Source organism: Suillus fuscotomentosus, assembly GCF_016647785.1.
Source record: "Suillus fuscotomentosus strain FC203 chromosome Unknown F5891scaffold_136, whole genome shotgun sequence".
Classification (NCBI taxonomy): Eukaryota; Fungi; Basidiomycota; class Agaricomycetes; order Boletales; family Suillaceae; genus Suillus; species Suillus fuscotomentosus.
The window spans coordinates 1-114,345 of NW_024539648.1; the positions used below are offsets into that span (position 1 = coordinate 1).

The 114,345-nt window shown below is 46.2% G+C and overlaps 29 protein-coding genes across 29 annotated transcripts; 16 read left to right on the forward strand and 13 right to left on the reverse strand.

Moving 5' to 3' along the window:
* Window positions 1-1,630: 1,630 nt before the first annotated feature.
* On the forward strand, window positions 1,631-4,564 carry F5891DRAFT_1131629 (uncharacterized protein; the record flags this gene model as incomplete). The annotated part of the gene is made up of 15 exons (XM_041364691.1): window positions 1,631-1,760; window positions 2,514-2,664; window positions 2,713-2,755; window positions 2,809-2,892; window positions 2,948-2,980; window positions 3,074-3,169; window positions 3,221-3,279; window positions 3,329-3,373; window positions 3,559-3,649; window positions 3,717-3,736; window positions 3,766-3,970; window positions 3,992-4,009; window positions 4,132-4,164; window positions 4,241-4,399; window positions 4,463-4,564. The coding sequence occupies 15 exons, from the start codon at window positions 1,631-1,633 to the stop codon at window positions 4,562-4,564; spliced, it is 1,269 nt and encodes a 422-aa protein (XP_041217855.1).
* A 576-nt stretch (window positions 4,565-5,140) lies between these two features.
* Window positions 5,141-5,758, reverse strand: F5891DRAFT_964639 (uncharacterized protein; the record flags this gene model as incomplete). Its single annotated transcript, XM_041376112.1, has 1 exon — window positions 5,141-5,758. The coding sequence occupies one exon, from the start codon at window positions 5,756-5,758 to the stop codon at window positions 5,141-5,143; it is 618 nt and encodes a 205-aa protein (XP_041217856.1).
* Window positions 5,759-7,028: 1,270 nt separating this feature from the next.
* Window positions 7,029-8,290, forward strand: F5891DRAFT_107882 (uncharacterized protein). The gene is made up of 5 exons (XM_041363412.1): window positions 7,029-7,245; window positions 7,298-7,497; window positions 7,546-7,638; window positions 7,693-7,872; window positions 7,932-8,290. Coding segments are annotated over exons 1-5 (783 nt in total). The 5' UTR covers window positions 7,029-7,244; the 3' UTR covers window positions 8,241-8,290.
* A 1,467-nt stretch (window positions 8,291-9,757) lies between these two features.
* Window positions 9,758-11,404, forward strand: F5891DRAFT_1212748 (uncharacterized protein; the record flags this gene model as incomplete). Its single annotated transcript, XM_041369237.1, has 9 exons — window positions 9,758-9,815; window positions 9,895-9,938; window positions 9,999-10,145; window positions 10,197-10,327; window positions 10,392-10,483; window positions 10,595-10,637; window positions 10,688-10,696; window positions 10,905-11,220; window positions 11,285-11,404. 9 exons carry the CDS (start codon window positions 9,758-9,760, stop codon window positions 11,402-11,404), a joined length of 960 nt encoding a protein of 319 aa, XP_041217858.1.
* Window positions 11,405-12,143: 739 nt separating this feature from the next.
* Window positions 12,144-14,155, forward strand: F5891DRAFT_1197933 (uncharacterized protein; the record flags this gene model as incomplete). Its single annotated transcript, XM_041368568.1, has 5 exons — window positions 12,144-12,401; window positions 12,519-12,764; window positions 12,848-13,196; window positions 13,245-13,405; window positions 13,457-14,155. The coding sequence occupies 5 exons, from the start codon at window positions 12,144-12,146 to the stop codon at window positions 14,153-14,155; spliced, it is 1,713 nt and encodes a 570-aa protein (XP_041217859.1).
* A 421-nt stretch (window positions 14,156-14,576) lies between these two features.
* F5891DRAFT_1212751 (uncharacterized protein) lies at window positions 14,577-17,195 on the forward strand (the record flags this gene model as incomplete). Its single annotated transcript, XM_041369238.1, has 9 exons — window positions 14,577-14,909; window positions 14,957-15,043; window positions 15,089-15,581; window positions 15,628-15,788; window positions 15,840-16,151; window positions 16,230-16,277; window positions 16,323-16,568; window positions 16,705-16,886; window positions 16,937-17,195. 9 exons carry the CDS (start codon window positions 14,577-14,579, stop codon window positions 17,004-17,006), a joined length of 1,932 nt encoding a protein of 643 aa, XP_041217860.1. The 3' UTR covers window positions 17,007-17,195.
* Window positions 17,196-19,589: 2,394 nt separating this feature from the next.
* On the reverse strand, window positions 19,590-20,057 carry F5891DRAFT_964621 (WD40-repeat-containing domain protein; the record flags this gene model as incomplete). The annotated part of the gene is made up of 1 exon (XM_041376110.1): window positions 19,590-20,057. One exon carries the CDS (start codon window positions 20,055-20,057, stop codon window positions 19,590-19,592), a length of 468 nt encoding a protein of 155 aa, XP_041217861.1.
* A 5,409-nt stretch (window positions 20,058-25,466) lies between these two features.
* Window positions 25,467-28,616, reverse strand: F5891DRAFT_1131630 (uncharacterized protein; the record flags this gene model as incomplete). The annotated part of the gene is made up of 11 exons (XM_041364692.1): window positions 25,467-25,652; window positions 25,674-25,810; window positions 25,873-26,750; window positions 26,806-26,956; window positions 26,980-27,313; window positions 27,341-27,380; window positions 27,465-27,613; window positions 27,666-27,983; window positions 28,039-28,117; window positions 28,174-28,249; window positions 28,280-28,616. 11 exons carry the CDS (start codon window positions 28,614-28,616, stop codon window positions 25,467-25,469), a joined length of 2,685 nt encoding a protein of 894 aa, XP_041217862.1.
* Window positions 28,617-28,932: 316 nt separating this feature from the next.
* On the reverse strand, window positions 28,933-29,661 carry F5891DRAFT_986912 (uncharacterized protein; the record flags this gene model as incomplete). Its single annotated transcript, XM_041377839.1, has 5 exons — window positions 28,933-29,027; window positions 29,179-29,256; window positions 29,404-29,474; window positions 29,522-29,587; window positions 29,639-29,661. 5 exons carry the CDS (start codon window positions 29,659-29,661, stop codon window positions 28,933-28,935), a joined length of 333 nt encoding a protein of 110 aa, XP_041217863.1.
* An 889-nt stretch (window positions 29,662-30,550) lies between these two features.
* Window positions 30,551-31,542, forward strand: F5891DRAFT_1070873 (uncharacterized protein; the record flags this gene model as incomplete). The annotated part of the gene is made up of 4 exons (XM_041363283.1): window positions 30,551-30,877; window positions 30,937-31,098; window positions 31,155-31,307; window positions 31,360-31,542. Coding segments are annotated over exons 1-4 (744 nt in total), but the record flags the coding sequence as incomplete, so codon positions are not given.
* Window positions 31,543-33,231: 1,689 nt separating this feature from the next.
* Window positions 33,232-34,611, reverse strand: F5891DRAFT_1282566 (WD40-repeat-containing domain protein; the record flags this gene model as incomplete). Its single annotated transcript, XM_041370542.1, has 5 exons — window positions 34,016-34,611; window positions 33,566-33,645; window positions 33,417-33,516; window positions 33,332-33,358; window positions 33,232-33,279 (listed from the first exon to the last, which is right to left on the reverse strand). Exons 1-5 carry the CDS (start codon window positions 34,520-34,522, stop codon window positions 33,232-33,234), a joined length of 762 nt encoding a protein of 253 aa, XP_041217865.1. The 5' UTR covers window positions 34,523-34,611.
* Window positions 34,612-36,606: 1,995 nt separating this feature from the next.
* F5891DRAFT_1070881 (uncharacterized protein) lies at window positions 36,607-37,442 on the forward strand. Its single transcript, XM_041363284.1, has 4 exons — window positions 36,607-36,809; window positions 36,863-37,110; window positions 37,160-37,234; window positions 37,284-37,442. The coding sequence occupies exons 1-4, from the start codon at window positions 36,690-36,692 to the stop codon at window positions 37,363-37,365; spliced, it is 525 nt and encodes a 174-aa protein (XP_041217866.1). The 5' UTR covers window positions 36,607-36,689; the 3' UTR covers window positions 37,366-37,442.
* Window positions 37,443-37,453: 11 nt separating this feature from the next.
* Window positions 37,454-41,281, forward strand: F5891DRAFT_1070884 (uncharacterized protein). The gene is made up of 10 exons (XM_041363285.1): window positions 37,454-37,885; window positions 37,943-38,037; window positions 38,103-38,574; window positions 38,624-38,678; window positions 38,727-39,469; window positions 39,519-39,647; window positions 39,703-39,968; window positions 40,016-40,211; window positions 40,268-40,816; window positions 40,868-41,281. Exons 1-10 carry the CDS (start codon window positions 37,694-37,696, stop codon window positions 41,120-41,122), a joined length of 2,952 nt encoding a protein of 983 aa, XP_041217867.1. The 5' UTR covers window positions 37,454-37,693; the 3' UTR covers window positions 41,123-41,281.
* A 468-nt stretch (window positions 41,282-41,749) lies between these two features.
* F5891DRAFT_1070887 (uncharacterized protein) lies at window positions 41,750-42,422 on the forward strand. The gene is made up of 3 exons (XM_041363286.1): window positions 41,750-42,011; window positions 42,059-42,266; window positions 42,318-42,422. Exons 1-2 carry the CDS (start codon window positions 41,807-41,809, stop codon window positions 42,094-42,096), a joined length of 243 nt encoding a protein of 80 aa, XP_041217868.1. The 5' UTR covers window positions 41,750-41,806; the 3' UTR covers window positions 42,097-42,266; window positions 42,318-42,422.
* F5891DRAFT_964625 (uncharacterized protein) lies at window positions 42,150-42,452 on the forward strand (the record flags this gene model as incomplete). The annotated part of the gene is made up of 2 exons (XM_041376111.1): window positions 42,150-42,266; window positions 42,318-42,452. Coding segments are annotated over 2 exons (252 nt in total), but the record flags the coding sequence as incomplete, so codon positions are not given.
* Window positions 42,453-42,795: 343 nt separating this feature from the next.
* Window positions 42,796-43,508, reverse strand: F5891DRAFT_1070890 (DUF1748-domain-containing protein). Its single transcript, XM_041363287.1, has 4 exons — window positions 43,333-43,508; window positions 43,073-43,252; window positions 42,972-43,023; window positions 42,796-42,917 (listed from the first exon to the last, which is right to left on the reverse strand). The coding sequence occupies exons 1-2, from the start codon at window positions 43,419-43,421 to the stop codon at window positions 43,114-43,116; spliced, it is 228 nt and encodes a 75-aa protein (XP_041217870.1). The 5' UTR covers window positions 43,422-43,508; the 3' UTR covers window positions 42,796-42,917; window positions 42,972-43,023; window positions 43,073-43,113.
* A 955-nt stretch (window positions 43,509-44,463) lies between these two features.
* F5891DRAFT_1117761 (heterokaryon incompatibility protein-domain-containing protein) lies at window positions 44,464-47,371 on the reverse strand. Its single transcript, XM_041363819.1, has 4 exons — window positions 47,056-47,371; window positions 46,929-46,984; window positions 46,655-46,875; window positions 44,464-46,605 (listed from the first exon to the last, which is right to left on the reverse strand). The coding sequence occupies exons 2-4, from the start codon at window positions 46,939-46,941 to the stop codon at window positions 44,485-44,487; spliced, it is 2,355 nt and encodes a 784-aa protein (XP_041217871.1). The 5' UTR covers window positions 46,942-46,984; window positions 47,056-47,371; the 3' UTR covers window positions 44,464-44,484.
* A 252-nt stretch (window positions 47,372-47,623) lies between these two features.
* On the reverse strand, window positions 47,624-49,332 carry F5891DRAFT_1197945 (citrate synthase-like protein; the record flags this gene model as incomplete). The annotated part of the gene is made up of 7 exons (XM_041368569.1): window positions 47,624-47,688; window positions 47,743-48,287; window positions 48,334-48,507; window positions 48,557-48,908; window positions 48,964-49,084; window positions 49,131-49,244; window positions 49,294-49,332. The coding sequence occupies 7 exons, from the start codon at window positions 49,330-49,332 to the stop codon at window positions 47,624-47,626; spliced, it is 1,410 nt and encodes a 469-aa protein (XP_041217872.1).
* Window positions 49,333-49,487: 155 nt separating this feature from the next.
* F5891DRAFT_1131633 (putative methyltransferase) lies at window positions 49,488-50,365 on the forward strand (the record flags this gene model as incomplete). Its single annotated transcript, XM_041364693.1, has 3 exons — window positions 49,488-49,571; window positions 49,618-49,819; window positions 49,872-50,365. 3 exons carry the CDS (start codon window positions 49,488-49,490, stop codon window positions 50,363-50,365), a joined length of 780 nt encoding a protein of 259 aa, XP_041217873.1.
* A 1,904-nt stretch (window positions 50,366-52,269) lies between these two features.
* On the forward strand, window positions 52,270-54,258 carry F5891DRAFT_986917 (uncharacterized protein; the record flags this gene model as incomplete). The annotated part of the gene is made up of 6 exons (XM_041377840.1): window positions 52,270-52,291; window positions 52,318-52,409; window positions 52,459-52,603; window positions 52,657-53,101; window positions 53,140-53,745; window positions 53,829-54,258. The coding sequence occupies 6 exons, from the start codon at window positions 52,270-52,272 to the stop codon at window positions 54,256-54,258; spliced, it is 1,740 nt and encodes a 579-aa protein (XP_041217874.1).
* A 460-nt stretch (window positions 54,259-54,718) lies between these two features.
* F5891DRAFT_1070909 (exoribonuclease, exosome component 4) lies at window positions 54,719-55,761 on the forward strand. The gene is made up of 3 exons (XM_041363288.1): window positions 54,719-54,792; window positions 54,851-55,134; window positions 55,186-55,761. Exons 1-3 carry the CDS (start codon window positions 54,790-54,792, stop codon window positions 55,673-55,675), a joined length of 777 nt encoding a protein of 258 aa, XP_041217875.1. The 5' UTR covers window positions 54,719-54,789; the 3' UTR covers window positions 55,676-55,761.
* On the forward strand, window positions 55,762-58,009 carry F5891DRAFT_1070915 (Quinolinate phosphoribosyl transferase). Its single transcript, XM_041363289.1, has 12 exons — window positions 55,762-55,850; window positions 55,904-56,030; window positions 56,080-56,195; window positions 56,251-56,422; window positions 56,486-56,652; window positions 56,712-56,761; window positions 56,815-56,830; window positions 56,885-57,007; window positions 57,096-57,297; window positions 57,348-57,496; window positions 57,559-57,644; window positions 57,714-58,009. Exons 1-11 carry the CDS (start codon window positions 55,785-55,787, stop codon window positions 57,619-57,621), a joined length of 1,251 nt encoding a protein of 416 aa, XP_041217876.1. The 5' UTR covers window positions 55,762-55,784; the 3' UTR covers window positions 57,622-57,644; window positions 57,714-58,009.
* A 1,563-nt stretch (window positions 58,010-59,572) lies between these two features.
* Window positions 59,573-62,792, forward strand: F5891DRAFT_1282573 (WD40-repeat-containing domain protein; the record flags this gene model as incomplete). The annotated part of the gene is made up of 3 exons (XM_041370543.1): window positions 59,573-60,550; window positions 60,600-60,744; window positions 60,798-62,792. The coding sequence occupies 3 exons, from the start codon at window positions 59,573-59,575 to the stop codon at window positions 62,399-62,401; spliced, it is 2,727 nt and encodes a 908-aa protein (XP_041217877.1). The 3' UTR covers window positions 62,402-62,792.
* Window positions 62,793-63,111: 319 nt separating this feature from the next.
* Window positions 63,112-65,415, reverse strand: F5891DRAFT_1282574 (glycoside hydrolase family 79 protein; the record flags this gene model as incomplete). The annotated part of the gene is made up of 10 exons (XM_041370544.1): window positions 63,112-63,562; window positions 63,615-63,946; window positions 63,998-64,113; window positions 64,175-64,198; window positions 64,255-64,418; window positions 64,472-64,648; window positions 64,696-64,906; window positions 64,958-65,066; window positions 65,121-65,311; window positions 65,346-65,415. 10 exons carry the CDS (start codon window positions 65,413-65,415, stop codon window positions 63,409-63,411), a joined length of 1,548 nt encoding a protein of 515 aa, XP_041217878.1. The 3' UTR covers window positions 63,112-63,408.
* A 2,951-nt stretch (window positions 65,416-68,366) lies between these two features.
* Window positions 68,367-68,845, reverse strand: F5891DRAFT_1197952 (uncharacterized protein; the record flags this gene model as incomplete). The annotated part of the gene is made up of 2 exons (XM_041368570.1): window positions 68,367-68,378; window positions 68,429-68,845. 2 exons carry the CDS (start codon window positions 68,843-68,845, stop codon window positions 68,367-68,369), a joined length of 429 nt encoding a protein of 142 aa, XP_041217879.1.
* A 534-nt stretch (window positions 68,846-69,379) lies between these two features.
* On the reverse strand, window positions 69,380-70,435 carry F5891DRAFT_1197953 (uncharacterized protein; the record flags this gene model as incomplete). The annotated part of the gene is made up of 3 exons (XM_041368571.1): window positions 69,380-69,913; window positions 69,968-70,087; window positions 70,145-70,435. The coding sequence occupies 3 exons, from the start codon at window positions 70,433-70,435 to the stop codon at window positions 69,380-69,382; spliced, it is 945 nt and encodes a 314-aa protein (XP_041217880.1).
* A 7,357-nt stretch (window positions 70,436-77,792) lies between these two features.
* On the reverse strand, window positions 77,793-78,608 carry F5891DRAFT_964615 (uncharacterized protein; the record flags this gene model as incomplete). Its single annotated transcript, XM_041376108.1, has 3 exons — window positions 77,793-78,140; window positions 78,195-78,404; window positions 78,474-78,608. Coding segments are annotated over 3 exons (693 nt in total), but the record flags the coding sequence as incomplete, so codon positions are not given.
* A 7,237-nt stretch (window positions 78,609-85,845) lies between these two features.
* On the reverse strand, window positions 85,846-87,669 carry F5891DRAFT_964619 (uncharacterized protein; the record flags this gene model as incomplete). The annotated part of the gene is made up of 7 exons (XM_041376109.1): window positions 85,846-85,974; window positions 86,017-86,196; window positions 86,251-86,452; window positions 86,509-86,705; window positions 86,758-86,946; window positions 87,015-87,233; window positions 87,364-87,669. 7 exons carry the CDS (start codon window positions 87,667-87,669, stop codon window positions 85,846-85,848), a joined length of 1,422 nt encoding a protein of 473 aa, XP_041217882.1.
* Window positions 87,670-93,184: 5,515 nt separating this feature from the next.
* F5891DRAFT_1197958 (uncharacterized protein) lies at window positions 93,185-93,963 on the forward strand (the record flags this gene model as incomplete). Its single annotated transcript, XM_041368572.1, has 2 exons — window positions 93,185-93,199; window positions 93,259-93,963. 2 exons carry the CDS (start codon window positions 93,185-93,187, stop codon window positions 93,961-93,963), a joined length of 720 nt encoding a protein of 239 aa, XP_041217883.1.
* Window positions 93,964-114,345: the final 20,382 nt, after the last annotated feature.

The window sequence follows — 114,345 nt, forward strand, 5'->3', positions numbered from 1 at the left end:
TTTCCTGTTAATTTTCTGGCACTTATTTATTTCAAAGATCATCTTCAGCATATTAATGATTTATCCCCTCCAGGAGCCGTGAGTTTGACTGCACAGGAGCCGACTTTTGTGACTTCGCTGCATTGGCTTCATTCCGGTGATGATGCAGGTTGTTTGCTGGCGACCTACTTATACCAGGGAATCATGTGGGTTAATAAATTGTCATTTTTAACATTCGCTAAATAGTTGCCAGCTGTCGTGAACCTGAATCCGGTGAAACACGCTGGGCCATTCCCCTTCGGTCGCTAATGTACGTTCACTATCAAATTATGAGGAAAGAGCTCATTTAAATATCTAGAGGACATGCTGACCTGTCTCCTGATGAAACCCGGATCGTCATCTTCAACCAGCATAATGGTATTGATGTATACAAGATCCCTGGCGCTATATGGTTGACATCATATCACTTCACAATTCGAGACAATGTCATCCTACCTGTTTACTGGATCGATGAAGGTCTTAGACTGATGGCGGGCAGCGACAGTGGAACAGTCTGTGTATGGAATGTGAAAAATGACTCACGGCTTCCATTTCTGTTGCATGGTAAGTTGCACGCAAGCTGTTTCAGTTCTAACCCAAAACTTTTCTTTCGCTAGGCAATTGCATTGTACGCGCCTTAGCAGTGAGCCAGATTTACACACTATTTTGGGCTCAACTGATGCACCCTTTTCAGGCACATTATGATCTTACAACGCACACTTGTAGAATCGCCACAGGTACTGCTGAAACTGGCCCAAGGACATCGATACGCCTTTTTGAGACCAAGGAGCTAAGAGAGGCCGGCACATCATGAAACCTGCAGGTAGCCCACAAATTGGTGAGTGGCATGGCTGCGTCTGACTGTGATGCTCTATCTGATTGGACAAGTCAATACCATGCATGATATGTGCGCTTGTGCTTCTTCTGGCAATAATAACAGTCTTCTTCCAGCATTATCGGATGTCAAGCTTGACGTCTTGGATTATGGAATGGGAAGCACAGTGGTAATTCCTGACGACTGCCTCTTGTAATCCTAGATATCAGTAATCTAGACCGTGACCAAACAGTGAATCAGTCAAAAATCTAAGGCATGCCTGCCCACCGCCCGCCCTGTACATGCACTAAAATCCCGCCACTGGAGCTTTCCTTGAAGATTTCACTTCATGACAACTAAATCATGTCTCTAGCTCGCACGACACAAACATGACACCGTGATCTGGATTTCTTATGCAATTTACCATAACAGACCAAGTATCCTGCATGCTGTTCTCGCAGTTATGCCCATCGTTGTTTCAAAGTCCATGATGCACCCACACGACCATGGGCGAGGATGACGTTGGGAAACTTAGGCCCACCCAGCAGTCCCGTCCGCTGTTCATAAAGTTCAGCACCATCATGTACGTATATATCATTTCATAAGGTGACCCCTTGTTGATGTCGAATATCGGTTGTTCTTCTCTCCTGCGCCGTCTGTGGGCTGCCAGCTCGCAGCATTATTTACTGAAAATGTCACTCGACGCTCGAGTTAGACTGGATGTCTGCCTGACTTATATCAGCGTTACAGTCGCCTATGCCTCTGCCATTGTGTCCACGAAGTTCGAGCGTCCCCATCATGGGTATAGCATCACTTTGCGTAAATCCTCATACGGTACATGAACTTGTTGAATTTGGCTTTGTTACTGGTGGACTGGAGGGCATGAAAATCACAGATTATGTTCCATATGGCTGGTACCGAGTAGGGAGTAAATATTGTTTGCTGTGACCCGTCTCGAGGAGAGTCCATACGCATGGTGGGAACGTCCTCCGGCAAAGTCTGACGGTACCCAATCGCAAATGGATATCACTTTTAAATTCTTCACGTCTTCTTTACTTCTGAGCTGGTTCAACGACGAATCACAGTCCGGTTGATATCTACCAGGGTCCAGCGTCGAGATTTCTGTCTCTGTCTGGCACCGCGGGCTCTCCTGCCGACATTTTGTGAGAGTGAACCGTGCCAATCATGAGATCGGGGTAAGCATTTAGCAAGTTATCTGTTGTAAGCTGTCAGTACTTCTGACAGTCTGTGCCTACTCTCATGCTGATCCAGTTGATCACCATCAACCCCTTCTCATCTTCTAACCACATCATTGTAGCTCGCGCGTACATTGAAGACTTCTCGTCTGCCTCGTGTCCTTGATTCGCCGAGAGCCTCGGAACTTTAATGCTAGTCGCCCTTAGTAACATCTTCAAGTTTCACACTTTCATCACATCTCACCAGATATTCAACTGAACTGGGAGCTTCTTATAGAAAATACTTGGATTCTTCAGGATGTCAACACCGCTCTGCATCACCGAATCTGAACCGTACAATTCGATAGTTGACCTTATCTTCCATCATGAACGGCAGAACCATTTTGATCTCCGCAGCTGCATCCTGATCCCCACTTGATGGTCAGAAGTCCCGAGGTCGCATCAGCAGCGTGGAGAGAGGCTCATTTGTCAGATTCGAAGGCAAGCCACCCAAGTATATAAATCTCGATCTTCAAAGATAAACCAACAATTCGACTTGGACCCAGCGGATATCGCTATCCATGCGCCATCGTTGCATGGTCGTAAGCTCACGGCTGCAGTGGCATTTGTAGCAGGAACTGGATTCACACTCCTCGGGTGCGTTCAGAAGTAACTCGATCGAAATCTTCTCATTTTGGGATCCAGGTATGACCAAGGTGTCATGTCGTCACTAATTACGGGCAATCAGGTCACGACGTATTCTATTGCTTGCATGGGAATATATATATCTCATTCTAAAAGTTTGAGGCTACCTTCCCTGAAGTCGTAGTGGAGGCTAGCCACCCCAATCATGCAACTCTTCACAGCTTCACAACTGCCATTTATGTATGTTTTCACTATCTGTACGCCACCTTTTGTGCTTATACAATGCAGGAAGTAGGGCTGTCTCTTCGGTGCTCTTTCCAATCTTTGGGTTGGAGATTAGCTCGGTCGCCGTAGAACAATTGCTTTACGAGGCAGTATAATGATGATCGGTAGGTGAATTATATCGCGTTAAGAACACCAGCTGAATTCCTCAGGGGCAATTCTGCAAACGACTGCATTTTCTTTTGCACACTTGATTTTTGCTCGTATCTTTACAGGCTGCGGAACTGGTCTGCTTGTCAGTCGTGCTTGTTATTGGCTCCAAAGTCCTGCTGAAACAAGTTTGTAGACATCGACAGTGCCAACATATCATGCGGAGCTCTCCCCTTCCGCAAAGAGGGGTCGAATGTATGCCATTCATATGCAATACGATGAATGACTGACAGAAATTTTCTAGGATTATGATGGAGGGGACTCTGATTGTGGCTGGAGCGGCCATTGCGTGAGCACGTTATTGGATTTATTTATCTTGTTAAATTGATTGCTGTCTTACAGCTATGTACACGAGCCGTTATTTCCATTCGTTCATTTTTCTGACGTGGTTCTTTAGTGGATTGATTTAGCACTGTATGTTTCAGCGTCACACCCAGGTTAGGCTTGACTGACCGATGAAAACGATCAAATCAGATTCTTCGTGAATTGGTCGTCTGCTCAGTGGAGAGTTCCGATATCACTGCAGTTAGTGTTTGAAATCATTGTGGTGACATGCATCGAATTTGTGAGTTCTCTCCCCCTGAAAATATGCATACTTGTACTAACGTATTCGATCTGGCACGCTACGTAAGCTTCCCGGGTCACCGAAATGGCGAGTTCTTGTCATGATCATAATCCTAGGTTGGTAAACCATGGTCGGAACGCAGAAGCGATGGCCGTTATATCTGCAATGGAAGACAAACCTCCCCCTGATCCAGAAGTTCAGCGCACCTACTATGGCATTCGTGAGGCTGTTGCTGTTGAAACATCTACTGGTCAAGGTTCACTACGTGAACTCATTACCGGGGGTCGCAGCCAGAACTTCAGACGAACAGTCATTGCTGTGGTATGTCAGATGATGCAGCAGCTGACCGGCATCAACCTCGTTACCTAGTGGGTATTCCAGCCCTATGATGTGACCCGTCGTGATCTAAAATGCGCTTTCAACAGTTACGCTGTACGCTATACCACCACGTGATCTACTGTGGCAATACTGATATCACGCAGACTATCTTATTCCAGCGTCTCGGTCTCTCTGATGTCAACGCGCGGATTACCGCTGCTGCCAATGGCACAGAATATTTTCTTGCCTCTTTTATTGCTTATTATGCGATAGACTATGCTGATTGGAGCCATCGGTCAATACCTTGTGATGCTGCTCTTGGCCATCTTAGGATATATCAACAATGGACCAGCGCAGATTGTGAGCGTAGTCCTGTTATTCGGCTTTAACGCATTTTTTGCTATTGGGTGGCTCGGAATGGCCTGGTTATACGTGAGTACAGCAACGGCAGTTTTAATCTTTTTTGATCTGATATTTTCTTTGTTTGATTTCCAGTGTGCCGAGCTTGCCGGGCTCAGAACCCGTGCACAAGCAAATGCACTAAGCACGGGTTTGTCACTCTCGTACGCCAAGATAATTTTAACTTACCGCATCTAAGTCATTCTTTCGGGAACTATTGTTCATGTCGCGTCAGGCAGAACCCGATATTCAACACCTGGGGTTAGGACGGCGAGCGGCGACAGGGAGTGTGTAGAACTGATGGCTGCCATCTACGACAAACCTCTCAAGCGTCAGGACTACTCAGGCATTGTCGACAAGGACAAAGCCAAGGAGGCTGCCGACAAAAGGCCGGAATCAAGCCTGTTGAGAATCCGAATGCGGATGACCCCAAGGCTGGCGCAGATGTCGGAAAGATTGTCAATCTTCTGGTATGAGACTCTTCCGCCCGTTGATGGCAAACCGTATGGTGGTGTCTGTCGTTGATGATGATGCAACGTGGTGTTAATCCGTTTGCAGATCTTAGTCGCTCACCACGTAGAGCTCGTGCTCCTGGCACTTATGACGGAAGTTAGAATATCTATGTTTGGGAGCGAGCGTCAAGGTCAAGGGTGTTGCATAAGCATAAGTTGATAACAGTCGATTAGCGGTTTGTTTACATATGCATATTTCCCAAGGATGACACCACTAACTTAGGAGTAAAAATGAACATATTGCGATGATGATTAAGTACAGTTACAATTCGTCACGAATATCTTTTCCGTGAACCCGCACTCTGTATAAGCAAGTCTCTATTGCACCCCAATTCCCCCGTATCTCGACAACAATCAGTCCAAAATCAAAACCCGACCGAAGAATGTCCTGGTAGACAGGAAATGTTTGAACCGGCGACTCGTGATCAAAGGGGCTGTATTCCACATGCACAAGCTTGATGAAAGAGCCACTGGGATTCTGCCTTCGGGATGCTTCAATGACCGCGTGGGGAGGTCCATCGTCCACACCTAGATTAACAGGTCTGTAACGCTGAAGATTTTCAGCGTGTTCAATGAAGCCCCAAATAACAATGTCCCGGGGTGCATCCAGCAGGGAACTGCTAGACTGAGTAAGATGTTCGATTGAAACATGAGTAATGATCACAGGGCTCTTAAACCCAATTCCTAGATGACCCCTCGATTGGGGTAGTCTCCAACAGCTTTCTGGAAGATCCGCAGTCAACGCTAGGTTGGGAGAATTGCTTTTGTGCTGGTCTGCTGTCTGACGCCATACATGCCAGGATGATGGGGTAATGTCAAACTTGGAAGTAAGAAGCGGTACATAGAAGGCTCCAGAGCTGACCAGTGCGAAGTCCTGCATCAAAACCAAATTGGCAGATGACACACCAACAGGAATTTGATTGCGTGCAGCCGTTTGAAGATGTTCCAGTCGAGCAAGAATCACGTCATGGTCTGCATCGCTGCTCCTGGCGCCAAAAAGACTGCCATTCCAGTTGAACGATACAACAAGCAGGCCTAGTGTTACGGCCTTGAGAAGCTGAGAGATAAGAAATTCCGCGATGTATCGCATAGCTGAAGTCATTGGAAAAGATGGGCACCTGTGACACAGGGTGATGATTTATTTAGATTATACATTGGACATCAATGAGACTCAACTTACCCTTGCTCAGTTATCGAGTCACATGCTCCTTTTTCTAATTGTTGCATTTCCTCGGGGCCTGTCAATTGATGTGATCGTCACGGCTCATTCCCTTGCAGGTAATTGGCTTACTTACTGGCGTTGAACCAGGGACTCCCTTCATCCACGAATGATTGTTCTTCAAGACGGCTCTTGGCTTCTAAAGGCTTGAGTTTGCGTCCAAATTTCCGAGGGTGCATAATAGTTGTGGAATAACCTGTTTGATAGGTCCGTAGCATTTATACCTAGGATTTTTTGTTTTCTTTGATAGAGACAAAGAACATTGCCTGCGATTATGGCAACAGTTACAAAGGTAGTCGATACAAACGTAATTCCGACAGTCACCTTGCTTGCAAGGTCATATGCCAACCCACGAATCGTCCAACAACGGCATTTTCCGCATTCATAGTCCTCGCTCATACATTTGCTACGATTAATATTGTGACCAGTCTCTGTCCTTCCAAAATACCTTTTCGAATGTGCTCGTTCCCTTTCGTCTTTCCAATTAAAAACAAAAGCAAGGTCAGTCTTGCCCTGTCATCTGCCACCCGACCTTTACGATTTCGATAAACCCAGAAGGAATATCACGACTGACGACATCATCCTCATGCCAGCGTCTTTGATAGAGCGAGATAGAGCGGCCAGGACGGATTACGGAGATAACCGCCTCGGCCATGCTGGCTTCAACAGGGGCAGGCGGACTGGTTGATGCGGTCGGTAGGAATAAGAAGCCCATAGCAGCTCGAATGGCATCTCGCAAACATATTCAGCACAAGAACGAACACGCTGCAGACTCACTTTTGGATAATTTTTGAAAGGTGGGGACGGCTCGAATTCGATGACGATTCCCTTTTATTTTTCAACATACCTTGCGCTATGATGAGGAGATGAATGGGTATGAAAACAACGACATTACCTGGAGCCAAAAGGTGCGTGGCTTTACTGATATATCTGTACAGTTCGTATTTCAAAGTAATTCCATGATAGGGACGAAAGCACAGCGCCCAAGTCACAATCTGTGACTGCCTGCATGTGCATCACCCGTTCTCTCGGTTTATTTCGCCCGGAAAAAGGTAGGGTTGCTGGAAAGATCCAGTAGGACCAGTACCCACGAGTAACTTTCCATTATAAATCTTTCTACCCTTCTTTGAACTCACCATCGATAGCAAGTGAGTGACACTCTTCCTTTCTCCCCTCCCCTGCTGATCTGGTCTTCGTAAGTGGTCTCCACTGGAATGAAGCCCGCTCCCTTGGGCAGTGCACACAGGATGCAACATCAGGGTAACGAATCAGCTGCCGGTGACGGCCACCGCACCATACCACGACCGACGCCTGCGGAATTTCACAAGTTAGTATCTGGTCCCCAAGAAAACATCATCCGTGCAATGGACGTAAGTCAGCCTGTCTTCGAAGAAATCAAGGTAAATAGTGATTGCGCATTATCGTGCATTGCTTATCTTCGATAACAGAAAATTCTCCGCGATCAAGCAGTCATGATGCTTGATTGCGAGAGGTTCATACACGAGCAAGTCCCAGACATCTGGGCAATATATTTGGACTGGGTAAGCTATTATTTTTTTACCAGTAAGTTATATGGACTATCTAAACCTCCTCAGGCTCGCGAGGAACTGGCATCATTTCTATCCAAGTACACCGATGCACAGTGGCCTGTCGAGCTCTACATCGAACATTACTTATCCAAGAAAACGTATGCCAAGCGTCACGCCTTCAGAGCCAAGATAACGAAGTTAAGGCCTGCCCCACAAACTGCTCGTGTTAAGAGCTCTGTCTCAGAGGTAAAGTACCTGCGCCCATACTGCTAATGAATACCGCCGCTTATCCTTTTGCGCCATAGCGTGGTGCGAGCTTGCCACCCGCTCCCGGCGGTCCACCTCCACCTTACGAAGATCACGACTTTGTACAACCTCATGTGGCGAATGACGATAATGTTACTGTCGAGAACTTTCTCAAGACTGTTAACCCTGACATTAGCCACTTCCTCCCCGCGTTTGAGGAATTAGGGATCAGCAGCGAAGCGGACCTGGTTGTTGTGAGGTCGTGGGCTTCTGGTGTGAGAAAGGATTTTTTCGAGAGAGAATTGATGGGGAAGATGAGCGCTCTCCAGATCCAGGCTTTGAATATCAAACTTGGGGAGATGAATTAGCGACCATCCCAAATTTATGATGATCTTTTAGTCTTAAGCTTCACACTTATTTTTTCGTCCAAATCGAGTTCTATTTGCATTTTGTGGGTGACTCTATGTTGCCAATCGGCAACATTCTCTCCCTTACGACGTTGGGAATCAAAAGATTCTTTGATCTCGGAAAGGCGTGGTGGGTCATGGCGAGAGATCGTAGTGTTACTTCTCTCACACATTACCGACACTGGGGGGTCTCACAACAGGGGATGTTTATACAGATGCTGTTTAAAATGCCGCTGCGATCAATAATTGTCGATATATACAGAGTATTGGTAGAATTATTATCGCGGTCATCGACATTGTATTCGTGACTTGTCGGACATGGCAGAATTGTCCATTTTAGAACAAGACCTTCTCCATACTGTTCTTTTCAGATATAACTGATCTGGGCGCCTTTGGTTTTGGGCTAATCGACAGATGAAATGAAAATCATGGCGTCACGAAGAAATCCCTATAAACTTACCGTCGACTCACACTACAGCAAAAACATCGTTGTGCTGACAGCATGATAACCGCTATCCAAGCCAAAAGCACCGCCGCCAGTACCATCCACAAGCCATTGCCAAAGCTTACAGCGAAGTCGCATCCAGGGAAGAGGGAGTTGACGTTGTTTTTGACACCGACAACCAGAGCAACGTTTGCAGCAAAAACAGCAGTCGAGACAACTGCTGTTATTGTGGCGACTATGAGTCCGATTGTTGTGATTGAGTGTGAGCGAAGTAAAAGAGACAACACCAAGGCGATGGTCGAGAGTGCTGCTTGATAATTGGTAAAGATAACCCGACCAAGAGAAAGAGGAATGCAGCGAGAAATAATATGAAGCAGGCCAGACGGACAGTGTGCTGCTGCAGTAGCCGTAGAAGCTTTTGAGACTTGGCTAGATGGCCGTGTAACTACTGTAGGACACCCTCCATGCTTGATGTTACCAGCGACTGGGTTGAGAAGGATGGATGCAATGCATTGCTATGTAGTATCTTGCGTGGCTTTGGAGCTGTAGGCGAGACAGCCTGGAAATATACATAGCTTTGTTACATGATGATGCTCGCAAGGTCTCGCGTACCCAGGCTGTAGGAGCTCGTGAGAGTCCAATTTCAAACCCACTCGCAGTACTCTGAAAATACAAGAGAGCCATTGTCGGTGATGAATAGAATATTATATCTGATAAAGTGAGTTGCTGAGTCGACAAGCATGGTAGCTAAAACTTGAAGCTTGAAGTACAGCAGCAGTGAAGTTACTGGGCTGAACCAATTCAGCATATAGTCCGCCGGTCATTCCCACATAACAGTCATGCTAGCGGAGAGCTAATTTGTATTATGGTAAATACAAAGGTAATTCCGACAGTGAACAATAGGTACACCAATATTTGTAACAGCCTAATTCTCCGCTAGAATTCATGGCATCCAAAGCAGTAGTACATTCCCCTTCAAACTCCAGTGCTCCACCACTCCTTGTACAGACATAGCGGTGGGCCGGTGGCGTTGATGTCTGTGCTTGCATGTGGTGCAAACCGCGCAGGAGAGGCTGTCGAGCTCTATATCAGTAGGTATTCGTGACTTTATCGTCCGCGACGTGTTTCGTCCTGAAAAATATGAGTGCTGATCTGATCAGCTCCACACAGTTCTCAAAGTCGCTGCAGACTTCGACAATCTGCTGGATATTGTGGTAGGCAGTGAGCTCCACTGAGATGCGATCTTGCGTATCTGGAGCTCAAAATCCACCTAGGTCACGAATCCGAGGACCGTTGGGAGCGCCACTAAGGATGGCAGTGTTACGAATGCGAGAGCTCGGACTATGCATAAGCAAGGAGCGCCTGCTCGTGCGCCTGCCACCGAATTCGACCCACTTGCCAATCACCCAGCAGCATCTAAAGTAGTGAAAACCATTTCCCATCCTCGGGGTTGATCTGTCCCTTCTACGCAGGTGATGGCCCAGCAACAACCGAGCCGGAAGCCAAGCTCGACATTCCAGCCTCGCGAGCGGGAGATCATTGGTACCACGTACACTTGGAGTAGTCCGAACAGTGAATTCAACCAAAGGAAGGCAAGCCTGGTGTGCGTCTTTTCTACTTGTTCTCTTTTACAATGGTCTGATGAACACTTCAGAATGCATTCGAAGGACCCGTTTGCAGATCCAAGCCCGCGTGCTCTGGGCTACCATCTCTGCCCCCTTCAACAGCCTGCTGACCTTGCATCGCCCATTGTTCACGGGTATGTGCTGTATTTTCTGCACTAGCTTTGAAATAATGATCCTGTCAGTGCTCTCGACCCCCGATCACCACGAGATGAAAGCATGATAGCTCCTGCTGATGGTTGAACCAGTGGCGGTACCACTACCCGCTCTGCATGAAGCCATGCTTATCCAGTGAGTTGTGCGTTAATCTTTCTCAACGTATCTTTGTCCTTGCTTATCAGCTCCGTTCGGTAAGTCTCTTTAGGCTACACCTCGAGCGACGGGGCCAGTACTGGGTGCATCCAGAGCAGAGACATACCCATCAACACGAAGTTTGTCCAGATCAGTATTTGCACGAAGTCCTACGTCTAACCTAACCTTACAGCGAGCGTCTCCCCTTGATCATTCGCCCGAGTCGCCCTTCTATATATGCCTCCCATCAGGACCACATTTTTGCAGCCCAACCCAGAAACACAATCTTAACATGCCTTCGGTGCCAGCCACCCCACTCCACAGCGAGCCCAACTTGCTCGCCTCGATGGCATTGGCTCCGCACATACTTATTCATATGTGTCAGTGTCCGGACCGTATGCTGGCTGGTGCCAAATGCTTCGTGAGTTCGCGTATTCAAGCTGCAATGGATATTGACCTTTGCAACTTGGCTAAGCTGGAAGCAGTTATGTCGGTTGTGGAAATGGCCGGTAGCGCCCCTGAAGGATGTGAAATGTGGGTTAGGGAAGGTCCCGCCGTGAAGAGAGGTTGGAGGAGACAGAAGGTGACTGGAGTAGTTAGGATAGTTAGGATCGCCATCCGCATAGTTGAAATCGCCATCCACACAGATGTGGATCGACATCCGCATAGTTGGGATCGCCATCCGCACAGATGTGGATCGACATCCGTTATTAGTCAAATTTGCATCCACACAGTTGGGATTGCCTTCCGCACAACTGTGGATCTGAATTAACTGATTCCCGCTACAGCAGTATACATAACTCGGAAAAGCAGGCTCTGCTGCGAGTGGCCGTGTTATTCATGATTAGTAACATTATTTTAAATCCTTCTCCTGACCACACTTAAAATACTAATAAGATTTAACTGATGTTATGACACAAAATTCTCTCCTGAAAGCATTTTAAATCCAAACAAACTTTTGATTCACAGTAAGATTAATATTTGTAACCGCAAGAAAGTTAATGTATTCCACTGCTTGGTATATAAAATAATAGTGTCATAAAAAGTCTACTTGAATCTTGAACGAAGGTAAACAAAAGTGAGGTACAAAATGATGATCTAAGCTTGATTACTACATTGAATATTGTCTGAAGTATAATAAAAACTTCATCCAAGATATCTAGGCAACAAAAACATTGGCAAAAGGGTAAAAAAAACATCAACTTTTACAGTTCAACAAATGTTGACAAAAGTTATTCAAAACTTCATTTGCTATCACACCACAAAGTCAAAGCTTTGTCTAGATTTGTACTGGAAGAAAATTGTTCAAATTGTTAAACTACGTGTTGAGACAATATTGTGGATGAACAGTGAAGTAAGATTTAACTAAGATCAATCTTTTGCATCATGCAAAAGTAGATAGAAAGTTCAAATTTTGACCAGCATTTTGCAGGCAATAGAATCATGAAATTTATTTAAACCTTTTCTAGGGTTTTGTCAATATTTTTCATACCGAAAAAGTCTTTCATGCTTCCAGTGCTTGCGCTGTTGGACGACATGACAGCTCGGTGGGACACGATCAAGGCTGTTTGCGAGCTGACGTCACAACCATACTCACCTCAAAGCACCATCGGAAAAACCATCGATAGCAAGGCATATCTTCTCTTGAGGTGTCAGCCTTGGAGGCGATTTGTTTTACTGCTATCCCTCACCAACGGGTACCGTGAACTGCAAGTACACATGTATGACCACTCAGGTGGTGTTGTAACGCCTGGTATCAATATCGTCAGTGATCCAAACTTTTACCTTCACATCTTATCCTGTCTTGTCTTCGGCAATCCTGAGTGCCTTTGATACAATCCTTCGATCCTCATCTTTACGAAAACACTTCGGCCTGCCCAGCTCGAAATTCCATCAGCTTTTTCTCGCCCAACGACAAACAAACCACCTACTCTAGATCAAGCACGCAAATCCTTAGTCGAATCTCCAATGGACGAGGTTTTCCAGGGTGGGAGTACTGCTCCCCCTCAGATTGAGAGCGCTGTCCCCACAATGTCTAATGCACCAGCGAGTGCCTCCACAACCAAAGCTACAGTAACTCCCGACCCCCCCCCCCCCCCGAGACAGAAATCCCCACAGATCCTCTTTGTACGCATCCCTCACAGTCGATCAGAAAGATATTAGTCAACAACCACACATACGACATCCTTGAACTCATCTTTTCTAGCCAGGGGCTTGTTGGGCGCGGCACAGTCTGTTATTTGGCCAGGAGGGGCAATGAAGAATACATAATCAAGGACCATTGGGTCCTTGGGGATAAAAATGTCGCCTTGAATGAAGTTACGATGCTTCAGGCCATGCAAGGAGTCCGTGGTGTTCCTCAACTAATTGAACATTGGCTTGTTGAGATTGGGCCTCAAGAGGTTGATGAAACGATGAGTTATCATGGCAAGATTTGGCAGAGTATCAAAGGTACCTCACGCACACATGTTCGTTTGGTCTTGAAGCCCAGTGCACGACCTTTACACATGTTCCGGACGAAAGTAGAGTTGATTAGTGCGATTCGGGACATCGTTAAAAGTAAGTGTAGTCTCTGCTCACTCTTCCTTTTGCTGACTTGTTTTTCAGTTCAACAGATAGCTGTTGAAGAATGTGGAATTCTCCACCGAGACTGCAGTCTCAACAACTCCATGATCGAGGACGATGGTCATGGATCCCATGGAACATTAATCGATTGGGAGTTCGCTGTGCGTATTCTTACAGGCCAAAAATATGCTATCGGGGGGACGGTCAGTACACATTTACCTATGTAGACTCAATATGCTGATGTTGACTGTCAGGGAACGGCATCTTTCATGTCCCGTTCGCTCCTGTTCCAGCTCTCTGAAGCTGTTGGCGGTACTGCGATGTCTCAAAATAGTTGGAAGCATGCCTCACATTCCCGTGTACAAGCACCTCCTCTTATCATGCACGGCTGTCAGGACGATCTCGAGTCAGTATTTTACGTCTTCATTTGGATCTGTATTGGGTACAGGGGTCCACTTGGTGTGAAACGTGTTCTTGGGCCTCGGAAGCCATCAGAAGGGGATTGGCTACTGCATCTGTGGTCCACCGACTCCTTCAAGGAGAATGGTAACGAGAAGACCTCATTCTTTTTCCATCCGCATGCACACAAATTCAGGGAGCAATTCCACTCCTACTTCCATGACCTACTTCCACTTGCGGAGGAGTGGTACAAATTAATTAGGAGTAAAGGACCATCACATTCAGTGACATTTAAAGAAGTCATCGATCTTTTGACTAAGCACCTCAACATCCTTCCAAAGGATGAGCCTTCCCCAGAGCTTCTATTCGCGCGGAAGGTCATTGATGCACTCCCTGGTGGACTCCCTGATGCCCTCCCTGGTGGAAAGAGAAAGGAGGTGTCCGAAGTGGTTGATAATGATTTACTGGTCATGGAACATGACATGGCATTTGGGGGTCGGGTTCTTTGGACGATGGAAACCTTGCCCCAGCCAAAGCGGATGAGAACCGGCTAGTATGTCTACTATATGTACAATCTCAGCTCACATTCGAACTCATTGATGTGACTGGCTGCTACTATTACAATAGATGCATATACTTGAACTTTGTTAGCCGAACAGTTTTCTCAGGCAGTTTGAGTCCCGATTATGTTATGCGTATCATTAAACTCACCCATTCATCTTCAACGACGAAAGATGACTCAGACCGACTTTCGCCTAAGTATCCTTTACTTTTTGCATCCCCATTTACCATTATATAAGAGTCTTGTGCACACCTTATGACACTGTTCACAGGCTCGGATCACCTCGTGCAAGATATTTTTCCGGCAGGTGGAGATTGAGTCGTGTTTGAAGCGGTTGAGTGAGTTTTTAGACTACTTAAAGGTGAGTACCTGGAAACTGTCAGCTTGGTGTCTCATCCCTCCAATTCTCAGCCATGCCCGGTAGCCCTAGTAAGAAAAAGAGAACGAAGTGCAAAGCTCTGGACTCTGATCTCAAGGCACTCGAAGGGCAAGCAGGCTCAGAAAAGCGATCGCAAGCTCATGCTAAGGCATCAACTAATGATGTGGGTGAGTCTCAGCCTCGACATTCGGGTTGTCCAGGTGCAGGGAAAGGAGGTAGGGGCGCCCAGCTGGAAAAAATAGGTGCTATCTTGGATGCTCCTGCGTGGACGAGCCAACCGAAGGGCACCACATCCCTTAATTCAGATTTTCCCGTGAATCCTCTTGCTCCAGAGTTACCTTGCAAGGGTCGTGGGAGTCAGTCCAAAGTATTCGCTCCTAACGATTCGAGAAACAACACTGATCGGACGCGCAGATTAAGCAGCCCCCTCCTCCTTACACCACTTCAGAGACATTGGATTCAAACACCACAGTTCCCAGACCACGCCCCAAGAAAATTAAGGTAAGTTTTTAATCCTCAAGCGCTCATGTATTAATTCTACTTAAGAAAATTGTTGCTCCTTCCCTGAGCCTTGAGACCTCGAACAACCAGCCCACTTTCATTCAACGCGAAGTTGGCCAACGGTACAGATTTTCTCCACCCGTTGTTCCTCCTGGTACAGAGCCGGATCTCCAAGCACTCAACAATCCATTCGTGGCTGCAGCCAAGGCTGCCAAGGAGCAACATGTTGCATCTCACAACTCCCATCTCATTGTTGCTGACGCCTTCGAACGTCATCCTCCTGCTGCTCCTACCAATGACCATTTGTTACAGCAGGTACTTTCACAGCCAGTTATTGCGAACCTGTCGGATGATAATCTTGATCCCACACTTTGGTCAATCAACCAGGGCGACTTCGGACCGCAAGACACAGACACTGAAGGTTCAGACGCTTCCGAGGAGGGGAGTGATAGTGAGGATACGTCTGATGGAGACGATGATAGTACAAACCAACAAATTGGTTGGGGAGAATCTAGAGGACGCCATAATGCACATCCTGGTACGTGATTGACCATTGTTGCTGCGATGGCATTAATCAGTGACAGGTTTTTCGGAGGAAGTCCAACCATCCCAACCTCGGGTTGCCGTCGCTCTTCCTACCGACTTCGAATTCCAGCACTCGTGGGATGAAGATGATCAAGCAGCTGGGACTTTGGCGTTCGATGATGCTTCAGGCAGTGACGATTCGGAAACGGGTGCCTCCCAGGTATGACTTATTGATATATTTGAAGTGAGCTCACATTTTCATAACTTCTAGCCAGCTGATGTACTGGAACTTCACCATAAGAAAAATGGTCGTCCTCGCCTTCCTGATCCTGCCCTTCTGGACCTACTCCGTGGTGCCGAAACGGCCAATACATCAGGTTCAAAGAAGAAGGCAACCAAAGCATCCAAGGACCCTGGCGATGGTCCCAAGTCCACACAACTAGCCTGGTACAGTCCCCGCTGGAAGCGCTTTCTCGAGGAAGCGAAGGGAGAGTGTCGTGTCCTGCACACCCTAGAGAATGCATTCCTGAAACTTGTCCCTGACTTATCAACCACCATCACAGAGTTGCTCTCAGCTTCTCTCGTTCAATGAATCGGAGATGGTAATCAAGTTGAAGCTGGTATGTCGTCACTTCCCTTTTGATATTGTATTGACTCGCAGCATCCACCAGATGTATGGCCTGCTCGCAAACCTGATATGGCAAGACTGGTATGTATCTTTCTTGTCATGAGCTTGTGTCTCATTTTTTTTTAGTTATACGATGATCTATCAACTTGGCGGTCAGACCTCAAGAAGATAGTTGTCGCCATCACTCCTTCTGTATATGCTCTCATCCCGCCGACCGATCTTTCCACTCAGGAGCGCGCGAATTGGGTCAAAGCAGCTGCTGCAGACTTGCTGGATAAGTCTAAATATTTGCGCGACGGGAAGGATGAATTGGGGAAGACTAAAAATTTTGCTCACCCTGGACTTCGCGAAGCCGCCATTCTTTTCCTCTACGTAGGGTCTTATTGCATCGCTCATAGGCGACCAGACATCTTTTGCAAGCAGATACCACTAAATTGTTTAGCTCTCGTCGCTACAGCGATATCGTCTCAATATTAACAATACTGGGAATGTGCTGACACTTTTTTAGTTCAACTGTGTCTTCGATGGTCTCAAAAAAAACGGGAACGGGAAGACTTACCCCAATTTTTCGTCGAAGGATTACCTGTGCATATACAACAGAATGTTGAGACTACTCGAAGACATTATGAACGACCCTTATCATGGCCCAAAATTGGTGCAGCGGCTTCGCGAGTGGGCGGAAGCAGGATGGTATGGATATGAGGCTTTGCATAGTATTCGACACTAACTAGTTTATCTAGGGCCGAGTTTTGCAAACTCAACAGCACCGACACATCCAAGCACATCCACCTGCAGATAGAGCTTGATTAGAAGGAGCTCCTTGTCTACCAGTCACTAATATTAGCTATCATCGGTTTTCTTTTTCATCATTTTATGTCTCTGACTGTCATGTGATTCATTTGGTTCAATATATGATCATTGTGCGCTATTATATAAGCTCCACATTATCTGTGAATGTCTGTACAGCAATATATGGTTATCATTGTGCGCTATTGTACAAAGCTCCACATTTTTAAAGTTGTCTGTGAAAGTCTGTACAGTAACAATTGGAACTTTTTAAGGGTTTCTGGGAATTGCTAGAGGGATCTGTGAGTATGTGTACAGTTATTCACAAAGTAAGGTGTTGCTGTAGTGAGCTGGCAAATAGGGACCAAGCTGTAGAACTGGGACACTGTACAGCTCTGTACAGAGCCTAGTGATTTACTGATGTGGTAGTAAAGTAAGGAAGACTTGAACAAAATTTCGAATTTTTACCTTGCTGCAAATCTACTGTAAACCAATGTCGAAATCTTGGATTTGCAGAGCTGAATAGCCATGGAATAACAGGTATTTGCGAGGTGTAGGTATTGGTCGGGAAATATGATAAGGCGAAGTCAGAAAATGGTCTGATTACATTTGTGACCTTCCCAGGATCTCTCAAAATTTGTGGCACATCGACTTTGGGTGGGGTTTACTGTTGTCGTCAGGTTTGGGTATGATTATACAACTTATCTATCTCGGAATAGGGTAGGACTATTTTCTCGTTTCCGCAGTGACTGTTTCGAGTTTGTTTTGCTGGGTAGAACCGGCAGAACCGGCAAAACTGCCAGTTCTGCCAGATGGCAGAACTTAGGCTGAGTCGACAAATAGTCTATTACACATGTAACACTACTCAAATGACAACCCCAATGATGCTATCATCATTTGCTCGTCCCAACTATCTTCACCACCGCCATCATGGTCTACAACATCGATCTCGTCCGCGGCTGCTCGTGGTATGATCCCTTGGTCAACACGGAGAAACTCCTTGAAAGTAGCTTTGCATTTGCTTGTTTCATTTGCTCTTCTGACAGGGGGTAATCTGCATATCCGAGCAAAGATGACACCACCTTATGGTTCTTCACTGGAATGATGGTGCTACTAGCAGCAATGACATCACCTGCAGTGGCAGACTGGGAACTACCTGTGAGGATGGTGTCTGATGTTGCAGTATTGCCTGTCTTTTTTATGATGAAAGAACATGCTTGTTGCCGAAGAGCAGAATTGACTTTTGTGCACTTGTTTGCGATATGATTGGGAAGGAGGTTGTCACGGCCTTGGATACGTCCACCAGGAGAGTCGTCACTATCACCACAGTCCTTACACTTCCAAAAATAACGATTGGAGTTGTTAGAAACTTTTCCTAAGCGCTCGAAGTTGTGATGATTTATTCAAATCGAACAATGCACAGTTATTGTTAACTTTAAAAAGATCACTCTCCGCGACTGTTGTGCTTCTGCCAGGTTCTGCCAGTACACTATTGAGAACCTTCTGCCATCTGCCTGGCAAAACCGGTATTGCCAAAGCTGTTGGCAGAACTCTGCCGTTCTGCCCACAACACTAGCCCACGTGTTTATGCCCATTGAACGCTCCAACTCCCTCATGATACTGACAGACTCCTTGTGGTTGTGTGAGCGGTCATCGAGATATGGGGTCCAATCTGCTTGGTAGAAGAGAACAATTTTAGGAGCAAGGAACTCTTGAATGGTCCATCCTCGCGTGTTCCAAGTGCTATTTGCGAGCGCACCAGACTCTGATGAAGGAGGAACATCCGATAGGTAGATGATGGTGAGCGCTGAGTGGTGATACCAGACGAACATGGAGTTGACTGATTGCTGGAGCTCAACATTGTTGTTCTGGTCGATGCAGCACGTATCGCTCCACGCCCAATGATGCCCCATATCACGCACAACTTTGCAGAACTTCTGCAACTTCACCACGGTCCTGACCAGATCCAAGTCATATATGCCCCTGCCCTGAATATCTTGCAGCAGCGGCTCGTTCCTTTCCCATCTATGAGATAACATGACCCAACTAAAGTACTTCGTGACTGCTTCTTTGAAGGGTTCCCTTTGGAGCAGGGCATGCATCACCAACGAATGTAGAAGCTCTTTGTACTCTGTGCTCTCCGTGAATGCATTGATCTGCGCGTCTCGATTGCACAAATGTCCAGTAGAGGTGTTGATTAGACGAAGTGGAGCATTTTCCAGTTGGGTGTGGATGGCTCGTCGAATAGCATCTTCTACTTCAGATGGGCTGATGAATTGTTGGCGTAGCTCTGCAGAAACTGTAAGTCATCTTCAAGTTGGCGCTTGAGTTCCATGGAGCTTACGTCGTATCTGTGGGTCGGGTGCATCGTCCAATTTGGAGAGCATGATTTTGAAGGCCTCGAATGCATCATCATAACGCTGTGATCCACGAAGCGCTGTGTGCTTCAATTCGTACCCAAGATAAGATGAAGAGTTAAGCTCAACAACCTACAAACATAATCACAAATGTGAGAACAACAACGGATATCGTCCGCACCTTTTCTGCATCGGAAAGGGCCTCCGCATAAAGCTTTTGGTCCAACTTCACCTTACTTCGATGTGCCAATTACAAGGAATCGGTCCCTAATGCTGCGCAAAGTGTGTTCTCGATAGACCAGAGTTGAAGATTTCCATACTTGTCTCCACTCGCAAGCAGTTCTCCACTGGGAGAAATTGCAACACAGAAAACCAATGCGGTGTGTTCGAGTGCTTGTTCTATTTGTTGGTATGACCTTGTGCTCCACAGGTGCATAGTCTTATCTCCCGAGGCAGTGGCAATGAAAGAGCCATCGGAAGAATTGGCAAGTGACCTAATGTAGGAAGTGCAAGGTTGACCGATTTGTGCCCCATTCGACGAGTCCCAAAACTTGATTGTTTTGTCCGCTGATGCAGAGATAAGTTGCTGGCTGTCAGGCAACCACACAACACTGAGAACGAATTCTTCATGAGCGTCGATTTCGAGAAGGAGCTCGGCGTTATCGGTGCTCCAAACCCGAATGTTGCGCCATGTTCCTGTAAGCCTGCAGCTTACCATTGGATACCATCACTTGTTTGTGCATCGTCATTTGTTTGTTCATTGTTTGCACCGAACAGTATATAGACCTGACTGCCCCTTTGTTCGTATCTTATCTCTTACTGTACCACTCAATCCCATACGCTCATCCATGTATCTGTGTCTGTTGTCTGTTAGTGTCGGCTGTTGACTGCAACAGCCTCACACTTGTTTTTTACGTTCACTGAGCGTAACTACTCTGTTCACCGCACCATTCACACCATTACATAATTCAAACCGCACCGTCGGGTATTGGCCTTGTGGGTCAACCCGTGGTACATAACTCAAACTGCCTCCCTGCCGTACGCGTATTCCTGTTCTTCCATCGTCCATCACAACAAGGAGTCACTCTAGGCTTGGAGCAACACTTAACAACAACTCACCGAGTTGGTTGTCACCTATTATCGATCACGAACTATCGCCCCTCACTTCCATCGTATCTTCTCATGGGGATCTGAGAATGCGCGCCTCAAATGACGCGCATATATCCACAGATTCGGACTCAACCGACTCTAGCTGCAAAACACACGCCAACCCTAAGATGTCCTCCAAGGTGGCACGTGTAGAACAATCTTCCACAAACAAACCCCCCTTCCTCACCATGGGCGAAGTGACGCTGGAGGCCCTGCAATCATGGGAAATGGGCTGTGCCCAATTCTTCATGCATAAGAACATCGCTGAGGACGATATGGTGAAGAAGATTGCCTGGGGGATGCAAGACCCGCGAATTCAAGATTGGTACCTTACGAACTAGGAGCAGATGGACCTTATGACATTCAAGGAGTACATGGCGGAAGTATGTCGGGTTTGGTTGCCGTCTGGGTGGGCAGATATCGTTTGGCGTAAGATGTTAGCATCTACGCAGGGACAACGCCCATTCAGCGAGTGGGCAATCGACGTACAAAGCCAGAACACTCTCCTCCGAGGCACAGCCTCTCACCTAACAGACGTTAATGTTCTATATCACTTAGAATCTCACATGAACGTCAAACTAGCTGCCGGCTATCATGCGGAGAATATTGTGGAGGACGACCTTCGGTTATGGATCAAGAAGGTGCGGATCCTTGACGAAAAATGTTTGCATTACCTAGCAAGGCAGAAGGAAGCCATTGAAACAGCTCTGTGCACCGAGCAGGCACGCTCTAACATCGAGAAGAAGGCTGGGACGACAAGTTCTAGCAACCGCTATGCGGCGAAGAGCTCCACGACCTCAAAGGGTACAGGGACTTTGAAGACGTTCACTCGCCTACCTTCTCTCACTGACGGCGAACACCTCCTGTTGAGGGAGAACGATGGATGCTTTAAGTGCAGAGAGCCATTTGCAGGCCACACATCATCAAACTGTGTCAAAGGGTTTCCTGATGGAGCGTCTTACAAGACTCTGACTGCAGCGGCAGTAGCCGCTAAGAAGAGTAAGAAGAATGTGGTGGCTTTGGTCGAGGTTGAGGAGGAGAGCGACACGGTCGCTGTAGTTATGCCGTCTGCAGTGTTGGGAGATGGCACTGACTCGGACGATGAGTGCGTCGCCCCACTACAAACTCCTCACCTCCGGTGGGATTGTCTGGTAGACAGTCCCAATGTCTCTTCTTCTGTCCAAGTGTCGGCACTGATTGATCACGGTTCATCCTTAGTTCTTATTGGTGAAGATCTCGCCAACAAACTCGGTTTACATTGTTGTCAACTCGCCAAGCCGTTGCTAGTGTCCATTGCATTCTTGAAGGACAAAAAACAATTTCTCCTTTCGCAATACGTCAAGCTTTCATGTACTTCTATGGACCATGTTTACAGATCACGGACTGTACGGGCTATTGTTGCTCTGAATCTTTGTATGCCTTGTTATTGGGAGGACCGTTCCTCCAGCACAATTGAATTGTGGTTGATCACGAGCTGCGTACATGTATTGCTAAAGACGCTAACTACGATCTTCTACAGCCTATTGTGGTTCCTCCTGTTCAGTCACGGACAAAAGGATCGTGGGGACCGGATTTGCTGTGGGCGAAGAGGAATGTAGTGAGCGAACTGAAGGCGGTCCTTCCCGAATGGAAGGACATCATTGATGACGAGTGCGAGGCAGTCAACGGCATAGACGTCGTGGCCACAATACAAGCACGTATCGACAACCTGGTGTACGAGGATGAACTGAAGGACCTCGACACAAAATATAAGTCCAAATTTGAGGACCGGTTCCCAGTGGATATCCCGCATAATGACACTATGCTGAGTGATGTATTGTTCTGCTTGAACCTAAAAGATGCTAACAAGGTAGTCCAACTATGATCCTACAACTGCCCAAAGAAGTATAGGGCTGCCTGGAAGACTCTGCTAGATTCACACGTTGAAAGCGGAAGACTTAGGCATTTGGACAGCGAGTGGTCATCTCCCTTGTTCATCATTCCAAAACCGGATCCCACGGTGCTGCCGCGCTGGGTTAACGATTTCCGGCGACTAAACATCAATACAGTGGCAGACAACCACCCCTTGCCACGTATCGACGAAATTCTGAAGGACTGCACTAAAGGGAAGGTCTTCGGAAAGATTGATATGACTAACACATTTTTTCAGACACGCGTGCATCCCGACGATATGAAGTACCTGGCCATCCATACGCCATGGGGGAAGTACAAATGGACAGTAATGCCTATGGGCGTGTGCAATGCGCCCGCTGTCCATCAATGGCGCATGACGGCAGCCCTGCGACATCTCATCGGGAAAATCTGCCATGTCTACCTTGATGACATTATCATCTGGTCTCAAACGACATCTGAACATGAAGCAAACATTGAAAAAATGCTAGAGGCACTGCGAAAGGCGCACTTGTTCTGCTCGCTAAAAAAGACCTCACTATTTAATGCCGAAATTGACTTCCTAGGGCATCACATCTCGGCTTGAGGTATTGAAGCAGACGGGTCGAAAGTGGCTCGTATTCTGGATTGGCCACGTCCGAGGAAGGCGACAGAAGTTAGGTCATTCCTGGGTATGGTTAGATACCTTGCAGAGCACCTTCCAAATGTCGCGAAACACGCGAGAATACTCAATGCGCTCACGATGAAAGCAGCTGAACTTAAATTTCCACAATGGTCGAAAGCGCACGAGGATGCTTTCGTCGCAATCAAGGAGCTAGTAGTAAGTCCGAAGTGTCTAACAACTATTGACCATGATAATCCAGGGGATAATAAAATATTCCTGACGTGCGATGCTTCGGACTATGCCACCGGTGCTATGCTCTCGTGGGGACATACTCGCAAATCGGTGCATCCAGTTGCGTTCGATTCCACGCAATTGAGGACGGCTGAACTTAACTACCTGGTGCACGAAAAGGAATTGCTGGCTATTATCTGGGCATTGAAGAAGTGGAGGCTGGAACTTCTTGGTGCACACATTGAGGTTTACACTGATCATAGGACCCTACAGAACTTCGCGATGCAACGGGATCTTTCAAGGAGGCAGGCGCATTGGTCCGAATACATGTCGCAATACGACTTAAGTATTCACTATATCAAGGGCGAGGATAATGCTGCGGCAGACGCGTTGTCACGTCGTAGCGAGGGTGGTACGTCTTCGGACACATGCGCAGCCATATTGACAATTCAGAGCAACCCAAACTTGCATGTGAGGATCCTCAAAGGCTATGACGAGGATCCATGGTGTCGACACTTAAGTGGACTGGTGGGCTCCTTGCCAGGACTGAGGAAAGGAGAGGGAGGGCTGTTGTTACGACGTGTGTCGCGTGCGGACTGGGATGATCTAACAGCGACGATCACAACAGTGATATCTCGTGCTGAGAGTCCGAGGTCGGCTCCTACAGAAGAGCAGGAGTTGCGTACATTTGTGGAGGCGAACGATGATAGCGGTTTACAGGCAGAAGGGGTCTCAAGTCCTTCTGAAGGTACGGATCTGATGTCAAGCAGGTAGCTTTAGCAAGACAAAGGTTTCGAGGTAAAACCCAGTAGGATTAAAGTAAGGAACATCTACTTTAATCGTCGACCTTATATAAGGCTACTCTATCGTATCTAAGCTCAGCTTGAAGCTGGGTTCTAATCTGCTTATCTATCGAGTCAGAGATACCATGCATGAGGCAGGCTTCTATCTAGGATAAGGACCGCGAGGCGTCCTTCTACCAGTACATGAGGCAACACGAGGCTTGCCTTCTATCTTGATATCATAAATAGGTCTTCTAGACCTATGTCGTCATCTGTTCGTCATAGCGGTCCAGACCGCTTATCTAAGCCGGCATCTTCCGGGCTTCTCTTCTATCTGTCGTCTGTCATCAAGGCCTAAAGGCCTGGGTATCGTGTCGTTGCCGTGCAAGGTGGCAGAGGGCTGGTCGTGTAGCTGGGGGCTCACGTAGTGACTGTAACAGCTGTTCTATGTCGCGGATCGTTTAGTGGTGCCGAGGGTTGACAACTTGCGTGAGCACCTGTTTCACACCGCTCATGATGCCGCTGGGCACTTTGGCACTGATAAATCTTATGCACTGTTACGTGGGTCATATTATTGGCCCAACATGAGAAAAGAGCTTATAGAATCATACATTCCTTCATGCGCGGAGTGCATGAGGAACAAGTCAAAGACTACCACGACGCCTGGGCCACTGCACCCGCTGCCTATTCCTGAAGGCCATAGTGACTCTGTGGCGATCGATTTTATTGGTCCACTGCCTGAAGACTGCAGGTATAATATGCTCATTTCAATGACTGATCGTTTGAACGCAGACATTAGACTTGTACCGTGCAAGGACAACGTCAGTGCAGAACATTTCGCATCACTCTTCTTCGACAATTGGTACTGTGAGAATGGACTGCTGAAAGAGATTGTGTCTGACCGCGATAAGATCTTTTTGTCGAAATTCTGGTGTGCGTTGCATAAACTAACAGGAATTAAATTAAAGATGTCTTCAGTGTACCATCCAGAGACTGATGGCACTAGCGAGCATACTAACAAGTCGGTCAACCAATGTCTGCGGTACTTTGTGGACAGAAATCACACAGGATGGGTGCGCGCGCTTCCAAGGGTCCACTTTCACATCATGAATTCCGTAAACGCCAGTACCGGTTTCTCCGCCTTTCAGCTACATCTTGGAAGATCACCGCGCATGCTACCTGCAATAGTGGAAGAAGAAGACATACAGATGACGAAGACACTGGAGGAGCAACGGGCCAACGCACTGCTTTCACAGCTCAAACATGATGTTACATCAGGAAAAATACCAAATCCTCATAGTCATAGTGGCAGCTATATAGCGCTACATAGGCAGTGTAGTACTATGTAGACATCCAGGCTACTATATAGTACTACATAACTGGTGTAGCCGAAACCAGGACTATGTAGAGCTTCAGGTGACGGTAGTAGCAATCTGTAGTCATTGTAGCACAGTAGCAGCAGTAGTTAGTTCTAGTCACTACAAGTGGAAATACAAAATGTTTCAAGGTCAATAAAAGTATTAAAATAAAAATCATGTGCCGTCTCATAGACGTTTGCGCTCGTCCACCCAGGGTCAACAGATGGTCCCATTTTTGGAATGAGGTGACACGGACGAACCATTTCATCAAGATGGATCACGGCTGCATTCTGATGCAGCTGATGAGTTGAATGCAACACTTGACGCAGGCCAGAGGAGGGATCTGGCTCCCGAAGTGGTGTGAACCACTCGACATAAGCTAGTGCTCGGGAGTTCATTCCAACTAGAAACTGACGAGGGAGGGTAAAGATGATATGAACTTGTGCAACTCGCACACCTAGTACAGTATCCATTTCAGTCAGTGTGACATTGAAGCATTGAATAGTAACCAATGCTTACTTTCGAGTGTCCGCAAATTCGTCGTCCGAGCACCATCACTTATCAGCGCCATATCGAATCTAGCGGGGGACCAAGGTTTTCGGCTGGCAGGACCAGGCTGCACTTCAGGTGTCACTCTAATGTGCCACTGCTTTGGTGAGTCACTGGTGTGTGGATCAGGCGGGGTAACTATGATGACTTGTCGATAAACATCAAACTGGTCATGTGGACCGGGGATGATGTTATTATGTGGCATGTGCTCGCGCATGAAAGATTTGAGGGCGGGGAGAAACATGGTGGCGCCATGTGCAGTGATGAGGCGATCAACGGACTGCCGAGGGTGTGGAGGATGCTTGGCAAGAATACGGATCACATCAGTGGAGGATGACGCAGTGGGGGATGACAGAATGGTGTTTGTGGGGGCAGCAAACTCTTCAATCTCGGCGTCCAAGTCTGAATCCAAGTCATTTCTGCGGTTGGGATATGTGTGACTGGACACTGTGGCTGACTGGGATCGTTCCAACAACCAATCAAAGTAAGAACTACGTAGGAATACAGCTTCCTGCCATTGAAGCCATAAGGCCATTTGCTCCTCGTAGTCGCGTTTGTTGCTGGCACGATAGGTGTCTTTTGCGAAATCAATGTGTAGTCGTTCTGGAAGCTCAGTGTTGAAACCGTTGGTGGAACCAAATAGAGTGATGGACTTAACAAAGTGTGAGATTTGATGTAATTTAGGAATGTTGAAGTGTTCGCGAACTTCAAGCTCTTGCAGGATGTCTTTGTTGGTGTGAAACACCGCAAGCGCGCTCTCCAGACCATCGAGGGATTCAGCAGTGTGCATTCGAAGCTGTGCATAATATGAAAAGTCTAGAATGGCTTGTGCAACTACTAAGACTCGACTAGCATTAATTGTGTCAGTACAGCCTTTGTTGAGCACGGCTTACTAATGCTTACCTTGGGACAGCACCAGCGAGCAGACCAACAAAGACACACTGCATTTCTTTATGCTCTGTACCCGTCCACTGTCTCACAGTCGAGATACCCTTCTTGAAGTGCCGAAGTCCAGGGTAATCTGGAATTGCTTTGAAGTGTGAGTCCATTTCATCTTCACCGACAATCTCAAGACACCTTTATGGACCTGGTGGAGGAGGTCAGGTGTGAAGGCAAGAAAGATGTCGGCGTGAGGGAGATTTGCCCAGAATGGGTTGAAGACGGCGCATAATCCATTGTCGTTGAATTGAATTGGATGCTGACCATTCTTCCGCTTCTCTAATATATCTTTTGTCACCTCAGGGTCCCGCATCTGCGAAGTCAACGGATCCCCTCGTTCATCGGCAGCGACCAAACACTTCGGACACCGATTTTCTTTACAGCATGCAACAAGACATTGTTCTGGGAAATCGGCTACATAAGCAGCAAGGATGGGGAAGACTCGACAGATTAACGAGTCAGTGCAGACCATCTCAACACCATTTCAACCGGCAGCAACGAGGGGTTTGAGGAGCAAGGACATGCAGTGGTGGAAAAGCCTGTAACCAGCAAGGGAGCGCGCGTCAGAAGTAAAGCAATCAAGTTTTCCAGCAGGTAAGTATCCTATAAGGACCGTTGCTCACGCTGATGTTTGCCGCCTCTTCTCTTTTGCAATGTTTCCAATGGTTAGGTACATGGGCCACGCTGATTTATCGCCTCGAAATTGCGACAGACAAGTTTTGTCGGACACAAGAATTATGGGTGCGATTGTCACACCTTTCGGCAACAGTTTCTAGACGCCATAGGTAAGTACTTATCATTTTCGCTTTTCCGGGTGTACTTACTTGCTTGTCGCACCACCAGTCAGCCGTCCACATGTCATCAATTACTCGGTGAAGTCCTGCTGGGTCTCTGTATGCTCGCGCAGGTGTGTACACCATGTGATCACGGAACAATGGATTTCCAATGAGGTCTTTGACGCACTTGACAGGATCTCGCATCCAGACTTCGACTTCTTCATGCAGCGTCTGGCCCTTCTCATCTGTTTTATTTCCCTGGACCTTAACCTTTTTGCAACTCCAGGCTGTCGCGTGTGGAAGCTCATCGACTTTCTGGAGGAAAGATCTGTTATTGTGAAAAGAAGGTTTCGTTTGGTTTTGTGTCTATCGCCATGGTGAGTACAAATCCTTCAAAATTCAACACTAAACTTGAACTTACTATCGGTAATTTCAGAAACTCGTCTGTTCGAGTCTGGCCAAGGTTTTTAACAAGCCATTCGGCGAGTCCCCATTCCTCCCTTGTGACCTGAAGTTAATTGCCTTGCAGATATGACAGGCAATGATTGGTACGTACCCACCATCGAAGGGAGCCCATTTGTCCTTGCCCATACACTCCTTATACTCCTGAAACCTCTCAAAGCCAGTTTTGCCTTCACGCAGTGTTTGGCCAGCGCCAACACATTGTTCAAAATATTGTGCGTGGTCCTCATCTTCAACCTCCTCAATGGTCACCCTCTGATGTTTTGGCACTGCTGGGTTGTCTGGATGATCGGGATTGAAAGACTCAGAGCGTGAGCGGTGATGGGGGGAATACGAGGAATATGAGTCAGCATGAGCTGAGTCACTGTTGGTGTCGGCTTGGTTTAATGTTCCTAAATGAGCCTGAGGTGCGCTAATGTCTTTTTGAGTTTCAACCAGCAGCTCCCACTGCCTTCTACAGTCAGGTTGATTATTGATATGTCTCCTGACACCTCCCTTTGAGCCCATCTCCTTGGCACAGAAATCACAGTGAGGCATGGTGAGTGGGGTGCTTGCTAACTTCAAAACATTTTTTGATGTTCTTTTTTAAAGGCAGGCCCTGCCGGCACACTACACTACCCTTGGAGACGACTCTTGGAGACGACTTTTGTTTGCGCGCTTCAGGCCTGTCACGGTGGATTCAACTTGTTTGCACGCTTCAGGCCTGTCATGGGGGATCCAATGGATGACATTGAGGTCGTATGACTCGAGAACAGCGAAGATTGCTCTATGGTGAGTGTTTCTGAGGTTGCTTTCTAACTTCGTAATATTTTTAATGAGTTTTTTTTCAAGGCAGGCCCTGTAACTAACCCTTTCATGGAGGCACCGATCTGGTGCGCACTTCAGGCCTGTCACGGTGGATCCAGCGGATGACATCGAGGTCATACGACTCAAGGTATGTCTCTCCCCCTTGAAGATTGCTCAGTCGACAGTGCTGATCCAGAATCACTGTCCGACTCTATCCTCTATCACTGGTTTGGACTACTGATTACTAATAAGTGATTTTAAAATGCAGGCCCTGCCCTGGTTACTGTGCCACACTACACTAGTCTCGATATACCATGGGCGGCAAGCACTAATTCAAACAGTTGCGCCCATTTGGCCTCCTCACAGTGCCTCACTTCTGCCTCCCAGCGCTCTACAATGAGTCTTCACAAGTTTGCTTGCAGTAAGGTGAGAGCTGGACCCGGCACCATTTCCAAGAGCTGCAACTTTTTTGCATGCTCGCAATTCTTCAATTCCGCCTCCCAATGCTCCATAATTAGTTTTTGCAAGTAGGACTGACTAACCATGACAGGGCTGGGCATTTGGTGAAACGGCGGAGGAAGTGGATACATAGGCTCATCAAGCTTTGGCCTGCAAGCCGGTGAGCATTGGGGCTGTGATGAAGACATGCAACTAACCTTTTGACAATAATATTTCCATTTTTACTGGTAGTGGTTTTGTCGCCTATGGCTGGGGACACTGGACTATACAATTTGTCAGAGCACGCCGGTGAGTGTTTGATGCAGACTACATACCGCTTGTAGACTGAGATAACCATGGTAGGGAAATGTTGCACTGCAGTAACGGTACACTCGCTGCTTTTATCATTTTCCATCTGTTGATCACAGCTTTAGCTCTGAATTTTACACGCCCTGAAATCAACAAAAAAATTCAAGGTTTAGATGTCTTTGTTTATGTCTTTCATAGCGCTATAAAATCAGCTTACTGTGAGCTAATGTTCCCTTGCAGACAACCATGGCTACCAGTCGCAAGGTCGCCTCGAAGCACGCAAAATTGAAGGACATGCAACCAGCACAATGAGTACCACCACCTACACGCACCGCAAGTGGTCAACAGTGACGCCCGACTGAAAAAGAAAACTACCGTGGTAAGCCCTGACAATATTGAGCGAGAATGTCTCACTCACTAGCGACTCTACAGTCTCTGAGTCTCAGCACGTCACCTATCGCCAAGAAACCAAGGAAAAGAAGATAGAAAAACAGAAGAAAAAAGCACTGAGGGCTGCTTACGATGCTGATCCCAACAGCTTCAAGGAAGAGCCATCTGAGCTGCGTAGCGACATTGATAGGGCAGAAGAAAATATGGTACGTTCACCCATTTTCTTTGATGCAACTCAGAATAATCACTGATTAAATTTTTTATTTAGTTCTCAGATTGCGACATGGTGTCCAAGCTGTCCCAGTCCAAATCAAAGGTACTGACATTCAGTGCTGGTAAAATACCCCCAGTGTCGCGCAACGCCAGTGCCATGCGCAAGGCTACTACTACAGGTATGTGTCTAGTCTTTTGATTGTATACTAAGACTAATCTGCCTCTACTACTATCGAGCAGCTCCGACTTCAAGTCCATCCGATGACTCCGAGTCAGATGAGTCAACAGACCGTGAGTCTTGCCGACCTGAAGACCACATTGATGACGAGGACAACGACTACATCGCTGAAGAACTGTTGCCGATAGCTCAAGGGTCCAAGCATCCACTTGACGACTCGGAGACTTTGGATGATGGCATGGTACTGCCGAAGATCAAGAAAAATTCAGATGGTTCACGCCATCGCATGAAAGTCAGCGACTTCGATGATGTGTCCAAAGAGATTTTGGGGACGGCAGCCTGTATTTTCCGGTGTCTGATAGTCTCCCAGGCGCCATTTCCCGAGAACATTGCTGTCAAGATGCAGTTGGCAAAAGCAGCCTGGCATGAGGCATGTCAAATCAAAGGCATCAATGTCAAATTGACACCTTCAGGTGTCAAAATGGTGAGTCGTCTGATCTCCGTGTGTTCTTCAACTGATTTACTATATCATACTTTGCGAAGCTATTGACCCGCACATCACAAGTTCATGGGGAACTCAAAATGAAAATGTGTTCACTGACAGCATCTTTTTTCGGTTTCCAGTTGAGCAATTCCAACGATGTGATACGACAGAATAGGGATCTAGCAGAGTCTTTGAAAGACAGTTCTGTATTTGCTTTCAAGGTACATATTTTGATGATCTACATGGTATTTCAAGTACTAACTCTTTGGACTAATAGGATTGGAAGTCAAAGAAGGGAATCTACAAGACAGAGTTACTGCAACTGGGCATCAACATCATGTGGTTCGCGAATCGACACGACGAAGGCGTCATCCACCATAAATATTTTAATCCTATGCCCGTCGAAGTTATCGCTCTTGTGCTTACAACTGTGAGTCTCTTATTCTATATTCAATTTGATGGCGCTGATGAATCACTGGTAGATCGAATGTTGTATCAACGAATGGTTACAAGGTCTGAAGGAAGATATCAAATTCACATCGGCTACTTATGGAACTGTCTACCATGGACATTTCTGCTCCTTGCAGCGCTTCAACGAGCGGACGGCGCCTTACAAACTCCTCGACAAAATTCGTGTCAATCTGCACGACGTGGCTCGGTGCATTGAACAGTGTTCTTTTTCAAAATGATATTCTTACTTTCATGCTTTGAAGTGTCCATGCAGGTGTTGACACCCTCACTATCTTGTCGTCTGCATCCCGGATCAGTGACGCGGCATTCGAAGATGCCATCCGAGAGTACCAACTTGAGGAACAGGATGATGCGGAGGCTAGCAAGTCGTAAAATAGCTTGCTGGTTCATTATTAGGCATTCAAATTCAATTGTTTTCGCGATTCCACGTGCTACTACTACTACTAATATGTGATATGTGTGACTATATAGCTGCTTGAAGCTGGCAGTAGTAGCGCTACATGAACTATGTAGTGCTATGTAGCTGCCTGTAGTAGAACTTAAGGGAACTATGGTAGTACATAGTAGCGCTACCTGGTTCTACATAGCACTATATAGTACTACGTAGTACTACATAGTTGCCTCACATGCTATATAGAGGGGGGATAGCTATTTGGCTATACAGTCTACCCTGGCTATATAGTACTATATAGTCACCTTGTTTTTTCCTGATGTATGGAGGCTCAAGATAACTTGCTTGCGGCGAAGGCCTCACAAGCAACTCAAGTCAACAAGAATTGTGCACCCGCGATGACGTTCAAGTCTGGAGATCGGGTTCTGTTAGCAACCAAACATCGCCGGCGCGAGTACATTCAAAAGGGAGACAAGAGAGTCGCAAAGTTTATGCCTAGGTATGACAGACCGTACCTCGTACTCGACGCGCACCCAGAGACTTCAACATATACCCTGGATCTTCCGAATTCGCCCAACATATTTCCTACGTTCCACATCAGTCAGTTGCGCCCTTATCGTATGAATGACGCCAACCTCTTCCCGTCCCACGAACACCCACGGCCAGGCCCGGTTGTGACAGAGGATGGCCAACACGAGAACTTCATCAATCGTATTGTAGATGAGAGGAGGGTGGGACGCGGGAAGAAGTATCTGGTCAGATGGGTAGGCTTCGGCAAAGAGGACGATGAGTGGTTATCGAGGCGGGAGGTTGAAGACTGCGAAGCTTTGGATATTTGGGAGAAAGAGAGGTCAAAAAGATGATGGGAAAGGGTGTAAGCCTGCGGCTTACCATTGGACACCGTCACTTGTTTGTGCATCGTCATTTGTTTGTTCGTTGTTTGCACCGAACAGTATATAGACCTGACTGCCCCTTTGTTCGTATCTTATCTCTTACTGTACCGCTCAATCCCATACGCTCATCCACGTATCTGTGTCTGTTGTCTGTTAGTGTCGGCTGTTGACTGCAACAGCCTCACAGTTCCACATGCTAATTTGAGCCCATCTGGGCTGAAGGCGACACAATCCACCGAGCTCGGACACTTGAGTGTTGAGACCCAGTGAAAATCGACAAGAATCGGGTAGATATACGTATATAGATATCTAAAAAATAAAGGCCCATGAAATCTATCGATGTATTTCGATGTATTTAGACAAATGAGACTTTTCGAGACGGAAAAAGAATGACATCGAGAAACAATTTAGACGTTTAGATACGATTCTCGATCTGTTTAGACCTACCGATACACATTTACATACGAAATATCACTCGATTTGATCCAAAAACAAATCTAATGAGAGCAAATGACATTATCTATAGGTATCGCTATCATTAGGTGAGTAGGGTATCGCTGCTCGCTGCGCGCCTCGTCCGCCATCCCGCCATATGCCCTCTAGTCATCGTGGTTGTCGTCCACTTGAACCAGTCCCGAGGAAGCCACCTATAGGACACTTGGTCAGTACATGTGATAGAATGCAGGCAACAGAACTCACCTGAACAGATACTTTGCGCTTGTATAACTAGAACAATTGTAGACAGAATTAAATAGATGTTAACATAAGAAAAAAAATGACGCACCTCTTTGTTGGCAGTAGACAACCCATTCCAGTAAGTCACGAAGACACTCGCTGGTTCCTTTTGATTGCCGTTCGATTGCCACTCGAGGGCGCAAAGATTCCTAGAATGATAGAGTTAATCTTGCTATGAAAATGATATATAGAACTCACCGCGCCGTGATCTTGGGGCTCACGCGCATCGGCTTGGTACTCGGCTGTTGCTTCTTGATGGCATCAGGCTTCGAGTCGAGCTAGAAACACAAGGGAGTGATTGTGTTGAGCGGGGGTCGCGGCGGGGATGAATGACATGGTGGGCGGAGGAGAAGATGCATGTGGTTCAACTGCACCGACTCGGTCACTCGGATATGATAAAGTTAACATATGTGCAAATGCAAGAAGTTATGCACCTACAATATGCATGTACATGTGCAATATTGCATGCATATGCAAAGTTTGTCAAAAGTTCGTTACAAAGTGTGCAAACAAAGTTTGACATGCTTGCTTTTTTACCTTTGCAAAGGTTCTTTGCATTTTGCACAAAATTAGAGTTTTACCGTCTCGAATTTCTTAGATTTCTATCTATCTCATTCTGTACTTAGACGTCTATTGCTACCTATCTACCTCATTCTTGTCGATTTTCACTGGGGTTGAGAGGACAGCGCCAGTCTCCGCATCCCATATAATTACTGTGCTATCCCATGACCCGCTTGCAATTCTTTTTCCATCGGGGGAGAAGCACACCGAGGATACCCGGCTCGTATGCTTCACCCGCGGCGTGTTGAATAACATTTTCTTACTCTGGACATCCCAGATGATGATGGCTCCATCTCCTCCACCGCTCGCAATTCTTCTCTCGTCTGGCGATACAGCCACTGACAACACGAAGTCACTGTGTCCCTCGAATGGTCCTCCTACAAATGCTCTTTTCTCCACGTCCCACATCCGCAGGGTTTTATCCGCTGAAGATGTGGCGATCCGTCGACTGTCTTTGAAGAACGCGACTGCCGTCACTGCCATGGTGTGGACTCGCATCGTTTGTGTCAGCGCCGGTTGGGTTATCTGTGCCGGCATCGAGCGCCTTTTCACAGTAAGATATGCTTGTTTTCCTACATTGAGCAATCCTGACATGTGGCTAGACAGAAAGATGGACGGTCAGTAACGTTTGAAGTTGACGAGTGTGCTCTGTGCTGCCGTCATCAATCTGGTGTGTCGTAGTAGAGCTGGATTTTTGTCCATAACCCAATTTATGTAGGCTCTTTATATATCCTTGGCTCATCTCGCGTTGCTACAGCACGGATCTAATTTCGTTCGCTGCATCCAGTGCTTGTACTGGATCAAGTATATTCTGCTCGTCGACGTTTCAGATACTGATGCCATCAGCTGCACTGCCTGTAGCTTGTCTGTCATGTGGTGACACAGCAACTGGAGCCACGATCCCGAATGTCCTTCCTACTAATGGTCCTTTCTCTACCAAATACGCGCATTGTAGTCTGAACAAGTGACAACACATCGACATCGACTACTGGCACCATCCTCGTGCGCCCTGGCATCGTCGGTGTTTTTGTTGTCTGGTCCGGTGTCTTGAATTCCGTCACAGCAATATATGCTGTTCTTGCTCCATTAAGTATACTCATCAACATATCACACTGGCCTACTAGACAGGGTGATGAATGTTCAGTAGGATTTGAAGTTGACGAGGAGAGTACTCTATAGTTATGTCGTCATTCTTATGTGTCCTGAGTTATATTCTTCTGATAATCCAATTGTTACCCGACTGGTGCAGCTTATCTGGGGTTCTTGATAGCTCTCACTTGGCTCTCACCCTTTCTTGTCACACTGCCACAGGCTGGCGTGGCGCTGCTTCTTGGCATCAACCCAACGCCCGTTATACATAAATTCTGTGCACAGAAAACCCGCTCCACGTCTGGTACTCTCACGGTTAATTCTGCAGATGAGTCTATTCTATTGTATTTCATTATCCTGCGTGTATAGCACACATTACGAGATCTACAGGGCCCAGAACGATCTCTAGGAGCCTTTTGTTATTGATGGGACACCACACCCGGTACACACGACAACTAATGGATTTTACTCTATGTTACTGGTTCACGCTCTGGACCTCATGTGCAAGTTTTTTTTCGTTGGTGATTGTGTTCCCCCAGATTGTTGTCAACTTTCCTCTCCCCCCTCGTGAGGACGAGAGCCGTGTTAGTCTCCCAGCAACGCATTCGATGCAAACGCGCCTTCAAGACACTTCAAATAAACCATCATCTCATCAACGCTCTTTATGGTTTTATGCAATACTGTCACGTCTCAGGTGTAATAATTGACATTGGCAAACACAATCTTTATCTTGGGATGGCTGGACTATGACGGACCTTCCTTCTACATGGTCTGACTGCGGGCGACGAGTGTTGAAGTGGATGTAAACACAGAGTCACCTCTCACCCACCTAGGCTTGGCAAATCTACCGGCTACGATTGACGTACATGTTGCACGGGTGAGTTAGATGACCCGTGCTTTCAGCTTGGCATCGGTTAAACTGACGTTGCATTCACTGTAAAGTGCAAAAGGACTTGAGCTTGAATGGTTTTACTCTTGCCAAGGATGGGGAGTTGCCGTATCATCCGCAGGACTTCCACGACCTCCTAGTACTTGAGCACGGACAGCCGAGCACCAGGCATTGGTACTTGAAAGCCTCTGTGAGAAATGCATTAATGAAACCTTGCAGTGTCCGACACTCATTTACATATTAGCACTTGTACTAGTGTTGAAGTGGATGTATGCAAACACTGGTAGACGCACCCATGAGACATTCATTCGGGATCGACAATTGAACATGCTTGCACGAGTGACTCAGTGGATGAGCCGCTGTACCAGTGTACCTCCATCTTGCCGATGTTGCACTGAGGCTTAGTTGATAATGCGTCGAGGACTCGAGGTGCAGAAAGATTTGGAAAGGTACCGCAAGTCGACCCGCACTCAAACAGAAGACGATACCAAACTCGAGTAAATGAATTTGCTTGAGTAGACAACGACGTGTGACATGCGAAAGCAAGATAGCACTGCACCACGAATTCGAAAGTATCCCAACTGAAAACAGGATCAGGTCACACACGTTCGTGATTATTTAGTACTCAGTGTCCAGCGAACGTTAACGGTTTGAGATGTAGATAAAACTATAACGAATCGGATGGACGAGGTATACGCTTTACACAACGTTCGTGCAGTACTTTGTAGGACAATTAGATTCATGATTATTCAACGAACGCAGATTCTCACGCCTCTAGTTGTCATGAACGGCGAGATGGTCATGACTGATCCGCAACCTGCAGCCCCGCCATCGGACTCGATACGAATAACGAGGCAGGGCAAAATCAGATGCTGGGTCAAGCACGGATTGGACTTTTTCCAGGTTGGTTCTGTGGCTCTTTCGTTGACCGTTCATCTGACAGAACATGGGTTCAGGAAAATCCTGACAAGCCATTGACGCTGCACACTTCCCCGGCCGATGTTGCACAATCTACCATCCCTCGGTTGATTTCAGTCGTGGAGATCCTGAAGCGTGAATATTTGAAAACCTTGGATGTGTCGGCAGGACAGCTGACAGGGCTGCATCAGTACAATGCACTACAATGGGAGCAACGTGGCGAGATCGCTGCAGAAGGGGAAGATCGAGCGAGTACCATAGCAAGAGCTTTGGAAGGTAAAAAACAGTGCGTATTTTGCGTATAGATGATGACGCTCGGGCTGATGAAAAGATAGCCCTAAGCTCACGCTTGCGCCCTATATGAAAGTCACGCTGTGCAGGAAGGCTCTTGCAGGAATGCATGACATGACGTGAGTAACGGTCATGCGCAGATTTTTGTCCGACCTGACAAGCTTACAGATACCAGACACCACAAATACGACGACTGTCCAAGACTACAAAGGCGAGGGTAAAGAAAAAAGCAAAGCAGCATATGCCTTAGTCATTATTATTATTTTCCTATAAATCTGTGTCCAAATATTATTATCAGAAGTAAAGTTCCCAGGGGGTTTCCGATTCGTTGATTCGTCCAAGTTGAGAACTCAAGTTTACTATTATTCGTCCAACTTGGACTCCTCAGGCTGCGTTGTTCTGCTAAACGTCGTGCTCATCGTCAGTAACGGCGACGGAAATCACCAACAACTAATTTCAGCCTAAACTTGGTTCTAAGCGTCCTTCCAATAATCGCCGGACAGGTTGTGCACTGGAACATCGCCTGAACTGCCGAAGGATCTCCGACCTTTTTATAAAGCCCTAACTCAGCTGCGCGCATGCCTCGCCGCACTTCTGCTCGTCTTACATCCTCTGTCACTCCACAAGCACCTTCAGTCTCTTTTCAACTTCCTGCCTCCGATGCAGATCCCAATATCCTTCAACTCAGGCGACACTGGAAATGGGCTGCTTTCAGCCAGTTCTTCTTCACATTTAATACTCTCTTTGCCGTGAATGACGTGACCTTGATCGTGAGTACCGATTCTGCCTGCCTCTGGAACACCATCTTATCTTTCAAACTATCACAGGATATTGAAAATGACCTCGCATACTCTACCAACCGCGTTCTGTCTCGCATCATGACAAGATTGCTCGTCACGTTAACGCAGGACAGAAAAATATCGTAAGCTTCCCTCCATCGTGTGCTGTGGTCTAAATCCTTTTATCTGACAAATGTCGATTCATCAGCGCTGATAACTGGCAAACTGCTTTACGAAAGCAATATATGAGACGGGACCCAGATGTAAATCCCATAGGACCAATTCAGCAAATATACACCAATGTCGCGGAGTCCTCGCGCGCATCCACAGTTCCCCCATACCCATCTGAAACTGGAGAACAGTTGGCCCAAAAGCAGGCAATCAAAAGCATGGTGCACGAAGACGGAGCGTCTGCTGACGGCGACGCTGTCCCAGACGATTCAGCAGATGCGGTCGAGGTCAAGTCAGAGGAAACTAAGATCGATGAATCGAAGGATGAAGACGCTGGGTCTTCCTCAGAGGCCTTACAGGACTCCGAGCAGCTACAGCAGCAGATTGATTGGCTCGACCTTCCTACAGTGAAGAAACTGGAGTCCTTACACACTCTTATGGAATGGCAATTCCATAACCCTAATCGTCTACGTACTCAGATGAAAGACGACGACGAGAATGCCGAATGGGTAATACCATGCCTACTCCATTCTCTAACTTACTAACTAGTCTTTATAGCATATAGAGCCAATAGGATATGACGCCAAGAGTAATGCCTACTGGCTCATAGGTGGTGTGTGCCATTTTTTCATCTCGTTGCCTAGCCTTAACCTAGGTTTAGCCGACCGTTTGTGGATTCAACGTGAACCTCCACGTCAGACACTCAAACGCAAGCGGCACACAAACCTCAACGCATCGAAATCCAGTGGCAAAAAGTCTTTCAACAAACGCCAGCGAGTCGACCCAGAACCAGAGCCCACACCTCCACCCACGACACCTGCCAGAGCGTCCCGTCGGCGCAATCAAGCACAGGCCCAAAACTCGAGCCCGTCCGGTTCGCGCGGTGCTCGCGCCGCTAAATCACGTGCGAATCAGAAGCTTGATGCTCAGGCGAAGGATCTCGCTGAATTCCAGCGCCAGATGGCTCGGAGCAAGTCTACTAGTGCCAGACCTTTGACTCCACGCCGGCCTTCCGGGATTCGCGTGAGTGCGCGGCTGCGCGGAAACTTGGCAGACGACGAGTGGCAAGAGGTGCCAGACGAATGGCTTTCTCCTAGCGTACATGATGGAACGGAGGAAGAGGAGAAGATGCCACCCAAAGCTAAGGCGAGGCTGAAAACGGGGCTTGAGAGCGATGATGACTCGGTCAGCGATCTCACGGAGCTTAGCGAAGACGACGATACAAATGAAGGGGACGCCCAAGAAGAAGCCGATGCAGACGAGGATGAAGAACCAGACGTTAAAGATGAAGAATCTGAAGCGGAATCCGTACCGGTTCCCGATAAACCAAACGGCAAGATTGATATTGATGAAGAAGACAACGAGCTTCCATCTCTTCCCGAAGGTTTTATTGAATGGGAGACGGTGAGTTATTTATGAGCGATTAGTTAAATCCCCCCTTCATCGTGAACAGATCTGCATCACTCTCGAAGAGTGGGAGCACTTCCCCGAGCAATTTGAGAAAGCTACCCACTATGCTGAGAAGTCGCTGTATAAGGTATTGACGCAAACCATAGTCCCGGTAATAACTGCCGAGCTGAGGGTATGTATCCCGCTCCATTTAACCTTGGGAAGCATCGATGCTAATGTAATTTTAGGAGGTGGAGAAGAAGAAGCGCAAAGAAGAAGCGGTCGTACATCGCAAGCGCTCATCTCGTATTGCTATCAAGGAAAGTGAGAAGGAGCAAGAATTACTTGCTGCTAAGAAGCGCGCAGAGGAAGATGAGAAGATGAGTCGAGCTCGGAGGGCTGAAACGCGTCGACAGAAAGAGGAAGCGGACAGGATTAAGAGGGAGAATGCTAGAGAGCAACGCAGGAAGGAGCGAGAAGCCAAGCAAGCTGGAGAGCTTGAAGCTGACACCAGGTATGAGTACTTTGTGCATACCCTGCGTATTCTAAACGCCTCGCTAGCGCCAACGTGCCTATCAATGTCGTGAGCCAAGAACCTTCCTCGTCTGCCATACCGCATGGTCAGATGGGCAAGTTTCCAACATTGTCTGTTCCTGTTCCCGTGAATGGATCAGGCGCTGCTAGCAGTGGATCGCGGACACCAGCCGAAGACTGGGAGCTGGATTGCGAGGTCTGCGGTAGACAAGGGATCAACCGGGTTTGTCTCTTTTTCATCTCGTATTCTTGGCGCCTCACATTTTATGATAATTGTAGGATGACGGTGTTCCCATCATGTGCTGTGGTCGATGTTTGAAGTGGCAGCATATTGGGTGCCATGACCAACGAGACGTCACTGCAGGTCGCCCGAAGCGTAACTGGGATGCCGAGGACTTCATCTGCAGAAGATGTCACTTGTCGGGTTCTAGGGCTTCTTCGTTTAGCAATAGCCAATTGCCAACGCCAACCGATCTGAAAGCGGTGTACGGTTCAGTCGGAACGCAGCCCTACTATGGCAACCAGCAGAGTTACTCCCATGACCGCTATCCCAACGGAAGCTACTACACTGCTGGCGCGACAAGTGGGAGATACAGCTACGAACACCAATCTGACATAAGGTCATCTGGCATGCCTTCTCAGTCTTATACTCAAGCTCCCCGTACTCCTGGCGTCACTTTTGCTCACTATCAGCCCCAGCAAGGAGGATTTTCGACATCACGTCCATCTTACTCCATTCAAGAGCCTGTTCCCATAACCCAGCAGACTCGTTATCCGCAGCCTACATCTCCAGTCACTGGAGTGAGTCAATACCCCGGGTCCTTCCAGGTGACTTGAATATATTCAGTTCCAAAAACCATATTTCTAACTCATTTTAAGACCCATCCATCCCCCCACATCCAGGTGCAGCCCCAACACCGGTGGCAACCCTCCAGCTATTCTCGGAACGATGCGTCTTACAGCATGAATGCGGTTGTCCCGCCTTCTTCATACACCTCACAACAGCAACCCTACTATCCTGGATCCTCTTCAAGCCCCTCAGTTCCCTTCTCTCAGATGCATGGTACGAACCATCAATCCGTGCCCCAATATTCCGGATACCAACACGCCGCTCCTTACCAACAAAGTAGATGAGTTCACATACGTACGCTAGTTTTTCGCAGGGAACACTTTGATTTATCAAGATATTCGTAAGTGAGGTCCATAGTTAGTGGAGGAGGAGCATGTAGAGTACTGAAACGTGTTGTAATGAATGTGCTTGGTTGGGCTGGAATGTATCATGATAAATCTCAATGTCCATGAGTGCGTTGACTCCGCAAGGTCAGGTTATCATGTTAAGACTTCCCCTTGCAAAGTCATCCCAAACTAGGCTGTTAAATGTCTGAGCGCCTACCGTCGTTCATTTTCTCAGTCTGAAGTCGACATCAAATCACGCTATAAGCAATGAAGAAGGAAATAACACCACGGGCAACGGAGCAAGGTAAAGTCATACATACTGAATCTATTACAAGTACTAACCTGTACCAGCCAGTAATCTAACCACCAACTTGTAATTATATAACAGTGGGTTTCGGCGAGGTTGTATACTATGTGACCCAGCGTACAGACTGGCCTGAACCACTGGTGCACGCTATCATTGCTTCCTTGTTGTCGCCGCTCTACTGTCCCGACTCAGACCGTAGGCCAACTTATAGTAACGAGTGTCTTGTCAGTGCGTCCGAGTCCTTAGAGCCACGCGCTCTCCGTGAAGCACCTGCACCGGGATCATACACTGCAAGGATTTTGGGATCTCGATTCACTCAACAGCCGCAGGGTTAAATGTACTTGCCGAGCTTCCTCGCTACGGTGGCAAGAGACCTACTAGTACTGTTCCTCTTTGGTCTCAGCTTCTCAGGCTATGTCGCACTTATCCGACCAGGTAAACGTTGTCAGCCATCGAGGTCACCAAGGCTCTCTGTCTTGAACAAGACGACTGTGTGCCTATCACCGAGGCTGTTGGCCGAGTACAAGGAAAGGGATAACTCTAGACTCGTAATCAGTCTGACTATACATCAATTTGTAAATTCTCACCTCAAATTGATGTATACTCAGACTGGTCACGAGTCTAGGATAACTCCACTATCTCAACATCAGGCCGCCTTCCATGAACTAGACTAACACTTACCTGCTTTCGGCGGTCACCTTCCTTTCCGAGCTCGGGATCACAGACCAGCCTGTCTTCGGACTTATCGCTGATGACGCACTTGGCGCAATTACTATGGTGTGGAAGACAAATAATGTACGTGCTGCCTCTGCTCACTACTTCCGAAAAAGCTCACGAGTGACGTAGCAAATCTATGTCATGGAACGTGATGTCCAACACTATGATATCAGAGACCCTCTTCAGGCACTACAGTTCATGTCTATTCTGCCGCGCCTCGCGCGCCATGACCTGGGCCTCTGTCATTTGTCAGAGAAGCAGTAGATCTCAACCAAGTTCGCTCTAAGCTGTGGTCCAAGTTGCCCAGCGGCAGGAGGACAACAGATTGGCGGCAACTGAGCCCCATTAATAATTCAACCACAACGTCGCATGCTTATTCCTCCGACAACGAATTTGCCGTACAAAGAATGAACGATACCTCATGCTTTCTAAGTGGCCTAAACAAACTATCTCATACATACACACGGGAGTCGCTGTAAGTGTGTACGCGATTTATAAGAGCTCGATGATTCCAAAAGTGCACTCTCACCGTGACTATAAGATACTTACGAACTGATCAGCACGGATTTCAGAGACAACTTTGATTCAATCCAGTTGAGAATCCTTTTGCGAGTGTAGCATGCAGCCTCCGTCAACTCAAGACCAGAAACGTCCGACACGAAATCCACTCCATGTTCCCGGACATTTGGAAGGGATTACGACAAGCCAATATCTTAAAATTCACGGGCACTACCTCAAAGTACTTCAGTACATGCACTTGGAAGCTCTTTGAATAGTATTGACATCATCTCTTACTCTGAATAACGAGACGCTGGCGTCCGTTGAGTATTTGATTCTGCTGAGACATGAGAGGTTCATCTCTAGTAGGTGTATGACTGCCAGACCTTCATGACCACCTCTTCGCTCGTACACAAGACATCGTCTACTATCTCCTCGAGTCCTTCTTGAAATAATCACTATTAACAGACGTAGCTGTGGCCATGTCGAATATAGTTTCGCCAACGCCGAGGAAACGATCAGCAACTGAGCGCATGGTTGGGTCTGATATCAGACTGGTGTCAACGCTGAAGAGCACATGAGCCGGGCGAAACCGATGTCGTTCACATTAATGTTGAATGCGGGACATGAGGCTTGAGACACTCACGCGAATCCACTCGACCGCCGGATGCCGGCGACGACAGTTGAAACTAGCACTGCGTCTACAGCATAATGCACGATTCTGCCTAGTGCCATGAAGTGATAATAATTGTGTCAAGTAAGAGGTGTGCTAGCTTGGATGATGGTGGTTAGCGATCAAGAATTGTGTGCGCACTGCGAGTGCGCAAAAGGAAACTCTTCGGTACAGCGTTCACATGTCCCGCCCTAATCTCCCCTAGTCGGACAAAAATAGAACTCGAAGACAGTCTCCTTCCATATTAGTGGCCGCCCAGACGACAATGTCGATGGGGCCAACAAGTTCATGATCCTTTCATTTGGAAGTCCTACACTCATCAAATTCACTTGTTTGGCCGCCCGAGCTTGGTGCAGCACAACTACAAGCATCAGATAGGCCCCACAACTCCAAGTTCAAGCGGATGCTCGGGCAGCCCTACAGGGAAGCAGTTGTAATGTGTGCGCTCATTGAATATTTCGTTCATTAGGCTACACCTGGAACGTCCGCATCTTGGAAATACTGCACATTCTTGGCACATTCTGTAGCAGGAAGGCGCGCAGTGACAAAGACTGGAACACTAACATAGTCCTCGACAGCATCAGTAATTTCAACAGGTGTTGATATAAGAGAAGTAACACAACTTGGTGAGCACTGAGTATCAATTCATATCCTTCTAGGGAGCTTTAACAAAATGACGGTTCTGCGCCCAAATGCCATAGGGACTACTTACTGTTTCATCGTCGACCTCGATGTGACAGACATTCATCAAATGGTTGCACTCTATCGGGAAAAAGCACATTTTTCATGGAGCTAAACTGCGCTTGACTGGCATGCCGGCCTATTGTCAGCACTATGTGCCATCGATCAGCTATCAGTTGTTGAAACTCTGCTAACATCGATGTCGATGAGCGTTTATCCAAAGTCAATTGGCTGACCATAGTGACTACTGGCTTCGGTAGACTGTAATTCCGCACGGCTCAAACTACCATGATCTGTATCAACGATATGTTGCAGTCGGATTTCTTCAATAGCATATTGAAGAAATGAACAAACAGATCTATACGTGTGGAATGACCTTGCGTACCAAATTCCCCAACAATCTCAAGGATGTGAATTTGGTACATAAACAACCGAGGTACGCCATTACCGGAGAAACACTACCTGCTTCTCCGGCCTTGATACAACCCAGGCGGCTTCATGAATGACGCCCAAGCCGACACGTTCCATCAAGCCCTCATCTTGACTTACCGCCATCACATGCAACAAGCATCCATCATAACCCATAAGGTTCCCTTCGTCATATACGCTGCGCGAACTGGTGCGGGAAAGGACGATGAAGTCGAGAGAAGATGGCAGAACAGGTTCTAATGGCAGGACGGCAGTGCCAACCCAAATGGGAGGAAAAGATGAAATGGAGAGAATATCGAAGAGACCGTGAGCATATGCACTTGGTTCTTCACCACCTCGCCGTGAAATGCGAAAGTGGCTGCAAGTCGTGCGGAAAACGAGAGTGCCTGATTCTAGCGGTCGATGAATGTCTAGCGTCAGTTCCGTTGGGTCTAAGATCCCTCGCGGAGCAGAATATGCATGTTCTTCTTCATTTGCTCTCAAAACGACCCAGGATACCTGGTGAACAGCAAGCTGCACCGTATCGCCACTGTCGTCCACGATGTACCAAGGATCAACAAGTGTCTCATCCACTGATGGTGCACTGCTCAAATTGCCCATCCGAGTCCTCAAATATACATCCACTCCCCTGTAGATAACACCGCCACGCCACGCAGCCCATGTCCAAGAGGGCCAAGGTGAGCTGCCTCCGTCAGGGAGCAAACGACGGGCGCGAGGTGTTTGTGGATCGTGCTGCCAGAGAAGTGCGAGATGCATGTCTGGCAACATCATTCCATATTGAAAGGTTCTGTCTGGGTTACCGAGCTCAAATGCCATCGCTAAAGCGTTCGTCACTCCAGTAAAAGCATCAACGACATCCGATTCCACGGTGAGATTGCGTCGTGTATACCTATCAACAGCTCCCATGTAACTCGAAACTGACTGAAGGTATGGGAAAGGTTCTCCAAATGACGACTGGAGGAAGCTGTGGGAGAGTGGGAGACACTTGCTTTCGGCGACGATGTCTTCGCAGAAAATGTCACATTTGCACTCAAAGTAGACCTGTGGCCCAGTGAAGTATATCCTTCGGCAGGAGAGCGCACTCTCTTGATATGTCCAACAACGCGTATTCCACGTGGATTGAGCGAGAGCCTCCCCAAGTCTTGGAGGAGCCACGTAGAGATGAAGCCCTTGAACGACCTCGATGTGCTGTTGCAGTGTTCTAGTTCGTGGGCGGCATCCTGGGAGAGGGTCTCGAGCCGTCATGGCGCCAGCAGCGACTATCGTGAGGTGAGACAGGCCGTAGACCAAATCCATAGCACGTAGCTGAATGGACTTGTCAAGCAAATCGTCTTGAATGATACATAGAGCATCGATCCATAAGTAACGTTCACCGAGTTGTCGAACGAACACAATCGAATCAGTGATGGTCTCGGGTAGATTCAACGCGTTCAATCCGCCAGGCGTGGAGCGTTCCTCTATGTTACCTTTCGTCGTCCAATATTCTGCGCCGATGCCTCCCCAAACATAACTGAGGGTGAGATAACGCCAGCCAGAAGGCACAGGAACCACGGCCATCGAAACTACGTCCACCACCCTCACAAACCCCGGCAGCTTCCTGTACATTTTCCAAACGTTTCCACATTTATCTCCATGGTTCTGCTGGCACAGGCTAATCCACTTCCGCACCAGACCAATATCCACGGTGTTCTTCACCCTACGGCCATGAAGGTCGGCTGGTCTCCCGAATTTGAAAGCATCTTCTTGCAAGAGGTGAATGATTAACGGACTTCCTTCTCCTAAAGCTAGATGTTTCTTCCAAAGGCCCCCTACGTCCTTCGTCTTGATGACATGCAAGCGGTAGCAACGGAATTCAGGCTGATAAAAGGGCTTCCGAATACACCCACAATTCTTCGAGTACACCCCGAGCCCAAGCCCCGAGAGATCGACGTGAGGAACCTCATCCAACTTCCATGTTCGACGGACATGAAAGGATATGAGGCGGCAGAAATTGCATTGGTAGGATTTCTCCAAGATGGACGAGAGCGAACCAAGCGGGATCTCCTCCTTTGGTGGGATACCATCGAGGAAGATCTTGTGAAAATCTAGATTTGCACAGACGGGACATAGGAGCGTGGACGTGACGGTGTGATCCCTCTGTTCGTGCTCTTCAATCGCGTTGTGCCGAGTAAGTGGGCATGCTCACCTGACTATGAGCCTGTGGCTGATCTGGATTTAGGAGGGGGGCGGATTCAGAGGATGCGATGTTTGTTTTGAGTTTGCATGTGCGGATGACCGATAGCCAAAAAGCACAAACTACAAGAGCGGCTCCTCCGATAATTCCAACAAAGACCAAACCATGATTTGAGACCTGACGGAGGGTCTTGGGAGCATCAGTGAGTTGTGCTTTAAGCCCTTCATGGATGACTTGAATACGTGATAAAAAATGGCGGAAAACATCGTAGAGACATGATACCCACCTGGAGAAATCATAATGATGAGTTGCGAGGTTCACCTGGAGGAATTTAGTTTGACCCTAGGTAGGCAAGAGATGCGCGACGGAAACTGGTATGACAAGCTGTGTTTCATTGGCAGTGGGAAACGTACCTTTATGTACATCGCTGCCGTAGATAAACCTGTCCAAAGATAAAGTGATACAGCTAGCGCACCTCTGCCTTGAATCATAGAATCACAAATGGAGCAGCGCTGAGCGGGTGATGGTGTTCTTATAACACACAGGTCGTTCAAAGATAGCAGAAAGGTCTTTCTCCATACGTAGCGCTCGATGAAGGCGGTCAGATGAGGGTCGCATACCACAAGCATTGATTGGCTTTTTTACTGCGTTTTCGGTGCTGTGATGTTGGGATGAGACATTAGCCTGAAAAGCCGAAATATACTGCCCTGCGGCCCCTGCCTAAGGCTCAGTGATGCAAATATTGGACTGAGATCGAAATTAGATCCAGATTGGAAAAATGGTAGCTGTAGACGACCTCCGCCTAGATCTTACACACCGTCCATGTCTCCTGCGAACTGCCCGGTCATACTTGGGCTTGAGGAACAGGTAAAGTCAAGTCTATGCATTCCCTAGAAAAATAGCTCATGGATTTAAGATAGTCTATGAATCATGTAGCCATAATGATATGCGAAAACAACAGCCGAAACAAGCAAGAATCCATCACTGCCTGTCCTTGAACATTTTCTGGATAGCTTCACTCGAGTACGATTTCGGACGTTCCAAAGCTATAACATACTTTCAGTATCCCATCAGTCCAGATTAGATAAATCGACACTCACGAGCACCAAGGGCACGATCCCAGATCAACTGAGCAGCCACCCCAAACGCACGGGAAACACCAAACAGCACGGTATAGAACTGCATTTGATGGAGCCCATAATGGGTCAGCAGTACACCGGAATGGGCGTCCACATTCGGCCACGGGTTCTTTGCCTTACCCGCCTCCAACAAAATACTAGGGACGATGTCATAAATCTGACCAACGAGTTTGAAGAGAGGGTCATTGGGAAGGTTCTTGAGGGCGAACTCGCGCTGGGCGGTGTAGCGGGGATCAGTCTTGCGGAGGACGGCGTGACCGTAGCCGGGGACGACTTGGCCACCCTTGAGGGTGGACCAGACATAAGATTTGACGGCATCGTCCGTGGCATTTTCACCGATTTGAGATTGCATTTTGCGGAGCCAGAGGAGGACTTCTTGGTTGGCAAGGCCGTGGAGGGGGCCTGCGAGACCGTTGAGGGAGGCGCCGAATGCGAGGAAGGGGTCGGAGAGGGCGGAGCCGACGAGTTTACCGGTGTGAGCGGAAACGTTGCCGCCTTCGTGGTCGCTTGGGTGGTGTTAGTTTGTGTTGATTAGTATAAATGAAGACGTACGTGTGGATGGTGATGTAGAGACGAAGGAGCTCGACGAAAGCCTCGTTGTCACCGAAGCCGAGAAGGGTTGCGAGGTTAGCGGAGTAGTCTTTGCTGTTGTCGATGGCAGGGAGTTTTCCATCACCAAATACGTTGCGGTATATGCGACCTGCAATGTTGGGGAGTTTGGCAATGCTAAGGGGGAAATGAGGATTGGTTGACTGAATGGAGGATGAATACTGACAGATCCATGGAGTCCTCAAATGTGTAATTCCAGTATTCCTTCTTAGAGACGCCATCTTGGTATGCCTTGGCAAAGGCAGAGTCATGGTTGAGCGCGGTGACTGCCATGGAGAACTGGCTCATGGGATGAAGGGTGGGAGGGCAGCGGTCGATAATCTCCTTTACGAAATCAGGTATCTCAGCGCGAGCAGCCCAGTCACGGCTAAGCTCTGCAACCTGTTCCTTGGATGGAATTTCACCAGTGAGGAGAAGCCAGAAGAGACCTTCTGGAAGGGGTTCCGAGCCACCTGGTGCTGCAGGTAGAAGACTCTTGCACTCGTCGATGGACTTTCCACGGAAACGGATACCATCCTCTAGACAGGCGTGAGATGGGAAATATGAGAAAGACAAGATGACAAGATGACAGACCTGGGTCGAGTACGGAGCCATCCCAGATGAGAGCTGGGAGACCACGCATACCACCATAGAGTTGGTCGACTGTTACGGGACCGAAAGCCTTTTTACCATGCTCTGCTCGTATTGCTTTTACCTGGGAAGGAATTAGCGTCACGAGGGTGAAATAATAGAACACAAACCTTTTCTATTTCTGTAGGGATGAGCTCGGCAAGACGTTCTTTTAGAGTAAGGTGTCTTGAAGCTGTTGTTGAAGAGAATCGAATTGAGGTACGTGCAAGCAGTGGAGAGCGTGACTAGGAAGAAGGATTAGTGTTAGCTTTTACAGGGTTAAAGTTGACCTACGACATTGAAGACATTACGGAGAGCAGTAGCAGCAACCATGATGGAGAGTGAAGAGAAGAAATTGAAAGCCGGGGTGAAATTGAAATTGAAATTTAAGAGGGAGAATATCGGAAAACATCGGACCACGGGAAAAATGTCAACAGTGGGTCGACGCGGGAGCAACGCGGGCGAGAACCGAACCGTGACCGAGGAAAATGCCAAAGCGAAAGAGAACGGCGCCGACGGCGGCAGCGGCGGTGGCGGCAACGATGAGCAACGCAACTTCAGTGCTCCCACAGGTCAGTCCAGTTAGATCTAATACATAAAAGACTAAATTTTGAACAGAAAAAACATTACAGACAACGAGCGCATGCGAATCCATTCTCTGACCATTCACTCGTGTATCCATCATCACCTGATTCAATCGATTGGTCAACTCATTATCCAGCCTTTGTAAACCAGAGACCATCCTTTGCAGATATTGGATGTGGATTTGGTGGTCTGTTAATCACACTAGCACCTCAATTCCCTGACGCTCTCATCATCGGTCAGTCAGTCAGTCAGTCAGTCTTATGTAAACCCCTTTCTTATATCCGCAGGTCTTGAAATTCGTGTTCAAGTAACACAGTATGTTCAAGATCGTATCACCGCCCTCCGCGCAACCTCAGACAATTATCAAAATGTGTCAGTCATCCGCGCTAACGCCATGAAATTCCTCCCAAACTTCTTTCAAAAAGCTTCCCTCACTGCTCTCTTCTTCCTCTTCCCCGATCCCCACTTCAAAATACGCAAACACAAGGCACGCATCATATCACCCACCCTTCTTGCAGAATACGCGTACGTCCTCGCACCAGGTGGAATCGTCTACACCATCACCGATGTCGAGGATCTTGCACAGTGGATGCGCGCTCATCTAGATGCTCATCCACTCTTTCAATTTGTTGAGGAACAAGAACTAAGGAATGAAGGAAAAGGTCCCATCTTGGATGCAGTGTATAGTTCAACGGAAGAAGGGAAAAAGGTCGAACGCAATGCTGGCCAGAAGTGGCTTGCATGCTTCAGACGCATCGAGGTCAAAAGAATAAATACGTAGTATGTCAGATAAGGTAACAAATGTACAATCTTTTCGCAAGACTTTTGGAAACAGGCTCCTTGAGCTTGACTGTTGTGATTCTCAGTTTTGTCTTGTCATTAATTGTCTTTCTGTCTTTCTTGCAGAACACGGGATGATCCAGGAACCAGCAGTTATGAGCGATGGGTACGTTTGTGAATGCCAATTTGGATTGACGATGGCATCGCCTTGTCAGGTCGTTCAAAGCTCAACGACAAAGCATCCTGGCAGTCGTGCATGAGAATCACTGTAGCATTAAATCATATGCATCAAAGAAGCACACCAAGGATTGTTCTTATGTCTCTTGTAAGTTGTAAATCTACTCCTACAGTTAGCAGTTAGCAGCCCTGATCTCTCACTTAGGTCAGATGGGTGAAAAAACTGATACCCGATTTTCAGCACTGTAGCACCGGAGCCAGTGAAAGAAAGAACATTGTGAAATGAGTTCCCCGCACCGGTGATGATCATGTCTATAAAGACAGCCTTTGATATGTTGTGATGTCAGATATCCATTGTGAGATGTACCTGGAGTGAAGTCACGATAGTGATTGCGTCTGGCAGGAGTGATATGTATGAAGGACGGAGTGGTATCACCTGATAGGAAATGAAATTTCGGGGTATCCATCAAGCGTAATTCTTCCATTATAATTCTTCGGAATAATATAGAGGAATAATCAATGCCGTGCTGAAGCCCGGACAGAATGAAGGAATTAATATGACAGGCGTTTATAGACAGATGCTGATTCGGATAAGGAGCACGATGAGATGCACGCTGGAGCAACGTGGTGTGGAGCAAACGATATATAAAGAGCCCACATCAACTGGGTTGTGGGCAGAAATTCAGCTCTACTCATGACACATAAGATCGACGACTGAACCACAACGTACGCTCCTCATCAACTTCAAACGCTACTGACCGTCCATTTCCCTGTTCAGGGATATGTCGAGATTTCGCCGCGGCGATGGATCAAAAGAAGCGTCTCTTATTGTGAGAAGGCGCTCGACGCCGGCGCAGACAACCCAACCGGTGCCAACGCACACGATACGGTTGCACACAAAGACAGTGCGGGCAGTCGCATTCTTCAAAGACGGTCGATGGATCGTCACTGCTTCGAAGGATAGAACCCTGCGAATCTGGAACGTGGAGAAAAGAGCATGTGTGGGAGGGCCATTCGAGGGACATAGTGACGTCGTGACGTCAGTTACCGTATCTCCAGACGATAGACGAATTGCGAGTGGTGGAGATGATGGAGCCATCATCATCTGGAATGTCCAGAGCAAGCAGATGCTATTCCAAACCGCTGGAGAAGCATATGCGCCGGGTGTCCTCGGTGTGTTTCTCCCCGATGGCAAGAGACTTGCAAGCGGGTCATGGGATGAAACAGTTATCATATGGGATGCGGAGACCGGCGCGGTCCTCTCAACCCTCGAGTGTTGGAGTTCGGTGTCGTGTGTGGCCTTCAGCCCGGACGGGCTAAGATTAGCATACGGATTATATCGCAATATTCGGATTTGGAGCACCGATAGCGCAGAGGTTCAGTTCGACATCAAAGCTCATGACAACGATTGGGTTTATAACAGCATTCAAGTTGTGTGGTCGTCTGACGGCCAGCAGCTTGTCTCTGCATCGAATGACGAAACAATCAAGTTTTGGGACTCCTCAAATGGGTCACAGATCGGTCAACCTTGCACTGGTCACACTTCCTCCATTAGGTCACTTGCCATCTCTTCTGATGGCTTCTTCAATGCAACCGCCTCGGACGACTATACTGTGCGCCTGTGGGACATAAAGTCACACAAACAGATAGCACAACCACTCAAACACACTGCACGTGTTTTCTGCGTTGCAATTTCTCCCAGTGGAGAACTGCTCGTGAGTGGAGACGATGATGGGAATGTTCATCTATGGTCGATCGAGAACATACTTTCTGCAGCATTCGGAACGGGCTCTTCATATTTTGCGCATCGCAGTAAGGTGAAGTTAGGCCAAAAGCTTTATGCAGAGGCTCTTTCGGATGCGGAAAAGGTGCGGACGGTATTCGTCCTTGTTAAACCATTTGCGATGATGTTCGTAGGTTATCGAGCTCAACCCTTCGTCTTATCTCGGGTACGAGTTGAAGCATGCAGCGCTTCATGGATCACAACGCTATGAAGATGCATTCAAGGCCTTCACAATCATGCTTTCCAAGTTGGATGATGCACCCGACCCACAAATACGACGTAAGCCTCAGACAGCTCAAGCGTCGACTTGAAGACGACTTACATTTTTGCAGAGCTACGCCAGCAATATGCCAGTCCATCTGAAGTAGAAGATGCTATTCGACAAGCCATTCACGCCCAACTGGAAAACGCCCCCCTTCGTCTAATCAACACCTCTACCGGACGTTTGTGCGATCGAGATGCGCAGATCAACGCATTCATGGAGAGTACAGAGCACAAAGAGCTCCTGCACACATTGGTTATACATGTGCCCCTCCAAATGGAGCCCATCAAAGAAGCTGTTGCAAAGTACTTCAGTTGGGTCATGTTGTCCCATAGGTGGGAAAGGAAGGAACCGCTACTGCACGACATTCAGGGCAGGGACATATATGACTTGGATGCGGTTGGAACCGTGGTGAAGTTGCAGAAGTTCTGCGAAGTTGCTCGTGATGCGGGGCATCGTTGGGCGTGGAGCGATACATGCTGCATCAACCAGAACAACAATGTAGAGGTCCAGCAGTCAGTGAACTCTATGTTCGTCTGATATCATCACTCAGCGCTCACCATTGTCTACCTATCGGACGTGCCTCCTTCATCAGAGTCTGGCGCGCTCGCAAGCAGCATTTGGAACACGCGAGGATGGACAGTTCAGGAGTTCCTCGCTCCAAAGTTGTTCTCTTCTACCAAGCAGATTGGACCCTATATCTTGACGACCGCTCACGCAACCACAAACATTCTCTCGCTATCACGCAAGAGTTGGAGCGTTCGACTGGCATAAGTGCGCGGGCGCTCGTCGACTTCCGGCCAGGGATGATAGATGCCCGGGAGAAACTCCGATGGGCGTCAACTCGTGTCACCACTTTGCAGGAAGACATCGCGTATTCGCTGTTTGGGATCTTCGGTGTCCACCTCCCTGTAATTTACGGAGAAAAAAGACAGAACGCGCTCGGACGACTTTTACAGGAGATCATAGCCCATTCGGGCGACATCACGGCCCTGGACTGGGTGGGACAATCGTCCAACTTCAACAGTTGCCTGCCAGCCGACATTTTCTCGTACAAGGCTCTGTCATGTGCACTGCCATCTCTATCTGAACGCGACATGCAGAATTCGGTCTCCTCATTACGAAATAATATTTTCGCTGTGGAATCGGCCTCGAAACTGTATACCCTCCTTGAGAAGCTCAGCGTTCCTCGTTTTGCAAATGCCAGACTGCAATTGCCTTGCATCGCATTTCCTCTCACAGAATCAGGCGGAGGCCTGGCCAAGACGGGGATACATGTTTCAATTATGACGTCAAGGCAGACGGGCTACAAGACCTGCTGGTCATAACGGAAGACAAGCTTGTTCAATTCTCGCCTGCAAGGCGTACTCGGCGGACATTCCTGCTCGTCCGTCCGTGGAATAGGCATGATCTCGGGCTGATTAACTTCGCAGACGAGACGCAGAGCGTAGAAGATTGGCCCGAGCCTGGGTCCCCTGGATACAACGAGTCCACCATGCGAGAGTTGAGGTTGATCGTTCGCCTCGGACAGCCTTTTGGCGGACTTTTGCTAGCGCAGCAGTGGGGTGGGGAGTATAAGAGAATCGCTTCGGATAACAATATCATCGCGCAAGTTAAGGACACGGCATTTGTTTACGACATGATGGATATCAGAATGATGGAGATATTATAGCTGCGAAGAACGGGTCATTTTTCTTTCTTACTCTGACAACACACCTGTATCGTATCATACATTGTCTTGTATTACAGACAACATAATCCTTAAGTCAGACGTCTTACGAAGAGGACAGCTCCGGCGCAAGCGCTCACAGGTTGCATTGATTGCTGTAACTGAAGCGCACCTGTGATGCATCGCCTCCTTTGTAGTACTGCGTGGTAATGCATACGCTATGCAATTCATCCCTTCCACGCGAAAAGCATCAATACGGCGCACTGCTGACGGTAGTACTCACGGTGTAATGCAACAGATACAATTAGAGCTAGTACTACTAACTTGACGGAGAGCTCGGGAGTTTTGCCAGCCAGATCTTACTTCACCCGCGATGACTAATATTCCTCGCTTCCTCACAGATCGATTGCTTCAAAACAGGCAAAAACACAAGCTTAAGGCACGCTTGCGTCGAGATCAAAAGAATCATGTATAATGTACAATTTTTGCGTGAGACTTTTGAAAACAAGCTCTTGACATTTATATTGACCAACCATGGTGCGCCCACTTTACTCAATATTCCCAACATAACCGTCTTCCACATATTCACATCCAGTCATCCCGCATCGAACTACTTAATGCTGGTCTTCTTCGCAGCGACGGTCGTAGACCTTATGAACTACGGACACTAGCCATCAATTTTGCGCCACAAGGAACAGCAGACGGCAGCGTCACCTACTCACACGGCCTCACTCAAGTACGCGTCTCAGTACTCGGTCCACACGAACCAAAACAAGGAACAAGACGCGAAACATTCCACGATCGCGCAACACTAAACGTTGAAGTTCAACTCGCCCCTTTTGGCGTCGGTGAACGAAGAAGAAGAGGCAGATCTGACAAGTAAATGTCATTGACACCCACTTTATTACGCATATTGTTAATACCACTCAGGCGTCTCCTTGAACTCGCAGCATCAATCAAAAGCACGTTCGAACCAGTCGTCCAAACCCATCTCTATCCACGCAGCACAATCGACATCTTCGTACATGTCCTTCAGCTCGATGGCGGCCTCCTCCCCGCTTGCATAAATGCCTCCACCCTCGCTCTAGCAACAGCAGGTATCCCCCTCTTCGACTTTGTCTGCGCTATCAGCGGTGGCGTGTACGGCACCCAACCCTTGCTCGATCTAACCACAGTCGAAGAAAACGACGTCCCTAGCGTCGTGGTGGGCGTGATGCCTCGTACCGGACGCGTCACGCTCGTCCAGATGGAGACCAGGTTGCATATGGATCGCTTTGAGGAGGTGTTTAGAGTTGCTTGTGATGCGGGCAAGGTGTTGTGGAGTGAGATGAGGGATGCGCTCAGGGAACGGACGGGTGATTTGGTGGATAAACTTGAGGCCGGGCCCGGAATGGTTGTAGCGAAGGAGACTGAGACATAGGATTGATGCCAACTGTAGCTAGCGGCTTCGGTTAAACCGTTTTGTACGATCGGTAATCGGTGCCGGTAATTAAGCAACCCCAAGTTCTCTTACTCTACCTATCATCATCATGACGAGCGCTAGTGTCCAGTCTGAATTCAAGGTCGTATCGATCCTTGATACTGACTTGTACAAGGCATGTATTGCAGTAGCGCCATCAAGGTCACCTCTTCTGATGCAGTTGTGCAGTTCACGATGCAACAGGCTATCTTCGAATGCTACCCCACTACGCAAGTCGTCTATCGATTCACGCACCGCGACAAGCACCGTCAGTTCTCCAGAGCATGCATACAGAAATTTCGCGAAGCGCTGAACGGTTTGTTTCTCTGACTATTCAATTTTGTGTGCTGACTTAATACATGCAGGTTTCGCCGATGTACAACTAACACAAGACGAACGCGCATGGCTCCAAGATAAATGCAAGTTTTTCAAGCCTGCGTACCTCGATTATCTCCAGTCTTACAGGTTTAAACCTGAACAAGTGATTACATGCCCGTCACGCTCCTTCCTTGCACTTCATTGACACGCCCCCGTAGATCTCCGCCACCTTCCTCCCGTCTTCCGATGACCCCGATATGGGCAACGTCAAGATCGAAGTGAACGGTCCGTGGCTGGAGACCGTTTTATGGGAGGTCCCGCTCATGGCGTGTCTGTGTGAGATGTATTTCCGGTATGCAGAACAAGATTGGGATTATACCGGCCAGGAAGGTGAGTCAGATCCCCTTGTTCATTTTTCATTCTTTCGTGGTACTGAGTACGTGCACGGGTCAGAACAAGCCACGCATAAAGCTACATCCCTTTTAGACGCACGATGTACGTTCAGCGAATTCGGGACGCGGCGCAGGCGGTCGTTCGTCACGCAGGATTTAGTGGTGAGAGGCCTTATCAAGGCGAGGGATGCGCATGAGTGGAAGCAGGGCTTTTTTGGAACTAGTAATGTATGCTATTCTTCATATCGGTGGTCTCCTTCTGGGTTTTTTTTGACGCAGATGCGCAGGTCTACTTCGCAATGCGATACAACCTCAATGTGATAGGCACGATCGCTCAGTATGTAGCTGTTCTTTTTGTGTTCATTCTGACTTCTGACTTGTGAATTTTAGCGAGTGGTTCATGGGCGCAAGTTCCACTTTCTTGATGATAAGATCTCCTCTGATCAGGAATTATACTTAGATTGCGGCGCTGGGAGATTACAAAGACGCTGCTGGGACAGCTCTAGACCTCTGGTCCAACCTCTACGGAGACACTCTGTCAGTCACACTCACGGATACGTTCTCCACTGAAGTGTTTTATCGGGTACGCATGTCCACTTTATCAATGCGCAGCGTCTCTGATTTTATTTTTATTTTTATTTTCATCTTCATTCTTGGTGATTTATTTATAGGAATTCGATCATAGGCGCGCTAGCCAATGGAAAGCCCTACGTCAAGACTCGGGAGACCCCAAAGTATTCGCACCGAGGGCTAAGCGGATGTACGAAGAGCTCGGGATGGATCATACACAAAAAGCTATCATCTTCAGCGACGGGTTAGATTTCAAGAAGGCGAAGGAGTTGAATGAGCAGTGCCAGCTGCTGGGATTCAAGTGTGCGTCGTCGCCTTATCTTTGGTTGCTCATGGTCTAATCGCACGTGCAGGTTCGTTTGGGATTGGAACTTGGCTGACCAACGACTTCAAGACGAAGAGCAGTGGGTATGAGGAGCGGAGCAAGGCGTTGAATATCGTGATCAAGCTTGGGTCGATTGATGGGAAGGAATGTGTGAAGATTAGCGATGAGCTTACAAAGGTGGGATGTGTCGTGATTCTCGGGTTTGTCTCATCATTGATTGCCTTTTTTCATTTTTACAGAATACGGGAGTTCCGGAAGTTGTAGCAAAGGTTAAAGAGATGTTCCAGATATCGGTCTCGTAGACCCAGTGTAGACCAGTAGCTGTGTGAGTGATGGTACTTTTGTGAATGAGAACTTGGATTGACGATGGGATGGCGTTGTCTTGCCAATCCAGGGTGTCCAAAGGCCAATAACGAATCGTTCAGGAGGTCGTGTATTAGAATAGAATGACTGCAGCATTAAATTATTCATGCCAAAGCCACGTAACGAGCCCTGATCATCAATTCAGATGGGTAGCATCAGGAAGATGCTTTCGGACGGCCGCAGCATTCAGATCGCCGCTATCATGAGAAAGCTCATACCCAATCATCAGCGCTGCGCGGCTGCGGCGCCAGAACTGGCGAAAGAACGACCATTGTGATGTGAGGTTCTTACACCAGTACTAGAAAATTATGCGATTATATTGACAAAGACAGCTTTTGAGAGGTTACAATGCTTGAAACATAGCCTGACGCATCGCTCTCGTTCACAGCATTTTCGACTACCTGTGTAGTTCCAGGTGTCCATGGTGTGATGTGCCCGGAAAGTAGAACAACGTTCTAACTTCTAAATGCTGCGGGAAGTCATCCACTAATGGAAGGAGCGGAATGAGATCCACGTTGAAGCAGAGCAAACGATATATAAAGAGCCTAAATGAATTGAGTTATAGAAATCCAGCTCTACTCGCGATACATCAGATAGACGACTTAACCACAGAGTACACTCCTCGTCAACTTCAAACGCTACTGGCTGTCTATCTCCCTGTACAGCGATATGGAGTGGTTGCGCGATGTGGCAGAAAAAGCGTATCCTGCTGTCAGAAGGCGAGGGACGCCGGCACAGACAACCCAGCTACCAACACACACGATGCGCGTGCACACGAAGGCAGTGACGGCAGTCGCATTCTTCAAAGACGGTCGACGGATCGTCACTGCTTCAAAGGATAAAATTCTGCGAATCTGGGACGTGGAGAAAAGAGCATTTATGGGAGAGCCATTCGAGGGATACAGCCGCGATGTGGCTTCAGTTGATGTATCGCCAGACGATAGGCGAATTGCAAGTGGTGGATGGGATAGAGCTATCATCATCTGGGACGTTGAGAGCAAGCAAATGCTATTCAAACCGCTGGTGCAGCACAGAGGTCGAGTGTTATCGGTGCGCTTTTCCCCGATGGAAAGAGAATTGCAAGCGGTTCATGGGATAGCACAGTTATTATATGGGATGATCCTCTCTACACTCAAGCTCAAGGGTGACCGAGACCACCAGTCGTATTGGAGGGATAATACTTTTGGACAGCCACAGCATTCAATAGTGTCCTGGTATCCACGTCAATGCAACGTAATATTATAGCCCTGACCTGGACCACCATATCAGGCGATATCAACGGAATACTTCTGGACAGACACAGCAAATATTCAGATCGCGGCCCCTATAAAGATCAATTATCAGTAAGTACTGCGGCGTCGGAACCAGTGAAAAAGGGCGCGTTCCTCGCACCAGTATTTGGAAATGTATGCGATTGTGAAGGCAGCCTGACGTCCACGTATCGCTCTCATCCACAGCAGCTTAGTTCCCACCACCAGGGTATAGCAAACATATAGGGTATAATCACGGCAATTGATTGCGGCTCACCTGCCTAAGAGGGTTATATAATATTCTACTTGGCAGTCTTCAAGCCTATGGACTCAGTAAATATGTATGAGGGTCTGTCAGTGTAATGTGGTAAGTACGCCGTGAGCCAGAACGGACAAGCGCCTACATGAGTTGCAAGGGTTATAAACGAGTAGAAATCCAACTCCACTCACGACACCATATAAGATCAGCGATTTAACCAGGGTATGCTCCTCATCAATTTCAAAGTTTAACTGCTACTGACAGTCTATCATCCTGTTAAGCGATATGGAAGGATTACTCGATGTAACAAAAAAAGCATATCTTACTGTGAGAAGGCACAGGACGCCGGCGCAGACAACAGAGCTAGCGTCAACATACACAATGCAAGTGCACACGAAGGCAGTGTTGGTAGTCGCATTCTTCAAAGACGGTCGACGGATCGTCACTGCTTCAAAGGATAAAACCCTACGGATCTGGGACATGGAGAAAAGAGCATTCATGGGAGGGCCATTCCAGGGACATAGTGACATAGTAACATCAGTTACTGTATCGCCAGACGATAGGCGAATTGCGAGTGCTGGAGGAGACGGAACCATCATCATCTGGGACGTCGAGAGCAAGCAGATGCTATTCAAACCGCTGCTGAAGCATACACGCCGGGTGTCTTCAGTAAGCTTCTCCCCCGATGGAAAGAGGCTTGCAAGCGGGTCATGGGATGACACAGTCATTATATGGGATGCAGAGACCGGCGCTGTCCTCTCAACGCTCCGATGTAATGTGGGTATGGTGTTGTGTGTCGCTTTCAGCCCGGATGGGCTAAAATTAGCATCCGGCGGATCTCACGGTACCATTCGGGTTTGGCGCACCAGCAACACTGAGCTTCTTCTCAAGATCGAGGCTCACGACGATTGGGTCGAAAGCGTTGTGTGGTCGCCTGACGGCCAGCAACTTGTCTCCGCATCTGCGGACAAAAAAATCAAATTTTGGGACTCATCAAATGCGTGCCAGATCGGTCAACCTTGCACCGGTCATACTCGCATAATCTATTCCCTGGCCATATCTTCTGATGGCTCCTTCATTGTCACTGCCTCGCACGATAAGACTGTGCGCCTGTGGAGTACAAAGTCACACCAGCAGATAGGACAGGCACTCGAACATACTACATTGGTTTTCTGCGTCGCAATTTCTTCCAGCGGAGGACTACTCGCGAGTGGAGACGATGATGGTAATGTTCATCTCTGGTCGATCGAGAGCACACTTTCCGAAGCATTCGAGACGGATTACTCATACCTTGCGCATCGCAGTAAGGTGAAGTTGGGCCAAAAGCTCTATGCGGAAGCCCTTTCGGATGCGGAAAAGGTGCGGACGATATTCGTCGTTGTTAAAACATTTGTGATGAATTTCGTAGGTCATTGAGCTCAACCCTTCATCTTATCTCGGGTACGAGTTGAAGCATGCAGCGCTTCATGGAGCACATCGCTATGATGATGCATTCAAGGCCTTCACAATCATGCTCTCCAAGTTGGATGATACACCCGACCCACAGATACGACGTAAGCCCCAAACAACTCAAGCGCCGACTTGAAGGTCACTTATATTCTTGCAGAGCTACGCTATAAATACGCCAATTTATCTGAAATAGAAGATGCTATTCGACAAGCCATTCACGTTCAACTGGAAAACGCCCCCCTTCGTCTAATCAACACCTCTACTGGACGTTTGTGCGATCGAGATGCACAGATAAACGCATTCATGGAGAGTACAGAGCACAAAGAGCTTTTGCATTCATTGATGATGCATGTGCCCGACCAAACGGAGTCCATCAAAGAAGCGGCCGCGAAGTACTTCAGCTGGGTCATGTTGTCCCATAGGTGGGAAAGGAAGGAGCCGCTACTGCACAACATTCAGGGCAACAATGTATACAATTTGGATCCGGTCGGAACCATTGTGAAGTTGCAGAAGTTCTGCAAAGTTGCACACAATGCGGGGCATCGTTGGGCGTGGAGCGATACATGCTGCATTGATCAGAACAACAATGTTGAGGTCCAGCAATCAGTCAACTCCATGTTTGTCTGGTATCACTACTCAGCGCTCACCATTGTCTACCTATCGGATGTTCCTCCTTCATCAAAGTCGGGCGCGCTCGCAAACAGCACTTGGAACACGCGAGGATGGACCGTTCAGGAGTTCCTCGCTCCTAAAGTTGTTCTCTTCTACCAAGCAGATTGGACCTTATATCTCGATCACCGCTCACGCAACCACAAGGAGTCTGTCAGCATTATGCAGGAGTTGGAAAATGCAACAGGCATAAATGCGTGGGCGCTCGTTGATTTCCATCCGGGTACAAGAGATGCCCGAGAGAAACTCCGATGGGCGTCAAACCGTGACACCACGAGGGAGGAAGACATTGCCTACTCTTTGTTCGGCATTTTTGATGTGAACCTTCCTGTCATCTATGGAGAGAAAAGACAAAAGGCGCTCGGACGACTGCTGCAGGAGATCATAGCCCATTCGGGCGATATCACGGCCTTGGACTGGGTGGGACAATCGTCCAACTTCAACAGTTGTCTCCCTACCGAGATTTCTTCATACAAGGCTCTGCCATGCACGGTACCATCTCTATCTAAATACGACATGCAAAAGTCGGTCTCCACGCTGCGAAATAATATTGTGGCTGTGGCGTTAGCTTCGAAACTGTATACCATTCTTGAGAACCTCAGCATTCCTCGTTTCGCAAACGCCAGATTGCAATTGCCTTGCATCGTATTTCCTCTCACAGAAGTCAGGCGGAGACCTGGTCAAGACGGGGATACAAGTTTCATTTATGACGTCAAGGCAGACGGGCTACAAGACCTGCTGGTCATAACGGAAGACAAGCTTGTTCAATTCTCGCCCGCAAGGCATGCTCGGCAGACATTTCTGCTCGTCCGTCCGTGGAATCGGTCCGATCTCGGGTTGATTAATTTTGCAGATGAGCCGCAGAGCGGAGAAGATTGGCCCGAGCCTGGGTCTCCTGGATACAACGAACCGACTACGCGAGAGTTGAGGTTGATCGTTCGCCTCGGACAGCCTTTTGGCGGACTTTTGCTAGCGCAGCAGTGGGGTGGGGAGTATAAGAGAATCGCTTCGGATAACAAAATCATCGCGCAAGTTGCGGACATAACTTCTGTTGATGACATGATGAACGTCAGGATGTTGGAGATATTGTAGTTGCGATGAACGGGACGCTTTCATTTCATACATTGACAACACCACATGCACAGTATTCATAAAATTTTACATTGTATCGGTCTCAAACGCTCGTCTCCAAACCCGACGTCCTTGGGAAGAGGAGAAAGCTTCAGCGCAAGACATGTGCAAGCGCTTCCTAGAACTGCCAGCCTTCGTCTAGCAATCGACTCAATTATAATCACATAGCGTACGAGTAGGTAGCTAAGCATTCAAAGGACTCCAATTTCTTGCCAGTGACCGTAGTCGGGTCGGGTCGGCTCGAACATACTGTAAATTAGTAATAATATGGCGGCAAGTACCTTCGAAGAGAATATATAGGGGCACAATTCAGGGAATCACATAATACCAGACGACAAGGTTCTCAGTGAGGATTCGAGTGCTCCATCCGACATTTACAACCTAGTATATGCATGCGCCTTGCTTGTGCGTGCCCTCGCTCGCATATTCTACCGAATGTAGATCAATGCTCTCCCTTCCCCTTCGCAATACTTGGCCAAGAATTCTTCACAGAATCCAAGTATAAATGTCCCCAGCCTCTTCATCCACCCGTGGATGGGGTTCCGCTATCATACAAGTTTGAACTTGAAACTCACATTTTACAATCAGCAGATATGCGAGGACCCTTACAGGGAGTCTTAGCCTCTTGGATCCACTGATGATGCGTGTCTCATACACGGTCGAAGCTGTGCCTGCATAGCATTTCTCACTTTTGAACGCGTCAACAACTGAAAACTCTGCGACTCTTAAGAAATGCAGAGCCTTGAACTAGGAATGAGGAAGAGGAAAGACTGAGGGAAAGAAATATTCTAGACACTGAATATTAAAGGATTGTTGAAACGGAGTGAACGTGGATAGAATGTGTATGATAGGTGAATGTGCATGTAAATAGATACGTACGAAGGATGTATCGTGATAGCGGCAAGATGCAACGAAAAATTGTCCTGGTGACTGCATTATAATTACTATTGCATGCTAAACCATCCCAATCAAGAAAACGTAACGAGGATTGCTTCTGTTTCTTGCAAGTCTATTCCAGAACTGACAGGTAAGACATCGACGGTTAGTGGCCCACTAACTCTACCGTCGCTGGTCTCGTACGTCTGACCTCCCCAGGTCAGATTACTGGTGTCGGAGGCATAGCTACAGATAGCTTTAGCATCCAGGCCGCAACGACGATGAAATCAGCTCATACCCAATTTTCAGCGCCTTCACGCTCGTATTATTAGGAGGATATCCGAGACCCGCGAAAGAGAAATCGATGTGAGTCGAATTCCTTGCACCAGCGCCGGAAAAGTACGCGACCGTGTTTATGAAGACAGCTTTTGAGAGGCTTCCATGCTCAAAAAATGCATAGCCCGATACATTATCTTCATCGATAGAGATTTCGACTGCCTGTGTGGTCCCAGATGACGCGATAGCCTCTGCGACGATGATAGCCGCATAGTATGCTGGCTGTACGTGTGGTGCCAGCGGTGTAATCGGGGAACCGTCAAGAATTGAGTAGTTAAGCGTCAAGGGTTGAATCTGCTCATAAGGAGATTGAGTAACGCTGCATTGACTCAGCTGAGTACTCACCAAATTGTACTTGTAACCAATGCCCTCATGAAAGTGTATGCGACTAATACCAACTTGTGTGGCATACAAAGTATAGTCAAGTAACCAGAGGGCGGCGCCGGCTGTATTGCTGACATCTGGTAAAAAGGACGATCACATGTAAGTCATTGCGACCACTGTTCATGTGGTCGACCTTACTAGGTGCACCATGGCAACTGATACCTATGAACAAGTTATCAAGTCTAGTGCTGTCGAACAATTATCAGACAATAACTTACTGTTTGTCTCCCCGAGGATGTACTTCAACCCGTTAGCCAAGGTCGCTTCAATATCCGGGATAAACGCGGATAAATTACCACGGATATAGTCTTTGGTCATTAAGTCCTGCAGCGCAGCTCCGCTGCCAGTACAGAATGAGCCACTATAATGGTGCTGCGAAATGCTAACCATGGAATTCAGCACGCCATCCACATTCTGAGGTTGTGCTCGACATACGTCTCGATCAGTTGACCTGCAGGAGATTCAAGGATGCCCAGATTAAATATAGCTTGCGGAGAGAAACCGCTAAGGTTGTTATGAGAAGACCCAGCGAAAGCGGCTCCGATTAATTTTGTGCAAGATAACTTGGAAAGGTTGGCTGTTATCGATACGTTATATGCAAATTCCTCCCACCTTTATACCAGTCAGCACTAATGAGGAAGTCGTCGTCATAAACTTACTCAGAGACATATTCTTGTACATTCCAGCTGCTGTTACGGCCCTCATTGTCGTAGTAGAGATCAGCCTCGTTGCCGACTTCGATAAACTTCAGAGTAATATGTTTCTCTAGGACAGCAGGGGAAGAAAATGCGTTCATGAGCGCGACAGTTTCGAGGTAGGCTGCCGTAAGGTTGTATTCCCTCAAGTTCAAGCCCCAGTGAACTTCCGTCCCTGGAAGTAAAGCAAATTAGTCGCTTGAAAGCCTCTAAAAAGTTAGATTACCGTTGGGAAGATGAGAGATGATATCATAGAAGCCTTGCCCAACAGTGATATTAGTGGCTTCTGGGTATGGCGTGATTGTGCTCGAAGGAGGGAAAATATCTTCTTCGTACTATGCACCAGCTAAACATACGAACTGATTCAACATCGAAAGAAATTTATTTACCTCAACGTCATAGCTAAAATCAGTATGGTCCTCCGAGTCAGCACCTATTCTTACGAAGGGAGGAGTATTCGTAATTTGGATAAAGTTATCAAGGACGTTGTTGAAAAATGAATTCGGTTCTGTCGTGCCCGCCCAATCGTTCCATCTATCTTGCTCGATTGAAAGCGAAACGAGGTTCCCCTTGAGTGGTGCTGCTCCCAAGGGCGCAGTAAGAGGGATTGTGACCTCTATTGCCGAGACGATTGGAACGACAAGCGTGATGAAGTGGGTACCCCACAGTCATAAATCGCGGCATGAGGGGTATCTTCTTGGTTCTGGTGCAAGCCTAGAGTGCGACTCCGAGATCCTCTATACTGTTGTAGGCGGGATGAAGATACGATTGGCCGTCTTATGACTGGTAAGGTGTCGTGGAATCTGTACAAAAGTGAAAAATGAATCGTGCATCACGATGAGGACGCGAGCAGGGTGCCAGGCTTCGAAATTTATTGCAATTAGCGGGGATTACGAGACCACGTCATAGCTCTGTTAAGAAAGAAAAGGGCGATAACATCACCCGCCGCATTTGCTACGACTGAAACTTTGATTCGATTCACGATCAGTGGCAATTCCATCAGGAAACGCACTGCCGAGCGAAGTGACTTGTACTAGTAGCAGCGCGTAGCACACTGTGCTTCTTTTGAATCGACGGTAGCAGCTTCAAGTTGTAACAGCCAGTAATAGGTATGGAAAGCCTAACAGCCGCGCTCCTTTAGGCTATGTACGGACTGGCAAAATTCGCCGAATCAAAATTCAACAAATCAATATTTGGTGTCATGTGACACACAAAGGGTGATCCCGGATTCCTTCTTTACACCACACGACGATATGGTACATAGATAATACCATGGATGCCATCACGCGACAAACACAGGCTTTGTGGACGCAAAACAACCAAGATCTCTATTGGCGTCGCTACTTCATACTTCTGACCTCAATTATTGCTCATATCTCAGCCTTATACTACCAATTATTCCTTACTCCACGCACTAGCATCCCATACCACACTTCAGCCTTGACCGGTCAAGCTTGGGTCCTTGAACTGATGGCTGGTCACCCCGACTGAATCAGAAACAATCTAGGTGTCAGCTTGGGAACATTTGAAGAGCTGCTGGAAATTCTACAGACCAATGGATTTACGCTATCTTGCAATGGTGTAACGGTTGAGGAACAGCTGGCCATTTTCTTGTATATGTGTGTCACCGGTGTAGAGACTCGCGCGTCTCAATGACGAATATCCGGCCTTTAACCATACATTCCTATATGTTACAGCTCTACTCCTAAGGACCAGTCTCGCGCGAACTCGCGCGCACTTAGGCGCGCCTTACCTATGCACGCGCTATGCGCGCTTCGCGCGCCTCCTCATAGGTCTTCACGCTATCGTCCGTCCATCCGTCCCATGTCCTTACTGATTCGCTGGTGCGTTATTTCTATCTTATCCATTGAACTAATAAAATCTTCGGTCCGACATCCGCGCTACTTATGGAAAGTTTATTTAAACTTAGTTATAATTAGAGTTGATATGGTTACTCGGTTTGGGAGCGCGCTCGGAAGCGTGCCTTCTCCATTCTTAAATACAGAAGGGTTTCCTTTGGTTCGGGGACTTACTTTTCCCTTATCTTTGTGTACTGGAAAGTGAATAGATCACCTCCCCACTTGTTATCTGATCATATCCTCCTGTCAATCCTCCACCTTTGCACTCACTCCTCAGTAAGATCTTGCCTCTAACGCTTTAGGCGCGCCTTCGCTTCGCGCGCGCGCATTCTCGGACCTCCCGCTCACGCGCGCATCTCGCGCCTATTAGCGCCCGCCTAGCTCACAGAGTTTCCCTCCACTTTATTTCGAGGAACTTCTCTCAGTGGTTGTCCTTTGGGTCGAGTCGTTGTCTCGTATCCCGGTCTTGCTGTTGAGCACCCCTTTTGTTTTAAGTGTTTTCACGTATAGTCAAGATTCCTCATCTACACCGGTCTCTCAACTCGCCATGTTGGTGAGTGCTTCCAACAGTCCTCTGACACGATCTCAAGGTAAGTAAACTACTTATTCAATAATATATACTAATTCTTGCCATTATCAGGTACTTCAAGCGCATACTAGTGTTCTTCTCCAGCGACCCTTTCTACTCCACTCAAATTCAATTCCCAACAAGCCTTTCCCCAATCCCTTCATCAATTCGTGATGACCCTCGCTTTTGATTTTTTGACAAATGCATCGGTGCTATTGATGGAATGCACATCCGAGCATTTGCATCGCTTCCTGACCAAGCCTTCATGCGTAATCGAAAAGGTTTCATTTCTCAAAATTGTCTTTTTGTATGCGATTTCGATTTCTTATTTATTTACTCACTTTGTGGCTGTGATGGCTCATCTGCCGATGCTGCGCTTTGGAATGATGCCCGCCGACATGACTTACAGATGCCTGATGGAAGATATCTCCTCGCAGATGCAGGATTTGGAACGTGTGATGCACTACTGGTTCCTTACAGAGGTGTGCGTTATCATCTCAAAGAGTGGTGTCAGGCATCTCTTATGTTCGTTTTTTTTTCTTCATTTGTAACTACATCTGACGCACATCCAAGCCCACAAAATGCAAAGGAACTCTTCAACCTTCGACATGCCTCACTTCACAACATTGTCGAACACATTTTTGAAGTAATGAAGCACCAATGGCGCATCTTGCAACTCCCTCCTGAATACACCATGGATATCCAAGCGCTGGTACCAATGGCACTCTGCGCATTGCACAACTTCATCCGCCGCTGCGACCCTGATATCCTCGAGCAGGATTTCTTGCGTGGCGAGGATCACGATCCCATACTTACTGATGATGACATGGGTGATGTAGCGGTGCAGGGGGAGCTGTCTGATGGACCTGCAGGTGCCACAGAGAGGAGAAGAGCTGATGATCGTCGTGATGAGATAGCTGCTGCAATGTGGGCAGATTATGTACAAGAACGGGCACGTCGTGGACTAGCAGTACCTGCACCAATGTAGTTACATACCTACCATATACCTAAATTTCATGTTGGTCTGGCTCTCACCCTTCTTGTACTCAAGGGGACAATTGAATAGGATAATACATGGGTTCTTGATTCATCAGCGCGTGTTTAGGTGGGATAACAAACAAAGAGCAAGCAACATAAAAAGAGCGAGCAACATAAGTCTTGAAAAGTAAAAGTAAATGCTACTATTCTACTAATTGTTTGCACGAAGGCTAGAGAGCTTCCTTTGCAACCATAAGACCCTGTATTCTGCACTACTAATATTGGAAAATACTACCGCCTCATTCAAGTTTGATGATAAGTAGTCCATGAGGATCATGACATCATCCGCAGTCAAACCATCTGTCTGAGTAAGCAGACTGACCGCATGCCCAAGGTCAGTGGCAGGAGGACGGTCAGATGGAGAAATGGTCAACCCTCGAATGATTTGAGGAAGACTCCCTGCAATTGATGTAAGTGCCGTGCTACCCTCCTGCTGGGCTGTTGCAGTTACTGAGGGAGGCCAGTTCTGCTTAGAGCAGGATTGGTCTCCTTCACTGAGTGCACTGGATTTGCGCTTGCTCTGGCTGATACTGGTCAGCCCTGAGCCTGAGTCACTTGTAGCAGCATAGTATGATGGTACAGTTGAGGAGGAGGATGGTGACAAGAGGTTGACACCTGGTCCTGTCACCGGCGCTGGTGGAGGACCCATGGTGATCTCATTGGCGGTGGAGCCGGTGTAGAAACAACTATACTGAGAGGAACAAATGATGCTCCTGACTGTATCTGTAAATAGTTGTAAGGTCGCGCGTTGCCTAGTCTGCGTTACTTGAGGAGACAAGTGCGTTTGACCCTAAAGGGGAAGCGAGTGCAGCAAAGATCTAGAGGTACACACTGAAGTGAGGTGCGGGAAAGCGCACGCGCGTGCAGAAACAATAGAGAGGTTAGACTTAAGTGATAATATGATGCAAGATAAGAGAAAAGAGATGTGAAGTATAGACAAAATGGATTTCTACTATGTTCTTCTAGGTAGATAGTGGGTGGAAAGTAAAGTAAGGTAAGGTAAGTGGTAAAAATGGAAAGTAAGTAGTACTATGTACTGCTGGCGCTTATATAGCGCACCTAAGCGCTGTAATGCGGAGCCGAAGCGCTACCGAGTAGGTATGTAAAGATATATATGAGTGAGAATCCATGATAAAAATAAAGATGGAACAATATGCAAATGAGAGAAATAGAAATATACGCACTAGAGGGCTTGGTGGACAGTGGATGGATGCTTCTGGATGGCTGGCACTATAGGGTGCTCAAGCGCGGGAACGCGTGTGCACGCGTATACATCATGAAGCGCGGGAATGGCGCGCATTGCATGGGAAAGCTGCGCCTCATAGTGGAATACCTGTGGATAGCACACAGAGTGATGCTGCAAGTTTGTGCTATGTACTCCTAGTGTAACGCGCCATATCACACCATGAGAGGCATGAGTCTCTACACTGGTAGGAGTAGATGGTGGGGGAAGGGCATGCCGGTGCGCAGGCTCCATTCCAGATGTGGCAGTGGGAGTGGATGATTGGGGAAGTAGGGGCCAGTACCCACCAGGAGGCCCCATTGCAGAAGAGGATGACTCTGATGGGGAAGGACCGGCAACAGCCTGAGTCCTGGCCTTTGGCTGATGGGTAGTGTACTTTCCCTTGGCAGAGATAAGCTCCTGGGGAATCATCTGGTCAAGAGTGCTGAAGTGCGGGAACCCTTTGGTCTTGTACGGTGCTGCACCAGGATGGCCCTAAGGTTAAAGAAAATAAGCAGACTATTTGTTTGATATGGTAGTACTACATACCTTGGCATATCTGTCCCAAGTATCTCCATGTTCATCTGTAATTCCAGCACCGTGTTCATCACTCCATGAAAAGCCGGATGTCTTCTTGATGTTGACAACAACACCATAAGCTGACTTGAGCTACAGATATATAACATTAGAAATAAATAGAAAGTATTAGATTCTGTTTAAACATACATTGCCCCACTTCGTCTTGCAGGAATCAGCAGTCTTTTCTCCGCCATGCTGGTGGGTGAAGGTCTTCTTGATATGTTCAGCGGCTCCTTGAAAAGTGGTCATTTTGAAGGTTAGACCATCACCAGCCCCAGATTTGTTACTGGAGAGGTAATCAATCAAGGCCCTTTCTTCATCTATCGTCCAATGTGAGGGGATTTTCCTTGTTCTTTCTAACATTGAGCCTTGAATGTTGGCAGATCCTTGGGATCGGCGGGAATGAGTAGATTCAACAGAAGTATCACTGAGAGACATGGTGGTAGATCTAGTTCTGGCTCTGAAAGAGTATGGATCTCTGTGAGTATATCTAGCCATCATCATATAGACTTGTAATAACGCGCTAGGCAAGGAATCCGGGATCGCCCTTTGTGTGTCACATGACACCAAACATTGATTTGTTGAATTTTGATTTGGCGAATTTTGCCAGTCCGTACATAGCCTTAGTCAGTGTCATGCATCTACATACAAATGGTATGAGGACCTCGTACACCTCTGAGTCATCCGTTGAATATCAAGAACATCAATCGTATATACAAGGACTGTAGTATTTCACTCGATTCGGCACCACCTGTGACATGTGACACACTACATCATTTCGTCACCTCAGCATTTGAGGGTATGACACATGACAATGCAGAAATTTTCGGCACAAGTTAATTTCGACCATGTCAATTTCGACTGCACAACAGCAAGACAGAGCATACTGAGATAAAGACAAAAGCATAGAATTTTCTGCCGTCTGTGACACTTTATAGGAATTCGTCAATCCTTGATGTGACCCGTGACAAGCGTCAAATTTCGACCTGGCAGAATGGCTTGTGACATGTGACAGATGAATCAAGTGAAATACTACAGTATAGCCCCAAGATATGATACAGCAAACTAAATACCACTCATATATCAGCATCGTCTGTGCTGCCACTGGCATCTGGCGGACCGGACCCAGGGACCCACCGAAAGGAACAGTGCCAGTGATGAAGTGGACAAAATATTGGTGCTGTATTACTGACTTGTGAATCTGACTCAGTATAAAAGGCTAATCGAAGACGATGAACTTGTGGTGTTGATTAACATTAACATTGATGTTGTTGTGTCTCGGGACCATGTCTTTGTGCAATTAATATTTGAGCTCCACCATGCCATTCCCAACACTGCAAATGTCATGTGCAAATGCCCAGTGCACATCAGCAACTGCTGATGTGACTTAGACAAATACGGATGACAGATGAGAGCAGGAAGAGGGAAGAAGGTGGGGAGGATAACAAGGGAGAGGAGATGGATGAGACGGGCAGGAAGGAAGACATTGAGTAATGTGAATGTTTGAATTTATTTGAATATGATTGACTGTGCCTCGTTTTGCTTGTGGTCCACTAAGCTCGAGTTTGAGTAGTGTAGGGAGCTCGGGATACAATCCGCTGTAGAGACTCGTGCATCTCATAGTGTGATATGGCGCTTTACACTAGGGAGTATACAGCACCAACTCGCAGCATCACTCTGTGTACCATCCACAGTGATTCCTATATGACGCGCAGCTTTCCCGCGCAACGCGCGCCATGCGCGCACCATTCCCGCGCTTCACGATGTATACGCGCGCCCTATAGCGCCAGCCATCCAGATGCATCCATCCACTGTCCACCAAGCTCCCTAGTGCGTATATTTCCATTTCCTTTATTAGCATAGTTCCACCTTTATTTTTATCATAGTTTCTCACTCATATATATATTTACATACCTACTCGGTAGCGCTTCGGCTCCGCATGAGCGTGCTTAGGCGCGCTATATAAGCGCCAGCAGTACATACTATTATTTACCTTACTTTTCACCCAACTTTACCTAGTACTTACTACTTAGAAAGTCGCAGTAGAAATCTATTCATTAGCACAACACATCTCACATCCTTTATCTTGCTTATATCTTCACATAAGTTTAGTCTCTCTTATTTCCGCTTACACGCGCGCGCTTTCCCGCGCTTCGCGCTAATACGCGCGCGCATTCCCGCGCCTTCGTACCTTGCGTGCACCTGCGCTTTCTCGCGCTTCGCTGAAGCGCGTACCTCTAGATCTCCGCTGCACCTGCTTCCCCTTTAGGGTCGAATGCACTTGCCATCTCAAGTATCGCAGACTAGGCAACGCACGACCTACAACTTTTTAGATACAGTCAGGAGCATTTCTTTGTTCCTCTCAGTATTGTTGTTTCTACACCGCGTGATGGAGAACTTGGAGTGATTGTAAGACCTATTAAATATTTTCGAAAACATCAGATGTTTGACTCACTGAGTTATAGTGCAGCTTCTGTGGTGTCAAGAGCATTGTCGCCAGTCTGCATTCTCTTGGGTGCAAAACTATGGGATGGAGTGTCAGAAATTTCTCAGGACAATTGTAAGGACTTATAATACATTTTAAGGGGATATTTTCACACACTGTATTTTAAGACGTGGTAATGATGGAGATAATCTTACATGGCACCTTGAAAGGCCTTCGTTACCACCTTATAATGCCTTAAAATAGTGTCGCTGATGGGAAATATCATGTAAGCGTTGTAAGGTCTTGAAAGGGCTGCTGTAACAATAGAAGATAAAATTAGATTTCCAAGGTCCCAGATGGTATTTCAACGGTATTCTAATCTTTATTTCTATTATCTAATCTTCACCGTTGTTATCTATTGCTATCTGATCATATTGTAACTATCTAATTGTATTGTAATCTCAACCTGTATTATCTAAGCTACCTATTACTATTTCAAGTTTATTTCAAGTTAATCTATTGTACTTGGTAGGTTTCGAACACTTGTCATTAGAGTCTTTATAGTACTAATTCAAAGTACTCACTTGCATAGTTACTGCTAGGTTATTAGGGCTTAGAATACATTGAAACTTGCTTGAATATATTGTGTCTTTGAGTACCTTATAAGGTTACTAGTAAGGCTATCAGAATTTCGATGAAAAAAACACACAATCAATTCAACGTTCATATATAAACGAGTTACAAAATACAGCAGAGCATAAGACTACACGACAGCATGCAAGGTAAGATTAAATCAACGCTTTCCCCTCCCTCTTCCCCTTGGCTTACTAACAACTGTCTTGCTGCCACCATGTCGAGTTATACGTCCAACTGCTTCAGGCTCGGGCGCCACACTACGAGTTGCCGATGCACTCGGTTCGACGATAGGGCCACTGCCCAATGACAACTGACTGATACCCATCTGTACCTGCGCTGTTGCAGACACAGATTGAGAATTGTTGATGGAAATAGAGGCATGGGAGATGACGTTGACAACTGCTGAACTAGTGGGAATCAAAGCAGGAGAATCGAGTGCGTCGAGGAGGTCATCCTCCCATGTTCGAGCTTGAGTAATGGAAGGGACGTCGTTGGAAGTTGTTGGTAAGCTTTTGCTGGTGATATTGAAGACTTCTTTATTGAAATAATCCATGATGCCACAGGCCCACGGAGTGCGCTTGAACAAGCACTCCAAATAGAAATCGTAGTCAGCTTGGTAGTTTATCTTCATCTCTGCACCAGTCGCAGTGAACTCTGGATCATGCGTCAACAAGAAACACTGTAGATGAGGAATCTTGACTATACGTGAAAACACTTAAAACAAAAGGGTGCTCAACAGCAAGACCGGGATACGAGACAACGACTCGACCCAAGGGACAACCACTGAGAGAAGTTCCTTGAAATAAAGTGGAGGGAAACTCTATGAGCTAGGCAGGTGCTAACAGGCGCGAGAAGATAACGCACGTGAAGGCGCGCGTACATGAGGCAAAGGCGCGCGAGATGTGCGCGTGAGCGGGAGGTTCGAGAATGCGCGCACGCGAAGCGAAGGCGCACCTTGAGCGTTAAGGGAAAGGTCCTATTGAGGAGTGAATGCCCAGATGGATGATTGACAGGAGAATAAGATCTTATAACAAGTGAGGAGGTGATCTATACACTTTCCAGTACACAAAGATAAGGGGAAAGTAAGTACCAGAACCAAAGGAAACCCTTCTGTATTTAAGAATGGAGATTGCGCTAAGCGGCGCGCTTCCGAGCGCGCTCCCAAACCGAGTAACCATATCAACTCTAATTATAACTAAGTTTAAATAGACTTTCTATATGTAGCGCGGACGTCGGACCGAAGATTTTATTAGTTCAATGGACAAGATAGGAATAATGCACCAGCGAATCAGTAAGGACATGGGACGAATGGACGGACAATAGCATGAAGACCTAGGAGAAGGCGCGCTTCGCGTGCATAGCGCATGCGCAGGTAAGGCGCGCCTAAGTGCGCGCGAGTACGGATAAGGCGCGCGCGAGTGCGCGCGAGACTGGTCCTTAGGATTAGAGCTGTAGCATATAGGAATGTATGGGTAAAGGCTGGATATTCGGCATTGAGACGCGCGAGTCTCTACAACACGCCTATGTACTCAAGTAATAAGTAGTGTAAAACTGTTAATATATTGTTGGACTTACCATAACCGCAGCACCTGCAATTAAGCCTTCGGTCACGCATTGAGCGTTGCAGCGCTGCCCCCTAGCCTTCTGGCCCTTCGTCTTCCTGGAAAGTATCTTCTTTCCGTAGATTTCAACTCGAATGATCTGGCGTGACATTGTCAGTACACCAGTCTCTAAACATAACCGAATTACTTACTTTGACTAGTACAGGGTTCTTGAGGAATTCATTGGCCACCATAGCGTCCGGCCTCGCAAACAGAACAGGTGCGAGCTGAATGTACTCACCCTCACCATTCTTCTTCAGCAAACACAGAAGGTCGTGATCATCTCGCTTTCTGGCATCCATCTGAGACGAAAACAGAGTGGGGTCAAACTTGAGCATTGAGAAAATGAGACTTGCGCAGCTCTTGATGGCGTGCACGATATTGGACCGCTCGGCACTGACTGCAGCACGAAACTGAAAAGACGTATTGTGTAAGTAGTTTGTAAGACAGAAAAAGGTGAAGAACAAACCAGAGAATCAAACGACAAATACTTCTCCATAGACTTATGCAAGTCCTTGGACACACACTGATATAACTCTGCCATGGCGCCATTGAGCTTTGCCTCGGGAGATGCCCAACACGTAGGACTACGTGGGTCATTGTCAGGCTGTGGTGTCGTTGGGAAGACACCAGGGATGACCCAGAAATGGTAGAATAGTGTATACTTCTTGCCTTCAGCAGTGATTTTGGTGTCGAGTGCCGATGTCTTCTTGAGCGCATGGTTACGGCTGCAGGCAGGCACAGTAGCTGAGAGCGCGAGGTAGTCCTTCTTGAGAGCCTTAAACTCAACTTGTAGCGAGTTGTATGCCTGCTGCGCCGTTTTGAGTGCCTAGATACATCGATATTACATTAGTACTAGTAGTAGGATAACAAAATGATTGTACTTGCCTTGCGAACCTCGTGCATGGGTGCTTCCAGTTGAGGAACAGAGAGGATCGTCCTAAATATCTCGAGCTCATTGCCACTTGAGTCTTCACCATCTGATGCTTCAGTGTTACTGACAGCATCAATATCGGCCTCAAAGTTCTCGCTGGCATCAGAATCATCATCAAGAGTCTGGAGCATCTCTGAAACTACAACTGTGATGAGCTGAGGATCATTGATGGTACAGAAACAGTCAGAAACGAACCTACAGCGTGCTCCAAGGTTATAAGCAGAATGCTTATCTCAGTTATTGCTGTGGTGCTGCTGACGTCTATTGGCATGATGCGGCTCTGTCAATATTACATATTAACATCGGAGGTTTGGGATGTAGCGAGGGTGCTAAGATCCTCACCTGAGCCTCGAGGCAATATGCGCAGTTAGTGATACTGCTGCAGTTGCAGAGTAGACTGAGGTTTAGGTGGCGCCTATGTATGTTTTAGATATATATGAATATGACGAGCGGCTACTAAAGACTGACCTTGTGGGCTGAGTAGACTGAGGTTTAGGTGGCACCTAAGTATGTAAATCAGATAGATATGAATATGACAAGCGGCTACTAAAAACTGACCTTGTGGGTTGAGTAGACTGAGGTTTAGGTGGCGCCTAAGGATGTTTAGATATATGTGAATATGACGAGCGGCTACTAAAGACTGACCGAGGGTGTGGGATGATAGCCCATTCTGAAATGGGGCACACTCTGAGCATTGTGAAATGGGGAGGGATGGGTAGGTATTATGGGACTGTGTACAGCATGCTGCTGCTGCTGTGGTGGTGGTTGCTGGTTGCGGTTGCTGGTGAGACTGGAGGAGACAGAGAGGGAGGAGGGTAACAATAGCTGCGACCACGAATGATGTTGTTGCTGCTGTTGACCAGTAAATGAAGTCAGTATAGTAGAGACAAAATTCAAGTGATACTTACATGCATCAACGTGCCCACGACTTCATACGGAGGAACATGTCACTATCAACATGCTCGACAACCAGATATTCATCATGGTGTTCAGGATCGGGGAACAAAAGGGCTCCTCGAATGAAGGACTTGAGCAGGATGATAATCGAGTCAACTCTGGGAACAGATTTGACTCGAATAAGCCTCAGGTCTCAATCAATCCTACAAGTACTGCCAATGATGCCAGCAGTATAAGGCTGAACAAGCGTGAATTGAAAAGTGCCGATGTCTGAAATATCACATTTAAACATTAGTATGAGCCGAACAAAGATGGTCCTTTCTGCGCTGAGTTGGATGAGGGCACAGTCGAAGCGCTGTAGAAACAACAATACTGCTAGGAACAAATGATGCTCCTGACAGTATCTATAAATGTTGAAAGGTCGCGCGTTGCCTAGTCTGCGTTACTTGAGGAGACAAGTGCGTTCGACCCTAAAGGGGAAGCGAGTACAGCAAAGTTCTAGAGGTATGCGCTTCAGCAAAGCGCGAGAAAGCGCAGGTGTGCGCAAGGCGCGGGAACATGCGCGCGTATTAGCGCGAAGCGTGGGAAAGCGCGCGCGTGTATGCGGAAAATGATAAAGACTAGACTCAAGTGATAATATAATGCAAGAAAAGAGAAGGGAGATCCAAAGTGTGGACAAATAGACTTCTGCTATATTCTGCTAAGTAGTAAGTAAGTGATAACTAGTAATTGGGAGGTAAAAGTCCGGTGTAGTGTAGTATGTACTGCTGGCGCTTATATAGCGCGCCTAAGCGCGCTCATGCGGAGCCGAAGCGCTACCGAGTAGGTATGTAAAAATATATATGAGTGAGAAACTATGATAAAAATAAAGGTGGAACTATGCTAATAAAGGAAATGGAAATATACGTACTAGGGAGCTTGGTGGACAGTGGATGGATGCATCTGAATGGCTGGCGCTATAGGGCGCGCAAGCGCGGGAAAGCGCGCGCGCGTATACATCGTGAAGCGCGGGAAGTTATGCGCGCATGGCGCGCGTTGTGCGGGAAAGCTGTGCCTCATATAGGAATCGCTATGGACAGTACACAGAGTGGTGCTGCGAGTTGGTGCTGTATACTCCCTAGTGGAAACTGCCATATCACGCCATGAGAGGCATGATTCTCTACAGCGCGACTGTCCATGGAATGACAGATTGCAGCGGAGGTGGTCTGTTGACTGCCTCCAGTCAACAGTATTCTTGTAATTAACCTTGAGGTAGTGATGCTCGTGGATCTGAATGATATACCATAAGTTAGTGTGATGAATTTAAACAAGAATCAACCAACATACCAAGAAATCAGCCAGTATGGTCACCCATCTCGTCAACTGGTACCCATAACTTGGCAGTGATGTGTTGATGAAATCAGAGAATTTCTTGCGGAAGCCTTGAAATGCGCGATCATGGATGCCCAGCCTCATCTCAATGTCCTGGATAGTAGAGCAACTTTGAGGAGAGCCGAGCTTGATGTGCCCATCGAAGGCGATGTGGCCAATGTCATCGCCTGAGTTGTCCATGGCATCACCCAAGGCCTGCAGGCGACAATGTTCGTCAAGGGCGTCTACACGTCCTCGCAAAAGCAAGGACGCGCATTTGTGGTGATCAACTCGAAGGATCTAATACAAGTGTATATTAACATATCAGCATGATAAATGAACGAACGTGTGTACCTGTTTAGCGACGTCTTTCCCATTTGAGCGAAGAACATAGGTCATTTTCAAGGGGCCATGGAGCTCCTCGTTAGGGTGTGTACTGTAATTACGCGCCACACCTTTCTGTGTGATATCCCGCCAAGCGTGAGTCCAAAGATGTGTCTTGGGGAAATTCCAGTCTGTCTTGAGATCTTCAACAGTGGAAGTCATAGCACATTCTACATAGTCCTGAGATCTAGTCAGTAAGGATGATTCAATGAAAGGAAAAATGATTACCTTGAGAGCAGCATCAAAAACAAGGAATTCAGCATCCAGCATTGCAAGTGTCTGCTCTGTATGCATGTCAAGTCCAATCAAGCTGTCCAGCTGCAGGTAGCTGCAAATGACACGAAGAATGTGAAAGCCTTCTGGACTAGCTCTGTGTGTCAAAATGGGGAGCGCTGCGTAGAATGCTTGCTTTATGTCACAACCCAATAACGAATTAACGCTGGGCAGAGACTAGGACTCAAACAACAGAATAATCACACAGAGGAGGTAGGCAGCAGGTATGTCTTGGTATTGCTCACTTGGAGATACAAGAGGTTTGAACTAAAGAACTACTGACTACGATGAGCTACCTATATACACATATTGAGACTGAGATCGAAACTGAGTATGAACTAACTAACCAATCAGAATAATTAAAGGTATTGTACAATTCTATATATAACTATGATGTCATAACATGCGTCGCAGCCGCAGTAAGACTCTGGAACATTCCAAGAGTATCGTGAAGCATGACGTCAACATCTTCGGCATTGTCCGATAGATCACGTGACTCTGGTAATTCTACAATAGATGCAACAATAGGAACTTCTTCAACAGTAAACATATTCTTAGGAACAGGCACTATGACTGGGCGCTTAAAGGATTTGGAATTAAGGAATGAATAATGATTTGTATTTGGAACTCGTGACATTACCCCCTCTCTAGGATGAGCGTCATCGTGAATGAAACTAGGACGAATAAACTTCTTGCGCCATTCCAAAAACTCTTGGGTTTCGAACACCGATTTGTTAATTTTGCGGGGATTCAATGCCTTCGGATTTTGCTGGTGAAATTCTTGAACTTTCAACCGTGCATTCTCAAGGTTTTCCTCAGGTTCCCATGTCGCTTCTTCTATCGGATATCCTTCCCATTCTATTAAGTATTGGAGTTTTGATCTGTGCAGTCTCGAGTCTAGGACTTTTCGTACTGTCCATTCGGAATCGCCTTCTGATAAGATCTCTGGTGGCGGACAATGATGTGGAGGTCTTTGGACTAAGGTCGAGGGGGAATGCGGAGTGAGTAATTCTACATGGAATACCGGATGAATCTGATATTTTGTTGGAAGATTCAGGCAGTAATTTACATCACCCATCTTCTCTAACACTTCAAATGGACCAAGTCGTTGATCAGAGAGTTTCTTATTTGGTCTTTTCTGACAGATATTTTTGGCGTTGAGCCAGACCAGATCTCCTTTCTTGAATTGTGGTGCGTCTTTTACTCCTTTATCATAGAATCTCTTCATTATTTGGAACATAAACCAGTCCTCGGAATAACACCAATCCATCCTCTACATTCCACTCTTCGACTCCTCTACGTAATTGTACCGTTGCTGCTTTTAGCGTTTGTAGCGCTTTAGCAACTTCGGGCTCTCGTTCTGTGCATTGCCTTATCTTTCTCAGCAATTGTTTTTCTCCTTGCACTAGAACTTGGCCTCTTTTAGCAGCTTTTACAGTAAAAAACTCTGGTTTTAACAAAATATGATCAGAATTGTCGTTTTCTACCCCCCCTCTGTGGTCTTCTCTCCGAGAAAGCTTATCGGCCTTATCATTGACTACACCAGGCTTATGTTGGAGTGTAAATTCATACTCCGCCAGGAACAAACTCCATCTGGCTTGCCTTCTTGTCAACTTTTGGCTCGTCATAAAGTACTCGAGATTTTTATGATCCGTCCAGATCTCCACATGATGAGGTTTTCCCTGCACATAGTGCCTCCACTCCTCCAACGCTTGAATGATTGCGAGTAACTCTTTATCATGGATGTCATAATTTCTTTCTGCATCGTTCATTGACTTAGAGTAATACGCTGAAGGTACAACAATTCAGATGGTGAGTCTGAACAATGTGTTGGGTCTTGCAGAACCTAGCTGCTATTCGACCCTAAAGGGTTTCTGGACCAGGCTCAAGGCTCAGAGTAGAGGAAATATCATAAAAACTTGCTGATCTCTCAGACTCATACTGGTAACTGGTGAAAAGATTCCTTGATTATGTAAGCTACAAAAGTGCCAACATAAGGTAAGGTAAAAACAGTCTCTACCAGCCCAGCCAGAAATGAATCCCTACAACGCCACGGGATGCCATAGGTCGTCTTCCATCAGTTGAGATAGAACCGCTCCTGTTGCGTAATCAGAAGCATCGGTTTCTATTTTCATCTTTTTCTCAATGTCAGGCATTACTAGGATCGGAGCTGATGTAAACCTTGACTTCAGTTCATCAAAAGCATCTTGCTGTTTCTCCGTCCAGTCCCATTTGGCATCTTTCCATAATAAATCATTCATCGGTCTGGCAATGTCCGAGAACCTGAAGATAAATCTTCTGTAGAAGTTGGCAAAACCCATAAATGCTTGTATATCTTTAACGCATTTAGGTACAGGCCATTTCATTACTCCTTCTACTTTCACAGGGTCCATTCAAACACCACCCTTCTCCACTATCAACCCGAGGAACTCGACTTCTGTCTGTTTGAAGCTACACTTTTCAGGCTTCAGATACAGATCATTCTCTTTTAGTCGTTTCAGTACCTCTCGTACAACTTTTTGGTGTTGCTCCCTATTGCCATTTGTGAACACGAGGATATCATCGATATAGACAACTACGGTCTTTCCATCAATTAAATCTCTGAATATCTCGTTCATCATGGTTTGAAACATGGCAGGGGAGTTTGTTAAACTGAAGTACATTACAGTTGGTTCGTGGTGACCAAACGGCGTTTTGAAGGCTGCCTTCCACTCATCTCCTTCTTTCATGCGAATATTATTGTACCCCATCTTACATCCATTTTGGAGTACATCGTGGCACCGGTTAAAGCATCAATCAAATCTTGAGATCTCGGTAGTGGATATGCATTTTTAACCGTCTTCTCATTGAGCTTTCTATAGTCCATTACCGGTCTTAACTTGCCATCTTTTTTGGCCACAAAGAAGAAAGGTGCTGCTACTGGAGATTGTGAATCTCTAATACGTCCAAGTGCAGTTTCGGCTTTTAACCAATCTTTCAAGGTGTCCATCTCCTTAGGTGACAGAGGATAAGGTTTCGCATTTGGCGGAAGATCGCCATCGTCTTTAAGATCTATCGCATGATCCCATTTCTTTCTTTCAGGAAAGTGCTTAGATTCTTCATCTGAGAAAACTCCCAGGTACTCGTGAAGCCAATCAGGAACCATTTCTTCGACCGATTTCTTCACCTTTGTGGCTTCTTCTGCGACCTTCTGCTCCGTAGCAACCGAAGCTTTATATTTGATCCATTTTCCAGGATACTCTTCATCTTCTATTTCCTCAACCGTTGCCCTCTTCATCGCCATGTCTTCTTCGTCATCCTCTTCTACAGGAATCAGATCTGGCACTTCTTCTATCTTTTTTTGTTCTTTTCTTTTTTCTCTATTTTTTTGTCTTTGTTCTTTTTTAGTAATACATTTAATCGGGCAATGAGAAAGTGCAAAACGTCCAGCGTTCCAATCTATTTCTGGGTTGTGATATCTTAGCCAGTCTATGCCAATAATAACATCATTGCTTCCTAAGTCCGTAACCATGAAGGCTGCTTGATCCTCAACATGGTCACTGATCTTTAGACCTAATTCAGCGTAATGAGTCATCGATCCAGTGGCATTTAATGAGCCATCAATATTTTTAACTGGAATGGGCCTTAATAATTTATGGCACTGGACATCATTCTTTTTTACAAATTTCTCACTAATAAATAGTGTTGATGCACCACAGTCCACAAGTGCTTTTACATCTGCTTGTCGATTCTTTCCCTTCAGCGTGATCGGAATGTAAAAATGCTCAGATTTTGATTTGATAAATACTTCTGACACATCCGAAAACGTAGATAGAATGGAGAAACAATTGTTCGGGTCTAAGTTTGCAGACTTTGACTTTGACCCCTCTAAAAACCCTTGCCTTCTTTAGCGGCCCAAGCTTTGAACCAATTTGGGATAGGGTCTTCTTCTTTTGGCACTGTAGTAGCCTTCACCTGCGCTTTTGGCGCGACTGCATCTTTGCAGTTTCTAGCTATGTGGCTTTCGCCACCGCAGCGGTAACACTTGAAAGATCCAGTCTTTCCTTGAGGTTTTGGAGCACCTCGCTGTCTGCTGGCGTCGACGTCCATAGCGTCACTTTCCCTGCTAGGACCAGGTTTGTATTCAGGAGTCCTGGGGCCTTGTTTAGGGGTCCACCAGGTGGTCTTCTTCTTGTCCGCATCTAGCTCTTCAAAGTTGCGTCAATTTGGATCGCATGTTCCACCAGTTTCTTCATGGTGTCTTTGTCTTTGTAAGAGACATGAGCGAGCTGTGTTTTGACACGGTCTTGAAGTCCCATTTTGAACTTCTGTCGCTGGTCGTAGTCGGAAAATGAAGTGTGTGCAGCCTTTTGTTTGAAAGCGGCTGCATACTCTGGAACCGAGGAAGATCCTTGTTTAAGGGTTTCCAGTTCTCTGATCGCTTTTCCTTCACGATCTTCCTGCCCCCACATGGCTTCTAAGTCTTCCAGGAATTTCTCCACGGTCAACTTCTCATCTCCGGTTTTTCCAAGTTTAGCAATGTAAGGTTGTGCCCATTTAGCTGCAGTTCCTTTCATAAATGAAAGCATTACTCCAATCCTTTGGCCTTCTTGGATATTAGGCCATTGCGCAGTGTATAGCGCTACTTGTGATACCCAGACCATTAGTTCTATGGAGTCTTTTTCTCCTATGAAGTCTTGGGGTTTGGCATATTTGATGGAGGGGGAAGAGTTTGATGAAAGTAGGCTAGCTCCTGCAGAGCCGAATGATGGTTGTTGAGACTGTATTTTTATAGTCTCGTCTTCTTGCATTTCTAAGCGTACGGCAAGAAGTCTGTTTGATTCTTCTAGAGCCGCATTCTTGGCTTCTAGTTCTGCGATCCTGATCCTGAAGCTGTCCGCTTGATTTGCAAGTGACAAGTGAATGTACTCGACGATTTCCTGTGGGGTAGATGGTAATACTACCACCGGTGCAGGTTGTTCTCATACAGGAGAGTTTGGTAATTCAGACATAGTGCCAGTTGTGTTCTGGAACCCGATTTACTGATGTCTGTTGAAGAGCTGCTCGTAAGGGCTCTTCCGGAAGGGAACGATGATGAAAAGAAGAAAGTTTATGTAAACAGAAAACTGAAGCGGTCCCCGATATCTGATCGGATTCAACCTCGTACTTCAGGGTCAAAGGGTTCTTTAATCAACCCAACTGATGCTTCTCTAATACTGACTAGAAAAGGTATGTAAACTATACTCGATCGAGTGGGAAAAACTAGGGACAATGCAATCTCCATTCTGAGGGTACAAGCCTAGGACAAGTTATCACTCTTCCAGCCGAAGCTTACAAGTGCGAGTCTCACTAGGGTATGTCTCTAAATCCTCGTAGGTCGAAAGCACGGTTTGTCATCTAGACAGTTCCGCTATTGACTCGAAATGAATGCCTATGTGCGTAAAGAAGAAAAGAATAGGTAATATGAAACTATAGTAACATTGAGCAGGCAGGGTTTTGGGCCAGCACTCAAAGTTGCAGTGACACGCCTAATGTCGTGAACACCTCCGTATACTGGTGGCTGTGGTAAGACAGGGCCTGGTATAGGACTACTAACTAGGAAGGATGATAGGTAGGAAATGTGCTCAAATGAGCAAAGGAATGAAATCAAAAGGTCGCGGCGGTTAAGCTGGGCAAAAGTATAACGGCTTTGTTTCGGCTGATGGTGTGAAGGGACTTCCAACACGATCAGGCAAAAGAAAGAGAGATGCGAGAGTGTAACACGAGAGTCAGAGTCTCCTATAGTTCAAACCTGATGTCACAACCCAATAACAAATTAATGCTGGGCAGAGACTAGGACTCAAACAACATAATAATCACACAGAGGAGGTAGGCAGCAGGTACGTCTTGGTATTGCTCACTTGGAGATACAAGAGGTTTGAACTAAAGAACTACTGACTACAATGAGCTACCTATATACACATATTGAAACTGAGATCGAAACTGAGTATGAACTAACTAACCAATCAGAATAATTAAAGGTATTGTACAATTCTATATATAACTATGATGTCATAACATGTGTTGCAGCCACAGTAAGACTCTGGAACATTCCAAGAGTATCGCGAAGCATGACGTCAACATCTTCGGCATTGTCCGATAGATCACGTGACTCTGGTAATTCTACAATAGATGCAATAATAGTGTCATATCCCGTATTCCGGACCTACATCCGATAATATTCCCACGCCTCATCCGGACCTTCGGATATCCTATCCATGTCTGCAGTCCTCTATCCATCCGGATCCCTGCACCTCCGCACATCCACATCCAGATCCCTTTACCTTCGCAGCTAGCCTGCATCGTTCACCCTTGTCCCATTGCCCTCATATTATATCTTGCATATCCACGCATCTCATCCGGACCACATCTGATCCAGTCCGATCCGATCCTATCCGATATACGATAAGCTTCTTGATTCATTTCCTGTGCATATAACATTAACACAGCCTATCCGGTATTCCTTGTTACCGGTACCTCGGTTATATCTATTACCGGTATGCTTACTGATCTGTTAACCTATGTTCATTTCCGACTCACATTTGTCAACCTTTGCATATGCTTCGTACATAGCCTCGGACTCTGCTTATTGATCCTTCCGTTATTTCTCTTAGTATATAAACTCGTGTATATGTCTTGTAGTACCTCAGTCTGAATATCATATTAGTCCTCGCACTAGTCTTCACTCTAAGTCCTCATATCAGTTCTAGTCTTCCAACTTAATTGATATCCATCTCAGGCCTAGGGAGTTTCTCCCTAGGCCAGAGCTCCACTCCTCCGCTCCTCCGCTCCTCCGCTCCTCCACTCATCCGAAGTTCCGGAAGTTCGTCCAGAACTTTCCCGCGGTCCTCCGGACCTATTCTGCTTCGGACTTTGTCCTTGCAGCCTTTCCTCTGTTTGCTTCTACTCAGGACAAGTCCTGAGTAGCCATTACACGTATCTGTATTAGGACGAAACCCCATTGTAATTTCCGGAAGTTCCTCCTGAACTTTCCCGCACTCATCCGGAAGTTACTTGTACCCGTCCGGAAAGTCCTTCCGAAGTTTCCCGCGCCTTTGGATGTCCTTTGGATGTCTTTGGATGTCTTCGGACTTTCCTCGGACACCAATCTGAAATTAAGGGCACATACTCGGGTAAGGGGCGCAGCGCACGAGCTGAAGCCAAGCCCCTCAGAATCAGTCCTACCCTTTGTGCATGGTCTTAACAAATAGGAACTTCTTCAACAGTAAACATATTCTTAGGAACAGGCGCTATGACTGGGCGCTTAAAGGATTTGGAATTAAGGAATGAATAATGATTTGTATTTGGAACTTGTGACACTTTATGATAGTTAGCCAAGCATATATCTATCTGACTCATTTGAACTTACCATGACCAAGTCGCGCTTTTTGTTGCCATCCGTAAATGCGACATGGATGACGGTCGTGAAATGATTGAGATCATGCCACTGAGGGAATTCCTCGACACTGAAAGTAGGTTTAGAGTGACGTCAATACAATACTGAAGAAGAAATAATGTATGATTTCTCAACTGCCACTTGGGCTTCTCGTCCAACATCATCAAGGATAGCCTTTAACTCTCCCAGCACATGATGCCCTCCCATACCGCTATGCACTGTGTGCAGCCTGTCAACACTCATTGCATCATGAGGGTCAGACTGCTCGACAATCCAGAGGAAGTTCTGAATGTAATGTATCAGTAGAATAGAATAGTAGAATTGAAACACATGACTTACAGCTACTGCGCGTAATCCTAGCGCTTTCAAAAGTGCCTCGCCTTGAGATTTGCTCTGTCGGTAAACATCGAGTGCAGCCTGTGCGTCTTTTGCGGACCTAATGGCGTGAGTCTTGGACAAATCGGAAAGTTCTTCGCGTGGTACGAGGCATACAGGGCACAGGCACTTGCACTGTGCACCGTGAATAAGAGACATCATGCACCTATTGATGATTGAAGGCTATGTGAGTCTAGTAGACATCAATAGCGGCGGACTCACTGTTCTTCGTAGTCTGCAGATAGTATTAGTATCACAGGGAATAACCAGCACAATTTTTTGTCATAGCACATGTATGAATATCCAGTCTTTGAATATTTATCGAGATTGGTGAAAAGCTTGATGAACGCTTCGTGCCATACAATGCGCTTGAAATTGATGTAACCTGGCTTCCCCTGCTCGGATGCTTCTTCGTCGATCTGCAATGTTATTAGCGTTATCGAATGGTATCACTGACAAGTGCTGACTCACGATTGGTAGCCAACCGACAACCCGACCACCGCCCATGCCCTCGCCATTTCGAATGTCGACAGGTAAATTCATGCAGTGAGCCATCACCGGATATCCTTTCATGGTGCCATGCGAAGACAACTTGGTCTTGTCTGCATATAGTATAAAGCAAAAGGGAGCAGCACCGTCAAGATTTGGTGGGAGATGAGACTGGATTACATAGACAGTTGATGCACATTAATATGTAAACACAAATATCAAACATAATAATAATGTACTTGGATATCCCACCACCGATCACCAGTCCACGGTTCATTGAAAAAGCACTCAAAGTCCGTGTCATTATGTTTGAAGACGCGCTGCGCGTCCCAAACAAAATGGGGTGCGAGTAGTGGGTTATCCAAAAGGTCGAGCGCCCAGTCCCATAGCGGCCTCGCATGTACCTCGAAAACCCGTTGCTCCTTCTTGTATGGTACAACAATTTCATGTTTGATAAACTATACAAAAACCTAAGCAGTCAGACAAGTGTCACGCGATTCAGGAATTAAGAAAAGCGCATACCAGTGTCAGCTCAGCCGCAGCATGATCCAATGCTGTGCAAAGGTCAGCTTCGTTCTTCAGGGTTACCTGAGTGTCGCCCTGCGCAATGCGAGCGATAAGGCTCAGTAGCCTGTCAACCTGACCCTTGTTGAGAGCAGCATTGAGCGCGATTTCAGAAAACTCGAAATCTCCGCATGATCGGAATGGGCGCCAAGGTGTTTCATCAACAGGAGGAGCCTGTGTCTCTGGTGTGACACCGAACTCCTCAAACCTTTGATAGAGCGGTTCACGGCCGCTATGAGGGTGGAATTCAATTTTGAAGTCTTGAGTGTGTTCGATATTCACTGCGGGCTGATGTGGGATGTTGGGACCAGGGTTACTGCCAGTGGCCATGCTAATATCGGATAATACTACATAATGATCATTTATTTGAATAACAAATGAAGAGAGAAGCACGCACCTGGGCTCCTAACACCCTCATCTCCAACATCAAAGTTGTTCGGACCAGCAAAAGAAGCTGAAAAGTATCACAAGAGTCAGAGTGAACAAATTGAGTTGGGATGAATGACAGTGTACCTTGTATTTGTGGTTCTGGATTTGCAGAGTCATCTGCATTGACGTGCGATGGGCCAGCCACTGGTTCCATGGCTATCATTTGTCGAGATTTCTTGCAGCGTGCTATTGCAGGCTGATCAATAAACATGTCTCAAATGAACAGGCCATTAGACTCACCTTTTTGTTGATCCTGCTCATATTCTTGATTGAATGCCTCTTTGGCCCCAGCATCACGCTGTAGGGATTCATTTCTGGCTGGGCTTGTAGAGACTGTTTTTACCTTACCTTATGTTGGCACTTTTGTAGCTTACATAATCAATCAATCTTTTCACCAGTTACCAGTATGAGTCAGAGTCCTCAGTAGTTTTTATGATATTTCCTCTCCTCTGAGCCTTGAGCCTGGTCCAGAAACCCTTTAGGGTCGAATAGCAGCTAGGTTCTGCAAGACCCAACACATTGTTCAGACTCACCATCTGAATTGTTGTACCTTCAACGCTGCTTGCACACTGATTTGTGCCACTTGAAGCCTTGGGCTTTGTACATATTGCCGCAATGTGGGCACTGAGACCCACTAGTCAGTGTTTTCTCAGTGTAATTATACTTACCTCTGCTTGAGTGATTCGGGGCCATGACTATTAGACAATATATATAACAATTTGTACACGTTGAGGTGAAGGAAAGAGCGAAGGATGAAAGGGACGAGGTAGAAGGGCGATAGAACGTGAGGCGTCTGACAAGACCACGTGATAAGATTCGTCACAAGGCTGATAAATGAATTAATAGGGCCTTACATTTTCTCCGCCGTCCTTAAAAGGCACTTTCAAGGCACCTTGTGATGCATGTGACCAGCCTCGTAAGCCAGCAGCATTATAATGGTGGTTTACTTTTTTCCGACAAGGTGCGACAGGATAGAACAGAGCTGCGAGAGGGTCGCAAGAGGATGGGGTGGAGCCTGTGGAGGTGCAAGAGGATGAGATGGAGGTGCAAGAGGGTGAGACAGAGGTACAACAGAGGTGCAACAGGGTGCAACAGAGGGTGCAACAGAGGTGCAACAGGGTGTGAGAGAATATGACAGAGGGTGCAACAGAGAATGCATCAGAGGATGCAATGGATGTATGAGAGGGGTGCGAGATGATGCACAGGATATCAATTAGTGTACTAAGAATTTGGGAATGATATGATCACATACTTGGAAGCAAAGCTATTGAAATGCACCTGCAAAACTACCGAGCTGACAAATATGTTGAATGGTACTCGTGTTAGTGGAGGAAGTAGCGTCTGGAAGGATTGGAGCATTGGAGGTATCTCCCACAATGGCTTGAAAGGGTTAATTTACTGGTGGCATTGCCACTCACTTGGAAGTATAAGGACTAGACAAATGTTAGGCCTCATAATAGTCAAATAATTTAGTGCTGCTGTGGTCTGGTTTGGTCTGGTTCAGAGGGTCTTGGACGAGAACCAAGAACCAGACCATAGTCCAGTTTCACAAGTAGCTGTGAGATTGATGTATCATTAGTGATGTGTACAGCCTAAATAGGCCAGGCCAAAGTCATGGCCTGGTGACGGCTTTGGCCTGGCCTGAGATTATGAAAAGCCAAAGCCGCCAGCTGAGGGCTCAGGTCATGGCTTATGTCATATACTGACTGTGCCTGCAGCATCCCAAACTACTTACTTGATGACCTGTTGACTGTACCTTTAACATATGGCTTCTATCTCACTTTGGCCTTTGAATCACTTTCCTTGTGTAATTCTATGGGCCAATATATTAGTATGCCAATTAATTACAGTGAGTTGCACATTCTTTCCAAGCTTAACACAATTCATTTTGGTGTTAGCAACCACTCCTTTGCAAGTTTCTTGTGATTTGCAAGCTCAGTGACCATCAGATTTTTTTTAAGACAAATGTATGCCTCCATGATGATATGTTTTTTGTATCTACCTTCTACTACTTGCCTCTGATGGCTGGAACTGTCCACACAGACAGTGATGATGAATGTCATGTGCGCCCAGTCTGACGAACTAAGCCCACTGCTATCTTCCTCCAACATTCTGAGAAGGTGGCTCTCCCATGTCTCCTCTTCCTCATTCTCCTCCTCGCCTTCTTTCCTCCTCCTGCTCTCATCCATTGTCTGTATTCATCTGAGCCACATCAGCAGTTGCTGATGTGGACTGGGCATCTGCACATGGTGTTTGTGGTGTTGGGAATGACATGGTGGAGCTTACCTGTGTCAATATCCCACAACCTGACTCCACTATCATCACTCCCGCTGACTGCCTTCTTCCCATTTGGAGACAACACTATGGTTCACACTTTAATTTATCCATCCTGCCAGTGGTCCATGTACATGGACCAAGACTCACTAATCCTCCATTTTCTGCTCTTGATTAAAATATGTTGTAGTTGCCTTACCATATCATGGAAGTAAGCATCGTGCAGCCACGTTGCATGTCATGAGTTCCAAATACAAACCATTATTTGTTCCTAAATTCTAAGTCTTTTAAGTGCCCAGTCACAGCAGCCTGTTCCTAAGAATATGTTTATGATAGAAGAAGTTCCTATTATTGCATCTATTGTAGAATTACTGAAGTTACATGATTTATCGGAAGATACTGAACAAGATGACCTCATGCCACGCAATACTCTTGGAATGTTCCAGAGTCTTACTGCGGCTGTGGCACATGTCATGACATCATAGTTATATATAGAATTATACTGATACTTTTAATTATTCTGATTGGTTAGTTAGTTTATACTCAGTTTCGATCTCAGTTTCAATATATGTATATACATAGGTAGCTTGTCATAGTCAGTAGTTCTTTAGTTCAAACCTCTTGTATCTCCAAGTGAGCAACCCAAGATGTACCTGCTGCCTACCTTCTTGTGGTGATCTTTCTTTGTTTGAGTATTAGTCTCTGCCCTGTGTTAATTCATTTAAGGGGTTGTGACACTACATCATTTACATCGCTAATCTTTACAACTCGCACATCAGGCATATCTACATGTTCAACTCACAATCAAAGCCTTGGGTGGCACATGTCACAAAGAAGCTGCCAATATTCTACACCCACTCTCAATAAATTCCCTACTTGAGCCATGGCTCAGGCCAAAGCCAGCTGTCATTTGCAGCTTTGGCCTGGCTTGGATTTTTTGCAGGCCAGAGCCGTCTGAAGCCAGGCCAGAACATTACTATGTATCATTTACTTGTACTGTAGTGAAACTGTGATACACAAATCACTCTGTCGTATAGCACCTGGTAATGTATCACTGCACTCAGTAGGCCCATACTATATGACTAATATTCTATGAGCCATTAAGGCATTCCACTTGCATTTCAAGATATAGATTTTGATTGTTTGAATCAATGCACATCTGTACCTTGCAATCCTGATTTTGATGAAAGTTATTTTTACTGATACTGCAGGAACACATGCCCAACATCTCCGCTCACTGAGCTTGACAATGAGCATGTACATCTTGCTCATTTCTCAAGCACTTTGTGTTAGACTTGTAGGCACATAAGCACAATAATTGGGACACAACATGAATACTATTTTCACTGATGCTGAATACAGGGATGCACAATAGTCCCCTCACTGGATGTCCTCTCCATTGACCTACCCACACTCAAGCTCTTCCCAGCACATCCTCTTACATGTCCATCACATTCTCTCATACCTCTGTTGTCTTCCTGCTTGTCTCTCCCTCATTTTCCTCCTCATCATCTTCCCTCCTGCTCTTGTCTATCATCCATACTTGTCTGAGCTACATTAGCAGTTGCCAATGTGTACTGGGCATTTGTGCATGGTGGGCACTCTGACCTGAGCTGTGGCCTGAGTACTGTAAATGTAAAATCACACTGGCAGGTATGGGTCAAGATATGAACTTGATCGCTTCTTAGTCCCATACTAAGTGGCACCCTGACTAGGACCCCAAAAAAACTTAGTCAACATATCGCTGTAGAGAATCTTGCCTCTCATGGTGTGATATGGTAGTTTTCACTAAGAAGTACATAGCACGAACTCATAGCATCACTCTGTGTACTATCCACAGTGATTCCTATATGATGCACAGCTTTCCCACGCAACACGCACCATTCCCGCACTTCGCAATGTATACGCGCGCGCGCTTTCCCGCGCTTGCGCGCCCTTTAGCGCCAGCCATCCAGATGCATCCATCCACTGTCCACCATGTTCTCTAGTGCGTATATTTCTATTTCTCTCATTGCATATTATTCCATCTTTATTTTTATCATGGACTCTCACATATATATATTTTTACATACCTACTTGGTAGCGCTTCGGCTCCGCATGACTGCGCTTAGGCGCGCTATATAAGCGCCAGCAGTACATACTATTACTTTACTGAACTTTCACCTCTCACTTTACCTAGTACTTACTACCTAGAAAGTCGCAATAGAACTCTATTCCTTTACATCTCGCACTCTTCTCTTATATTGCATTATATTATCACTTAAGCTTAGTCTCTCTACCATTTCCGCACGCGCGCGCGCTTTCCCGCGCTTCGCGCTAATACGCGCGCACGTTCCCACGCCTTCGTACCTTGCGCGCACCTGCGCTTTCTCGCGCTTCGCGTTCCCGCACATACCTCTAGATCTTCGCTGCACTTGCTTCCCCTTAAGGGTCGAACGCGCTTGCCACCTCAAGCATAGCAGACTAGGCAACACTCGACCTACGACATTTTTAGATACAGTTAGGAGCATCTTTTGTTCCTAGCAGTATTGTTGTTTCTACATCGCGCCCAACAGCGTCAACATCGCCCAAAAGGCAACTTTCCAATCCCCAAAACCAATAGAACAATATTCACTGTGTCATACATACTAGCTTTACATATAAAAAACCAACATCTCGAACAGTCTACGATGCCTGTAGACGAACTGAGCAGTACCCAAATAGCAAAAACAAGCCGACAAAAAAGAAATGCAGTGGATTATCGTCCGTCCAACAGGTCCATCCCAGACCTATGTATTGAGCGATCCAATGATACACTCACAAGTAGTGGATGAAAACACAGTGAGAGCCAAACTAGAGAAGTGTTTCTTTATCACACCCGCATCAGAAATAACTAGAGACACACTAACAACAGCCCTACTAGACTTTACTGTTCAAACACCCAGACTCACACCTCTATGCGTCGATATACTCCGTGCTGTCATCATACTCCTGTTCAAAGCCAATCATAATAAGAAAACAAACCTAATTGCCAACTCAATCAAAACGATACTATCAGACTCTACGACCCAACTAGAAGAAACCTTAAAAAGAAAAGAACTAAGTCTAGAACTAGAAAAAACTAACCTCATATCCCTCACAGCATGAGCTGAAGACGCGGCAGATGCAGTCACAAGCAGTATTAGCGAAGCCAAAAACATAATTGAACTACTGACACCAACCATAGACTCTCTACAGACAAAACTCAATGATGTAACCAAGAAATTAACAGAAATACCCCAAGTGCAACCTCAACCGCCAACCTCATATAGCGAGGCAGTTACCAGAACCCCATTACCCACCCCAGGACCAGCAGACCAAGCCATAGCCAGGGCAGCAACCCGCGCAAGACAAATTATGATCGATCTCACCCCAGGCAACCTTCTATTTCCACTAGGCACTAACCACGCAGATATAGTATCCAAGACCCGTGAAGTGCTAGGAAAAGTAAAACCCGATAACTTTACAAAAAATGATGACATCAAGGTGATAACCCAACTCCAGAATGGAGGATTAACCATCAAACTAACCATGAAAGCACTATCAGACTGGTTACGCTCTCCAGAAGGCAGAGCAGCATTAATGAAAGAACTCAACCTCCCAGCCAACTTCTGCGAACTAACCTTAGGTCTTGTCATCCAATACCTCCCAACTAACCTGCCCATAGATCGTCAAGACTTCCTAGACCTAATCACCAAGGAAAACCAGTTGAACAGGGAACACCTCTCAACCATATGCTGGATCAAACCCCCACACCGCCGACCAGCCTCTCAACTCTCCACTATGGGTACAACAATTCAGATGGTCATTCTGAACAATGTGTTGGGTCTTGCAGAACCTAGCTGCTATCCGACCCTAAAGGGTTTCTGGACCAGGCTCAGGCTCAGAGGAGAGGAAATATAATATAAACTTGCTGAGCACTCATACTCATAGTGAAACTGGTGAAAAGATGACTTGATTATGTAAGCTAAGGTGCAAACATAACTATAGGTAAAACAGCCTCTGCAAGCCCAGCCAGGAATCAGTCCCTACACCGCATTTGCAATGCTCCAAATCACCAATGCAGAAACGGTTAATTAATTGCTTTGCGATGAGCCCCTTCAGTGACAAATTCCGTATTATACGGGCCACCCGACCTCCATAATATCCCATATGAGACAGGCCAGCGGATTATGGGCCCATGTTGTGTATATTCTCAATGATGACAGGTGGGCCAGGACACATATTATTTCTGATGGAGATGGGTGGGCCCATGTATGCCAATGATATATATATCCTTGATGTTGATGGATGGGCCGGGGGAATATGATCATTCATGGAGATGGGTGGGCCCATCTGGGTAATATGTAGAGTAGGATATTATAGACAGCTGGGCTGAAGAGAGATGTAAGGCAAATATTGTTATATAGACGGGCAGGCTGATGGGGGTGTATTACATATATGGGTGGGCCGAGGTAGGGGAATATTACATAGATGGGTGGGCTGACGTGGGGTGTATTACATATACAGGTGGGCCGACATGGAAAGTATTACATATATGGGTGGGCCGACGAAAGGGATATCAAATAGACCGGTGGGCCGAGGGTGCAATAAAATATTTATTACATAGACAGGTGGGCCGAGGTGGGGTATAATTATATAGACGGGTGGGCCAATGTAGGATGTATTATATAGATGGGTTGGCCAACATAGGATGTATTACATAGATGGGTGGGCCAAGGTGGGGGAATTGTACATAGATGGGTACATATATGGGTGAGCCTAGATATGTTCCATCAAGACATACAGCTGATGTAGCCACCAGCGAATCAAACACATAGGATACATGTACACTATGAGTGCATATACCTACCATCAACCACCAAATCTAAACCCCTAAGCACAAAAACATGAATCGACCATGTGTGGCATTGACCAATAATCGAGGACTGAAGTGGAAAAACCCCACACCTGAACCCTGGTGTGCAACATATCCTATTTCTAAGCATGGACACCAGAAGCACAACACTCACAAAAATATATATGTCAAATTTTCAGTGCCAAACCCCAAACCAAGATGTACCAACCCCCAAACCCCAAAATTGTGGACTGCCGGGTCTCAGGGTTTGGGGTTTGGGGGTCCCAGCACTCGGAACTTGGGGAAATTTGGGGAGATCAATAAAATTTGATGTACAATTGAGTTGATTGACAAACACATTGACTTACTCATGTTTGAAATATATTTTTGTTTACACATACTGAGTTCCGAGTTCCGGACCCCCCAACCCCGAAACCCGAGACCCGGCAGTCCACAATTCCAGGGTTCAGGGGTTGGTAAAATGTGTATGAATATATGAAAGGTTGAATGAAACATTTTTGAAAGATGTCTCATATCAAATGTTAAGTCCCAAGTTTTGAATTTTGGGTTTCAGGACTCCGTGTTTTGGGACTCGGCACTCCCGAAACCCGGAAGTTGAAACTCAGGACTTGACATTTGATATGAGACATCTTTCAAAAATGTTTCATTCAACCTTTCATACATTCATACACATTTTACCAACTCCCGAACCCCGGAATTGTGGACTGCTGGGTCTTGTGTTTTGGGGTTCAGAGGTCCGGAACTCGGTATGTGTAAACAAAAATATATTTCAAACATGGGTAAGTCAATGTGTTTGTCAATCAACTCAATTGTAAATCAAATTTTATTGATCTCCCCAAATCTCCCCAAGTTCCGAGTGCCAGGACCCCCGAACCCCAAAACCCGAGACTGCTGGGTCTCGGGGTTCGGGGGTCCGGAACTCGGAACTCGGTATGTAGAACAAAAATATATTTGAAACATGGGTAAATCAATGTGTTTGTCAATCAACTCGATTGTAAATCAAATTGTATTGATCTCCCCAAATTTCCCAAGTTCCAAGTTCCGGGACCCCCAAACCCCGAAACCTGAGACCCGGTGTAGAGACTCGTGCATCTCATAGTGTGATATGGCGCTTTACACTAGGGAGTATACAGCACCAACTCGCAGCATCACTCTGTGTACCATCCACAGTGATTCCTATATGACGCGCAGCTTTCCCGCGCAACGCGCGCCATGCGCGCACCATTCCCGCGCTTCACGATGTATACGCGCGCGCGCGTTCCCACGCTTGCGCGCCCTATAGCGCCAGCCATCCAGATGCATCCATCCACTGTCCACCAAGCTCCCTAGTGCGTATATTTCCATTTCCTTTATTAGCATAGTTCCACCTTTATTTTTATCATAGTTTCTCACTCATATATATATTTACATACCTACTCGGTAGCGCTTCGGCTCCGCATGAGCGCGCTTAGGCGCGCTATATAAGCGCCAGCAGTACATACTATTATTTACCTTACTTTTCACCCAACTTTACCTAGTACTTACTACTTAGAAAGTCGCAGTAGAAATCTATTCATTAGCACAACACATCTCACATCCTTTATCTTGCTTATATCTTCACATAAGTTTAGTCTCTCTTATTTCCGCTTACACGCGCGCGCTTTCCCGCGCTTCGCGCTAATATGCGCGCGCATTCCCGCGCCTTCGTACCTTGCGCGCACCTGCGCTTTCTCGCGCTTCGCTGAAGCGCATACCTCTAGATCTCCGCTGCACCTGCTTCCCCTTTAGGGTCGAATGCACTTGCCATCTCAAGTATCGCAGACTAGGCAACGCATGACCTACAACTTTTTAGATACAGTCAGGAGCATTTCTTTGTTCCTCTCAGTATTGTTGTTTCTACACCGGCAGTCCACAATTTCGCGGTTCGGGGGTTGGTAAAATGTGTATGGATATATGAAAGGTTGATTGAAACATTTCTGAAAGATGTCTCATATCAAATGTCAAGTCCCAAGTTTTGATTTCCGGGTTTCAGGACTCCGGGCTTCGGGACTCAGCACTCTTGAAACCCGGAAATCAAAACTTGGGACTTGACATTTGATATGAGACATCTTTTAAAAATGTTTAAACCAACCCTTCATATATCCATACACATTGTACCAACCCCCAAACCCCAAAATTGTGGACTGCCGGGTTTCAGGGTTCGGGGGTCTGGGGGTCCCAGAACTCGGAACTCGGAATTTGGTATGTAAGACAACAAAAATATCTTTCAGGGTTCAGGGGTTAGTGAAATGTTTATAGATATACGTAGGTTAATTCAAACATGTCTGAAAAATTTCGTTCATCTCAAATGTCAAATCCTGAGTTCTGGGCTTCAGGACTCGGCACCCGGCACCCAGCAGTCAGGGTTGTGGGTTTGGCACTGAAAATTTGACATTCAGGTGTTCAGGTTTCAGGTGATATCTAAATCAACAACTTCGAGTTCTGCCAAAGCGTGAAACTTGAAACCCAGTGTGCAACACGTTGATTTTTCATTTATATCACACAAATCATCGAGTTCCAAGTGCCGAGGGCTGAGACCCGAAGCCCGAGATCTGCAAATATGTACACAACATGTCCATTTTTCACTCACTGCACAAATCACCAAGTTTCAAGTGCCAAAGTGTGAAACTTGAAACCCAGTGTGCAACATGTCCATTTTTCATGTACATTACACAATTCATTGAGTTCCGAGTGCCAAGTGCTGAAACCCGAAGCCCAAGACCTGAAAATATGTATATAACATTTCCATTTTTCATTTGTTGCACAAATCACCGAGTTTCGAGTGCCAAAGCGTGAAACTTGAAACCCAGTGTGCAACATGTTGATGTTTCATTTATATCACACAAATCATCGAGTTCCGAGTGCCAAGGGCCAAACACCAAACCCCAAGACCCGAAAATATGTACACAACATGTCCATTTTTCATGTACATTACACAATTCATTGAGTTCCGAGTGCCAAGGGCCAAGACCCGAACCCCAAGACCTGAAAATATGTATGCAACATTTCCATTTTTCACTTGTTGCACAAATCACCGAGTTTCAAGTGCCGAAACCCGAAACTCAAAACCCGGTGTGCAACATGTTCATTGTTCATTTACATTACACAGATCATTGAGTGCCAAGGGCCGAATCCTAAAACCCGAAGCCCAAAAACATGTATGCCACATGCCCATCTACTCATTGCACAAATCACCAAGTGTCGAGTGCCGAAACCCGAAACCCAGTACTTCAAATGGACATGGATTCTATATTTGTATGTATTATCCATTGGTGTAGGGTTGAAATAACTTGGGAATTGTATTTGTCAGTGCTCGGTACTCGGTAGTTGGTAGTTGGTGGTCAGTAGTCAATATAGGCAAATGATAATGAAAAATGAAGGTTGTAGTCCGAGTCTAGGGGAGTGTATTGGTAGTCTTTTCTTGTCTATCAGTTACCATTTAACTGAGATGTAAGCTAAAGAAATCTGAAACATCGGTGATAATGAAAAATGAAAGTTATTATTATGTTTAAGTTCCTGAACAAAAGTTGTAGTCCAAGCCAAGGTGAGTGTATTGGTAGTTTTTTCTTGTCAATTGGTTATCTCGTTACTCGGTACTCGGTATAAGGGAATCAGTACTCGGTATTTGGTTCTGATACTCAATACCTGAGAATCAGTAGTCGGGTACTTGGTACTTGGTTCTAATTCTCGGTACCTGGGAATCAATAGTTGGGTACTCCAGCCAATAGTCCTGAGTCCCGAGTACTGATACTTGGTATTTGGTAGTCAGGTTTGGAACTTGGGTCTTGGTTTGGTTATCATTTGACTGAGATATTGGTAGGCAATATTGGCACTCGGAGCTCAAATACTGACTATCAACTATCAAGTGTCGGGACTTGGTAATTGGTAGTTGAGACTTGGTGCTTAAATGGATATTGCATATATACATAAAAATACAAAATATGTTCCTATGTGTTTATTTCTAGGTGAATAGACTTTGGAATTATATCTCAATCATCTATTCAACAATAGAAACAATATATCAGAAGCTCAGGACCATAGGGTAATCCTTTATTGTATAGTGTACCTCCCCCTCTTCTGGTGGTTCACCCGCTGGGGGTTTTTCCCTGTAAAGCTGGACCTCAAGGACTGTAGGGAGTCTATTCCTGAGCATATTCGGAGTAGATATATCATATAACCAGCCCAGGACACACAGGATCCTTCTCCAGGAACAAAGCATAGACAATTGCACTTGTGACATTTTTTCACAACTTTAAGTATCTTGCCCTTGCATCCATGATCCAACCTTTTAATATATAATGAGCATAGCTTATATTCTTGCTTCTTATGACCAAGATCAGCTCACAATAGGCTGGAGTTTGTGAGCTAGTGTGTATACTTGCCATTTCGCCTGATAAGGGGCCCATGCCTTCAAAACATTGAATCTTCATAATCAGAAACCTGGGGTACATTTCAAATATCTTAAGTATCATAGACATAAATTTACAGACAAATCAACCAAGAATTGAGTACTGAGAAAGTGAAATGGGTAAGAAATTGAGTGTGGGAAACTTCAAAGACCCAAAGCATCGAAAATGGTTAGTTGAGCAGTGGTAGGACTTTAATGCTGGGTCAACTCATATTTTCACTATATCCCTTCTACCCACCCCCTACCCTCAGGGCAGTAGGCAGTATGGGTTCCTTGGGTAGTTTACGATCTATCCTACATATTTGTAATGATATTTTCGGCCTGAATCATATATAAATGTGACTTTGTATAAAAGATGTCTATTGTCACTCTCCACACATATGTCATTTTGCCTATCATTACATCAATCCTTCATGAATATTTCTAAGCTTTTAAGCTATTATAATGGATGTATATGGGTGTTATTCCAGGTCTCTGATCACATCACAGGCTTGTTATGTTGGATATCTCGACATAATGTGCAAGTCTCGCTATTAATATTCATTCTTTTATCTTTAGACTCACTTACTGCACACATGTATTTCATTTGTCATTATTGATGTTTTGGATTTCTTTAGCTTATATCTTGGTCACATGGTAACCAATGGACGAGAAAAGACTACAAATAAACTCACCTAGACTTGGACTACAACCTTCATTAAGCTGACTACTGATTCCCAGATACCGAGTATCACAACCAAATACTGAGTACCAATTACCATGTACTGAGTACTGCATAATGAGTAACAAGATAACCAATTGACAAGAAAAGACTACCACTACACTCACCTGGACTTGGACTACAACCTTTGGTAAGGAAGTTAAGCATAATAACAACTTTCATTTTTTCATTATTGCTGATGTTTTGCTGAATGACAAGGAAAGACTACCAAGTCACTCACCTTGACGTGGACTACAACTGTCATTTTTCATTATCATTTGCCTATATTGACTACCGAGTCTCAAGTACCAACCACTGACCACCAATCACTGAGTACCGAGTACCGATAGGGAATAGTGTGGGTGAACCCCGGGGTATGAGTAGCACTACCCCCACCCATACCCCATGATATACCCACACCCACAAGGTGGGTGTGGGTTTTTTGGTGGGTATCAGGGAAAAACTATCGAGTCTTGAGTACCAATCACTGACCACCGATCACCAAGTGCCGAGTACCAAGTACTAAGTACCGAGTCCCAAGTCCCAAGTCCCAAGTCCCAAGTCCCAAGTCCCAAGTCCCAAGTACCAAGTACTGACAAATACAATTCCCAGGTTATTTGAGCCCTACACCAATGGATAATACATACAAATACAATTTGTGTCCATTTGAAGTACTGGGTTTCAGGTTTTGACACTCAACACTTGGTGATTTGTGAAATGTTTCGGGGTTCGGGTCTCAGACCTCGGCACTCATAACTCAATGATTTGTGTGATGTAAATGAAAAATCAACATGTTGCACACCAGGTTTCCAGTTTCATGCTTTGGCACTCAAAACTCAGTGATTTGTGCAGTGAGTGAAAAATGGACATGTTGTGTACATATTTTCGGGTCTTGGGCCTCGGGTTTCGGCACTCGACACTCGGAACTCAATGATCTGTGTAATGTAAATGAACAATGAACATGTTGCACACCTGGTTTTGAGTTTTGGGTTTCGGCACTTGAAATTCAGTGATTTGTGCAACAAGTGAAAAATGGAAATGTTGCATACATATTTTCGGGTCTTGGGCTTCGGGTTTCGGCACTTGGCACTTGGCACTTGGTTATTTGTGTGATATAAATGAAAAATCAACATGTCGCACACTGGGTTTCCAGTTTCACGCTTTGGCACTCAAAACTCGGTGATTTGTGCAGTGAGGGAAAAATGGACATGTTGTGCCCATATTTTTGGGTCTCGGGCTTCGGGTTTCAGCACTCGGAACTCGGAACTTGATGACTTGTGTAATATAATTGAACAATGGACATGATGCACACTGGGTTTCGAGTTTCGAGTTTCAGGTTTTGGCACTCAAACTCAGTGATATGTGCAATGAGTAAGAAATGGACATGTTCCATACATATTTTCGGGTTTTGAGCTTTGGGTTTTAGCACTCAGCACTCGGAACTCAATGATCTGTGTAATGTAAATGAATAATTGATGTGTTGCACACTGGGTTTTGAGTTTTGGGTTTCGGCACTCGAAACTCAGTGATTTGTGCAGTGGGTGAAAAATGGACATGTTGAACAATGGGTTTCAGGGTCTTGGGTTTGAAAAATAGCATAATAACAACTTTCATGTTTTCATTATCATTTGCCTATATTGACTACCGAGTCTGATAAGAGACCCCTTGGATGATTCATTGCTCAATGAAATACTACCTGATTGGAAGTGTGCTGGTTATCAGATATTCATTTGTCGACTCCCGGGTCCTGGAACTTGGAAGTCGGTACAGTTGATCCAAATTTGGGTGGTCAGAACTTGGCATCTCATAGGGCAACACAAGCTTCACACCCTGGATTCCAAATTCTGCAAGACAACCTGTGCACCATCAAAGGCCATGTCAGGAGATCACCTGCTGCTCCAGGAACTTGGGAACTTTAATTTATTACCTCCTCTGAGTACGGTTGACCCAAAGGTTGGTAATCGGAACTTGGCTTCTCATAGGGCAACACAAGCTTCGCACCCCAGATTCCAAATTTTGCAAGACAACCTGTGCACCATCAAAGGCCATGTCAGGAGATCACCTGCTGCTCCAGGAACTTGGTAACTTTAATTTTATTACCTCCTCTGATTTGGTTGATGTACAACTACCTCAGCTCCATCATGTCTACAATTATGATACACATGGGCCCACCCATCTATATTTTATACCACCTTCGGCCCACCCGTCTAATACAACATCCCATACAACACTCTCAGCCCACCCGTCTAATTGATATGTGTCTGGGCCCACCCATTTAATACAATATTTTATAATACCCTCGGCCCACCCATCTAATTTAATATATGTCTGGGCCCACCCATGAATGTGATAACAGGTACCTACCCATCTATCTCATACACATCTACCTTAATACACCCATCTGCATAATATCCAACTACCTTGGCCCACCTGTCTACCTAATATTCATGTACATCGGCCCACTCATCTACTCTATATATCCCCTGCATGGGCCCACCCACCTCCATCGGGAATAATTTGCCTCCTGGCCCATCTGTCATAGTCGAGGATATTTTTATCATGGGCCCATGGTCTGCTGGCCCATATCATACGGGATATTATGCACGTCCATTCCCTCGTATTATACGGAGATAGGTCACTGTAATATGTGTTGCGATGGCATCTACATCGACCACATTAAACTAAGAGTACAAAAAGACCGGCAAGAACCTATCAGATGCGCCAAATGTCAAAACTATGGCCACATCACGAAGAACTGCAAGGCCACAGTAGACTGCTGCGGAACCTGTGGTAATAAACATCGCACCTCAGAATGCACAAGCAACTCCGACAAGGACACATGGTGCACGAGCTGCCGCAACAGGACACACACCAGTTGGAGCAGAGCATGCCCAGCATTCAATGAACGCTGCCACTCCATGAACGAGAACTTCCCAAAAAACACCATGCCGTACTACCCTACAGAAGAGCCATGGACCCAGGTAACCCTCCCACCCAAGGCACCACCATATCAAAGGACCACCACGACCGAACATGCACACCCTAACACCCACTGACAGCTAACATTAGGAGAAGCGGTAAGACCAAGACCATTCCCAGTCCCTTGTTCACCCCACCCAAACTAAGAATGTGACCGTCCACACCCTATGTCACCGGCCACAGGAGCTAACTCTACAGGTATTAACCGCACTAACACTAACAGATACTCCTCCCTCTCCCCTCCGGACCACTCCGAAACCCATATCCGATCAGCAGACCACCCCTGGAACCATTCTAATGTCTGAACAACTGGAAGAACCCCCTGTTAGGCTGTGAATCTGGCAACAAAACCTCAACAACTCAAGAACCGCTCAAGAATCACTACTCAATGGACCCACCGCCCTCAATTGGGACATACTGGCACTTCAAGAACAATGCTCAAATAAACTACACAATACCAGATCCACCCGGAAATGGCACACAGTATACCCTACCCAACACTACACCCACCCGCAGCAAAAAACATGCGCAGTCACCCTTATCAGTGCTGACCTAGACAAGAATGGTTGGAAACAAATTAACTTCCCATCTTCAGACATAGTAGTAATTCAGTTCTCAGGACCATTTGGCAAATGTACAGTATTCAATATCTATAATGACGGAGAAAAACAGGACACCCTCGCAGCAATGGATAACTACCTAACTTCGAACATAGCTACCATCCGCCCCACAATAAACGACCACATGATATGGCTGGGCAACTTCAACAGACACCATCCCCTATGGGAAGAAGAGCGCAACCACCATCTTTTCAATGTAGCTGCAGCCCAACCACTGATTGATCTCATAGCAGAATATGGCATGGACCAACCCCTCCCCCATGACTTCCTGACCCTCCAATCATCCAGCACTGGTAACTGGATGAGACCGGACAATGTACTCTGCACAGATAACACCATGGATGCCTTTATCACCTGTAGAACTAACCCAGCACTCCACAGACCGAAAACCAACCACATTCCTATTCAGAGCACCCTCGAACTATCCATCCCAAGGGTCACGAATGAAGCTATCAGAAACTATCGAGACACAGACTGGGATAAATTTAAAGAAACACTTAAAGCAAAGCTAACTCTACTCCCAGAACCGCACACATGGGTCACTGAAGATGAATTCCAAAATGCAGCCAGAACACTCATGAAAACAATCAAAGATACCATCGACAAAATAATCCCGCTATCACGACCCAGCCCACACTCCAAATGCTGGTGGACACGCGACCTTACGAACTTACGAAAAACAGTTAATGACCTTGGCCACCAATCCTATTTGATGAGAAGCATCCAAGACCATGCCTGCCACAATGAATATAAACGAAGATGCAATGCCTATGCAGAAGCGATCAAGAAGGTGAAGAAAGAACATTGGACTGACTGGCTAGAGCAAATCTCCGGCAACAATATATGGACAGCGAATAAGTACATAACTACGGAACCTACAGACAGAGGCAAGACACACATACCAACTCTCCACATCAAAGACGCCTCAGGAACCATACACGACACAACTGACAATAATGAGAAAAGCAAAGCCCTCGCTAAGTCATTTTTCCTGCCTGCCCCGAATGTCTCAACCGTCCCAACAGACGTAATATACCGAGAACCCATCACTCCAGCAGAACCCATCACCAGCCACCGGATCATGCGAAACATCATTAAATTAAGCCCGTACAAAGCTCCTGGCCCAGACAGCATATGCAACATCGTATTTAAGAAATGTCTATCGCTACTCCTCGACCACCTCCTACACCTATTTAACTCAGTCTTCACTCTATGAACATACTATGAACCATGGAAAGAATTCACGACTGTCGTCTTAAGAAAACCTGGTGAAGGTACAACAATTCAGATGGTGAGTCTGAACAATGTTGGGTCTTGCAGAACCTAGCTGCTATTCGACCCTAAAGGGTTTCTGGACCAGGCTCAAGGCTCAGAGAAGAGGAAATATAATAGAAACTTGCTGAGCACTCAGACTCATACTGGTAACTGGTAAAAAGATTGCTTGCTTATGTAAGCGACAAAAGTGCCAACATAAGGTAAGGTAAAAACAGTCTCTACAAGCCCAGCCAGAAATGAATCCCTACATCTCATGGGAACTTTGAATCATGACTGTCCCCAGTCATCTACCTATGCAAGCCAAAGCTAAGCTAAACTTAAGAAAACTAACCTGGGGGTCCTCAAACACCTTTTGTCTCCTTGATGCATATGCCAGGTAAACTGCGCCAGTGAGTGAGGGTCAGGTAATGCAATAAAATGATAATCTCCAGACTTTGCTTTTAGTACTGGAGGAGCAGTGATGCTAAAGTGAACCAAACGCGATGATAGTTGCATGGATGACGATGGGGAGTAGACGGATAGAACGAGGCGAACGAGGGCTTCGAAATGAGTATAGGGTTGACTAGGTTTGGTGGAGAACTGAGTGAGAAACAAGGGAAATGGTGGAAAAGGGCGGAAATTGCGAGAAGTGCGGATAGCGAGGGCGCGTGCGGGTATATCGGAGATCTGATTGGATGGATGGAAAGAGCAGAAAAATGCGGTCAGAACGCGCCTAAGGTGATGGGCGTGCGATCACAGGGCGACGAGATATAAAGAAAACACAAAAAATGGGACAAAAAAGCAGAGGGGAACACGCAAATGCGGATAGCGAGCGACCGGCTGAGCGCACGAAGGCGCGGATATGCGCGAATGAAAGCAATGAACGAGGGCTTCAAAAACGGATATAGGGTCGATGGGGTTCTGATGCGAAATGGGCTGGTGAAAGTGCGAAAAAGTGCGGAGGTGCAAGAGGGAGGAGGAGGAAGGGGTAGGGTGCAGGGCAACAAGGACTGGTCCTATCAAGAAGCTGATTGGGGCAATGGACAGAGCCACTGTGGGATGGTAAATTGCCAAAAGAGCTAAATGAGACAGGCCTTAGAGCACCCAGAAAACCCTTATCTCCCCTCAACTTCTCAAAAGCACCAAAAACTCGATATCTCCACAAATACTGCTCTAATTTCGATGGGCCAGGGCTCAAAATGATCGTACGGACAAGGGGGATACGACCCTAAGTTTGCGAGAGATCCGCTCGAAAAACGCGTGGGAAAAACGCTTATCAATGCGCTGGGGAGGAGGAGAAGATGCTGAAAAGTGGGAATTGTGGGAGAAGCTGGTAATAAATGACTGTGGTGGGATAATAGGCAAATTTGGGGGATAATTGATGAGCTTAGAGAGCCTAGAAACACAAGAAACCCTCGCGGTGGGCTCCAGTTGTAGATGAGGAATCTTGACTATAGGTGAAAACACTTAAAACAAATGGGTGCTCTACAGCAAGACCAGGATATGAGACAACGACTCAACCCAAAGGACAACCATTGAGAGAAGTTCCTCGGAATAAAAATGGAGGGAAATTCTATGAGCTAGGCGGGCGCTAACAGGCGCGAGAAGGTAATGCGCGCGTATGCGAGGCGAAAGCGCGCGAGATGTGCACATGAGCAGGAGGTTCAAGAATGTGCATGCACGAAGTGAAGGCGTGCCCAGAACGTTAAGGGAATGATCCTATTTGAAGGGTGGATGCACAGATGGATAGTTGACAGGAGGATAAGATCAGATTTCAAGTGAGGAGGAGATCTATTCACTTTCCAGTACACAGAGATAAGGGGAAAGTAAGTACCAGAACCAAAAGAATCCCTTCTGTATTTAAGAATGGAGATTACACTATGCGGTGCGCTTCCGAGCGAGCTCCCGAACCGAGTAACCATATCAACTCTAATTATAACTAAGTTTAAATAGACTTTCTATATGTAGCGCGGACATCGGACTGAAGATTTTGTTAGTTCATGAATGAGATAAGAATAATGCACCAGCAAATCAGTAAGGACATGGGACAAATGGACGGACGGTAGTGCAAAGACCTAGGAGGAGGCACATGAATACGCGCGAGACTGGTCCTTTGGATTAGAGCTGGATCATATAGGAATGTATGTATAAGGGCCGCATACTCGGCATTGAGACGCGCGAGTCTCTACACCGGAAAACTAGATTACACAGTAATGAAAGTGTATTGTCCAATAGCTCTCATTAACACCACATGCAAACTACTGACCGCAATTGTAGCTGACCAAATGACCTACATACTAGAACATCACCACCTCCTCCCAGCCACCCATTTCGGAGGCAGACCCAGCTGATCCACGACGGACTCAATTCACCTACTGGAAACCACCATCAAGAACACATGGAGAACAGGTAAAGTAGCTTCAGCCCCCTTTATAGACATCGAAGGCACATTCCCAAACACCATAACGGACCGACTACTGCATAATATGTGAATGCGAAGACTCCCCAACGCACTAATCGGCTTTACAGAATGAGTCCTACAGAACAGACGCACTCAATTATGATTCGACGACTTCACATCTGATTGGATACCGGTAATGAATGGAATAGGGCAGGGGGACCCATTATCAAGGATACTATACATCATATACGACACTGACCTAATAGATATAGCCAAGGGACATAAGGCAGAATTGACATTAGCGTTCGTCGACGACACCGCATTCATAGCAACAGGCAAAATGTTCAAAGAAACTCACCGCACACTACAAGACATGCTAGAATGAGCAGGAGGAGGCTTCAAATGGTCAACTCCAAATTTGAAACCAGCAAGTTTGCACTAATGGACTTCTCGATGAATTGAACAAAAACCCGCCCGGCAATGAACATCAGAGGTAACATCATCACTCCCACCCCCACTCACTGTTTTCTAGGAGTTATTCTCGATCAAGAGCTCAGATGGAAAGCCCACATCGATTATGCAGTTGCAAAAGGAACTAGCTACGTACTCCAACTTCAACACCTCTCATCCACCTCAATGGGCATGCCACTACAACTAATTCGACAACTTTATCAAGCTGTAGCCATCCCCAAAATGCTCTACGCAGCAGATATATGGTTCCCCCCTGGCCTTCCAAGGCAACTTGGACAATCCCCAACAAGGTTCCATAGGTATAGCTAAATGACTGACAACTGTTCAGAGACTGGCAGCCATCACCATCATGGGAGCAATGCGTACCTCCACAACTGACATCCTCGAAGCACATGCTAACCTACTTCCAATCCTGTTACTGCTCCAAAACACATGCCACAGAGCCGCAATCCAAATAGCTACCCACCCCGACACCCACCCTCTGCACTACCCCATCAGACGAACTGCCAGCACCCAAGTCCTATGCCATTGTACCGCCCTGCATCGCCTCACAAAAGCCTTCAGAATCGAACCTAATGACATTGAAATGCTCATCCCTGCCCGCCGGCCTCCCTCCACATCCTGTCCCTACAAGGTCCACATCGCAGAGTCAAGAGGAAACACCATCTAGGAACAACTAACACTACAAGATCAGATTCAAGTCTTTTGTGATGGCTCCGGCCAAAACAACAAAATTGGAGCAGCAGCAGTTCTAATACGCGAAGGTAGACGCCCCAGGACACTTTGATACCACCTCAGATCAGCAGAGGAACATACGGTATATGAAGCAGAAGCCATTGGACTAACTCTCGCTGCCAGACTCATAGCAACAGAACAAGACTTGATCTTCCCAATATCCATCCTCATCGACAATCAAGCAGTAATACAATCTGGTGAGATCACGACACCAAGAGCCGGACACTACTTAATAAACTGTTTAAGAATGATTCAATTTGTCAAAACACGCAACAAGGCTGACTTCAACCTCACCGTCAGATGGATATCCGGACACAGCAACATTCAAGGTAACGAGAAGGCTGACAAAGAAGTGAAGAAAGCATCGGAGGGACCTAACCACAACAGCCCAGAGGACAGCTTACCCAAGTTCCTACGTGACGGCCTACCCAGTAGCATATCAGCAGTCAAGCAAGCTCATAAGAAACGGAACCAAGAACGTTGGGAATGCACATGGTCCAATTCCCCTTGTCATGCTCGCATGGCCACCATAGACCCTAAGATACTGAACCACTCCTTCATCAAACTTGTCAAAAAGCTCCCCAAGTGTCTAATAAGCCTTTATATCTACTTCCGTACCCATCACATAGGACTGAATGCTCACCTTCACAGAATCAATCGAAGCGAAACCCCACACTGCCCCTCATGTGGAGATGTCAACGAAACGATCCAACACTTTCTTTTTATATGCCTGCAATACAACCATGAACGTCACATACTCGCAAATGCCCTTGGCCACAAAGCCACATCACTCTCCTTCCTCCTCGCAGACCCCAAAGCAATGGCTCACTTTCTAAAATACGTCAACAGCACAGGCTGCCTTAAACCTACTTTCGGTGATGTACTCCTTCCACCCTAAACAGTTCAGTCAATAACCAAAAGCATCACTCAACAGTCATTACAAGCAAGCAAGATCAATCATTCACTACTCTCAAATACTCTCATTCAACACAGGATGACTCGGCCATCAAGCCAATGGAGTTCAAATCGTGGAAAGATGCATGGAAGACAAGACAGGTATAATCATGGGCTTAGCAGGACGCCGCAGGACCACAATGTGACCCAAAGCACACACCAACCACTCTTCAACCCCACCCCACCGCTCCTTCATCATAGTCTCCTGTATTTGTGCCACCTCGGTGGCCAAGTACCTGTAACAGCAGATCAACAAACATACACAAGCCCATACTTATTAGATAGAAGAATCATGTCCGTCCATCATCGTCAAAGACGCGCACCTAAAACGGCTGGCAGACCAGTGAGGGTACGCCCTACACTGGGGCATTTGCAGTCTTAGTGATGCGACGCAGGGCACAGGTGCCCTTTAGACTAGATAGAATTGTCCGACATAGGGTAGATATACCCCAAATGGACAAAAATTGGATTTAAAAAAAAAAAAAAAGATATGAACTTGAAGTACTGGACAGAACTCCCCATCCAGAGTCAAGTCTACATGCACATACATCTGAAATGTCGTGAAGAGGAAGCATGGCTGACTCAGAGACTCAAAAACATTGCGCAGCCTCAGCAATATGAAAGTCATCAACAGCCTCATTATTTGTGCCTACTAATGCACTTCTAGCCATGCTATGAGCAGGGAGATGTTGGATGGAGAGGAGGTGTATTCGTTGATTGAAACTTATTCAACTGTAGGGGATGTGAGTAGGTCTGTACACAACAGTCCAGAAAAGAAAAGAGCTAGAGAATGTCAGACATCATAGTTATATCTTTGGACATTGCTTCACACTTCTGGATTATTGATCATCCATCATATCACTAACATTCAGACTGCTTCCAAACAGCAAACTCCTCAGGTCAAATGCACTTGTCTCTGAAGTGCGGCAGACTAGGCTGTGTAAGACCATAACATTATATTTGGCTGAGTGCTTACTTTGTGTAGTGTGCAGCCATTGTTGTATTCTTACAATGAGTTGGATGCACTTCCAATGAATCTTCAGAAGTAAATCCTCAAGGTACATTTATCTGCAGTGGGTTCAGATTTGTCATATCCCGTATTCCGGACCTACATCCGATAATATTCCCATGCCTCATCCGGACCTTCGGATGTCCTATCCATGTCTCCAGTACCCATCTGGATCCCTGCACCTCTGTCCATCCACATCTGCATGTCCACATCCAGATCCCTTATCCTTCGCAGCTAGCCTGCATCATTCATCCTTGTCCCGTTGCCCTAATGCCACATCCTATATATCCACGCATCTCGTCCGGACCATATCCGATCTGGTCCGATCTGATGTATAGATCCATTTCCTATCCGATATATGATAAGCTTCATAATTCATTTCCTGTGCATATAACATTAACACAGCCTATCCGGTATTCCTTGTTACCGGTACCTCGGTTATATCTATTACCGGTATGCTTACTGATCTGTTAACCTATGTTCATTTCCGACTCGCATTTGTCAACCTTTGCCTATGCTTCATACATAGCCTCAGACTCTGCTTATTGATCCTTCCGTTATTTCTCTTAGTATATAAACTCGTGTATATGTCTTGTAGTACCTCAGTCTGAATATCATATTAGTCCTCGCACTAGATCTCACTCTAAGTCCTCATATCAGTTCTAGTCTTCCAACTTAGTTGTTATCCATCTCAGGCCTAGGGAGTTTCTCCCTAGGCTGGAGCTCTGCTTATCCGATACTCCGCTCATCCACTCATCCGATCCTCCATAGTTTCCGGAAGTTCATCCGGATCTTTCCCGCGGTCCTCCGGACCTATTCTGCTTCGGACTTTGTCCTTGCAGCCTTTCCTCTGTTTACTTCTACTCAGGACAAGTCCCGAGTAGCCATTATACATATCCGTATCAGGACAAAACCTCATTGTAATTTCTGGAACTTTCCCACACTCATCCAGAAGTTACTTGCACCCGTCCGGAAAGTCCTTCCGAAGTTTCCCGCACCTTTGGACGTCTTCGGACTTTCCTCGGACACCAATCTGAAATTAAGGGCACATACTCAGGTAAGGGGCACAGCGCACAAGCTGAAGCCAAGCCCCTCAGAATCAGTCCTACCCTTTGTGCATGGTCTTAACAAGATTCATATATAGGCTTAGTGACATGTGTGGGCCCATGATGTTTGTGATGCCTTGGTATTAATAACTGGGTCCATTGTAGCACTCGGGTTGGTGCTGGGCATGTATTTCATCATATTCACATATTACATTCCTCAAGACTTTTCTGACCTTCCAAGAGTTCCGCGCATTCATCCCAGTCGTCCAAAGGTCGTCCGTCCCCTTCTGAAGCCTGTTTAGCACTTCCGATCCTCCATACCATGTCCTGTCCAAATCTGTTTGACTTTGCTGGTGCATTTTTTACTTGGTTATCAGTTATTGATTATGTCTTAGGGGCACATACATCAAAAGCTTTGTTAATATGTATAGATACGCACCTTATGCATTATTACATGCATATTGTCGTAGTGGCTCGCCTTGAGCCTTATTACATTTTGGATAGCTTATCTCACTACAGTTTTTGCCTATGCAGATTCCAGACTTTCACATTGTTGGATATAAACTGGCTCACTAGTTACTTGCAACTCACCTCACTTCCCTTGCTACAAGTTATAGTTAGTAAAGTCACATTTGGATATTAGTACTTTGTGCAATCAATCTCTTGTTCATTCGGAATGATTGTTTGGCCTGACTGCTGCCATTTTGCATATTGATATCCTCAAGTCTTTCGACGGACTTTACATAGTTATACTGCACAAGTCCTATACTTTGACAAACTGCTGTATTCATCCCTGGAAACCCTGATTGTTTCACCAGGAGCCCTTCAGAAGCTTTGTGCAACCTTGGACCTTGGTTTCTTGATGTCAGACTCCATTCAGACACTACAGACCAATACTTCAGACACTTTGGACAATTCTTCGGAACTCTGAATGTATTTGAAGTATCTTTCTCTCTCTCTCTCTCTCTCTCTCTCTCTCTCTCTCTCATCTTTGATCTTAACAAGATATCCCTTGCATTTTTATATCAAGAGATAGTTCTTAGGCAGTCTCTTCAGACAAACATCACACTCGCACATTGAGTCCAAAGGTATCATCTTTTATATAGCCTATACTAACTCTACTCTTTACACTGTGAGTGATAATTAACAGTGGAAGGACCATATTGATCAGTCTAGTAAGTGGGATGCACCCATGTCTTTCTTGAGTCAATTCAAATGCTTAGTATTAAGAAATGGTTATAGCATAGCAGAATTTAGACTTAGAGTTGGAAGATCTGCAAGATGGTGGTGGAAATTTGTTAAGAAATAAAGAATACATGGTGATATGTAAGTAATTTTAAGCATGCTCACAGGACATGGAAGCAAGTTGGAAGCAAAGCAAGTATGTAAGTAAGTACTGTCACTCACAATGTTTCCTCTCAGCTGAACAGATGAATTGAATATAGACTGTAATATAACATTTTCAAAAAGCAAGAGAATAGCAACATGGTGATGAAAGGGCTCAAATACAGTACACGTCAATCTTGTATATAAGTGAATGGTGGCCAGATGGCTCTTTTGAATCTTTGCCTTGAATCCCAGCCTTTACAAATGTGTATTCTTCCTCATTCCCCAGGTCATTAAGATCAAGATTGAAAGTTTGATGTGTAATTTTTGGAAGCGCAAGCTACAATGTGAAAGTACACACGAGTCAATGTCAAGGTGCGATTTCATAAAATAAAAATGTTATCATCAGCAGGTTTATTCAAAATCTGTTTCCATTGAAGTCTACAGGTTTGAAGCCTGTTGAGTGACACATTTTTTGTATTAGAACATGTCTTGGATATCTGCTCATGTACAGCATTTCAAATGTTGATCTTCATTGGTCTTAGTCAAGTTGTCACCAGAGTCAAAATCTGTTTCTCTTGAACTGTGCAGGTTTGAAACCTATCAACGATAACATTTTTATTTTTATTTTTATTTTTATTTTTATTTTTATTTTTATTTTTATTTTTATTTTTATTTTTATTTTTATTTTTATTTTTATTTTTATTTTTATTTTTATTTTTATTTTTATTTTTATTTTTATTTTTATTTTTATTTTTATTTTTATTTTTATTTTTATTTTTATTTTTATTTTTATTTTTATTTTTATTTTTATTTTTATTTTTATTTTTATTTTTATTTTTATTTTTATTTTTATTTTTATTTTTATTTTTATTTTTATTTTTATTTTTATTTTTATTTTTATTTTTATTTTTATTTTTATTTTTATTTTTATTTTTATTTTTATTTTTATTTTTATTTTTATTTTTATTTTTATTTTTATTTTTATTTTTATTTTTATTTTTATTTTATGAAATCACACCTTCACATTTTCCACATGAATCTTAAAATGAATTGGAAGGCCTCAAATTTCTGGTGGCATCATGACTTTCTTGGAAGAGAAACCAAAAAAATTCAAAGCTGGTGTATGGAACCATGTTCCACTGCTAGCCTTGCAGCAACTTGTTTTATGATCCACGCCAACTGTTGAACATTGTCCGAGTCACTCTCTATCAATGATATCAGAGCACTGTCTATGATTCAATGTTCGAGGCATGTTCCAATAGAACAAATGCAGCATTCAATGGGTTTCAGACTGTCAAGGTGCGATTTCATAAAATAAAAATGTTATCATCAGCAGGTTTCAAACCTGCGCTGTCCAAGAGAAACAGATTTTGACTCTGATGATCACTTGACAATTTCATCTTTAGCGGGTTTTGAACCCACGCAGACAGATTTAGATTCTGTCATATCAACTGCTTGGCTAAGACCAGTTAGATTCACTTCTGATGAACTCATTCAAAAGTG

Coding starts and splice junctions, on each gene's coding strand:
- F5891DRAFT_107882 (XM_041363412.1), top strand. Junction 7,639..7,692: donor GGGCAATATATTTGGACTGG/GTAAGCTATTAT, acceptor AAACCTCCTCAG/GCTCGCGAGGAACTGGCATC. Junction 7,873..7,931: donor TTAAGAGCTCTGTCTCAGAG/GTAAAGTACCTG, acceptor TTTGCGCCATAG/CGTGGTGCGAGCTTGCCACC.
- F5891DRAFT_1070881 (XM_041363284.1), top strand. CDS start 36,690: ATGAACGGCGAGATGGTCATGACTGATCCGCAACCTGCAGCCCCGCCA. Junction 36,810..36,862: donor ACGGATTGGACTTTTTCCAG/GTTGGTTCTGTG, acceptor ACATGGGTTCAG/GAAAATCCTGACAAGCCATT. Junction 37,235..37,283: donor GCAGGAATGCATGACATGAC/GTGAGTAACGGT, acceptor ACAAGCTTACAG/ATACCAGACACCACAAATAC.
- F5891DRAFT_1070884 (XM_041363285.1), top strand. CDS start 37,694: ATGCCTCGCCGCACTTCTGCTCGTCTTACATCCTCTGTCACTCCACAA. Junction 38,038..38,102: donor ACGCAGGACAGAAAAATATC/GTAAGCTTCCCT, acceptor TCGATTCATCAG/CGCTGATAACTGGCAAACTG. Junction 38,575..38,623: donor ACGACGAGAATGCCGAATGG/GTAATACCATGC, acceptor TAGTCTTTATAG/CATATAGAGCCAATAGGATA.
- F5891DRAFT_1070887 (XM_041363286.1), top strand. CDS start 41,807: ATGTACTTGCCGAGCTTCCTCGCTACGGTGGCAAGAGACCTACTAGTA. Junction 42,012..42,058: donor GTACAAGGAAAGGGATAACT/CTAGACTCGTAA, acceptor GTAAATTCTCAC/CTCAAATTGATGTATACTCA.
- F5891DRAFT_1070890 (XM_041363287.1), bottom strand. CDS start 43,421: ATGGCACTAGGCAGAATCGTGCATTATGCTGTAGACGCAGTGCTAGTT. Junction 43,253..43,332: donor CGGCGGTCGAGTGGATTCGC/GTGAGTGTCTCA, acceptor TGTGCTCTTCAG/CGTTGACACCAGTCTGATAT.
- F5891DRAFT_1117761 (XM_041363819.1), bottom strand. Junction 46,606..46,654: donor AGCCACAGGCTCATAGTCAG/GTGAGCATGCCC, acceptor GAGCACGAACAG/AGGGATCACACCGTCACGTC.
- F5891DRAFT_1070909 (XM_041363288.1), top strand. Junction 55,135..55,185: donor AGAAGAGGCAGATCTGACAA/GTAAATGTCATT, acceptor AATACCACTCAG/GCGTCTCCTTGAACTCGCAG.
- F5891DRAFT_1070915 (XM_041363289.1), top strand. CDS start 55,785: ATGACGAGCGCTAGTGTCCAGTCTGAATTCAAGGTCGTATCGATCCTT. Junction 56,196..56,250: donor ACAGGTTTAAACCTGAACAA/GTGATTACATGC, acceptor ACGCCCCCGTAG/ATCTCCGCCACCTTCCTCCC. Junction 57,008..57,095: donor CCACTGAAGTGTTTTATCGG/GTACGCATGTCC, acceptor ATTTATTTATAG/GAATTCGATCATAGGCGCGC.